Genomic DNA, 144,179 nt, shown 5'->3' with positions numbered 1-144,179 from the left:
ATCTACATTCTAAACCCATACACTGTACGTAGTTAAGGCTAGTCAAACTATAACAAAATTTAATGTTTGATATTGGTGAATTTACACAAGATTTACTGGTGAATGGTGACATGCATTCATATTTGGTGAACGAGACATGACATCTGGAGATACTAGTGAAAGGTAAATTAAACCTTTTACTTCTAGGTGAATGGTGATTTAGGAGGAGTAAGCTTATAACACCCCCCCCCCCCAACATAATACTTCGGCCACAGTTTGAAAACACGATATTTGAATCGCACTTATATCTTGTACACGTCATATGCTAATACCCCGCATACGTCATACACCAATAACACGTGATATGTATACCTTGTACACGTCATAGTTTGATATGATTCCATCAAATAAAGAGTAGAGGTCGTTGAGAAGCGCCACCACTTCTAAAGGAGTGCTTTCAGCCGACAGCGCGGTAAATCCAACGATGTCAGAAAAGAATATAGTGACGTCATCGAAAGTCTCTGGCTTGACTGATTTACCTGATTTTAGATGATCAGCAACTGATCTGAAAATACAGTCATGGACATGAAGAGAAGGATTAGATATGAGCGGGGTATCTCACGATGGATGAATATTAAAACTTGTTTGCAGGGCAAGCTTTATCGAGAATGGAGTCGCGTGATTACAAAATCAATTTCTAGAGCTGACTTGTAATAAGGGGCGACGATCAATAGTTCAATGCAGGATAAAAAACTAAATTCTTTTCTAGGGGGAGGGTGGGTGGGTGGGCGGGTGGGGTGGTTGTGTGGTGATGGGGAGTTGAGCCATTTTAGTTCTCATCCTACAAAAGCGATTTTACTCTTAATGGATCTGTTTTGTACACAAATCGTCAAATTGAGAAATGGAAGAATTTTTGCTATGGTAACTGCATGGTACTAAAAAAATGAAGTGTCAACAAAAGAACTATTTTTCCTCACTACATAATGGCTTTATATTCATAGCACTACATACTGATTGTGCTGCCGGAAACAATTTACAACTCTGGCTAATTTAGAAGAGGGGAGTGGGTCTGAGGTAAAAGAATTTAGTAGTTTATACTTCATTGAACTATCGATCTTGCCCCTAACTTCGGCTCTATCTACATATATATTGATACAGAATTAGGTGGCAAGGTGATTCTCAAACATAATGTGGGTACATCACACACAGAGGCGACCAACCACGGCAGGGCATATGGCTGCTGATTTCAAGTTTGTAGTAAAGAACTGGAACAGCTAAACCACAGTGCAAAAAAAAACATTATACATAACTTGAACACCGGTCATAAAATAGAACACAACAGGCTGAGTATAATAATATTTGCAGATGCTGGCGGAGCCCATTTTCATGTTTTGTAATAATAACATACTGGCAGCATGGTTATCTTGTTCCAAGTAAAATTGATAGTGACTGGGAATAAACTTACGGAGGAACCATACGATGTAGAAGCTCGTCGGTCTTTTTCTTCTCCTCTGACAATTGCACAGTCCTTTCCGTCACTAAGTCTTCCAAGTTGTTGGCATATGTCTCTAACATAGATACCATGTTGTCCAAAATACTAGCTTGTCTGTCAAAATATTGAGAACCATTTGAGTAATTAATCCATCCATCCAATCACCCAATACCATCCATCCATCCATCCATCCATCCATCCATCCATTAACCCATCCATCCTTCCATCCATGTATCCATCCATCCATCCACCCATCCATCCATCCACCCACCCATCCATCCATCCATCCATCCAATCACCCACCCACCCATCCATCCATGTATCCATCCATCCATCCATCCACCCACCCACCCACCCACCGACCCACCCATCCGTCCATCCACCCACCCACCCATCCGTCCGTCCGTCCGTCCGTCCAAGGGATAAAATAAGATTTGAAAAAAATAAGTGTGAATTAAAGAGGAAATCATGCTTTACCATTTGCAAAAATTGAATCCTTGAAAAATATTACATTATGTCATCTTATACACAACACAGGTTGCAATATCACAAACTGTAAACATACATACATACATACATACATACATACATACATACATACATACATACATACATACATACATACATACATGCATGCATGCATGCATACAGACAGACAGACACACACACACAGACAGACACACACACATACATACATACATACATACATACATACATACATGCATGCATGCATGCATACAGACAGACACACACACAGAGACAGACACACACATACATACATACATACATACATACATACATACATACATACATACATACATACATACATACATTGTACATGCATGCATGCATGCATACATACATACATACATACATACATACATACATACATACATACATACATACATACATACATGCATGCATGCATGCATACAGACAGACACACACAGAGACAGACACACACACACATACACATACATACATACATACATACATACATACATACATACATACATACATACATACATACATACATACATACATACATACATGCATGCATGCATGCATGCATACAGACAGACACACACACAGAGACAGACACACACACATACATACATACATACATACATACATACATACATACATACATACATACATACATACATACATACATTGTACATGCATGCATGCATGCATGCATACATACATACATACATACATACATACATACATACATACATACATACATACATACATACATACATCAACTGACCAAACAATCAATCAATCAATCAATCAGCCAACCAACCAAACAACCAAGCGATCAAACGATTGATCGATCGATCGATCGACCAACCAACAAATCAACCGATCGATAGATTAATCAATCAATCAAGCAAGCAAGAAACAATCAATACATTTTGACATTGATCAATTAAATAGAAGTCAGCGAAGTAATGCTCACTTATTTTTTTACATAAACAAATTTGATTGATTCGAAACAAGAGCCAAGAATTACAAAATGTGTACTGATATATTGAGCAAATATTATTGACTTAGAGGTGGCACTGATCTAATTTATTTTAAAAAGTAAACCATTTTTCATGTCAACATCTCAGAACTTGCAATTGGAAATTGCTGACCTCGTAATTTTCGATCAGTCTGTTACACGTGGTTAAAGTTAATGACTTAATTTACTCGCATAAGTCTGCATAAATCGAGGGCAAGACCATCAAATAATTGAAGGCCTAATGACGTCATTCGAAAGTAAAATACATAAATCTCTGTGCCAACACACTTCATTTGATAAAAGTGGGATTAATAAATTACGTCTTCCAAGACAAAAGTTGAATGACCAAGGACACATGATACTTAATACGAGAGAGAGAGAGAGTGAGAGAGAGAGAGAGAGAGAGAGAGAGAGACAGACAGACAGACAGACAGACAGACAGACAGACAGACAGACAAACAAACAAACAAACAAATAGGCACACAGAGAGAAACAGAGAGAGACAGAGACAGAGAGAGACATACAGAGGGAGACAGAGAGAGGGAGACAGGGAGAGGGAGAGACAGAGACAGAGAGAGCTCGAGGGGCAGAGAGAGACAGAGAGGGACACTCAGAGGGAGAGACAGAGAGCTCGAGAGAAAGAAAGACAGACAGACAGACAGACAGACAGACAGACAGACAGACGGATGGAGACAGACAGATAGATAGATAGATAGATAGATAGATAGATAGATAGATAGATAGATAGATAGATAGATAGATAGATAGATAGATAGATAGATACAGAGAAACAGAATGAGAGAGACAGAAAGAGAGAGACAGAGGAAGAGGCAGACAGACCGCGAAGGGAACGGAAAATATTAACAGACAGACAGTCAGGCAGAACTGTCTGTTACATGGTCGCCAATGTCAAGCTTAAAAGTGGATGAAGTAGAGTTATCAGTCATACTTACTTGCCATAATTTGCTGATCGAATCATTTTATTCAGCATTGCTGTGTCTGGTCGATGTTGAGGATTTTCACTCAGACATCGCTCCATAATGTACAATAGATGTGGAATACCTGGTGCAGAGTCACGTGTCACCTGTGGTCGAAACGGTCTCTTACGTACTAACTTCACTTTATGGACAATTTCTACAATGGAAGGGGGAATCACGTTTCAATTGTTTCTTCATGATGATACCGTGTTTGAGATGGACTGTCTTAGCAGATTGATACTCACCGAGATATATATATATATATATATATATATATATATATATATATATATATATATATATATATATATATATATATATATATATATATATATATATATATATATATATATATATATATATATATATATGGATATGATAGACATGTAAATTAATCTTACCTTTTGGTGACATATCAGGAAACATACCAAATGGTCCATCTCTAAGAGCTATTTCTTGTAGTATAATACCTAAACTGTATATGTCTCCTTTCTTTGTACCAGTCATTGCTGGATTAGGATCACGAAGTAGTTCTGGCGCTCGCCATAACAATTCTGAAAGTGAGTAAGAAAATATAGGAAGAGATTTCAGAATGACGAATTTCAGTATATGACATATGGATTTATATATAAATGGACCATACTTAAATAAATCAATAAATCAATACATACATACATACATACATACATACATACATACATACATACATACACACACACACACACACACACACATACGCACGCTTAAGGCACGCACGCACGCACACACACACACACATACATACATACATACATACATACATACATACATACATACATACATACATACATACATACATACAACAATAAGAAATAATCAAATAAATAAATAAATGAAACAAACAAACAAACAAAAACACACACACACACACGCAAAAGCAAACAAACAAACAAACAAACACACAAATAAATAAATAAATAAATAAATAAATAAATAAATAGATAAATAATAAATAAATAAATAACTATAAATATGATATGTACATTCTTTTGCTCAAACGAAGACTGTTTTTTTCAGATGTGGGGTGAGCTCTCTGTCGCAAAAGCATGTCTTTATGCCTATATATACACGTGTCTGTCAAAATAAATCCGCATATTTAACGTTTTGAATAAAATGTTACAATTCCCGCAATTGACTGTGGGCAATTATTTTGTAGAGTATCTTTCATCAGCACTACAGGGGTTTGGAACTACTCTTCTACCATTAACTACATATCTAAGTAACAATAGGTCATGGCACACAAGAGGTAGATCGCAGACATGAAGTCTCGGTAGTCACGTCAAATAGGTTTTGGAAGATGATTAAATCGATTGCATAATATCACTGTCGTTACCTGAAGCTGCACGAATTGGCCATACAAATTATTGCTTCAATATGGCTATTTCTGTAACATTTCTTTTTCCTAAACATTTTTGCAAAACTTTCAATGCTATCACTATATATAGGGAACATTATAATTGTTTTCTCATACAGATTTTACTGTATAATTCGATAGTTTTTCTGCGAACTCTCAATAATTAGCCCAAAAAGCTCAAACGAACGTAAAAAAGACACATAGCTGTGTGTTAGCTCATCATAGCCATCAAATGTATTGCCGTGGGATACTACTTGGATATACAAGTGTTTAATGTTTATGTCTCTTTCTAAGCCCTGCAGTTGATCGAGGTGTCATCCCAATATATAGTATACATGTACATGTTCGAGTACGTGCTGAGACGTACGTATGCACATATACTGCAGCTTCTCAAACTCTCTGAATCTGTTATTAGACATATGCCTAGAGGCTGGTTAACGTAAACAGAGATAACCATCAGTATATCCATACCAATTAACATTGACTGCAATAGTTAAATTCGTCTACCGAGTTCCTGCAATAGTTAAATTCGTCTACCGGGTTCAAGATGTATTGTAAGAGGACATCCCAAGTAAAATCTTAGTTTATCAAGTCTCAATTAATAAATTAACAATTTAATGATTAGAAATATTAAGGAATTTATTGTCAGCTGTTAGATGGAAGTAAAGAGAGTCATAAAGTAGAAAAAAAACATTTATTAATCCAAGCCAGGATTTGAATTTGGAGAAATTTGCCTTCTAAAGAAGCATGTAATAATTATCCCCCCCCCCCCCCCGCCAAGTGCAAGCAGAATGAATACTACAACGGGAAGCTGCTGCATGTTGGAACAGGCATTGATCTAATGATTTAATATATGTTGCTAACTCAAGGTATCCTTACTTCTGTAGTACGCATGCTCGCTTTGTTCGTGTGGATCGATCTCTTGGCCCTCTTTGAATTTCCAAAGTCCAAAATCTGATAACTTGACCACCCATCGATTATCAACCAAACAGTCAGAAGACTTCAAGTTTCCATGAATACCGATCGGACATTTTGTATGAAGAAAGTGAAGTGCCTGTATGTGTAGTGGTGGGGAAGAACAATCAAGAGAAGGAAAAAATAGTAAGCTATAACTTCGAATTTATCTTGCTGAATAAATAATCGTAAACATTTCTCTTAACGGTAATGTGAAGACATTATTGCATTCCATAAGGAAGGTTAAATTATAACTGTCTGCTTGTTTGTGTGTGTGTCGATCTGTCTGTCTGTCTGCCTGTCTATCTGTATGTATGTATGTATGTATGTATGTATGTATGTATGTATGTATGTATGTATGTATGTATGTATGTATGTATGTATGTATGTATGTATGTATGTATGTATGTATGTATGTATGTATGTATGTATGTCCGTCCGTCTGTATTCTGTGTGTGAATACGGTATTAAACATTAATGCATTAATGCAATTCTAATGAAAATTTCTACTCATCTACTTATTTTATAGGAATCGTAGCAACTGATCACATCTGGTGTTGTAACGTAGGTGTGGCTATTAACTTGATAGAATTTCTGAAACTTTTTAACAAAAGTTTATTAAAAATAGTTTAATAACTAGCTGTACGACAATTGTCTAGGATGAATGGACAGTCCCATTAGTAATCAAACCATGAACTGGTTTTATATATATGTAAAAACTTGCGGGCCTTATATGCCATTCCTTGCAGTTTACATAAGGATAACACTCGTACTCTGTCACTGCTGCAGGAAAAGGAAGCCGACGTTTTAATAACTCTTCTATTCCAGAAAACCGCCAACTTATTGTGATTTCAATCGATATTACTTCGGAGTAAGGGATGCACGACATGTTGTTTCTCGCTGTTTTGTTGACAAGGGCACCGTTCGCATTCTAGTTAGTTCATTATTTCATCTTAAAAGTTCAAACAGTCGATTTTAATTGAATAATAACCCTACCGCAACTATGTCAGCGGCAAAAGACATCTTGAAGACCCTGTCCAATCTAATATCGTCGTTCTGCAAAATGTCTAGCAAACTTCCTTTAGCGCAGTATTCCGTGACTATGCATATATTTGGTTGATCGATGCACACACCGATGAATTTACACAGGTTATCATGCTGCGATTCCTTCATCTGCTGGAAACAGCACAAAATTGTAAGTACATAAATAAAAGGACAGTTTCAACATCTGTGTGTCGACAAGAAAGTTTGTTTTGCTAATTCAACAACTGTGCATACGTCCCAAATGTGACGTTCACTGTTATAGACGAACACATTTGAAACTATACTTGTTGATGTACATGTACTTATTATGACATTTTTAGGGATAGGGGGGCTTTCAATCCGCCATCTTAAATAGTGCATCATGGGAATATCAATAGTGTTTCTTATAAAAACATGAATTGATCAACGTTGTAAAGGGTCTATCACAATCGGTTGTCACCAACACACAATCTATTAAATCAAGAAATGTCCCTGTCTTTATAGGGACTATATGCTACTCCCCAGAAATGAAGGCATTTTCATAAACGTTACGCTCTTGAACAATCAATACTTCACTTTATGTTGCGTTTGGGACAAAAATTGCAAGTTCCGTAACAGGTTTAAAGCTATCTAGATCTTTAACCCTCCGTGTGTTCCACTCCAGTATGAGGAGATAAAGACACATAACACTACATGTTACGTACGGACACTACAAATCACCACATCTCATCAGAGTCTAAGGATACACATACTAGATTCAAGTTTCAATTATACATAGTAGGCATGAGCACCCTAAATTTCTCTGTCATACCAAAGTTATTTTACTCTATCTACACCATTAATGACACTACAGGTATGTTATGGACACTACAATTTTTGCGTGACAAGCGAAACTGGTTTATTGGGTCTGCTTGATATTCTCATATAATGTTTACGAGCCTCAAAAGTTATTCCGTTGTATTAATCTCCTGTATCGACGTATAAAAAATAACCATAAATGGTAGCTTAAATCTCTTACCAAACTTCATCTGCTGCATCATAACTGTTTATGGTAGGTATAAACATAAACCTGATAACAACAGGCCTCCAAAATGAGTATGTCGAATAATGAAGCAATACATTGTACTCAAATCCCTTTGGATGTGAAGTAGCAACGTTGCAATAATATTTCTGCATCCGTTAAGAAGTTATGTATTGCTGCAAACACTGTTAAATCTAGATTTTAAGCCCTTTCATAAGTGCAAAAACATAATGTTCAAAATGAACATTTTTTCAGACCTATTTTGTGGGCAGAACTGATACATGTTGTAAAAAACAGAGGGCGTATCTTTCCTGTCTAATAGAAATAGATAGTATTTTATTTGCCACAAACTCAAAATCATATCAATATAACAAGAGAGAAAGTAAAAAAGACAGTGGAATAAATATTACACATAAACTGATGGATGAATACAGAGTTTATGGCTGGACCACAAAAATAGTTTGAAACAAACTAGTCAAGTTTGTGGCCCATACTACAATTGATTAAACAAAATAATCAAAGCAAAAACAAAAACAAATTTGAAATTAAAACAAAAACAAACAAAAAACAAACAAAACGCGTTCATCAAAAAATATATAACTGGCATTAAATGCAATGTAAGGTAGAAAAAGCTGAATTAATTTTGTAACAAATACTGTTTTAACTGAGATTTAAAAGTAGTCCTGGATTGTATTTTTTTCAATTCTTCAGGTAAGGAGTTCCAATGTTTTGCAGCTGCATACTGAAAATTGTGTTGCGTCAAAGTAAGATTTACTTTTGGAATGTAAAAGTTATCTCTCGCTGTATTCCGAGTGTGATACGTATTTGGTGGTGTGTTAAAGTAGTCGTTAACTGTTTGCGGGAAGTGACCAGCCCTCAAATCAAAAATAAATAAAGAAGTATTAAATTTGCATTGCTGGTGGACATTTAGAATTCCTAGTTGCTGAAAAAGAGGGGAGGAGGGAGCATCAATATTTGAAAAAGTTATAAAGCGAATAACTTTCTTTTGAAGGTTTAAGATAGGCTATTATAACGCTAGGGAAGAAAAATAAAGTGTCTCAGTCGTGTTTAACTTCTTGGAATCTGTCTATAACAATGGATTAGTTGAAAGTATTCACTGTAATGTTCTGTTATTGTTTTTGGCAACTGTGCGAAATATAAGTTAAGTAAAATCAAGAAATGACTCTCCAGAACCCAAAATTTACGCAAATGCCTTTTTACCATCATGTTCTCCTTTAAACCAATTTGTGTATTTATTTACAGACCCTGCCACCCTCCAGAGCCTTAGTTTACTTCGACTCAGTATGGTGCAAGTGTTCCAAATATCCACATATCGTGCCATTACGTATATGATATAAACACCACTTACCATTCGTAGTTCAAGCAGTTGCTCACGATCAAGAACGATGGATTTCTTATTGACCATTTTCAACGCGACAATTTTTCCCTGTAATGTTAAAAGGTTAGTGTAATATGTATGTAAAAAAAAAACCACCCCGGACAAACGCCATATTGATTTCCGTATGTTTTCACTTCTTAAAACTATATTGAGGTTCTTTCAGCATCAATCGATTTCGATTTCACTGCTTCTAGAAAGTTATAACGATTAAAAAAAATCTTAGACTTTGTTAATTTTGTTCACATTATTTAATAGATGACAAATATCATTTTGTAATGATTTCTATTTTTACATCTGACTATACATTACGCTATTCCTCAACATTATACTTCAAATGCTACATATCAAAACTTCATACTTTTAATGCAAACACAAAATATGAATGTAATCGTGGGGACTTACAGAGTACATTTTTAAAAATTTACACGAAATCGAAACATTTTTGTTACTGTTCTTATTTTTATTTCCTTTGACACCTTTAAACTTAAAATTGCAATTGTTTTATAAGTCATGTACCAAATATATTCAATACAATAAAAATAGAACTTTTCATTATTTGTATTTTTCTTTATTTTAAAATTTTAATTGTGACCCCGTTGTTTCTCTATCTCAGTTTACTTGTCTTGTACTCCACATTTTTTTCTTTTGTAAACATAATATAATTATTTTAATGTTTCAAATATATATTAGTTGACCAGCTTTTCCCCAATTATGGACGCAACAAAATGGGGGAAAAAACGAGCATTTTGTCTAGAACATATAAAAAGATGAAATAAAAACACTACATGAAGATAAGTGGAATGAACAAGCATTTGGTGAAACTGTCTCAAGCTGGATATAACCTACCTTATAACTGCCTCTTAAAGTAAATATTTGGGCTCTCTTTCCACTGCCACTGACTGAACTCGTTGAAGTTATTGTTGTACAGTAACTACCTGATGACGTTTCTGACGTGGCTGAAAACATTGACGTCATTGACTATAATTAGAAAATAATGAGTGTCTAATTAGTGTGTGTCATTTAATATTGTATTCTTGTGAACTTGACAAACATGGATGCCTTTACTACAAGTATTTGGGTTACTAATACATGATATATACACAAGTATGTACATAAATACATACATACATACATACATACATACATACATACATACATACATACATACATACAATATATGTAATAAATTATTATGTATGTATGTATGTATGTATGTATGTATGTATGTATGTATGTATGTATGTATGTATGTAAATATAAGTGACTTGATGAACTTATATACATAAGTTCATCAAGTCACTTATATATGTATATATATATATATATATATATATATATATATATATATATATATATATATACATATATATATATAGACACAGACACAGACACACAGATACACGATTCGACGAACGAGATGGGTGCTACTAGCTAGTCTACGATGGCGCACCGCGTAGCACTTAGAGCCTTTACTCTAAAAGAAATATAGTAATATATGAGTACATGATAGTGATAAAAAAGATAAACGATGACATAAGTACTCAACTATAAACCAAACGTTGACGTTTGTTAGTTTGTTACTTCTTACCTTTGCCTTTTTACTCTGATGGATATCATGATAGTCGATCTTCCAATCAAAACTCATCAATTCTCTTTCAAACTTTCTTCTACGTTGAACTTTTAAAGAATAAGATATGAGGAATGGCGATGCGAGTAAAATACAGCCCAGTAGTACTCCGATTGCTATAGCACTGTTTTCTAATACTGTGAAGAAATTGGAGTTGTGATGATACAGTTCATTAGTTTACATAAATATTTTAGTTACCAATGTGCAGATTAGGATTTCAACTCAATTGTTGGACAACCACAGTTAGTAAGTATTAACTTCAATTGCATTACAACCAGTTCCATGTTAGTGTTCACTGGCTCGATTAGACAGATACAACCTTGCAGCAGCTAATAAGACACTGTACATGCTACACTTTAAGATAACTAAATGAATATATACTTCTTTGCTACATATTGTCTAAATGAAATGAACTAAACATGCTACCATGCAGACATCAAATAATGCATCTATCAAATCATTGGCGCCGGCGTGTCTGCAGCTAGTTGTAGCACGTTTCAATAGTTTGTTTCATTTCAATAGAATGTAGCAAGATATTGCGATCATGCTATCTTAAATAAAGTACAAAATGTCCAGTTTCTTGTTGGTTTCTGCATGGCTGTATCAAATAGCGCTAGTGAATTACACGAACATGATATGAAATATGTTATAATGGCAAGTGGTTGGATTGGAATTCTAAAGTGATGGTGAAGAGTGTCATGCTAAAAATATGATACGTTTTCATTATGTGTTTGAAGACGCCAAGAACTCCACTGAGTAAGTATACCTGCACATGTATATGTTCCTACACGTAGAGAAAGACTGGTACAGCCCATGACACACCAGCCTCTCCACTGCCTATGCACACACATATATACGCGCATAAACAGCCCTTGTTATGCTGGTGTCGTAATTCGATTAGCACAGTTTCAGACAGGAAGCCCGACAGTATACAAACACAAGGACATCAGAGGGTGTGACAAACATCAAGAATTTCTTTCAATTGGAAAAGAAAACCATCATGTTATATTGAGGTGGGCTTAATATTCCAATTAAAAGTAACGTGTGTCACAAGGGCTTATCGTTTCGATTGAATTACACGAACAACAAATTAATTTATACAACTTTCCTTGACCAGAAACATGTACACGTTATTAATTTGTCAGACCTTTTACCCGCGGTAAACAACTACGAATCAAAACCATCAATTAAATAACTCGGTGAACACGAAGATTGATGACGATTGTAGAACACTATCAATGACGTCAACTTCAACACCTGTCCATTCCCCCTGGGGAAGAAAACGGCCTTAGATGGATTTGATAAAACATCTAAAACTAAATCACTAGATAAATCTCAACAGAATCTGAATATAGGTCAAGGTAGGAATGTAGCTCACATCTTTCATCTAATATAAAGATGCCAAATTGAACCTAATAGAATGACAGATACCTTATAAATATTTTACACACGATAAATCTACCTCTTAACTGATCTAGATCATTCTACAATGCATTGTGTCTCAAATCGCATAGCAATCTCTTACATACACCGAGCGTGCGTAGATGATTCAGCACAGTACACCCATAATTTGATCAGGACACAGCAGTTACAGACTGAGTGTACTCTGTTATCAAAACCCTTGTACATAGACTGAGTTCTGTCATTGTAATGAAAAAGGTGTGTAAAAAGTCACAAGTGAATACAAACTCATCTACGAAAGAGAGAAGAGCGATAGGACTGCAACACCCAGAGGTGTTGGCATTTGCTGGAAGATTTCAAAATCAATCAAGTTTTCCTACATTGGCGATTAGATAAGATTTGTCGTGCTCCTCATATTATGTACCATACTAAGTATTCTCCAGGGCTTTGTTGTCATGGAAACCTTGAATGCAACAACGAATTAATTTGACAGGCATAGACGAGCATGCTTCAGTTACATTCCTAGGTGAATTCCAGTATTAGTTCAGCTACTGTTGACTAATTTAACTTAATGTAATCTTGACTTCATATACCAAAACACCAAGGATTGCAATGTCTGTTTGGTCAATGCAATCAACTACGTCTTGTTTGAAGTAAAGGACGCGTGAAGGTTAGAATAGGAAAGTATTTTCAAGGGCGTCTGGACCGATGTTTAAGTTTAAGCGTCCTGTGACGATTCCGTTTCTCCCAATAACACATACACCTAAAATATATACACAGAGAGAGAGAGAGAGAGAGAGAGAGAGAGAGAGAGAGAGAGAGAGAGAGATAGAGAGAGAGAGAGAGAGAGAGAGAGAGAGAGAGAGAGAGAGGGAGGGGGGGTGGACGGACGGATAGACAGACATACAGAGACAGACAAAGAGACAGACAGAGACAGACAGACAGACAGACAGACAGACAGACAGACAGAGACAGGGAGAGACAGGTAGACAGAGACAGAGACAGAGACAGAGACAGAGACAGACAGACCTAGACAGAGAGACATGCCAGAGAAGATATATAATGTTTTAGCGTGAGTCAGAGAGAAGGGGGAAAGGTCAAGACAGACAGATAGGCAGACAGACAGACAGACAGACAAACAAACAGACATACAGACAGACAGACTGACTGACTGACTGACTGACTGACTGACTCACATGCGCACAACAAAATTGTATATAATGGAAACCTTCGAATACCAATGATTAGCAGCTAAGCCCCCATCCCCACCCCCACCCACATCTTGTGTACTTATAATTCATCTTAAGTTTGATGATACACATCAATGGCTATGAAATCTAAACGTCATGAGTATGTCATTAGTTTTCATATCAAGAGTTTTCTATCTCATATAATTGATAGGGTCGTGACCAGGTCATCAAAGACTACTTAGTAGACAGCTAATAGGCTTGTCGTATTATGTACTATGTGCCTATTAGCATTCTACCTGTTCACAGTTCATATACATGTACTGTACTACAGTTAAACTATCTAAAAGTGGTACACATTTCAAACGTCATATCATCTCTCTCTCTCCCTCTCTCTCCCTCTGTCTCTAAAGATAGATAGATAGATAGATAGATAGATAGATAGATAGATAGATAGATAGATAGATAGATAGATAGATAGATAGATAGATAGATAGATAGATAGATAGATGGATCGATAGATAGATAGATAGATAGATAGATAGATAGATAGATAGATAGATAGATAGATAGATAGATAGATAGATAGATAGATAGATAGATAGATAGATAGATAGATAGATAGATAGATAGATGGATAGACCCATCCATCCATCCATCCAGCCACCCATCTACCCACCTAGCTAAATATCTAATAAGATTTGTTGCACTTAAAGACGGTGACATAAAATAAACAAGCACTAGATATGCAAATTGAGTGCCAAAACTGAATATCGCCATATTCACATCATCCTGGCTTCTTTTTTAACTAAGTCACGCTTCATACAAACGCAAAATCGCATATTCACGTTAGTTTTGCAATATCAGGCACAGTTTGATATCTCCTTAAGGCAATGATATATTGTTTTCATATTATTATCATAATATTATTATTATTATCTGAAATTATGACAAGTGCTTAAGACCTAAAAGAAATTGTTTTGTTCCGATTACCTGACCCTACCTAGTTTTTCATTGCCGACCCTGAACTATTTTTCGTGAAGTATCGCAAGAAATATAGGATACGGAAAGTGACATCAGCTTAAAAAGACAATTAAAAAAACTGTTCTTCCAATGTGTAATGGCTGTACATCTGATGAGAAGAAACCAATAACACAGAGACCATAGAAAAGAACGGAAACATAACTACCTGAACTAGACACTCATACATTTAAAAAAAATTAAAAATCCAAAAAATAATCTACCTACCCAATAGTATTCTAAAATCTAGCGTAATTGGAATCACACCCCATTTAGGCCCTAGGGGACATGGATACAATTCCTACACGTGTCACTTTTCTTTCCTCATTTAGAACATTTTTTAAATTATATATACCTTTATTTTCATAGACGCAAAATTCTCCATCAAAGCCACATTCAGGTTGGTCAGGAGGTGGTGAAATTCTCCCACCAGGCCAGTCTATATGCATGTCATCAAAGAGAATAAACTGGTCTCCATGTGCATCAAAAACACCGACTTCAAAGAATTTGTTGTCATGGAAATCGTACAAACCATAATCTTGCTCTCGGTCGCCGTTTCTGTCAAACGTGACGTGACCAGTTACACCTTACGAAAGAACAAACGGAAATAATTAAAGAAGTACAGTCTGTATTTTGATGTCATTTATGGTAATTCCTAAAATCACAGTGTGTGTGTGTGTGGGGGGGGGGTCATATTATATTAGAAAATGTTTTCAGGGCATTCGAAGGATCGCATTTTATTTTGGCTCATTGTATTAGGCCTAAGGGAATTGTGTGGTTCCGGTTACTCTCAACTGTAGAATAGGTGGGGTACGTAGATGTTTTTGTTGAATTGTTTTTCTCATGTGTGAGTGTCTAGGTAGTGGTGTTTTCCTGTGTTAGTGGCTTCTTCTCATTTACAGCCAGTACAGCTTGGAAGAACAGTGTTATATTGTCTTTTTAGATTGGTGTCAGTTTAAATAAAATCGCGAAAACTGTGAAGTCTCGTGAGAAATAGTGATTCACTATTTCTCACGAGACTTCACAGTTTTCGCGATTTTATTTTTTTCTCAAATAAGTAAAAACAAAGTTTAGGGTTGGCAGTGAAAAGCTAGGTGGAGTGGGTAACCGGAACTAAACATATTTTAGGGCCTTATCTAACTGGTTATAGCATCCCATCACCACTACCACTGTCACATCCCACTGCTGCCGCTTTCTATTGTAACGTAATATGATATTTTCTGGATCATAACAATATCAGTCAAATCGCTGCTGACAGTAATGTAGGGAATCAAGTGTTACTTTAAGTGTTAGGAAAGGAGTGGGTATCACAGGCGTGCGTGAGAGGGGGGGGAGGCTGTGTGATAAGATATTGTTGATAATGTGGTGGGATGAAGATGTTGAAGTCAGTCCTGACAATGTCGGCAGTGCACCTATCTAGTCTTTGGAAGGTCTGGCCTTCAATTCAGCTCTGCTCGTTCATTGTATGATTGTTCTGGACATATTTGTTATACTTCAAGTTGTCAAGCACAGATACACAGATATGCCGTCACAAAAATCATTGTAACAGTGGTGGTAGTATGGGATAAAAACAATGCCTTTAAAATTATCAATATGGTGGCAGCGATGGGATCTAGTCCTTACCATTGCTTCAGGGATTCGTGTCCCTTATCATGTCTGACAGCATTTTTACCCATTTAAAAAAATGATTTGAATATTTAAAACAGGGCCAGAGGTAATCTCTGAAAATGGTGGCTTTGTAGTATGGCCTGTGCAGACCTTGTCACTCTTATGTAGATATATCATTACGCCATCTGATCTATGTACTACATTAACAGTACTATAGAGACCTTGTCACTTTTAAACGTGTACCCTTGTGCCATATGGTGGCTAAAATGGATGCACTACATTATTTTGAGGAAGGAAATAACACGTACCCATAAACTGTGTGTTAATTAGGTACTGTAGGAATCGACGTCCATCCAATACGTCATCATTATTACGTAAAGCTGTATCGAGAGCATGCGCATACGCGATGACAGCGTCGTGAAGATAGGCTGCATGGATTCCGTCAACCTGGAAGGAGAATCGAAATTGAAAATCAACGAAACCAAAGTTACGCTGGCCCATATGTGACAAAGTTAACTTGAAAAAAAAATCGGCAACAAAACTTACATAGGGCCACCGTACAAAAATAAGAATGACGACATGACATGATCAAGATTTCTGAAGAAGTTTCTGTAGAGATCATTTTCTCGTTCATTGTATAATTGTTCTGGATATATTTGTTATACTTCCAGTTGTCAAATGTTAACTTTCCAGCCTCCATTTTGAAAACAAATGTTCATGATCGAACAAGACCTGACTGTAACAACGAGAACAGATTGTGCCTTCGGCAAACAGTATCAATCGTACTGTCTGACCATCCATCAATATGTTAATTTATGGAAATTGGTCTCTAGGCACATGCTACCTTACTAGTATTCTATAATTAGCGTTATTCTGCATTCGTGTGTATCATATTGATTCTTCATTTCGTTGAAACTGGAGAGCCAATTTAATATCCATTTTAAACACAATATGAAATTGTAGGCTAGGTTTTGTAAGATTTTGGGAAATACTTCACACTTTATAAAAAAAAAATTGGGAAAATGCATCTAAGGGGAGTACAACAAGATGCCAGAACTCTTAAAATCTCTTCAAGATATGAAACTGTCCTTTTTGAAGCAAAGAACAAATTTGGGTGCTCACCATCTTATTTTCAATAAAAATGACAATCTTTTATTTTTGCTATAGAAGTGAATACAGTTTTCGGCGGCCATGATGGATTCTAATGTTGACACCCTTTTACCAACGTATTTCAAAATTTTACATAGAATTGTTTAGATTTCTGAGAATTTTTTTAACAATGTAACAGCCACAGTCTAACATGTTTATTTCCTAGACACATACTACGGATTACGTTTGGAATCAAATCCTCTTTTGTATTGCAAACAATTAAAGCAATGTTGACAGAAGGCATATAATTCATACAGTCTTCTTCACCCTCAGACCCACGGGCGTATATACATAAGTTTCAAATGACATTGAAGCATCTAAGTAGGCCGTTATTGAAAGGTTTCTTAACACAAGTAGACAATTAGAAGAGCTACTGTTTAAGAATGGTTAAAATATAGCCTAGGGTCGAATACTTACCTCAGACTCGTTGTAAAGTCCAGTTGAGAACGGTGGGTCAGCCATCTTGGATTGGACTTCGTGTAAAAACGCGTGATAGGCTGCTCCAATGAAAGATTTTGGCGCCACAAGTAGAGCGGCTTTAAATGCTTCAATTGCGTCCTCATCTCTGCCATCGTGACGCTTCCAAAATGATTCCTGAATTAAAATGTACATAAACATAGGGAAAAAAGATTTCATTAACTCAAGCATTTGCCATGAAACAAATGACACCTTACTATATCCTACAGGGCAACGAGAGAGAGAGAGAGAGAGAGAGAGAGAGAGAGAGAGAGAGAGAGAGAGAGAGAGAGAGAGAGAGAGAGAGAGAGAGAGAGAGAGAGAGAGAGAGAGAGAGAGAGAGAGAGAGAGAGAGAGAGAGAGAGAGAGAGAGAGAGAGAGAGAGAGAGAGAGAGAGAGACAGACAGACAGACAGACAGACAGACAGACAGACAGACAGACAGACAGACAGGCAGGCAGGCAGGCAGGCAGGCAGGCAGGCAGGCAGGCAGGCAGGCAGGCAGGCAGGCAGGCAGACAGACAGACAGACAGACAGACAGACAGACAGAGATGAGATACAGACAGGGGCAGAGAGAGGCATGGCGACAGAGATACAAAGACACAGCGACCGACACAGCGACAAGACAGCGCGAATCATATAAACTTGCAAGGGGAACTGAGAACATGTAAATCTGACCGGTGACAAGGTAGATTTTATGTCCACGCAGACCCGATAATCCTTTGGAATTCGATCAACACTTTGACGAGATAATGGACAATGTAATCCTGTGTTACCGTGAACATGTCCAGAATAGCTTCTACAAATGCCGTTGAATACCAAATAAAATAAAATAAAGGTTATTTTACTTTCATCAGAGATGAAATATTCGTACATCGTTAAATAGAGAAGTTCGCCAGATAATCTGTTTAAGAATTGATAAATGTAACAAACAAGACAGGGATGGATTCACTTGGAAGCCATTATATCGAGTTACAGATAAGATATTTGTGAAAAAGAATCTCTTCGAGTTTCATGAGGCCGTTTAATAATGTACAAATGTGTTTTTGTTAATAGAGGAACCCGACACAGTTTTCCCATAACTATATAACACTAGCGCCTTTAATATATAGCTGTGTGGCTGGTACAGAAACCCAATGTCACTAACTTGAATAACAATAAAATATGCCGACTACCAAATCTGCCTCGACAAACAACATGTCAACGCTCCAATTATACAATTGTAACTTCCGGTAACAATGCTCGAAGTTATTTCTATCGCAGAGAGTTCAGTTGATTAGGAGACTCGAGATAGAAGAGCTGGGAGTTATACATCGTTTGGGTTTCTGTTTATAGTATAGAGAATTAATATAACCATTCATTCGAGACTAGTGCCGCATAAACGAATGAATATTTCACTAAAGTATACAAAAACTTAACCGATTGATGTATTCCATGCCCTTGGCATGTTTCTTTTCACACGGCATTCTAGATAAGTATTTTAGAGCTTCACTAACTGCAACAGGATCATGTATCCTGTTTTGCTAAATATAAAGACTTAAACCCCTCAATATGGTATATCGTGGGGGTACTGACTCAACTATAGGCAAACTGGTATGTAGCTGTACACACGGTGAGAAAAAAAATTGTATTTCACGGTACGGACCCTAAAATCAATGCCTCCTTTGACCAGAAAAGGTTGAATGTACACACATACCGTGAAATAATACGTGGTTATCGCTGTGACTGAAAGTGTATATGACGTAGCTTGTGCCTTGATATTGAATATGTATTAGCACTACCATATATGGGCATCAAGGCAAGTCAAAAGTAACATGGATTTAAAACCTTTCACTCCACTAAGTACGTATGCAATCGACCACTAAGTAACAGCTCAACTACTTTTTTAATAAGAAATTTTAGTGAATATATGTTTGGTTGTGTGATGAAAATAAAAAAACGTAGCGGTTGCAGATTTAATAACTTTAAAATGAGGTCTGATCTCTTTTCATCACCATTATCCAATGAATAAAATTGCATGTCGTCGTTTCTGTACCGGACACACACACACTAAATAGTCCCGATAAAGATCTTACCTCGGAAACCAGTTTGAAGCAATGAATAATAATCCACATCTAACGAATTACCATGAATTCCTTAGTGGGTTAAATGATTTACCTACAGAAAATTTGCATTCATATTTTTTTGCGACATGAGATACAATGAAACACTCTAAGGAGAAAAGAATTAAAGCTAGAAATATTATCGAAGCTGAAAGGAAACACCGATTATGAAAATCCAAAAACATCAATTTTTCAAAACTAGAAATTCTTTCTTAAAGTAAGCGTATCATATTAAAGATATTATATTCAACATATGTTTTCCAAGAACAGTCAGGTTAGGGTCACACCGTCCATATTCCGGCTTTCAGATAAACGGAGATTTACGTCTTCTAAAATTAAGTGGTATAAATAGGTAATATTTTATTGCTGATTGTACATCAGTTTGTGGACAGGAAAGGATTTATGTAAGGATTAGAAAGACATTCCCAAATCATCAATGGAAAATTTCCCCATCAATAAAGACAGATATGTTCAAATTTTATTTTATAGACACTAATGCAAATGCCAAGCTGTCTTCAGATTTCTTGCGGCCATAATCTATTTTATATCTCCTCGGATCCTAGTGCGTGAGAAATAAAAGCCCTTTTAATATCCTTATTATCTTCAATCTTTTTTTTATATGAAAAGTTTGGTGTGCTGTTACCATGGTGCTACATGTCTCCATGAATCGAATCATTAGCAGGGAAATGTGTAGTAATTTGTCATTTGAAGTATATTTGGATTTGGGTACGTTTGAACAGTTTTCATTATGAAGTGGCTATTAGGTACAGGACGGCCATGATTAATACACTGTCTGCAAATTCTGACTGGATTACGAGGGTCACAGAAACAAAAGTCTTTTACACTGAACTCTTAATAATCGAAACTTGAATTGATAAACGGAAATGACTGAAACTTAAAACATAATATTTCATACTCAATTATGACATATGCTTTTCGTTAAACGAGATCAGTGTGTAATGAAATACTGAGAATTGAATTAATAGTCCATAATGGTTTGCAAACCTGAAAGTGGACAAACTCAAGAAACGCTAGTTCAATATTTCTCAACGTTCGTGTAATAATGCTGTTCATACGCAACAACAAAACTGCATACCACACAACGCATTCCATCTTACTAACGTAGTAGGTACTAAGAAGTAGAAATCTTAAATATTTGCTGTTACTTTCTTCAAGAAACTCCAACCTATTTCCATTTAAAATCAAGAAAAGAATGAGGGATCTCCGTACCAATTAATGTTAATAGAGGTCAAAAATAATATCTCACTATGTAGAAAAATAAAACATCGTTTATATTTCCTTGAAATCAAGACAGTGAATCCTCAGCGTATTTTATTATTTGAAAAGGAGTCTGAAAATTCTGTCATGTTGTAAAGTTTTCTTACATTTTAACAACTCGGCCACAGGGGCATTCTTATGAAAGCCCATTAAGGACATTTACTGAATAAAAATAAGAACTTATCTCGAGATAACGAGAAAGTATCCTTATCTCGAGATACTTTCTCGTTATCTCGAGATACTTTCTCGTTATATCTCGAGAAACTATTTTCACACATTCTACCAGTAAATGTTTTACGGCATAACTTTCCTTGTACCTTTAACCGTATTTGCATATTCATGTTCGACATTTTTAAATCTAAGATGTTGATCACGCTTCTTTGTTATTTGTTCAATCTTCAAGACGATATATCTTAAAAGTAAGAGCGTCTTGTTGAATGTGTAAAACTTCTTCATCACGAACAACTGAATCATTGCAACAGCGTTCAAATGCACTTTGTTCAAGTATATTTAACTTCAATCATTTATTGTCATTCAGACAGCACGAGTGCAACTACCTGCATACATATCATTGAAACTACGTTGTTCAAGTTGTTTAATGTGTTTACAATCATGTTTTACATTAAATCGATCGTAGTGGTGTGACCGCTACAGTTTTCATCATAGTTCACATTATATATATAAGCGTTTGATGTCGCAATTGTGAACGTTCGATTATGGGGAGGGGGAGAGGGGTTTGACCTAAACTAACGATGTTGGTTTGTTGAGCTTGGGCAACATTGTGCGATTGTCCCTTAAGATGAACCGCACTTGTCGGTTGGAAAATATACAGAACATATTTGAACAATTTTCTTGAAGATCTCAATTCCATCGTCACTGTGGTTTCCTACCTTTTTGTGTCCTATCCGAACCTAAGGAAACATCATTCCACCGGGTTTTTCAAACGTTTTTTTACTTGTCTGAACTTTGGAAAAGTTCCCATGCTAATCAGTAACTTCTGATGAGGTATAGAGGCTTTTCTAACAACACTTTCTCTGCCATATTGATAATAATAATCAGCAAAAAATGGTTTATAGTTATCCATTATGAAAAATGTATATATAATGACGTCAACATTCACTTCAAACATTTATTTAAAGCATTTCTGACGGAATATTATAACGGTTTTCTTGGAATGGACTCATAAAATCCCCTGTATGATGGGATAGGATGGCTGGGAGGGTGAGGGGGGGGGGGTTCACTTCCACACATATCGTGGGTGTTAAAGTTTTGCATACATGTACTCAAAATCCATACATTACAAATACTGTACATGTGCTCAAGGCATATTAGGTATACAGAAGAATATCGAGTATATGTCATATGTGTTGGTATAAAGTCTACTACATGTAGTTTCGTGGGCATTTACGTAAAAAGAGACCACGCTTACGGCGGGAGCTATTAAGATTTCGTAAATAGTGCAGCATAAGGTATTGTATTCGAGTGGGAGTGAGTGTAAAGGTGTAGTGTCGTGTTATGTACAGGGATAGTGTAAGACCTTATACAGGAAGTACATATTCTCGTGATGGGAGAGAGAGAGAGAGAGAGAGAGAGAGAGAGAGAGAGAGAGAGAGAGAGAGAGAGAGAGAGAGAGAGAGAGAGAGAGAGAGAGAGAGAGAGAGAGAGAGAGAGAGAGAGAGAGAGAGAGAGAGTGACACACACACACTGTTTCCAGTATGCCTATGGAGTGTGCACAAGGTTTCCTGTACAGAACCTATAAAGTATTTTGTATAGCGGTTGAGGGAGGTACCTATAGCTGATTGTACAGGTGGGTACCGAATCTACGTTTACAGCTGAGTTTAACACCGTGTATACGGCAGACGTTGGGAGATAGCTATAGTGTATTGTTCCCCTCATCACTCAGTAGAAAATGCATTGCTATTCCTGAAATGTTCCTACATATAACAGTTAGCTGACATTTTTAGTTTCAGTACGTACTTCATTAGAACAATTCTGCGTATTAACCTAAAACAAATTTGTAGCCCAGTTGTCTACATAAAACAAATGATGTGGCATCTCGTTGTGTGTGTTTTATCACCCCAACACTGATAAAACACTAAGAAGATCGATAGTGCAGTCGGTAGCTCTTACCTACAAGTTATTGATCTGTCCTGGCTCAGTTATCGAGAAGGTGTCAAATTAGTCGGCAAGATTTAGTACATTCTATAGTCTTGATTTATTTATTTTGAATCAAACGTGACTCTATACGTGTCTGTTTACTGTACGTTGGTGTTGGTGATGAATATGGAATGTATAAGCTGCAAACATGCAATCTCCCATTCCGGGATCAGATCTGAAGTTATTCATTTCTGGAACGGTGGATAGCTGAATAATGGCGTTGTTTACTTTCAAGTGTTTAAGGTGGAATGGAAATGGAGAAAATAAACTAAGGAACTGAAAATAATCAGAAAACACGTACGATTCATACCATATAACAAGCACATGACTTCTCAGTGTTCGGCCTAGTACACAACACCAGTAAAATATTACACTTACACTGTATGACTGGTCAATTGGAACTTTTGTAAATATTTGTAACTTTCAAACCAAATCTTTTACAAAAAAATGATTTGTACGATTATTTTTTATGCCCACACTCAAAATTAAATTGAGGTTGGCAAAAAGTTAAAATTAAAGCAAGAATGTTGATGCACATGATTTTAGAGAGAAAGCACAAAATGGTAGACGACTGGTACGGTCGTCAATGTGATGTATTGCATATATTGAGGATTTAAAAAAAAAAAAGGTTTTCCAATAAAAATATCCTGACATCTCGTCTGACTGCGAAATCTCCCGTGATTGTGTAACACCGTTTTCAACGGAATGACGTCATTGAGATGGAAATACTGTTACGCAATCACGTGAGATTTCTCAGTCACGCGAGATTTCAGGGTTTTTTTATTGGCAAACCAATAAGAAAACATCAAAAATAAGTAAATACATTAGAATGACGACTGTACCAGTCTCGACAATTGATCAGATACAGAAAGCAAAATAGAGCTATCTCTTCAAGTTATATTACAAACCATTGAAGCGGTAGGGGAAAGCACTCACGTGAAGTCTATTTGCTTGAGGGCAATTTCATACAAACATTTAGGCTTCCTGTATCAACACACACTTTGGGGTGTGTGATGTCTGCAAATCAAACTGCAGAATAGTATTCAGTGCCAAAAAAATGTCGAGCAATGTAGGATGGACACGCATTTATATTCCGTGGAGTTGGGATAATTAGGTTGGCTTGAGGACGAGTCTCGAATAGATTCCCAAGCCTAGACCTGGTTTGTATCGTCTTCAATTAGTTGACACTATTTTGTGTCGAGATTTTCATTCTCAAATAATGTTTCCTACTCCATCGCCATTCCAATCATGACCTATATCCCTACTTGAGATTACAAGTGAAGTCACTACACTGATTAAGTTTAACGTATAGTTTGTGTTCTCAATACCAATTGCAAATTAACACGTTTTGTCCTCCGTATTAGCATTACGTGACAGTACCTGTTATGAGTTTGATTTTGAATCCATGTTAAGAATGGATTTCAAAGTCGATAAAAAATTATGTATGGTGTTGCATGTATGATTACCTTTCAAATGGATTGTATTTTAGGTTATATAATTACTCGTATTTTATCACTGAGGCCATGTTACTGGAAGCACACAGTTATGTTTATTTTCGCCTTAGTATATTAATTTCCATATAATGCAAAATTAAGGAAAACTCAGAATTATAAAATTTTCAATAAAAATCCCTTTTCAATGAGACATTTACCTGGCATGAACCATGAGTGCGTGGCTGCAGTACAGTCAGTTGGAAAACCTAGTTATAGCTCAACCCTTGCCGTCACAGACATTACCCTACAGCATTGCCATGGCCAATTGACGTGTACCCCTTATCGCATAGACTTCAATGGGAGATAAAAAGAATCTCACAACAAGATCTAGAACTGCTTTAGCGTGAAATTAATTCGGTAAAACGGAAGTATTATATATTCATGGTACCATCAACCAACTCTGGGGACAGAGAACTGCCTCACGTTAACAATATCTAAGAGATTCTTGGTGGATTCGAGATATTCTAGAAGAAAGCAATGCGGTTGACTTCAGACAGACAGACAGACAGACAGACAGACAGACAGACAGACAGACAGACAGACAGACTAGAGGTGTATGTACGCACGCACTCACGGACAGCACCAACTCTGCTAACCACTTGAATTTACCAAAAAGCAAATTAGTTTGTAATAAATTGATTGACGGTGCAATGAACCCGAATTAAGTTGATAACTTGTCATTGTTTTTTCAGAAATTGTGAAGTTTGGGATTTTCTTTCTCATTCATTTCTTTAATTACGATGAACGAAGAACAACTTTGTTTGGTTCTCCAGCTGAGAATTCTCGATTACGTATCAGGACACCAGGATACATTCGGAGGGTTCAGACACGTTGTCTACTGAACATGACAAAATGAGTGGGCCCGAAAACAAATGAAACGAAAGAACCATGAATCGGCACTCAATATCGAATTATGCCATTTAAACTAGATGAAGGCATTTGGTCAAGCGTTTTCTCTGTTATCCACAGCGGTGGAAAATGAGGCTAGTGACTTTGTACTTTGTACTTTACCGTCTTCAATTCAAACGAGATGATTTCTAAGGTTGATGTAATGTCTACCACAGCAAATATATATACTACGGAAATGAAATGTAATCGTTTGATGTCGCCGTGTCGGTCAATGCAAAAGTAATTTTTCAAAATACTTTTACAGGTAAGAAAGGCATATTAAGGGTATAAGATCAAAATGATGCCGATTGTAGTAGTTCCAATGTGGAACATTCCACTATCTAGTGGATGGTTACTCCTTTTTCTGACCTTACTGCAAAAATACTGCAGCCGTTTTTAATCAAGAAATGAGTAAATACTACACCAGGAATTTATCAGGTCTGCACCAGTGCTGTAGTAGGGTTGTTACAGCCATGACTAAGCAAGGCATATGTGGGCAAACGCTTCCGAGGTTATGGCAGGCCTGTCCAGACATCAGGGCTTAGTTAGACCTGTTGTAGCGGGGCTGCTGAAGGGTTGGCCCGTAAAGGATCGAGCCGGGCATGTTGCATGCCTGTGTGACAGGTCAACCCAGTCATAGCTCTCTAGATTTCTAGATGTGTAGTATATTTTATCTTACATGTCTGTTCAAATTCGTTAAAGGAAGAACCATTGAGACACGTATGCAGCGGATGGCATGGGATCTTGTCCCAAGTTATGTTTAGAAATCCTACAAAAGTGCGTTTGTTTAATGAGGAATTGGAATTCTGATAGTGGCAGTGGCAGTATTTCAATCCTGATGATAGACACAAACTGCTTATTTCTCATTCTATAAGTTTAACTTATTAGCTGAGTATGATTGATTTCGATAAGAAGGGCATAAATTTTATTTTCATCATTAAATTCGTGATAAAATGGAGATGCGACTGTCACGATCTGCAAGGCGACGGATTTACACCGTCTTAAAACGACTTTTTATACAAATTCTACCAACTAATTAACCTTTTTGACAGAAAAACTTAAATGTATGGGGAACGGAGGGAGGGAGGGATGGTATATTGTTGTTGCATACGAATAATACTGAATGTATTGGAATCATTTCTATTCAAATTCTATCAATAAGTTGATGTAATTTTTTTATAGGAAAATAAAGAGAAATGAATATCTCCCTTCTCCAACCTTTGCGATTATCTGGGTCTAATCTCCACCGTCTTTATTAACCCAAACAAACATTTCAAATCCCCATCCAGACGGACCTTACCCTAATTAGTATACGTCAGACGAATAAACACATCTTCGATGTTTGCAATTTACTAATCAATCGGAGAAGTCTTTGGAACGGGTTAACGATCCCAGGTTGTCAGCTGGAGTGATAAATGACCAATCTGTCAATTTAGATTTAATCTGATTACAAAGTGTCCACTGAGTGTAGATAATCCCACCTAGTAAACAGGGTAGATTAGCTTGTAGTCCCGACGAATACAAATGACACTGTATTGTCATGTCGTACATGTAGTATATATTTCGAGTATATTCAACTATAGGTAGATAATGTGTGGTTAAGTTAGTTGTAGTTATTTCTAGTTAGCCGTAGTAAAACGTAGTATATGCTGATACTATCAACTAGTTAGGTGATACAGTTTTTAATCATAGTTAATTCTAGTTAGCTGTAGTAAAAGTACTATATTTCAAGTATATTCAATTGTATAGATGCATTTATTTGACGTTATTTCTAGTTGTCTGGAGTGAAACGTAGTATATGTTGATAACATCGACTAGATGTATGGTGCATTAAGCTAGCTAGTTAGTTAGTTAGTTAGTAAGCTAGTTAGTAATTCATTTATTTAGTTAGTTACTTACTTACATGCTTACTTACTTAGTTATAGCTACAGTAACTGTTATGTCCCGTTATCTGTAGTAAAACATGGTATATTTCGATTGTATCTGATTAAGTAAATGACGCAGTAAGTTCTATAGTTAGTTCTAGTTAGTTTAGGCTTTAGTTTTTAAAGGTAGCGAAAATAAGTGAAGGACGAAGAGATATACCTGTCTTGGTAAACTATAAAGAATCGAACTTGAATGATTAATCACTACCAATTGATTAGAATAGTACACCTTAAGTAAAGTAATGAAATAAACTTAAATATAATATCGATATCCTGAGCACAACAACTGAAAACAAATTTAAATTTACAACTTGGTTAAAAAGTTTTCTTCGAATTCTTGGATTTGATACTCCAAGCCTTTAAGGTTAACCCAGGTACATTGACATTTTAAGCCATGGTAGAGCACCCTCTAACGGTTAATAATTGATCAGCCTCTCTCATGACAGATTTAGAGGTGTTAGTTGGACCACCTTGTCAATATTTTTCCTTAGGATGAATTCAGTCGGAGTTAGGAGGCACTCGGTTTACGACTACCACTCGGCAGTTCTTCTAAGGCCTAATAAAAAAATTGTTTGGTTCCAATTACCCGACCCCACCTACACCTAGTTTTTCACGCCGACCCTAAACTTTTTTTTACGTATTCGAGAAAAAAATAATAAAATCGCAAAAATTTTGAAGTCTCGCAAGAAATAGTGGATATGGAAACTGACAACAACTTGAAAAGACAATATAAAAGATTTCTTCCAATCTGTAATGGCTGTACATCTGATAAGAAGAATCCAATAACACATAAAAAACAACAGAAAAAATAGTTACATTAACTAGACACTCACATATGAAAAAAAAAATTAAAACAATATTTTTTAAAAATAAAATAAAAAATCTACCTAACCCCACCTATTCTCAAATTGAGAGTAATTGGAACCAGACAACTTTTTTTTTGTTCGGCCTAATACGTCGGTTATGTTATTCAAAAAAATAAAGAAGGGTTGAAGTTAGATGGCTGATGCCAAGTGCCACGTAATGATTCCAAGTTGTGTATAGATTGGTCTTGGTTACTTGCAATAGTTTTCCCCAATAGTTTTCCCGCGATTTCGTCTTATTAATTGGAAATTGTCAATTTAATGAAAAATGCAATTTTAAAGATTAAACTTGAAAGGGCGTTCCATCGACAGCTCGGTTTTTTTTTATGAAGTACACGTAAACAGTAAATTAACCCAATGAAAATTTACGAATGAAAATGCATCAATCTCATTAAATAATGCAATTCAAGTTTTTAAAAAAACGGATTTTTCATTTATTTGATTTGTTGATTAAATTAAGATTTAATTTACTGGATATTTCATCAACGATTTGTTCTTATGAACTAATTGTATCAATTTAATTAAATTGAGATTTAATTAAGTAACTCGATGTTTCATCTGCAATTTGATTTTTTTAGGAATTCATTATTGTAAATTCAATTAAATAGCAATTTAATTAGAAAACTGACAATGTTGTCTCATGAATTAATTAAGTTATGTCGAATCTTCATCCGCATGTTGTTCATACGAAGTGTCAATTTAGATTAAAATAATTAAAGTACAGATAACCGTTTATTTGCCATTGGTTAGACAAGAGGAATTCTTCTTATGTAGAACTCACAAATATATATACAAGGTTTTTTTTACACTCGGCACCGTTAAAAAGTGCAATTCTTTACTGCAGCTCTGGAAAACGGAGAGGTCAGGGTAGGGGTCACTTTTATATGTGACAACAGCAGCGAATATTTGTCAACCAACCAAAAACAGTGCATTATTGAACTTGTTCCCATATTAAAAAGACACCATGATATTGAAATGTTAGATCGCTCGATGGAATAAACGCCAAAAGAATGCGAATACAAATTGCTAATGGGTGATTCGAACGTTTTCCAATGTTATAGCTAAAGTTATCAAAATATGTGAAGTCAGTTAAGACCATGTATACCAACATTTCATTCAGATTTGAAGTGACGGGTATTTGATGTAGCATACAATTGCGGCGCCAAGCAGCTGAAAACAAGGATTTTCGCTGTCATAATTTGTTCACAGGGTATTTAAAATGCCACAGCCCCCGTCTATGATATGTGACCATGTTGAATCGACCATATTTCGACGTTACAACTTATTATGTTTCGGTTGTCAGAACCTTGAGATTGGTTTAAAGCTCTAGAACTTTCTTTCAGTCAAAAAATTGAGCTCCATCACTCTAAATTTTGTTTCAATTTTCACCGTTTTTTTTTGAAATCTGAAATGTACATTTCAAATATACGTACAACCAATGTAAAACTAGCTAGTAATTACGCACAGTCTATTGATCTTATCTGATTATGAAATATTGAGTTAAACCACACTAAGCCAGCGGAAATTGCGTCTCAACTTTCAATGAGTTGTTATTCTTTTTTTCCCCACATTTATATCCCTAGGCCTTCATTTGTAAAACCATACAGGCTAACAAAGATGTGCAAATTGAAGTACATTGTCACTAGTCGCTGTATCGTGTTAAATCACGCAGTCTAAAAGTCCACCCTCCTTCCAATTATCGGACAAATTTGATCGCTAACATTTTCTCGTTATATATCTTGAACTCATCAAACCTACCCCCGTCTCAAAGGAATCGCAATAATACTTGGAATCCCGATCGATACTTCAATTTGACGCAAGTTGTTATTGGCCAATTCTTGTTAATTCCTACCTATGTCTATTTCATACTGCTAGAGTAGTGTTCATTTCCTGTATGGATAGTGTTTTACTGTCACAGCTAAACTTGAAAAGCATTCATTTTTTTTCCACTAACAAGATGAATGAACAAAATAGATTGCTGGAGAACCGCAGGTGTCTTTTCCTCTTTACGTATTGATACATATATAGATATATGAAAGGGGTCTTGAGAATAGTAGCAATCGATAATAAACATCTCTATGTGAATACAATCACGGTCATTTCATTTACCCCCAACTCATAAATTGGTCATTTTCAGAGATACAATTTAGCCTTTCAGGAGTCTGGAATTAATGACTGCTATGAGTTTATTCGGCATTGTAAGGATACACTTTTATAGGTGCTTTATCACGTTCTGACATATCGCAGTTGTTTACGAAGTACATACAAGTAGGTAACATGTTTTTTACTCTAAGATATTTCGCAGTATGTAAGAAAGAGGAACAGGAGAACACAGCGCATGTTATAAACCAATCAATCAAAACAAACGTGTAAATTTAAAGTGAAATATTCAATTTAGATCCATCATGTGACAAATAGTCTGACAGATACAGTCGTTCGTCCGCTAATGTAACCTCCAGCTACCCCACTAGTTGGGCGTACTATATCAGTGAAAACATTAGATCATTCAGGCTATATGAAGAAGTGATGGACCATTAGCACAAATTGTGTATTAGAAGGATTAGTCAAGTCGTGATTAAAAGCCTAGGAGATCAGATTAGGATTATAATTATGTGTGAAAAAGATTGTGTGACAGAGCTATTGAAAAAGTTGGTCCTGAGCAAAAGAATTATTTTATGTAAGCTTTATGACTTTGCTGATAATATGACACTAATGCAAGAACCTGGGATTGAAACTTGTGCCTTTGATGTAATGCAGACAACACAATCTCATATCCTAACACTAAGCAGACATATCGATCCAACACAGTATACATCAAGCTCCACCAATCCAACCTGACAAATCGACAACACACCTCCAACAGTCCATCCAACATAACAAAACTCACCCACCCATGGGTATACCCACTTGTACGATATAATACACCAGAACTGCATACTTTTTGTACGTCAGTCAGTTCTGAACTGGTGCATTTGATGACAGATTCGAGATGTACGTACACAAGAACTGAATTTCATAGAAGGTCTTTTTGACATTGAACTGCACAAGGCAAAGTAAAGTAAAGTGAATGACATCCCCTGTGTATTCTCTAAGTAATATGGAATAATGTATCTCGGGAGATTTAACAGCGTTAGTTGTGAGAAGTGGATTTCCGATGTCACATATCTCCATTTACTAATTTAAGGTGAACAGATCCAGAATAGTTAATTAAGTATAGTACAAGACATTAAACTTGTAGCTGGAACAGAACATGAATTGCCTCTCAGACAAGTAAAAGCTACTCCGCTACTCTATAGCCTATAACTATCTGTAGACGTGTAGGACTAGAACGCGTACGACACTATTTCATTTGGTGCAGTATCTGCTATCCTAACTGAATATTGATTTTTTTGAATGTTCGCATTGTCCAACAAATCTACTCTGACTCTTCCCTTACACTGGTATTGATAGGCCACGGATAACTTGAGCAATACATACCAGGAGAATATATATAAATATTGTACTGCACTGCACTGCACTGCACTGCACTGCACAACACTGTATTGTGAGGTATTGTATTACATTGTATTACATTGTATTGTATTGTATTGTATTGTATTGTATTGTATTGTATTGTATTGTACTGCATTGTATTGTATCGCATCGCATTGCATTGTATTGTATTGTATTGTATTGTATTGTATTGTATTGTATTGTATTGTATTGTATTGTATTGTATTGTATTGTATTGCATTGCATTGCATTGTATCGTATCGTATCGTATCGTATCGTATCGTATTGTATTGTATTGTATTGTATTGTATTGTATTGCTTGGTGCGGCATCACATCGCATCGCATTGCATTGCATTGCATTGTATCGTATCGCAGCGCATCGCAGGGCATCGAATCGTATCGTATCGAGTCGCGTCGTATAGTATAATTATATTACTATATTTCCATCTCACTAATGTATGAATATTAAACATACATTTACAGACACTAAAGTTATAATAGAGAAGGGCATGACAAATGACGTCAATTATCTGTACATTGATAAATTTCTCAATAACCATGTTTCTGACCGATTTCTTTTTTTTGTTTTTTAGATTGAAAACGTTCTGATACACTTTTTCTACAGATTGAATTATGTGATGAAATTAACTTCATTCAAGCAAGAAGTGATATGTTATTAATAACGGCTAATTGGGTCGTTAGACATAAACAGAGAACACATATTCAGAAACCGTCTATTTGTGGGTCCTTCATTCACTGATATAAAATTTTCTCCAGGAAATTGTCATGATGCCCTTTTTCCCATTAATGTAAATTTCAACATATGATGAAATAACGACGCATGGAATTTACAACAATAGACATCATGTCCAGCATTTAATATCCTACAGTGTACTTAATTACACACCTTAACCATGCCATTTTCTATCAAATTGACCCATTGTTAATGGGGGAGCTCAGCTCATTCGTTTATACTAATTCATTTAAGTGCAAACGTTTCATAATACAATTTATCAGTATACATCATATGTACTGCTGTCCACCGGAATAGTGTCATTTTTGTGCAAGGTGAAGTCAACAAATTCATCGACATGTTTTTTGAACGTGTGTGCATGAGTACAACCCCACAATATTTGTCCGGCGTTATTCAGTATCTCGTACTAGTAAATGCTTTTAGTATTCATATGCAGTATCCATAGATTTAGTATTTTGCTTCTAAAATGTGCACGTAGTTGCTTTTAAAAGAGTCATTTAGTCTGTAAAAAAAAATTAGTTACACTGGACCAACACACATTGTACTTTGATGCAGCATGGACGATAGAATACAGTTCTGACGTCATTCAAGTACCTGACAATGCATGCACGTTCAATATCTTATTTATCTTGCTATCCTTTTCCCATTGCGAGATTGTTTTTGAGTAGCGGAGAAGACTGTATAAAAGACTGTTAGTTGTACGATTTGTAGGGTTTGCAGAAAACATAAAACTTACAGTGAAATAACGAACAAACAAACATATATATACATGTATACAGACCAGTGTATTTATACATTGTGTAACCACATTGGGTACTCTCTCTCTCTCTCTCTCTCTCTCTCTCTCTCTCTCTCTCTCTCTCTCTCTCTCTCTCTCTCTCTCTCTCTCTCTCTCTCTCTCTCTCTCTCTCTCTCTCTCTCCCTCCCTCCCTCTCTCTCTCTCTCTCTCTCTCTCTCTCTCTCTCTCTCTCTCTCTCTCTCTCTCTCTCTCTCTCTCTCTCTCTCTCTCTCTCTCTCTCTCTCTCTCTCTCTCTCTCTCTCTCTCTCTCTCTCTCTCTCTCTCTCTCTCTTAATTTCTCGGCTTAAGCTTATATAATAACTCGATGCACGAGTTGAAATGTTTCGAGTCAACGTTGCAACACTAGTTCAGATCCCAAGAGAAACGTTTTACATCAACGTTTCGATGTGAATAGCATTTCCTTAGCATGCTGTCCATGAACACTGCCAGCAGGCCGTGTCGTACATGCGTCAGAATAAATATAGTAATGTGTACGACAGGGACATCGAATATACGTGACCTTGCAGGCAGTGCGTGTGTCATTTCACCGGTTATACACGTACACGTTGGTTATTTGTTATATCAACCCTCAAGTTTATTTTTTGTTAGTTTGATGTATGATCATTACTATAAAGAGAGTCTTAATATGGAATCTCATCCAATATTGATATTTCCCTTGAAAACATGATGGGCATAATACTGTCATCTTATGAACATTGATAAGTATCCAATAATACAGGTGTTCTGAGCACGTGATATCTGATGTGATATCTGCAATTGCTACTAAGCAATTATACTTATTGCATGGTTTTAATGAAATTTCATCATTCCAAAGACTACGAAGAGATTGATATATTTTTTTATAATACAATGTCAATATTTGTAACATTGTGACTTTTATATTCAAATATGATGACACACAGACAAGTATGGTGTTAGTTATCTGTGGATGTACAGCATCATAAATCCCAGGCCTCTTTCAGTCACCGTCCAAGACATTCAATCACCAGTGGAAATGTCCATTTGTTTTGGAAGGATGACTGGTGAAGACGACATGGCGAGACATTGTGTGTTTATACCTCGAGCAAATATTTTGTTTGGAAACACGAACGAACAAGTCTATTACTTTTCTACTGCCTTCATATCAAACGATACCATATTACCAATGAACATGAATGTAAAACATTATACTGCAACTATATGTACCTCGAGCTATACACAGTCAAAATGATGCAATTTGCTTACTAAAACAGTACATACAGCGTTCTATCCCTTCATTCATTTTATGTTTCTTAGGTCAGGAAATTATAATATTTAGCTTCAAAAGCCAAAGGCAAAACGAACTTAACACAGTCACGATTTCGCATACATATCAACCGCCTCCAAGAAATATATGGTGCTATCAGAACTGTTATCGATTGCAATCATACATGGAATTAGTTTTTAAAGGAGGATTTCTATTGGGATATTGACATAGGAACAGACGCAAACGTCAGGAAATAGAGACTGAATGAAAAAAACAACATGTTTTTCTCCGCAAGTCTTAAACTCAGATAAATAACTTATACAGACTTTGCCCGTGATTTAATCTAATGAGATCCCTATAGAACGAGTTTATTCAGACAAAGCCTCGGTAGCACTGTCAAGTTTTCAACGGGTGACGCATATTTAATTTCTACGATCTATCTTGGTGCGTTTATTATATTAGTCTAGTGGTTACAGTTTATAATGCTCTGTTTATCTCTTAAATAGCGATCACGATCAGTGTGTCCCGTTCATCCAAATTAGCGTCTCGTCAATACATGTACCTAAACATAATCTGCAAGACCGTGACGGATTGAGATTCCCAGACCCTCATAAATAAACGTTAATACTAAGATGTTTGCGTGCTTCGAGTCGTGACGGTTATATCATCCATTGAGAATGTCATTCGATCCAATCGAATTATCATTACGTTCGACATTTTTACTAAGTGTAACAATCAGTTACACTGCGCGAAGGAATTTCAGCCACGACTGAAATCACGTAAGGTCTCGAGGGATCTCGTTAGACACATTCTGAGTAAAAATAAAATACTTACAGCAAAGTCTTGGGTTGGATAAAGGTCCACAATGAAGAATACATAGTCACCAGTTGTTAAACCAAGGTCATAAGCCGCCAGTAGCATATCTCTGGTAATATTCTTATCACCAACCACCAAAATAACTGGTCAAATTAAGAAAAAAAAAACGCTATTAGTTCATATTTACATACATACATACATACATACATACATACATACATACATACATACATACATACATACATACATACATACATACATACATACATACATACATACATACATACATACATACATACATACAGACAGATATTACGCCTCTATCTTTTTTACAGAGAACGAACCCATGTTGTTGAAATCACTTTATTTGTAACTCCATTGCGTTATTACGTACGAGGTGGATATTAGTAGTAACATATTAGCTAATGTAGAATATATGTTTATATCAATTCTGCTGACAGGTCGATGTTCAGAGTGACCTCCAAAGCACTGTCATTGGTCAGTGCATTAACTTTCTGAGTTGCTCTATACGTCGATCGTAACCATATGGTACTACATGCAACATAAATGAAGAATAGCAATCTGTGTTAGTTTGAGCTACCCGAGGTTAACACACCCTTGACATTGTCATATCCACTGAAGGGTAAAGAAAATCAATCAGACTGTGGAATCAGATCTGATAGTTGAAAAAAAAACATGGGTCATGTGTGGTTGACAATATGAAACATTGTTAATGAGTATTATACAGAAAAAAACAAATTCTCTCCGGCCCGAGGATAAATAATCTGATAGACAGACAGACAGACAGACAGACAGACAGTCTGATGAAGGTTGGGTATGTCTTGTCTATATACGTAGATACAATGTAAATATTAAAACATTGCCATGGCAACATAATTTTGCCGGCAGAAAACTAAAAACAGAGACGAAAAGAGCACAGATCTGTACAACACAGGGGAAAACATTTATTTAAAAGATTTACTATTTAGGCGTTGACTGTTATTTTAGAAAGCTAATTCTTCTATACTCCGAGGGCCGAGACTGTTATCAGGAGACTGTAGTCTGTTTGGCCATCTGTAACACTTCGGTTGATTATAATAGCTAATCTAAGCCAAAGATCGCAGATGGAGTAATTCGACTGGAGGAATTATATCTGAAGAACATGTACGGGTTTGTGATGTTAACGAGAATCAGGTATTTCGGGCAGATGAAATATTTGGATGTGATATCGTACAAGTAGCAATGGAAATGTAATATACTTTAGTCTATAACACTGATAGTTTTTCCATCATGACAGTATCCTTTTGCAAGCGCGCGCACACACACAGATACACAGACACACACACGCGCGCGCGCGCAAATAACACAGGGACGGACGTATATATATATATGTGTGTCTTGTGTGTGTATGTGTGCGTGCGTGCATATGTGCGTGTTTGTTTGTGTGTGTGTGTGTGTGTGTGTGTGTGTACGTACGTACCTTGCGAATTCGCAAAATGATACAAAATGATTTAAAATCAATTCATTTTAGAATCCTACATTTCCTATAACTACGTACCATCATCCATTACATGACAGAAACGAATTAAAGTTTGATAGAGTAACACACTAAAAGGGTTTACTATTAAAATGAGAGATTTAACAGGTGGTTAACAATGTATCCTTATTGTAGCTAAGCTTTTTATTATTATAACGAAAGGTGTATTGTATTGTATTGTGTTGTATTGTGTTGTGTTGTGTTGTGTTGTGTTGCGTTGTATTGTATTGTATTGTATTGTATTGCATTGTATTGCATTGCATTGCATTGTATTGTATTGTATTGTATTGTATTGTATTGTATTGTATTGTATTGTATTGTATTGTATTGTATTGTATTGTATTGTATTGTATTGTATTGTATTGTGGGACAACTCAGATCACTATATTGGTCTAAGGTAACAGCAAACGTGTATGTATGTATGTATGTATGTATGTATGTATGTATGTATGTATGTATGTATGTATGTATGTATGTATGTATGTATGTATGTATGTATGTATGTACGTACGTACATACGTGTGTATCTATAGAGTGAAATAGACACATATATTATAAGTAGTACATTTCGACAGTTCATCCAATCTTACAGGAAATCCCTAGAGGAAATCACACACAAAGATTATCAGTGTGTCCTGATTATTGTAAAAGTAGTAAAATACTCCTCAGTATGAATTCTATAGGTCTTGGAAGATAACACAAAGTGACAGTAGTCGTGAGCTGTGTTAGATCACATCCATCAGAAAATGACAAATAGCTATAGATCGGAGACCAACGTTGCCACACTACACCTTTTCATCATGAATTATACAAGTTATCAATACAGAAGCACGTACGTAGGTAGAACTGGGACTAAACCGTCGCATAGCCTAAATAATGTAATCCAATGCATATTTGGAAATCATTGGAGTTATTGCTGTGATATTTTTTGTCTTATGCACAAAGGTCGTGTCTGCATACATGCTGGGTGACGCAAGAAGGCTTTTCGTTGACATATAGGAAAATAACTAAATGCGACATCTTGTCTCGTCTGTTTTACCTTTACATTAATCATAGGTGAAACTATCAAACGCAGCGTGGAATGTGAGTTTTGAGAAACCCGATCCAAATCGATTTTTGCCGATGCACAGTAAAGAAGCCGACAAGGAGAACTTAAATCAACAGAATAAAATATAAATGACATTTGAGAGGGGATTGTAATCTGACTAACGCACCTGAGACTCGTAATACCCACATAGTCATAGTGTTATATTCACTCCATAATCGAACGCTGCTGTAAACTCGAAGAGACTTGCAATGACATACATACAACCAAACCAGAAAGACCATAGCCTTACAAGTAGGTGGCATGCTGTTTTTTTTAAACTTCCCATAGAATGTTTTTGCGACGAATCACACAATATTTTGTTACATTTTATTTCACTATGTACACAAATAACCAGTTTTGTGTTTTAAAAATCTGCCTTGTCTAGTCTGACAGTGATGTTGATTTGTGTTCACAGTGAGATAAAATGTATCTGATTCACTTTATATGCCTGCGTCTTTATTCTGTTTTATGTAATTTGTAACAAAAAAAAAAACTTGTGCTAGAGGTAAACAACATCCAGCTGCCTAATTGAAAGTCTATAGTCACTCTGGTTTGGTAGTAACATTATTTCAAGAAATTCTATATCCATTTATAATTTAGAACAGAACAGCTAAATGTAGCGTCATTTTACATGAAATCAAAATATTACGTTATTTATAGTATAATGTATGCAGTTCGCTTCGCTGAGACCAGACGTGTCGTTTACAACTCTTACATGCCTTCTGGACAGAGAGCGTTATTATGTATACTATTTGTTAGTGGATTACTCGCAGAATGTCATGCAACACCTTGGAGACCTCCACCCTCACCCCATCTTCCCCCGGGAAAACAGGCAATGCTTCAATATTAGTACAGAAAATTAAAGTATGCTGTATGTTGTTAAATTCAATTGTGCATGTTCGATTCCTGAGAACATCTAGTTAAGAAGTTATAGTTGGCGTAAATGTGCACGTGAACAATCTCTCTCTAACCATGGAGTATAACAAACACTCCTATTGGCTTTATTCAACCTGTTGTTTTCTTTTCATCATCTAATTGTATATGTATTGATTTTAAATTCTAGGACACGTCTCATGTAGTTAAGCTTACAATGTTTTATTATAGATCAGTAACAAGGCCGGATAAAACAATGTATTGCACTTGAAAGAATTATAGTTAATGTTTACTTAATCGATTTATACTATTGGGTTGGTTAGTTAGGGGCGAGACCAATAGTTCAATGTAGGATTAAAAAATAATAAATTTCTTTGAGTTAGACCTCGGACTCCCCCCCCCCCCCACACACCTTCTAACTTTAAGTCTTTTAGACAGCACAATCAATTTCAATCTAAAGTAGTAGTATCTAGTGCTATGAATACAAAACCAGTACGTAGTGAGGAAAAAAATAGATTTTATTGACAAGTTAATGTATTTTTTGTATTTAAAAAAAAACGTTTTATTGGGCTTACTACAAAGATACAAACTCTTTTCATGAAACTTTTCTTATGTTATCAATTTCAAAAACTGTCCCATTTCTTAATATATGCATTTAATTTACTTTTGCTAACCGCAATATAATATGAAACTCTACACATTTTCTTTTATGCCATCAAATCTGGTTTTCGTTTTCTAAACTTTGAAATATAAATATAATGCTTAGCAACAAGAATAACAAACTTTTGATAATAATGACAGTTGTTCAACACCTAGGAGGATTTGTCTTACATTTGGAATATTCATAAGTCCTGCTTTTCTTCTCCATAACACATAAAATGTATTTTAGTGCCATGCATTCACTATAGCAAAACATTCTTTTCATTTCTCAATTCGACGACATTTTAGGAAATATTTGTATTCAAGGGTACAAAACAGATCCAATAAAAGTAAAATCGTTTTTGTAGGATGATAACTAAAATTAAAAAAAAACACCCAAAGTAAAAAACATTTTTTTAATCCTACATTGAACTATTGATCTAGCTCCTTAGCTTGTGGTACTATCTGGCATTGTAACGCGCCATGTTTTGCTTTGTTTAAACAAACGACATTAAATACTAGTGAGACGGCTAGCATGTACATTTCAATTAATGCCATGGCAACGTATGCTAGCTGTAGGTTAATTTCATCACGTTTCTACAGTTTTTTAAGATTCGTCATAAGAAAGAACATGATGAGACTGAATGTATTTGGCAACGATAATATTACTCCCCTTACACGAACAAATAAATAATAATAATAATAATAATAATAATAATAATAATAATAATAATAATAATAACAATAATAATAATAATAATAATAATAACAACAACAACAACAAACAAGCAGGCCATCCAATAATTTTGTTTTATTTATTTATTTGTTTATTTGTATTTTATTTATAATAATAACAGCAATAATAACAACAACAACAACGCCAGCGGCGGCGACGACGACGACGACAACAACAACAACAACAACAACAACAACAACAAATGATTGCATTGGCCGTTTCAATGATCCTCATCAGTATCGGCTTAAGCTTATTCCTCACCCTAAAATTATTTATTGGGGCGATCTTGAAATTGTAAATCGTTCCTAGTAGTACAATGTGTTGCATGCTGTGTACTAATAATTTCTTAATATAATCACAACTTTTGATTGACTGCACAGGGAACCCATGTAACAGTGTAATACAGATTACAACTTGAACCCTACTACAACGGCCGATACTCAGCAGCTTAGAAAACTCGAAAATTGTACCTTTGGTGACAAGTTGTTGAAACAAATTAATCACAGGCCAAAGGGCCTAACAGTTTACGTCAAATGATTCGATTAGTCTCACGCTGATGTTCGGAAGTGTCCCACTGTGCAATTCCGAAAGAGAAATACTTAAAATGTTATTGCATTTGAAGAAGTTGATTACGGAAGTATAAATTTGACCAATTAAGTGAAATTCTTACGATTGATGCATACGTCATTGGGAAGCAGACAGCAGTAGGGAATGCGACCCATAAGTATAAGATACGATACCTTGGAAAGATACATTGCATAGTCACCCCGTTTATCATTTTATAATGATGACTATAGGAATACAACGTAATGGAATGTCGCTGTGGTTTGACGAGTAAGTCATATATCAAAGCCATTGTTGTACTATTTTTTTTATGGGGAATTGCATGAAATACCCCACTTGACGTAAGGACATTGCAGTAAACATTTATCGATGTTAATGAATGATGAGGAGCACGTTCACCGTTTGAATGAGAAAAATACTGGCGATAGAAAATAACAGCAACACGATACGAGTATAGCCCTCGAGTCAACACATGCACAGTATGGTACAGTATGGTCTATAGAATGTACTAATAGGATTACAACCTTCTTGTGGTCCCCGCCTTCAAAACGTATTATTACAATAAAAACCTTCGTGTGATCACTCGACCTTTTTACTCACCTGTCCACTTCTAGTTCTGTGTACATCAAAACTGTAAGTTCCTATCGTCCAGACATTGGGCAGACAAATAAAAATCTCTCTCTCTCTCTCTCTCTCTCTCTCTCTCTCTCTCTCTCTCTCTCTCTCTCTCTCTCTCTCTCTCTCTCTCTCTCTCTCTCTCTCTCTCTCTCTCTCTCTCTCTCTCTCTCTCTCTCTCTCTCTCTCTCTCTCTCTCGCGCGCGCGCTCAATAACTGAATGTGCGTATTTCCTGCATTATTTCTGCTACGCAATTGCCTACCTTACGTAGCTAGCAGAGCGAGTGAGTTTCCCCTTTTAGTGGTCATAAATATTGCATCTTTATAAACATCGTACTGGAAATATCAACTCGCTATATTTGAAATTCGATAGAAATAAAGGCTGTGCAAATTTATCCTCAAATATCTTTAAAGTGCAACGTTAAAGTCCGTCGTAAGTACTTCTAAACTAAATCCTCGAATGAGTAATTCCATCTCGTCTGTCAACACAAATTTGCTGGAGGCAGCACTCATGGATTATAGCTTAATTTCTGTCAAACCTTCAACTATATACTATCTATCTATCTATCAGGTAAGCTTCTTCTCGTTTTGATCCACAGAGTCATACTTACTTCTTGCTTTCTGTGTGACATATTCAAGTTTCTCGGCGTAAAGATCTGTCCTACTAGTGTCAAAAATAATGTCTTCTGCAACGGTCATGTTGGCATTTCCGAACACATGTGCAATAGCTTGGTTCACCGCTAGCCACGGTACTTCTTCTTCGCTACCGATGATACCAATACGCCTCCATCCAAATAACTGACACACTTTTAAGATAATTTCCGATATTTGTGTGACGGGGCACACACTTCGTACATGGGTAGCGAACACTTTTTTGTCACTCAACTCAAGCGAGAGCGTCATAAAGCTCATCATTGGAAAATTCCACACAGCGGCAAGGTGAGCTTCCGTCAACGTTACATCGTTACACGCCGAGCCCACAATCATCGACGCATTCTCCTTCTGAACTGCCGTGATCATTTTGTCAAGCGCAACACCTATATCACATTCGGTATCCTCCCAGGTAAAATTCAGCTCAACGTCAGGCAAGAGGGTTACGTTATTGTTGACTTTGCTAATAGCAACTGGTATCGCTGCACCTAAAGTTGTTGCTTGGCCTGGAATACCGTCAATATCGTGACAGAGGAATATCAAATTATAAATTCTACTTGCTGAAGCAAGAAGAATATGTAAAAGCGATACTACGAGAACCGCTTGGAGGTAGAGTGAACGCACCGACGCCATGTTGCGAAATGTTGGGCCGCGGCTATGATCGGTGGAAGGTTGAGGGTTTATGATAAGTATGCTGAGCACGTGTCGTCATAGTCAAACTCATATACCTTGTTTGTCTGATCGGTGCGAAACGCGCATCATTATTGAAGACGTCCTCGCAGCATTACTCGGACTATTATAAACAAATTGATCTCATGACGTGGACCATTACTTGACACTATGATGAAAAACACAGACCAGATAAGGAATTGTAAGTAATCTTATAACACTTGCGTGCCCGTCCCCACCGACTTCACATTCGGATCAACTGTCCATATGCGTCAAGGATCTTAAGAGTAACAGAAACTAAAAATACTTTGAAAAAACATCTGCTAAGTGTAGGAAAATGATACACTGTGTTCAGCCTGAGTATTGACGAAGCATACAGCATTCCATCTGTTCGCTTGACACTTTCTACGAGTGACATTTGTACCATATGCAATCCCATTACTTTTAAATTATATATACATCGTTCCAATATGGGAATAATAAAAAAAATCTGAATGTGATTTTTCAGACTTTGATAAATGTTTTATCGCCTTACCACACATCAGGTGTTTGTATGGAAGGATAATGGCCATAGGACATACATGAATACCCACGAATGTATGTATGTATACGTACGTACGTACCTACCTACCTACCTATACATACATACATACATACATACATACATACATACATACATACATACATACATACATGCATACATAAACACACATACATACACACATACACACAAACACACACACACACACACACACACACACGAGAAGCCGTCTTTATATATATCCGCAGCTATAGGCGTCTTTATTTCTGTTGATTATACGTATTCAATTTATTATAATGATTGCCAAATCATTATCGAATCCCAGCCTAACTCCTTTTTCAACCGTTTCTATCCATTCATCTATTAAATAGGACAATTTGGAAAGATTTGGGTAAATGACAGGATTTTGGTGTCTTTGTGCATGCCATATGAGACGAAGTTATAGAATTCTATTTAGCGGATTTATTCAATATACGCTATTAAGAATGGGTGTAATAAAATACTCTTCCCGTCATACTCTGTTCGAGGAAAGAATGAAATAACGAAAAGCGTGTAGTCATTTTGGACAAATAAGTAATCTAAAAAAATGAATATTATCATTTAAGTTATTAGGAACACACTCAGTACACGAGAATGTCTAATCACCCAACTTTGAATATCCAGTAAGCTTCTTATGCGATTGGTATTAAAATGCATCTGTACATATTCCTAAAGTCATTTGTCCCTTGTGGTCGTCAGTGTGGGTGTACGTGTCATCGGAAGGAATCCGAGATGATTTTCTCTAAATCCCAAACATTTTATTTCCCCCCCCCCCCTGTGTCTTCAATTTTCATTGTGAACGTTTAGCAGATTGAAAAACTGAATAGTGAAATATTTCTCGAAAAGATTGAGGGCATCGTATAGAAGGGAGCTAGCAGAGCTGTATTAACTCGAATGCATGCTTAGCATCATTCTGATTGGTTGGGAAAAATGTGGAAAATAACATTCTTTAAGTGTATTGTTGATGATTCAATGTAAGGCCTTATAGTTGGACTCTAACTGCCTACCTATAATTTAACTTTCAAGTTTTTAACAAAGTTAACTACGCTGCATGGGGTAGGGAGTGGCATTTGTTAGTTTCTCATCCAATCATGTTATACATGGACTACATTGTTAATATTTCTCCTCCAAAACAGTTGTATGCCAATCATGAACTAGGACATGTAGTGCTTTCATCTAACTCTGTGCGTGTATAGTTGAAATCGTTCCCAGTGGTATATCAAATTTGACCTTGACCTTTACTTTCAAGGTTAAATGTCTAAATTAAGTAAGTTGTTGCCATATCACAGACACTTTTTATACAGGGATAGAATCAGTCACATGTCTTCAAAGGATATGTACCGACAAGACCTTCACGTGTACATGCCTATATTACTGTGTATATCTGTAACTTCGATACACCTTTCTGGTTTGTATATCCAATTTGACATTAACCTTTAATATCATGGTCAAATGTCAAAATCAATCCATTAGTTATAAGATCATTATATCTGAGGTAGAACCTGACATGTTTTCGATGCACCACCACGACCTTATCTTATTTTCGATGAATCAGATAAATACACAAAATATTCAAAACTAGCATTCCATCCCTAAGGTATCTATCTTCTCCATCTTTTCTATTACAATATAAAGGAAACGTTTCCCTATGGCATCAACCCCCCCCCCCCCTTCATAATTATTACCCAGGCTCAACGCCGCAGTCCCGTTTTATTTGAAAGAAGGTGAAATGTCCTTTAGTGAGTATATCACTGGCTATATGACTTGATGAAATCAATCCATCCGAGTGTCGTCTGCAATCAACGTTTGTCTGTCTAAAATCTTGATCAGATTATGGTAATCTTTATACCGGTACGTATGGATCACTGAATTTACCATTTCACTGGTGATTTCATACGGTGATTAATTCTGTCCCTGGGGATAGGCAGAATGGATATCATTGGCAATCATCAATTTCAGAAATTAGGACACACCTTAAGACTCGTCCTCAAGGAAGACGATGTTTGCGTGGTTTCATGTCTCCTACAAACTTACAGCCTTGGGCAGGCGTACTTCAAATATGCGTTCGTTCTAAAAAAAAAAAAAAAAAAAAAAAACTTAGGTAAGATAGACCTTAATTTTTTGCCTGTAATTAATGTATTTTTGACCGTAAAATCAACTGTCGACTTTGAAAGTATATTAGGCTAGTGATAAGAAGTAAGGAAAGCTATGTTTGATTATTGGTTGGGATAAATAAAAATGACTACATGAACAGTGATATTTGTTGTATTCTTCCTATGAATGAATTCCTCACTAACACATTCATCGCAAAGTACTGAACACGCTTTTTACAAATGATTACATTTGGCATAAACCTATAACGGCACAACGAACTTTACACGTCTTCAACACCCTGTGGAGCATACAATCAATCTCAGTTCCTCCATCAAATGATAGCGGAAGTGTAAATCTCCTCAGCCTGTAAAAGCGCACATGATCAAATCATTCACATATCAACCTCTCTCTTTAGCAGTTCGAAAATTATGCATCTGTGTTGACTGATGAGGCAAAATAGTGGTTCAAATCTTGCCCAAGGACTGTATTTAGCTGCGAGACTCGAACCAGTAACTTTAACAGACTTACAGATTCAAGCCACTCTAACCATTCAATCATGATCGCTTCACTTGTCATCCTTTCGTCTTTGAAAATTACAAGAGACCAAAAGATATCAATACAGCAGCTTTATCCAGGGATATTTTTTTTTCATGGTCTAATTGTAAGATGTCGTCAAATTTTTACATTAAAGCTACCAAATGAAAACACGTTTTCCCAATAAAATGACGTGTTTAAAAATCAAGGTAATTTATCTTGAAATTAGTGTCTCTACTAGACAGATATAGTGTACTCTTGAGAGGTCTCTTTTATCAAATTTATGTTTAATATTAAAGGGGCACAAGCTGATGAGTTTTATATGTTTTAGGGATGTTATTTATTCTAAAAGGTATTCATAGTATTCTACTAACTGATGCACTCTCAAACCACCACTTGTAATTGAATGAACTCAAACCTGGTAATAGGATATAACTTATGAACAATCCAGTGACGTAATTTATCATACGTATCTACTATGCAATCAACAGTTCTAAGAATGCCAGAACAGAAATTGTAATGTAATAGAAGGTATGCATCGAAACATTAACATTATATTAAATCAATACATCGATGTTGTGTATGTAAGTATTTTCATCACGAAAGCAAAATGCTTATGAACTTAGCTTGTGCCAGTTTAAGGTACAGGTGGTAGGGAAAGTTAAGCCTCGCAATATTGGTTTTCCTGAATGCAACGATGCAAGTAAACATTACATATTTTTTTTTAAAAAGAAAAAAAAGAAAAAAGAGTCAGACATTGCGGCAGCTTATATAGGTGTAGCCGAAGACTGAAATTCTGTATTGTCACTAATATAATAATAAAGTACGGATATCTCAACATTCATATAATGGAAGCCAGTCGACTTGAAAACGTGGTTTAGCGTACTTAATATATTTCTGTACTAACACTGCTTCTTGTCATCGTCTGGCGCGTCCAGAATATTACAAAAAAATGCTACATTTTATCGTCTAGGATGACAAAAAATCTTACCAAAATTGATACATTTTCTTGTGTGTGTGCTAACATTATCTTAGCTGATCGTCAACAAATAATATAGATTGTAACAATGTATCCATTTTGGCATATATTTCTGTACTAACACTGCTTCTTGTCATCGTATGGCGCTTCCAGCATATTACAAAAAAATGCTACATTTTATCGTCTAGGATGACAAAAGATCTTACCAAAATTGATACATTTTCTTGTGTGTGTGCTATCATTATCTTAGCTGATCGTCAACAAATAATATAGATTATAACAATGTATCCATTTTTTGCAAGCATGTCTGCTATAACAATTGTACTTCAATGTCTGTCGTACCAGATGATAACATGTAACGATGTTAGTGCGATTTGTGTTTGATAATCCAGATGATCAGAATTACTGATGTCAGTAAAAAGACAGTTGTCGAGCATGATAATAAAATGCACAAATGTGAGTAAGGCTTTCGTGGAGCCTAGCGACTATTTGTTTCAACTTGGCTGGCTCCATTGTACTATATATATTGGTACACCGCATGCAACGCTTACATCCTATAGGGTACATCAGAGGTTCTCTTGTTGTCGTGACGACAGACCCAGGCATGCCAATCTAATAACTTACAGATGTAGCAAAGACTGTTCGGGTAGGATGGAATGTATTTACGTGCATAATTCACGTATAAACTTGATGTAATATACGGAGTCATTTGTTAAGTGGCCCTTGAGTGATTATACGAGTATTTTGATGGAAATTAGTGGTGACATGAGCTACGTGTCACCCAGGGGTCTTCACTATTTTTAATTTTTTTTTTGGATTCACCTACTGATGAACAAGCCATGTGTGTTATATGTAGATTTAATAGAAAACACGTTGGTGTTGTCATGATTGATCACTACGAAGGTAATATCTGTTGACATGTCACGTACGCTGAATATATTATTACATTTTAATACAGTTTTACACCCATATGTTATGCTGAATATATTATTACATTTTAATACAGTTTTACACCCATATGTTATGCTGACGTTACGATGCTCTGTTACAAGCTAGGGCGTAAGAAAAATTGTTTGGTTCCGGTTACCCGATCCCATCTAGTTTTTTTTTACTACCGATCCTACATTTTTCTCCCATATATTCGAGATAAAGATAATAAAATCACGATCAATTTAAAAAGACAATATACAACTAGCAACTGTTCTCCTAACCTGTTATGGCTGCACATCTGATGGGAAGAAACCAATAACACAGAAACCATACGGAAAACGACGGAAAACATAACTAAATGAACTAGACACTCACAAATAAAATAAAAAATCTACCTACCTATTGAGCGTAATATGAAACATAGCATATTTTTCTTTGGTCGAGTCTGACTTTTTGGAAAACTTTTGACTTGAGTATAATTAAGCTCACCCAGTTTTCATGTGTGCTAAATTATAGAATATATTCTTGTACCTTTCGTCCATGAGATTCTTGAAAGTCGTTGACTACCACATCATGATTTTAATTAAGTACAATATGTGCATGTTATTACCTTATGTTTTTTCCATGAATGGCATTTTCGACTAAAACAACACATTTAGACAGTTGTGAACTCGGGCTGGGAACAAGTCCTGATCTTGACGTTGTAAAATATTTTCATGACACTGTATATTATGTATATATATTTCGAACTGATTACATATATATTAGATATGGTATTATGTCACTCTTGCAATCTGGCAATGGAACTTGTCGCTTTATATAGACAATGAGTGGTAAAATATAACCCAATGTATGTCTGTAACTAATAGGCTATTCATCTTATAGTAAATAAAACCCAGGAATCGGTAAATGTATGAGCGATATAGCTGTAGTTGTCACGAGACACTGATTTATTCGTCAATAAGTCTCCAAAGTATCTAGTTGTGGTAAGTCGTCGTCATCGTCATCATCATCGTTGTCACTACCAACATCACTACCACCACCACCACCACCACCACCACCACCATTACTACCACCACCACCACCACCACCACCACCACCACCACCACCTTCTAAGGAACATTTATTTCTGTTTAATCCCAGTTAGCATTTTGAAGGAAAAACCCTAAAAAATACATACAAAGGTAGCTGGCCGAACGCTTTCTAGTAAAGTACATGGTGCAATGATAATGTCCAAATAAATGTCAAAAGATTCTATAGTTACAAATATGAAGATGAAAACTGTACAGGCATCGGAAAAACTTTTAAGTTGTAAGTTAACAGTACTATTGTGTGGCTAAAGGTTTATCTGGAGTTGATGACCTTTGGTGACCTTGCATATTGCGTCGTTGATAGCCCATGTTGATTCAAGCATTCTAGGTTACGCTCACCACCACTACCACCACCACCACCACCACCACCACCACCATCATCATCATCACCACCATCATCATCGCCATCATTATCATTATCATCATCATCATCATCATCATCATCATCATCATCATCATCATCATCATCATCATCACCGTCATCATCGCCACCACCACCACCACCACCACCACCACCACCACCACCACCATCATCATCATCATCATCATCATCATCATCATCATCATCATCATCATCATCATCATCATCATCATCATCATCATCATCATCTCATGATCATTTCTTGTCTTCGTTTTTATTGAAAAGGGATTGAATTTTCTTGATTTTTTTCCAGTTCCGAGGAGCATACCATACGTTAAAGCATACATGAAGTAAACTTGACTTTATGCATTTCCTGTTCAAATCACGACACGCGAAAAGAGCGGCATTATTCAGCATCGCTGTGAACCTAACCAATTACTATAATGAGTAACACTCTGTCGATGAGAGGAAATTGACAACTTTAGCCGTAGGCAATGTCTTCATCGTTGAAAACAAAAGGTATTCCTTTTTAAATAGAAGAACTTACAACGATATAAAAGTTTGTCGTTCATAGCTTTTGCAAGGTGAAATACAGAAAACCAGTAAAACTAAATGAGAATATATTTAGTGTTAATAAACTTCCAGTTTTACAATTGTCGAAGCTATATCTTCATTTCATTACCTTGATGGCTTCAACTGAGAGCAGTTTCGTGATTCTGCAATCTTTTAAATTCATTTTTTTGTCTCTTTATGTGTTTTATATTATTTCCATCCTTCGTACAATCGCTGATTGAGATAGTACATTCTATAGAGAAAATTAACCTGAAAAGTAATAGGAAAATAACTGAACCAATGTGACCCGAGTGTACATTATTGGTGTATTTTGTAGGTTTGCTACAAATTGAGGAAAATAAGCTTGGTTTATATATGTCTTCGAAAGAACGAGAATGAACGCAGAACGCGTATCCTTCAACCTCGACTTCTCTAGTTGATTCTTCAATTACCTCATACCTCATGCATTCTACTTATATGGTTCTATTCAACGTTCCCTTCTGACCCCAAAATATATTCACTGTGAACGACCTAGCCGAAGTCTGTCGTGTGACTATGCTGTATTCGATGCATGCATTACACCTATTATATTTACAGAGTGCCCGCACACATTTCGTACAGATTGGATGCCTCAAAGTGAAGCTATGTGTTTGGTGGGGGTTAAAGTTCAGTCACCTAAGGGGTTCCATTATCAATGTCAAGAACAAAATCATTTTCTAAATCGCTGATGACAGTTTCTGTCAATCATTGATGAAACGTTTCCATGGTTACTGAATCCCACTCGAGATACATTTAATGTGACTTTCTGTCTACTCATGCATATCATCAATATGAAAACGTACACCGGTACGTGGATTGATTGACAAATAATTTCGTTTGTAAACTGTTCTAACCCGAGGGTAGATTTTGAATTGTCTGTAATTATGATATCGTATGTAGAAGGTTTTGCAGTGAACCCAGTGGGCGTGTGTATGTGTATGTGTGTGTGTGTGTGTTTGTTTGTGTGTGTGTGTATGTGTGGTACCTATGTATGTATGTATGTATGTATGTATGTATGTATGTATGTATGTATGTATGTATGTATGTATACAAGTAATAAATGCCGTCCGGGTAAATACACGCCGACGTAGGAGGCGTGTATTGCCAGGATGGCATTTATCTTGTACCCCGGCTAATACTTCAATGGTGTCATATTCTTACCAGGAAAAAGTTCATACACCCATTGTTTATGTTTTGATTTTCGACAAGACACCCTGACGCCAACGTGACTTCCAATCGAAGCTGACACGTGTCAACAAACTGGATACACGCCTGTGTCAACATTCAATGTCACACACGTATATCGCTATGTTGCACGACGAAAATAGCAATTTACATCCCAATGTACAGTGTATTTCATACCACTTTGTATTTGCTTGATATTATTATGCAGGACATTCATACTACAAACTACTCAATACAATCACATCCATCATGTGTGTGCTACTAGTGATATGAAATTTAATCGCCACTGATAAAACGTAAACCTGGCTACTGACATCAAAAATACAACTTTCAGCGAAATTGTTTATCTGTGTCTAGTGTAAAGAAACAGCATATTAATTACATGCAAATGAAATACATCATTCAAACTTTTGAAATGTCGTGTATTACGAAGCAATAGTAGTACCGTCTACCTCTCGCAAGTTGTAGTAAAATACACCATTCAAACTACAATGCAATACCGTCCACAATTATTGTGACTTTTTGTCCATTCCGTCTTCATCCCTATCTTCGGCCCAACTATTCCAAACTTGCATGATGAGCTAGTATTTTTTCAGTGTATTTCTGTGTGAAACCATCGCTTTCCCCCTGCCATTATACCGTCTACCTTGTAGTATGTGTATTTTATTCACCTTCTAAATACACTCTGAGGTAATGTTTATTATTACGAAAATAGTGTTCAACGTGTGAACATGTATGTATGTATGTATGTATGTGAAATGTGTGTATTGTTTTATCAACCGTATAATTATCTTCAGGATTACATCATATTTATATTCATAATGAGTTAATTTCCACTGACTTCCTGTTCCCACCTGAGTTATTATCATTTTATGTACTCCCAGTATCACTATACCGACATCATTGTAATCTCCATTACGTGAGATGTACAAGTAGAATGGCAGGTCTATCAACAACTATAATGTGTCTATGGCTGCGTAATAAGCTCCAATATAATCTCATGCTCCGTGGCACAATTGAAATATCAATCATTTTCTGGCTTTGAATATGATTATTTCCATCTAAAAGTGCAAGGAACATTCTGCAGTTCAGTTGAAAAAAGGAACACAAGGTACTAAGTATTAGCTTGCTTGTTGTAATGTCCTCTACAAATATCAATTAGTATAAGCCTTAATTGTGATAAGATCTTTATAGGAATGTTTGGTTTAATTGCGGACTCAACAAAAAGGGCTGAATTTTATGTAGTGTGACTATAGAAGTTGTTGTATTTGATATTAAATTAGTATGGGCCTTTTATCGGTGTCCGTATGGTTCTATCAATAGTGGGAGTTGTGAAGGAGACACATCTCATGCATACCGACCAAACAGAGCAGGTGTATATATATCGCTACAACTGAAACCATTTTAACCTGAAACAAAGCATCTGGGTTGAGAAAAATCGTACAAACATTGCAACATAACATTTCATCGCCCGGCTTATTAAAAATCGCATTATAAACATTACAGTAATAGAAGTAACTACATTTCATCGACTTGGTAACAACCTTGGTAACTAACACTGTTACATTTCATCGCCCGACTTATTAGAAATTGCACTATATATATTACAGTACTGTAATAGAAGTAACTACATTTCATCGACCTTACTAACATTGCTACATTTCAACGTCTGGCAAGGCAAAAATGATAAATTTTATCTTTTGGCTTGATAAAAATCCCACAATAAACATTGCTACATTTCATCGGCTTGGCAACAGTCTTACTAATTTTGTTACATTTCATTAATAGCTTGATATGAAGCCTCACCAACATTGCTACATTTAATTGGCTGGGATAGACAATATCTTACCAAAATTGCTACATTTTCATTGTCATGCAAGACATTTATAGAAACTAAATTTGCTACATTCTATTGTCTGGATAGACAAATTGCTACATTTTCTTTGCATGTGACACCACATCTTAGAAAATTGTTACATTGCAAATTAGTTCTTCTGATTACGACACTGATTCTGTGCAATGTCGAAATATTCATTAAAGCACACATTCGTTACAAGATAATAATTGCTAACGCAAAGAACATGTAGCAATGATAGGAAGATTTTTCATGTGCAAGACAGAGAAATATAGCAATATTACGTTGTTTTTTCAACATTAGACACTTGACCACCAAACACTTACTTGTAATATTACCTAGTCTATTTTTCTTGTAAAATTGTTGTACATGTATTATGAGCTGATGGTCTTTGAGTACGAAACAGGGTGGTCTACTTATACATGGTAATATGTTGTTATTGTACCGGGTATTTTGTTTCAGGTTCACTGGTTTCAACTGTATTTCATAGCGCCATTGAAGTAGTGCAATCTAGGGTGTGTGAATTGAAAAATGTAACACTATAATAATGCAAACGTTATAGCCCGTTTAGGCCAAAAAAAATAATGTGTGGTTCCGATAACACCCCAATTTAAAAAGTGTGGGCAGGTTGGATTTTCTTTCTTTTTTAATTTTCGAGGATATGTTCAAATGTTCTCTTCATATTTACAGAGTTCAAGAGAGACTTCTCATCGACGTAATCCCACTTTTCTGTACTAAATAGGCATAAGACATGATGTGCTATGCTGTATTCCACCATGTTGTTTTGATCACACGAGGGCAATATCGTCTTCAAATCTCACTATTTCTCGCGCGACTTTGCATTTTCTCTCTCTCTCTCTCTCTCTCTCTCTCTCTCTCTCTCTCTCTCTCTCTCTCTCTCTCTCTCTCTCTCTCTCTCTCTCTCTCTCTCTCTCTCTCTCTCTCTCTCTCTCTCTCTATTTTTCGACAATTTATTCGAATTACCTAAAAAATGTTTAGGGTGGCAGTAAAAAATTAGGTTGGGTGGGGTTACCGGAACCAAACAATTCTATTTTTTTTTTGCCTCGTCATGTACATGTATGTGTTCAACAAATTGGGTGAAATACATAACATGTCAAAAGTCCAGTCATGTTGCTTCCTCCGAGTTATTTTATTAGATAAAATCTTTACACCAAAATTGTACATTTCTTTTGCCAATGAAGTATGGACGTGTTTGACAGCATCCAACGTGTGTGTTTTTTTTACAGCAATGTGAAAGGAGTGCAGCACAGACAACACATTTGTTTTTAAAATTGAAATTGTTAGAAGCATGTATCTTTACAAGTTTTACACATGTAACATGTTTAATAGTTCCTGTTAAATCGGTCCTCTTGGAAGTGTAAAAAATACTCTTTTTGTGTTGTGTTATAACTATTGTCATGCAGCTTGCTGTGGTCGCATACCAAATTGCACAATGATGATGAAAAAGTAGAATTACCAACATTTTTTACCAAAAAAAAATTACCAAAACTTTTACGAATACATCTTAGAATGACCAAAGCCACCAAATTGAAAGTTTGCCATTACTTCAAATTCAGTGCAACAAAATCCTTTGTCGTTGTAATTTCCACCTTGAATTCGTTCATTTTCAGACCAAATAACAGTAGGGGGCAGAAGTCACTGTACAATGATCTGCAACATATTTGAGTAACACTTCAGCACATGACTGTTAAATTGTCTTTCCAAATGACATATTTTCTCATAGAAAGGTACTATTCATTTAAAAGGTGTAATATGCAAAATGAGTGTGACAACGATAGAAATTACCGTGGCGAAAACATTCTAACGTTTTTAGTATTTTTTGATATTTGATATTTCTTGCAGCACGTATCAAATACAGAGGTGTCCTATACTATACGATGTCTCAGTTCATTTCAAGTTCTTGTTAGTGATATGTTGCAAAAGTTCACTACCCAAATCATTTCACCAAGTAGATTAGCACAAACAAATTAATTAATTACCTGCTTGTGTACTTAAATTAAAGTATTATTGGCTTCCCCCCTCCCCCCCCCTCGGTTCCGGCACCAAAGAGATGACGAAATCAACATATGTCAATAATCTGAAGACAGTCATTAGACCCAAAAAGCACACAAAGTCTGCTATTCACCGAATACAAATTATCTAACGAATTGTCTAGTACAAAAATACAACTATAAATAACAGCAAAATTAAAAATTACAAAACAAAAGATCCACCAGAAGGATTACTTTTAGGAATGCCATGAAAAAGCACACATCTGAACAGGATGAAAGTTTCTTAAAAGATTGTTTTTGTTTCCATAAAACTAAATGTAAATATCAGAGAAGACACTTGAAGTCCTAAGAATGCCAAATGTTGTTTGTTTGTTGTTTTGCAAAGACATATAGTAGTATAAGGACAACGAAATGTACGATAGTTGTAAATTTCATCCTAAGAGTGTACACATAACAGTGCAGATTCAAGGCATCTCAAAAAAAAGTCTATGACATAACCAATGTCAAATTAAAAAAAAATAATAGCATAATTGTTACTATGACAACTATCTCATAGCAACAGTAACTTAGCAGCAAACTGAAGAGAAACACCAAGAGTCTTGCCATCTATAATAAACATTCATTTGAAGCTTACATAACTGTACACTAGTTTTGTGAATAATTTCGATTTTAGAAGCAATTTTATTTTTTCCAATTTCGTTTTTTTGAATCAATAAAAAAACCTTGTCTGTATAACTAGATTTAATTAATGTAATATTTAATTCATGGTAAACTGATTTCTGGGGAGGAAAAACACTGATTACAACATGAACATGTCAACAATGTGATAGCACAAGTGTATAAACATTATTTAGCAACAAATAAGTACACATATGATTTTCATTTACAACAAAATGTAGACAATTATTATGATGTTTATAATTATAATTGAGTCACTACTTTCTGTTTAAGGCAGAATGCATCTCCTCTGAACATCTGAATTATTAAAATCTCTCCACATTTTGCCACATTTACAGCTTCTTCCTGGTCCTTGTGATACAATAGTACGAAATTTGGGGATTCATCATCTTGTTTTAAAAGAAAACAGACATTTTTCAATGTTCCCAAAAAGTTAGCACAATATTCGGTGGCCATATTGGATTTGGTGGCCATATTGGATTCCAAAATGGCCTAATTTTGATATCATTTTGACTGTAATTTCATAAATTTGTATGGTGACCCTTCATTTTTTTTCTTGGTTATAACTTAGAATGGGTTGGAGTTTTCCTGAACAAAGTAACAGTAAAAGTTGATTTTCTATTTCTGAGGCACATGCTATGTTAACGGTATATCATTGTCCGAATGTGTTCAAACTTCAACTAAAGTACTAAAAGTACAGCTGCAATAAGTAAAGTGTTGGCCATCGAAAATATTCACTTCATAGGCTATATATGAGTGCCCAAAACTCATATCATGCTTATTCAATATCGAATATAACCAACTACTCATTGTATAAATACAGACAAGTTGTTTTTTTCCTGTCTAATGGATTTAAGAATACAACTTACATTAATGATTCTACAGTTGTCTGTGGAATGATTTTTTAAACTGTATGGTTGTGTAACATTTAAAAAAGAAATGTACATATATTACCAGTGCCTTTGAGAAGAAAAATGAGTTTTTTAAACCATTTCTATGATTTCAACCCATTCCCCCTCAACCCTCAAACTTACACAAGAAATTCATGCAAACAATTGCCAAAGGCAAGGACTGACCAAAGAAGTCTGTTGAAATATATTTTTGCAGCTGATGATAGGATAAAGCAAGCATCTAATATATATTTGTAATATTCCACAATACACATTTATTGACATATTGTTATTCACATAGTGGGGCATTGGTGTAATTTGTTAAAGGCATTTAGCTGTTATTCCCCAAATACTTTTCTTTATTCAGCCGGGGAAAATACGAGTGACCTATTATGGCTTTATTACTATGAATCGCAAGATGAGTAGTGACAAATCCATTAGGTGATGAGTACATTCCGGAGAAAAATATTGGAGAATAACATATTTATACCAACGCCAGTAATGTCAAAGAAAAATTGTTGAACGTTTTGAATCATCTTTCGAACACAGCAGAACTAATGATGTAGACATATGTTTTCGTGACATAGACACATGTTGTAGAATTGCCAGGGTATAAATTCCATATTTTTGGCTTATGCTGGTATAATACGAGTTATATAATGTGATCGCATTAATCAACCAAAGTGAACTTTAAAAACATTTCTGTTTAGCTCCATCCATAAAAGGGAGGTTGAAACACATATCCATCCCCGATTTAGCAATGGCTAAAATTTTGTCAAACTCCCTCCCCTTACTCAAACCCCCCTCCCCAACTCCCCAACCCAAATTGTTATTTATTTTTCAAAAAACAGCTATGAAATAAATAGATTCTGTAAAGAAAAATGGGTTTAAAAAAATCTGGGAAAGAATACAACATTACAAAAACTAAAGAAAGTTGACTCCTGGAATATGAGGAACTCTATATAACTGTACTTTTTTATCATGCACCAAAACGTAGCACTATACACATAAGGAAAAAAACCCACGATATCTAGATTACCACAAGTAAATGCAGAAACATCAAATCTACAATACTTTTACCATTCTACAGAATAAATATACATGTACATTGGACAAATTTCGCCTGAATATGTCGTTCATTATTAGCTGCGTATAAACGTCTTTTGGGGGTGATGTACTGCCTGCTGTTGTGATTGGGGGATTAATCGGCGGGTTATGTTTCTTTTACAGAGTGTAAAATGATGTCTGCGTAAATGATAATATCTTCACAGTGAGAGATAAAAGCATCTGCAAAGTGTTGTTGTTGTTGTTTTTTTTAGATCAACACTAGCAAGACTTGAGGCTATGTAATACTGTGAGGAGTTCATATTGAAATTTAAAGATTTAAATGTAAAACCCCAAATTCCAAACCTATTGTCAACACAGTATTTTTCTTTCTTTTTTTTTACAAATGGGTGAAATATTTCCCAAGGTACCTGACCAAGATTCCCCATCCAAATTATTGTACAAGGTATGGAAATCCATGCAAGTTTTATCACCTTTCTTCTCTTATTGGGATTCCCTACCAAAAGTATGGTATACAAGTATAGAAATCCATGCAGATAACAGGTTCCCAAAACCCCAGCAAAAACCATTGAAGTGTTAATATCAATAGTATCTCTATAACCTTGTACCACCACTACTACTGATCTGGTGCACAATATTTCACACTTGTCGTGATTTTTTTTCAAGCTGTACAGTTTATGTACGACAAGTGTACACCTCTGCAGACTGGTCCCTATTTCTGGTTTAAACCTTACTTCGCCATAACCCCCCCTCCCCCCAACCAACCCCCAACCCCCCCATCCACCATACACATTTAAATAAAACACCACTAACAAAATAAAAAGGCTTTTGAAAATACTAGACAACAGAACCACATATCATGACAGTACAATACAACAGTGGAAATCTTGGTATCAACAGCAAACACACAAAATCAGGTTCCAGTTCAGTCTACCTGAAGACCAATGCAATGTTTTTGTTTGCATTTATTTCCAGTGTACATTTCCGACAACTGCAAATATTTACACCAGGATGATTACGTAAGTACAACCGAGGCACCACTATCACCCATTGATTGAACCTTCTACATGCCACAACAATAGCTATGTAGTTTTTGTTTGTCTTAGCAGTCGAAACTAAGGATGCCATAGTCATATACTGCATTTACAATACATGTCGCAAAGCCGAAACTTTCACACATTTGCGTAATCATCAACAATACAATAATAAATTAATGTGTGTCTGTCTTAGCAAATTGAAACTAAGGGCATGCACCATGATAGTCAAATACAGCAATCACAACAGATGTCACGAACCAAACACTTTTACAAAGTAATCGTTAAAATAATACTTTCGGTTTGGGTCTGTCTTAGCTTGTCGAAACTATGGATGCCATAGTGGTAAATTGTTATCCCGATAGATGTCGGAAAGCAGACTGAGTCTTTCACAAAAAAACTTAAAATTGCAAGGATAGTTTAAGCTCTGCATTTAGGTCTAACTTGCAATAGCTGATACACGTCGCAATGCCAAGTCTTTCACAGAAAAACCATTACAATTACAAGGATAGGCTTAGCTCTGCATTCAGGTCTAACTTGTCATAGAACGTTTTGAAAAACCCTTTGAGTTTGTGTTTATCTAACTACCGTAGTTTGCACCAAGACTTCCACTGTTGTATGTCCACCATCTTGTAAATGTGGTACCACCTAATATCAAAAGCATTCATGTCCCAACCTTTCACCCAGCACGCAGACCTCACATGTGATGTTAACCAATGACTTTTGAAAGATCTAAAGACCTGTATCCCTCCCTATGGTACAAAATTAAATTATTTGTTTTTCAGTTCAGCTCGAACTCTTTTGCTTGCCCTACCACAGACCATACCAAATAGAAAGAGAACCCCAATTACACCAAACAATACTATAAGATAATAATTTTTAGAAGGTGAATTTTGGATCTGTTGGTACAGGTCAGCAAGTGTTTCTGGTGGAGCAATCTGTGAAGGGATAAAAAAAGAAATGAAAAAAAAAGAAGAATGAATTTAGAGGAAATCATACACTGCCATTTTCAAAAGTTGAATACTTGAAAAATATTACATGAAGTCATCTTATACACAACACAGGTTGCAGTATCACAAATTTGTATACATATATACATAGACATACATGCATACATACATACATACATACATACACACACGCACACACGCATGCATGCATGCGCACATACATACATACATGCATGCATGCATACATACATACATACATACATGTACATGCACAGTCACAAATACAATACACAAATACATGGTACAAGAATAACATGAACTATATGGTGAAATCTACAAATGATCATGATCAAAATCAAAACTTTCTGAGGTACATATATGAAAGTATACTCCATCAGTATGTCTGACAGTTTAGTTCTGTACTGACCACTTTTCTGTACATTGTGGCAAAAGAATTGCTTTCCAATTTGCTAGCTCATTGTCAGTTTGACTTTAACATGGGTCCAGCATGGTGTGTGCTGGTGTATGTATCAAAACCTTCCAGCTGCTAACACATGCTGGTGAGACATTAGTGTCAGTCTAGTGTGTGGCACTGTGCTATATGAAGGCTTGTGTTAACATTGAGATGAGGCAGGCATTAACCCTTCCAACTGCTAACACATGTCGGTGAGGTGTTAATGCCAGCCTAGCTAGCCTTGTTTGGCCAAGCTGGAAAGTAATTCTTCAGCTGAACTCTACTGTATAAGCATGATCATCGATGACAACTGTACATTACCTTTGCAGCATATTCCCACATTTCTACTCTCTCTGTAAGTACACGTTTACAATCTACACTAAGACGAACTGTTTTATCTTCTAAAACTTCAAGAAGACACGACATTTCTGGAAGACAAAAAATAAAACATAATGCTTAAAATCCTGACTTTCAGTGTAAGACACCTCTCAATTGTAGGTGATTTTGAAATGGCTCAAAACACGTAGTGTGCCTTTATTTCCTAGAATGCCATTCCCCTGTAAATCAAGAAAGATTTTATGAGATCTAAAATTCCCTTGGACACGAGCTACAAATATTACCATGTATTGATTTGCAACAAACTAGAAACACTACTTTGAAGGACGTTGTAAACCACACGTACATAAGCCAGCTGTTCATGAGAAGTTGATCACAAAAGACACATATTACATGTATTACCATGGTTAAAGAAGATGTGGGTAAAACACAATCTTTAGGGCACAGAACCTTTTTTGTGAGCTCTGTTTCAACTACAGATAGATAGATGGATATATTTCACACTAGCAATACTGTGATTACCAACTGCAAGTATACTGTCAGTAGAGTGCATATGTACATCAACCATCAAACACACAGCCTGAGGACATGTAGTATTTACAGTAGAAACAACACTGGTTTGGTGTTGCGCTCATGGGGACATCATGTTTTTGACACAAAGATACACATATTTCAACTCTAGAGTAACAATAACTGAAACACAACAAACACAGCAGGATCCTTTCCCCAATCACATTAAAAAGTGACAGGCATAGCTATTCTTTTACAGTGATAATACATTAGCACAGGTGTCTGCTGAAAACATTAGGCAGACTTGATGATTTTAGTGGCTTCAATTGTTTACTTTCCTACTGCTAATCAGCATGGTTACTTGTCTCCATGTAATTCTACATGGGGGGGGGGGGGGCATCTACACAATTGTTTATTTTACATTTGCAGTCTTGAAATCAGAGTGTGTGTTAAAAAGATATCATGTTACATGAATGAAACACCAAAGCAACATTATTTGTACAGTACATTTCAATGTGAGGTGGTTGCAATCATGCATGGGTGGAGATCAGGGTGAATATAAATTATTCATTGACCTCTGACCTCAGAAAGAGTCCCAATAGTCGTGATCTGTTACATAGCAGGTTGAAATAACTTACTGTAAAGTAAAACATAAAGCACCGAATCTCTATATATACTTACGTCTGCCTTCCCCAGGTGGTATATTTACACAAAAGTGTTTGATGTCTAAAGCACATGTTTTGTAGAGAATGGGATCTACATGGATGTCTGCTCTACCTTCATGAACGAGTCTGGCAACTTCCTGTTGGCAGGATAAACAGAGGGAAAATTTATATTGATATACACAAGTACTCTGAGCTGAATACACAGCACTATAGTAATTGCGATTCAAGACCTTTCATCTCAATGCAGTGGCAATATTATACATATGCAGTGTAACAGAATCAGTGTTTTGTTAAGAGAGTAAAATCTACTAGACTTTCCTATGTTTATTATTCATAAGTTTGTGTTCAGGGTAAACACATGGGAAATGGAGTAGATGCTTAACAGGTGTAAGCTGGTGAAATATACACGAGTTCCTCAGAAGTTCCCAGGTAAAAGTTATGGTACAGTACAGAACAATACAAAACAGTGCAGTACAGTGCAGTACAGTACAGTACATTACAATAATACAGTGCAGCACAGTGCAGCACAGTTGTACAGTTCAGTAAAGTACAGTACAACAGCGCAGTACAGTACAGTACATTACAGCACAACATAGCACTTTACAAGAGTACAGTACAGTACAGCACAGCAAAGCACAACACAGTACAGCACAGTACAACACAGCACTTTACAAGATTACAGTACAGTACAGTACAGTACAGTACAGTACAGTACAACACAGCACTTTACAAGATTACAGTATGTACAGTACAGTACAGTACAGTACAGTACATTACAGCACAACATAGCACTTTACAAGAGTACAGTACAGTACAGCACAGCAAAGCACAACACAGTACAGCACAGTACAACACAGCACTTTACAAGATTACAGTACAGTACAGTACAGCACAGCACAACACAGCACTTTACAAGATTATGTATGTACAGTACAGTTCAGTACAGTTCAGTACAGTACAGTACAGTACAGTACAGTACAGTACAGTACAGTACAGTGCAGTACAACAAACACAGCACAGTCAACAGATGGGAAACAATGCAATAATAGTATACAATTCCTCTGACTGCTGACTGACTGATTGATTGACTGACAGATTGATACAATATAACTGTCTACTACATGTCTTACAATATCTCGTCATTTTCCTACACCGATATTTTCATTTCATGCACAGTTTGAACATTTAACATTACTCCTGGCTCAATGTTTATTTGTCAAAATAAAGATCACTCAAACTTTCAATTCCACATTTCTTATTTCTAGTTGTCTGACAACCTTAGCCTGCTTGGAGCACTTTACTGCTTTGTATATATACACAGTGACTTTACTGACCTCAATAAGACTGGCAAGTGATCAACAATCCTTTACAAACAAGAATATGCCCTCAGGGAAAAAGGTTTCATGCCATATCAAATTCATACTAACTTGAAATTTGGTCATTTGAAAGTCTGAGCGAGTCACTTGTCTTAGAGATTTTATTGAATGATAGGGTTCAATGTACAGTTTTGATGCAGGTTGACGTCTGGGAATCACTAGTAATGTTACAGACTGGGAAAGTCTGGTAAACCTTGCCTAGATTTCCATATATTGTATATAATTTTTGTTGGACCCCTTGGTAACCTACATTTTTGTATATGTACATAGGAAAAGTCACATAGATTTGATCTACTTTGAAATCCTAAAAAATAATATGTGTGTGTGTGTGTGCATGTGCAAATGACTGTGTGTGTGTGTGTGTGTGTGTGTGTGTGTGTGTGTGTGTGTGTGTGTGTGTGTGTGTGTGTGTGTGTGTGTGTGTGTCTGTCTGTATGTGACTGTTCAGGACTGTTCTACTCATTACTTTTGCACTCTTATGTATGTATGAGGTATGTATGTGTGTGTGTATGCATTTCTGTCCATCTGTCTTTGCATGCATGTCTTGTCTGTCTGTCTGTCTGTCTGTCTGTCTGTCTGTCTCTGTCTGTCTGTCTGTTGTGTGTGGGTGCATAAGATTCCAACAAATAATAACCTTGTTCCCAATGTTTGATGTCTGACTTACCATTTCACATTTTGCATCTTTGATAGCCTTATGATATAGGCGTAATTTTAGACAATCTTCTACTTTGCCAGCACCAGGCTGAGTTGACTCCTCAGAACACAATTCCTGGATGGTACTAAGACAGGCTGACTTCAGTACTGGATCCATGCGATAATCCATGGCAGCTTCCTGCATCAGTAGACGTATCTGACCTTCACAGTTTGGTGATAGACGCTGAAGACACACACATACAAAACATTGCAAGTCAAATATAACTGGCAAGTACTACATGTACCACAAACCACTATAGATTTGAAATACGGGTGGCACAGTGTGTTGTTTATAATTGTGTACATATCACAGCAGTTTTTTAGGCCACAAATTACACAGACAAAATACAGTCACTGATAGTGTGCTCGCACATGAAAATACTACACTTTATCTTACAGTGAACACAAATAAAACAGTTTTGTGTTTGAATCTTCCTTGTTTCATCCAACAGTGATGTTGATTTGTGTTCACAGTGAGATAAAATCTAACATTTTATATGCTTGCGAGCTACCAGTATCTGTATTTTGTTTTATGTAAGTAAAAACAAGAAAACTTTTTGCAAGGTGTAAAAAAACATGATGCCACCGAATTGAAAGTCTATAGTCACTCTGATTTGGTAGTAAAATAGTGATTTTACTGATTCCAAAAAGGGATATAAAACTGCCAGTTAATAAGTATATACACCAAAAACATTAACACAGATTACACATACACATGTAACGCAAGCACTATAAAGAACAAACTGGGCTTGAAAACACAACAAAAGTAAAAAAAAAACTTGATATTTGTCATACATGTTGATATGATGAGATAGGAATGAAGTACTAAAACATTCTATTAAGATTTCTTGTCATTAGTAGAGGTTAAAGGTCAAAGACCTGGTGTGACCTACAGTCTGCTCATTCACGAAAGACAGGATTTTAATTGTGTCATAATGTTAAAAAAAATGTAATTTTTTGGAGTCACCACACAGTCGAGAATAAGGCACTATGATTGGAAAGTCACCAGAAATTGCTGTGTATTAGCGATACATTTAAATTGGTTCTGAGGGCACAATGGTGGTCTATGTAACGTGTACATTAGGACCAGGGAAGGGTTCACTTGACCTTAGATGACCTAAATTCATTGTACATTTAAATACTGTAAAGCTGGGAGGCTGAAACATATCAAAACATCTGTCTGCACCTTAGTTTATAAAATACATACATATCTAGCTGCAAAGACAAACAGAAACTCATGACACCTGCCTCATTCTCAAGTAAATACCCCCACACTCTTACTGCACATTTTAAGTGGCAGTGTGTGAACCTGAAGCCATTCTTGGGCCTTTGTTCTCGTAGGTATACAAACTATACTAACATAATGCCTACTACAATAATCTGGGATCAGACATGATGTCATACAAATGACCTATCATTCTAGTACCACAGAGATACGACACCACCTATAGAGGGCGCTGTCATGGGGTATGATACCTTAAAGTTTGCAATAATTGAGTGCAATTTCAATACAAGGTCAATAATATTTCTTACTATGACTGTAAGTCAATGTAAGTGTCATTCCTTAGGAAATTTTTTTTATTTTTTTTTTTGGGGGGGGGGGATATATATTCATGATATTGATTCACAAATTTCAACAACTTACGTTTTTACGGAACTTCTCTTTCAAACACTGGATAACTTTGCCTTGATATTCATCTTCCGAGTTGTGGTGTTGATCCACTATATCAGTACAAAACTTAGGGATATCTTTACTGCAGGCTTTCTCTAAAGCTGGCTTCAATCTATAATCAGTATTCTTGGTAACCTGTCGTTTGCCAATAACTTGCTTACATCTATCAAATAAAAAATATCACACGAGTTTTAGTCAAATCGCTTCATATTGAGTAGCACTAGACAGTCACCATTGGCAGTGACAAATCCCACAAATTTCAAATAGAACTATTTTGTGAACCTAACTCTACTAATATTTTTCTAATCCATTCTGCTGGGTCGGAAAACTCCCGCTTAGTACTAATGTATTATGCTTTGGTGATTGACAGTCTCACTGACCAATCATATACCAATGTTTAGGTGATTGACAGTCTCCCACTGACCAATCAAATGTCATGTGTGTGATTGAAAGTCACAGTGACCAATCAAATATCATTTCTCAGGCTAAGGTGATTGACAAATCAAACACCATACCTAGATGATTTGTATGACAACAAAAAATGTCTTCCCATTAGAAAAAATGCATGGTCACATCTGACATGGATGGACACGGAATGCACAGAACATCTCCAGGACTTCATCTCCTGGGACTAAACTAATATCATGAAATAGTTACCAACAATGAACATGTCAGAGTACTTACTTTGGTTCCATATTTGGGTCTGTTTTGTGGTTCTTCAGACAAATAAATATATCCTTCGGGTCAGTATCTGGACAAAATTGCTGATAAAAAAAAAAAAATGTTTAACATAAGGTTCGAAAATACTATAAATATTCAAACTATAGAATGTAGTTACAAACAATGAAGTGAATATGGTCACACTATAATAACATGTATCTTTTGTGTTTGGTTTGAATGGAATCAATATTGCGTGTCTGAGATAAGTCTGTGTACAGGCGGTCGAACAGACGGACGCACAGATGGATCTATTGTAACACTTAATAAGACTATGAGACTCATACTAATGTAAAATATGACATTACTGCCACTATACCAGCTACCACTCACATCTGCACTACTCTGTGGCTCTACCTGCCTGTGCTAGATCAAAAGTTTTAGGCGTTTCCTTGAACTTGTGATTAGAAGTTCAAACAGAGGTCATTATGTAGATTAAAAAATCAAACAGTTTCTGCTTTTGGTGATAAGAATGGTTGTTGTTATGGTGATACTTGTCAATTGTTTGTACTTGATAAAAATGCTCAAGTAAGGTCAGAAACTTATGTTTTACTGTAAATATAACAGTAGGTGGCTGGTCTCATAAATCAGCCTTGAAAGGCTGACATCATGGTGATTTTGACCTTTTACAGCATAATGATATTTGATTGGCTGCAACTAAATCTGGTTGGACTGTGCAGGATATTCGGCATTTTAGTATAGTCAAGGATTACAAGCCTGACAGGGCTGAACAGTTAGATATTATTCCCCAATAATTTTCTTCATTCAGCCAAGGAAAATACAAGTAAGCTAAGGTGCCTTTGTCACTACAAGTCGCTAGACAAGTTTCTCTGATGTTTCTCTAAACTTAAACTGCAAGTAACTGTAACATAAGTGGTATAAAAGCATAAAATGACTCTCCAGAACTCACAGCTTATGAAAATGTCCTGGAGTGGTGTTACTCTTTTAAGTGAAAGCTCACTTTAATTAGAGGGTTCATTATGAAGACGTTATGGTGGATTCAAACCCAACGTTCTGAAAAAGCCTGCCGATGAGAGACAGTAGTCAAAGACTCAAGCCATTTGAGTCCTCATTCACTGAAATAACAGTGTATGGAAGTATAAATTATATGGTGGATGCAGTGTCATGCTCATGAGTGTCACTAAGTTACCTTGATCATTCGTTTACAGGCTCTCATCAAAGTATAGTCCATTTCTGGATTCATAGCCTCGATTTTTTGTCGGTTGAAGATTTTCATGTGGCATTTTTGACTCAAGTCTTGCTTGTGATCTTTAAGGCACTCCAAAACCTAGTACATACAATAATTAAGCAAAACAATGCAGTCAGTAATCAGGATAGAAACACTGTATTATTAGATATGTTAGAAATCCACACAAAATTAGTGAAGTAGATGTACTAACAATTCTATAACTGATATGCTCATACAATTCACATAACTCTGAAGTGCCTCTGATTCTAGATATCATCCTTCACTTTCCTGAACTCTGCTACATGATAAACTTGTTTGGGTATCTTGGGTGATATATAATATATAGTCAAATAGACTTTGCTGATTTCAGAGCATTGATTTCACATATCTCATATAATTTCTTTATTCTCAATATTAAAACTAAATCATTCACATATATTATGAACTGCTGGATGACCTATGATACAGTCAGTCAGTCAGTCAGTCAGTCAGTCAGTCAGTCAGTCAGTCAGTCAGTCAGTCAGTCAGTCAGTCAGTCAGTCAGTCAATCAATCAATCAATCCTTTCTTGATGAGTCTTTCAAACTAATGCCAATATCCTGAAAGTGAGTTTACAGCAATCATTGCCAAGTTGTGCCTCAACTTTGTACTCACCCTTGCATTGCCAAACTGAACATCACTACAGCTCCGTCTGATATCATCCCCACATTCCTTCATCAATTCTGGGTCGAGTCGGGCATCTTCAGACTGACAACAAAATCAAAGATATCATATGAGAAGTCAATGACTGAAATCTAACTGGTATACATGTATGTTCATAGGATTTACACATAATATGTTGTGCAAAATTGATTTTATATGAATACACACAAACATAAACACTAAAGCACAGTCAGATATTTGATTACAAAACGTTTGATTTTTGCAGGGTCAAAACATTCATATTACCCTGGTAATTGAGCCTTTGGTTTTCTAAGATAGACACAAACTAAAACTATTGTCACAACATGTTGATACAACAGTGATAAGATGTTGAATGGATGTTGGTTTAATTATAGTCTCAGAGGTGTCTCTGAAAACTAGTTCATTTAGTGTTACATCTACTTGCAGTGCTGTCTTGGGACTTCCAATGTTTACACTATGTTGATCACAGGGTGATTAGAATTGTACAACAGAGGAACGCTAATCTACCACACTGAAGTACAATTAGAATTTTTAGTTTGCATCTATCTTTAGTAAACCAAAAGTTGGATTACCAGTGTCGTAAGTTGTTTATACAGTAATATTTAAGGACAGAATGAACTTCATGCATCAAACTGAAATATATGATCCAATGGACTATTTTTCAGCTACTAAAAGTGAACCACTCTGAGGGCAATGCACAGGATATTTTGTACAAACAAGGATGGCTGTGGTGATGATCTCTACCAACCTTTTCTAAGAGTTCAACTCTTAGTTCTTTTCGACAGTTTTCAGCCACGGTATGCTGTTGTTGTCTGAGAGTATCGTTCAGTACACGGGTACTAAGACAGCTTACTACTTCTCCCCTGTAAATGTATTCAAGAATACACCATTGTTACTACATGTATATACCAAATGAAACGAAGACCGAGTTATTAAAAATTTCATTTCCTGAGTTAATTTAATTTCAAATTCATTTCAAAACAGAAATCGACTTGCATGACATGACAGTCACAAACCATTAGCGGTCCAAGTGCAACAAACCCGCGGGCTTGCCTGGCGAAAACAGGTGTCATAAAAGTTGTTTGCATCTATAAAGCTGTTTGTAGCGTTACTTATAATAGCCTAATAAATTGATAACAACTGATATAAGACGGAGATAAGGTTTGCCTCAATTGCAGTCCATGCAGACGGCCGAATAGAGGTTTTACAGCTGTTTACTTGTGTTATGTAAGAGCCCATCATCACATGTGTAAATATTGGTACTCTTTGATAACAAGTCCACTTGCTTGGCTAATGGCTTGTCCCAGTAATGATACACAAGGGCTGTTTATCTGAAGGTAATATGCACTTAGGAGTCAGTAATATGTATTGCTCTTCTAATGCATACGCAAGAAGCAATCATGTCACTGCTAGAGACATGAAGGTGCAGTAAAATTTCAGTTGGTGTGTCTTGAGTTTTATGTGAACTGATATGAATTTATATGAACTTTTGTGAAACCGTGAAATGACTGTCCAGAACCTAAACTTTATGAAAATACCCCTATTTCTTGTAGTGGTATTCCCCTTTAATTATTCCCATCAAGGAATGGTGTTTTTAATTTTCATGTTCACAAAGCATTGAATATATTACAGGTGTTTGATCTACCAGAGTTTAGTACAATCACACCTTGTTACGTCTCATCCAAGCTAATATTTACAATGTACTGTTATCAATTCCACTAAAAACAACTTTAAAAAAAAGTTAAGATATCAACGGTGACTTACTTGCTTTTTATCCCTTTACAATATTTCAAGACATCACTCTTACAAGCTTCCTTGAACTTGTAGCTGAAGCGATAATCTTTCATTTGTAACTGGAAAGACAGGTAGTGCAGGGGGTAAAATAATATGAATATCACAATGCTGCATAAAATAATTTATAATCACAATACAGAACTGAGTCTAGATAATCTGGTATTCACATTCTTTCAAACTGGGATAAATGTACTTCCAGAACATGTTGTACATACCGGTATATGTCTAATATGTATTATAAGTATAAAGATATATTGCACATTCTTTAAACCCAATCCTGTCACAACCGTTATCGCTTACACGAAGAGGGTTAATTTATGTAAATAGGTGTCACATATTTTTCATAATATAATATATACGTTGCAAATTAATGACAATATGTACATGTGTTACAATGTTGTACATGTACATGTATACATTGATATCACAATGTTTCAAATATTTTAATGTGTACATACATAGAGATATGCTTTACACTGAAGGGAGACACTTAGGAGTCATGAATATTCATTGTTCAACCATGAATATTTTATTTCTGCTGACTCCCATGATGCATGGGCCCATAGTAAAGATACCCTATAAAGGCACAAGATGAACTTGATGTTTCTTTGAATTTGCAAGTAATTGTAGGTGGTGTAAAATCATGAAATGACTCTCCACATCCCATAGTTTATAAAAACGCCTCTGTTTCCTAGATTAGCATTCCCCTTCAACAAAATCAGGTCGCATTGGGGTTACGACATACAACTTCTAATAAAAAGTTGACCTACCAGTTGGAAATGTTCAATTCCAGCAGCACAATCTCTGTTCATATCAACTGAATTCTTACTTTGTATTAGACATTGCATAAGGTTGCCGTCATCCTGGTCCTGTGTGAGGACATCCTACATAACAAAAAAAATAGAGACTTCATGGTGAACTTTCACCTTTGAACTGTAAAAAATTAAGTATGATGATGAAAGCAAAAGCAACATGATGGTAATATATAGTATGTACAGCAGGGAAGATGTGTACATATGTATGTCACCAGTTAAACCAATCAGCAAGCATAGAAATGGTAGCACCAGAGTTATTGGGTAAGTGGTATGTAGATTAGAAAGCACAGGTGTATAAGTTGAGAATAAGGACAAGTAGGTTGATAGAGTTGATGAGGCCTTGGGGACCAATTTCACTTCAAATCAAGGTCATTAACATTTCTCCAAAATTTGTCATTTGAAAGCTGTCCTTCTGAAATAATCAAAAAAATGTGCATGGGTGACCATCATCTTATTTTCATAGAAATTGGCAATCTTGTATTTTCCTATAGAGTTAATAAACACAGTATTCAGTAGTAGACATTGTGGTTTCTAGAATTACTTTATCATTGAGATAAAATCCTGACCTCTATATTCAAAATTTGCGGCTCTGATTTTTTTATTGATTTTAATGGAGAATGGGTGGGGCCACTCTCGCACACTAGAGCTGTTATTTCTTTCGTGACACTGCGAAATAACGATGCGTCTTGGACGGTGCCTTGAAAGAGGTTGAGGTTTACGACGATGGAGTTTGATTGAACAAAGTGACAGCAAAAAGTTGAAGATTCTGATTTCGAGGCACATTTTATGTTTAATTGCATGGGAGTATATATAGAATAGTTGGAGGTGTTACCCTCGTCAAAAACTTTATCTGGAATACATTAAGGGGTACTCATATCAACAAGTTACCAAGTGCACCTTTAAACATTAAAACTTCCATACTATAACTAATACAAAATGCACACGATAACTCGGATGTATCAAAATGTTTTAAATTAATTTCCATGACATGCACTGATGTAGGAACATATGGAAGTTATGTGGAACTAGTGTTGAGGGTTTTTTTAAAGCTACACTGGCTACAGCTGGAACATTTCATGAAATTTATTCTTATATATAACGATTTATTCATATATCATAATATCATTGAACTGATCTAAATCACCTGTAGGTAAACCTACAAAAAAATGTACTTGTAATGACATGGTAAAGTTAAGCCAATCAAATTGATTTTCTTCAGGTTCGCACCTAAAAATCAGCGGTTTCAAAGCAATGATGATTTCAACTTGGATAAAACTGACCTCTAATTGACATGTACATGTTTCACATCCAATTACTGATATTATAATGAGCTGTCTGATTTGAGAGCTAGTGAAGCTTTAATTGTAAAGTTAAAATGGCCTTATGGATGAGGATTGGGTATTATTTTGGATTTTTTAATTTATTAAAAAAACTATTTTATCATGGCTTCCTACTTGAAAAATTAATGTGAAACAACATATGCCAAGTCTGTGTTTAGAACTTGATTACAAAAAGCCTCCAAAAATATGTAGAATGTTTGTCATTGTACGTAAAATAACAAAAATTTTCATGTTTTATCAGTCTTTTGCAATTTATTGAGGTACAAATACAGACTTGGCATACATGGTGTACATGTATGCTGTTTCACATTGTTTTTTCAAGTAGGAAGCCACGATAAAATTGTTTTATAAATTAAAAATCCAAAATAAATGCCCATTCCTCATCCATGGCTACTTTAAACCAAGGTAAATTTGCATCATTTCCAAAGGTAAACTGTATGGGACATGCATGGGGGACGAGCTAATTACAGGAGAAACAGGCAATGATTGCTGAATGACTGTGTGTATCGTATCTAAATGGTTCTTGGGGAACATAAAATGTGTACGATGTCCACACACAGTCTTTTGGTGATCACTGCCTGTTTCTCCTGTACTTTATGGGTGGGAGGGGTATATATATATACCTATGGTAAAAGGAATTTAGAAATAGCGATACAGACATGACAACAGAATGACTTTGTCGAGTCGCCTGTCCATTAGACATTACTACAATAGGCGATATTTGAAGGTCAAACATTCTTCAAGATCTGTTCATAAAAGACTATCTATATAACAGTGAGACTGCATGTAGTGATCATATCACTATTGAAGGCCTTGTTACTTTGATGGTGGGTGTGTGTCCATGGACTGAACAAAAGTTTGACAAAGCTATGGTCCAAAATAAGGAATGATCCCATGGCATGTAAGCCCTATTACGATAGCACTACTGTCATAACCTGGGATTGAAACATAGCCCTTTTTAAATGCACTTGCAGTTGACAAGTGAAGTCTGGTGTGTCTGGTTGCTTGTACCATTGTTGACAGCCAGGTCCCCACTGACATAACTCCACCTTAAGAATTTACATTTTTTAATACATGACTTCCATATTAAGCATTACAAACATAGAAATTTGTTGTTTCCCCCAAAACTAATTTCTCCTTCCGGGAAGATCCTCACCTAAATATTCTTAATATAGGATTTGCTTACTTTCAATGTATCCTATAATACTAAGAATAATTAGGTGAGTATCTTTCAAGACTTGAAACAAAATCCAACTTAAGACCTTAACACATATACATGTATACAATTGCAGCAATCAACACAATACACCCCACCCCAAAATCTCATTTGACTCCAAACTGCCTACACAATCCATCCATTGAGATTACAAAATGAGGTGAGCAGGTCATGAGAACTCCAACTTTCAGGACAATCCAAGACTGAACATGTTAAAAACCAGGCCACTATTCACAAGGTACTGGGTAAATTGCTGGCAAACATCTTTGCTGATAGCTGAATTATAGGCAAAAATTATTCTTGCTAAACAAAGTTCTTTGGCTGACATGAAGCTACTGCAAGATGCTTGGAAAGCAGAGATTCATAGAAATATACTTTAATTGAAATCATTAAACCATACAGGTAGCAGTATACTCTTTTCAGTGTTTTCTAACCAATCAGAATGAACCGTATAATAAGTTATAAAGTGTTTCACGTTTATCGTTAGTGCAAGCTATCGATGAACTGAGTGCAAAAAAATGTTAAATGCAGGAAGATATTTGGCAGTTTACAAGAGGAAGAACTTATACAAGTGCGGACGAGATGTGAAGACAATGTGATAAGAGTACAGTGCAATGTATGCAGTACACACAAGTACACATATTAATGATAGGTTTTGTGTGCACTACACCACAAGTAGCACCAGTGGGTGTACACAACACGAGTCACAATATATATATTATTATAATAATATACCTAGTGATAATGCGGTGCCATGATTGACTAGAATCGGTCACGTGATAGGAAAATAGAATGACTATTTCCCTAGGGAAATAGTTCCATCACTTATTACATGGTCACGTGACCACCGCGTGTTCACAGCAGGTCAAAATGGCAGCTTCGAACGATGTCGTCTGCCAACCTCAAGAGAAGAGGGCAAGATTTTCATGAGGTATATAATAAAACACATATTGCCTGGCCTATATTTGGGCTATAGCACCCGTTTATTACCCCCTCGTGACTGTGAGTTACCAGAATCACATGCTATTTCCCGAGGCCTTCGGCCTCTGGAAATAGCATGTGATTCTGGTATTACATGGTCACGTGACCACCGCGTGTTCACAGCAGGTCAAAATGGCAGCTTCGAACGATGTCGTCTGCCAACCTCAAGAGAAGAGGGCAAGATTTTCATGAGGTATATAATAAAACACATATTGCCTGGCCTATATTTGGGCTATAGCACCCGTTTATTACCCCCTTGTGACTGTGAGTTACCAGAATCACATGCTATTTCCCTTCGGCCACTGGAAATAGCATGTGATTCTGGTAACTCACAGTCCCTCGGGTGTAATAAACGGGTGCTATAGCCCTCATGGCCAGGCAATATGTGTTCAATATGCAATCACCAGTGGACGATTACAAAACTAGTCCTAGTGCATATGCAAATCAAGCATCAGGAGGTGTACACAATAAATTGCAAACAAAAACACCAGTGGATGGACACAACACTAATCATAGTGTCTATGCAAATTAAGCATCAGGTATACACAATACTAGTCACAGTGCATATGCAAATGAAGCACCAATGGGTGTACACAACACTAGTCCTAATATTATGCAAATGAAGCACCAGTGGGTGTACACAACACTAGTCCTACAGTGGATATGCAAATGAAGCACCAGTGGGTGTTCACAACACTAGTCCAACAGTGCATATGCAAATGAAGCACCAGAGGGTGTACACAACAATAATCACAGGGCATATGCAAATGAAGCACTAGTGAGTATACATAGCACCACTTTTCATGATATAGTCATGTATATGCAGATGAGGCACCAGTGGACCATTTCCCATTGGGTAAATCATATATAGTGAGATGTATGACCTGTTGACTGCTGCTGAGGACATACATATTCACTACTCTATTTAAGAATTCTCTAATTACTACCATGAAGAGAGATGCTAAATAGGTATTGATTCATGCAATACCCTTTTCCCTGAACAAAGTTCACAAACACAGTCATGTACTAGTATATTACATATTTGTATGACAGACAACACAGTAGAGGCTTCTGACAGTAGCACATTAATATTAAATGACAAATCACTGGTTGTACATGTAGGCTGTTATCACTATTGTTCAAACTCTGTCTAACAGTATAACAGTAAGAATACCTTTACGCTATCGCTGTATATCTAACATTCACTCCAAAGGAAATATATGGTGCTCTACGGATCATTAATATTTCTTATAGTGAACAAAGAGTACTGTCGTCTATATTGATTCAGAATAATTTAATGGCAGTAAACACAAATCTGTAATATAATAGACTAAGTATATATTTGTATGTACTAGTTGTCTACACGAACCCAAATGCATCTGACAGTCCACGGGAACCAATAACGTGTATCTATTGATGGACATAAAACTACTAAGCAGTCCATACGGAACTTTGCTACCTATTTGTTTGTCTACACAAATATGAACCACTAACTGTATATGTGGTGGTCAATAGGGACCACTATTATGTATTTGGTGGTCCACATGTACAACTAACAGTGTTGCACCGGGTGGTCCGCACAGCCCACTATTATATGTCTGGTAATCCAAATGGAACTCTTAGTATATTGTATCTGGTGGTCAACAGGGTCCACTATCATATATCTGGTGGTTCAAGTGGACCACTAACTATATTGTATCTGGTCATCTGCAGGGTTCACTACCATGTATCTGGTGGTCCAAGTGGATGCTAACTATATTGTATCTGGTGGTCCACATGACTAACTACTATGTATCTGGTGGTCCAAGTGGACACTAACTATATTGTGTCTGGTAGTCCACAGGGTCCACTACCATGTGTCTGGTGGTCCACATGAACCACTAGCTAGATTGTGTCTGGTAGTCCACAAGGATCACTAACTTTACAGTCATGTATTGTGTCTGGTAGTCCACAAGGCCCACTATCATGCATCTGGTGGTCCACATGGACCACTAGCTAGATTGTGTCTGGTAGTCCACATGGACCACTAACTGTACAATCATGTATTGTGTCTGGTGGTCCACACGGCCCACTATCATGTATCTGGTGGTCCACATGGACCACTAGCTGTATTGTGTCTGGTAGTCCATATGGACCATTAACTATACATTATCCGCAAGTCATGGACTGTGCAATAATATTTTTTTTAACCTACATGATAACATTCTTGACAATTGGCATGCATTATAAATTACAAGGTTTGTTATCTAGCTGCAGTGAACAGTTTATATGTAAGACAATTCTAACTGGATCAATAACATTACCTTGGTTTTAGTCTCAGTGTTCACAGAACTCTACAAAATGCAACAGCAAAAAAGATGAAATGTTGAGGACATGCAAGGAACAGAACAATGCACAACTTGACTCAGTATGGTAATATGTTTTGGTAAATATTTGTGCAACGAACACAAAACACAAACTAGTTAACATATGTTTTACTTTGTGAAGTCTATATGACAAACAACACTGATAAACGCATGATGGTTACTATGGGTAGACAAGACAATATTAAATGCAAAAAACCTACAGAGTACAAAATGCTGATTGATAATATTATGATTACACTTTGTAATAAAAATCCATGCAAAGAGCAATATAGACTCCCGATAGTTACTATGGTAACATAAGCGGTATTTGTGCAAGAAAGATAAACGCGAAGATTCAGGTTGGTTTCTATGGTTACACACATTCATGCAAACATGCAATGTTCATTCAACGTGCAATCACAACCTGCTACAGTTCAATGGGAATATATTTTACATTTGACATGCTGGTGATAATATTAATTAATATGGTGTTTTTTTAAATAAGTAATGCAGTACAGGCAACCAGACCATCAAGTTCAAGGTATTACTCCTGACTACGCAATAATGAAGAAAAGTCTGATGGATAAAACAGCAAGCAACCCCTTTTTGGGATGGATTGTATTTGAAGTTCTCAATATTACCACAATGATACACAACCATCCTGTATATTACGTCGGTGTATTTCATCAGCATCAATATACATCTATGGTCACCCCATTTTTCTCATGATGTACACCAATGCCATCCTTTAGTAAGTTTTCTGTCCCCTAGTACCCCTTTACACATTTTATGGTACAGCTGAAATTGCAATTGCGTTCAGTTTCAATGATCACCATGTTTGAGAAGAGCCACATTCAACAAAGTAACATCAATAAAATCTGAGATGAGTCACCTCTATCCAGTCAATAGTAAACTGTTATGGGTGGACGCAATCTGATCACTAGCTCAAAATTCAGCTTAGAGTACAGCACAAAATCGTGTGTTCAAGTTGATAGTCACTACATGTTTATATAGTACAGACCTGGTGGCACCCACCCATGTGGTTTTTTGTACTTACCAAAACTGGCCCGACGTTACATATCTCAGTTTTTGTTGATGTTACTTTTTTTGAATATGACTCCAATTAAACATGTTTGATCATTGAAACCGAACACAATTCCAAATTTTGGCTGTATATGTATATGTCCTCTTGTCCCCATTTATACTTGTCTCACACTGTTTATGTTCACCAGCACTACCCTTACTAATGTAATAATATTAACCAGTAACCAATTTTTTATAATATATATTCCATGTTTGCCTCTCTACCAAAGTACATGTACGTATATAGAATGACCCAACAATTCCTTCTGCTTTATATCCTCAGACATTACTCCGAGAGGACAGAAAAGAAATTTACGAAAAGGGGTTTCAAAAATCATTGAATCACCTGCTGGAAGTACAGAATTAGAATTACATCATCTCCATGATCAAAAAAAGTCAGACACTATTGCAGGGATGTAGAAAATTTTGCTGACAGAAGGTAAAAATGTTTCATAGGCATAATTTGGCATGTGAAGCATGTGTTGACTTTTTTTTGGGGTCACAGTTTAGACTTTTAAAGTTTGATGAACCTAAAGAGGCCTCTGTTGTCACCATTTTGCAAAATTTTGTAAAATCTATGGTTGCTAGCTAGCAAAGACAGCTTTATAACAAAGGTAGGGACATTCAACATAAGTTCGTTCGTGTAAACGTTTTGACAGAATTATCAATGTTTCTGAATTTTTTTCCATGTTTTAGTATTTTCTCAGCCAGAAATTTATCACTGACAAATGGTTAGTTTTCCGCTTCTGGCTATTTTATACATCACTGTATTGAAGTTATTGGACACAAAATGTCTGAACATATAAAGCAGAATGACTAGTAAATAATTCAACTCTCTAGTCTAAGTCCAACAAAGTACCATGGTCAATAGCCCAGTGGTTTTTAACTTTTGAAGTCGTTTACAGACACAGGGACTGCCTGATGACAAACTGAGATAAAGAGAGAGAGAGAGCGAGAGACAGAGACACACAGACAGCGAGAAAGACAAAGTAACAGAAACAGACAGAAAGATACAGCAACAAATGTAAAGACAAGAAAACTGTCTGCCAGTATTCCTCAAAACATTTATTAATTTGTGCATCAAGTGTCATTAGATAGTCATATCTGTTGAAGAAAAGATATTCAAACTTTGGTATCAGCTTAATTTACCAAGTTGCTTAAAGTAGCACAAGTATATTTCATAAGAAGAAGGGGTAGGGTAGTACAAATCTAACTAAATGTATTCATTTCACGAAATGTATGTATGTCAGTGGCCATATTACGGTAGAGCTATACAATCAGATTAAAATGTGATATAGTGAACTTAGCATGATTTCTTTATGTACCTCTGTGTCCTATGTTTATAGTTGTTTGTTCTTTTTTGTTACGGGGATGAGCGCCTTATTCCTACATCTTCACAGTTCATGTTCATATCCCACACATTGGAATGAGTAACCCACTCGACCAATGAGAACATACATGTCTTATGCCAAAACTTATGGGTAATATATACAGTACCTCAGAACGCAGTCTGAAAAGAGCTGGAGTGCAGACAAATGTTGAGTGTTACATTGTAACTTAAGGCAGACTGTGATTGGCTACACATAAGTATGAGATTTGAACGTAAACTTCTATCATGGTATTTTGTCAGATGTAGGAACAAGGTGCTCAGGAAAGGAAATAAAGAACAAATGACAAGAAATGTAGGAAACGGAGGTAAATAATGAAATCATGCCAAGTTTACTACATCAGATTTTAGTCAGATTGGGTAGATCTACTAATCGTTGGATCGATTTCCAGACACAAACGAAGTCACATCCTTTGCCGTATATTTTTGAACTACAATACACCACTTTTTTTTTCTCTCTCTCTCTTTCTTGACCTGCAAATGTTGCGTGTGTATTAAACAAGCAACCTACCTTACAGAATTTACCCAGCATTGGTTCACACGCCCTCATCAGAATTTTGTCCAGTTTGATATCTTCTGATTCCTCCACAGTAAAGTTACCAACCAACTGTTTACAGTGGCCTGATAAGTCATCAAAGTGATTTTGTAGACATTGCATTTCCTTCAGAGACAAAAATCAAGACAAAATGACATCTCCTTATCTCGTATGTGTATTTAAGTGAAATCATCTGTTTGTCTGTGTCCATCCATCTGTTTGTATGTCTGTCTGTCTGTCTGTCAGTCAATAGGGCTGTCAGACAGTCCCCCAGTCAGTCAATCTGTCTGCCTGCATGTGCATGGTTGTTTGTATGTATGTATGTATGTATGTATGTATATGTATGTATGTATGTATGTATGTATGTATGTATGTATGTATGTATGTATGTATGTACATGTATGTATGTATGTATGTATGTATGTATGTATGTATGTATGTACATACGTACGTACGTACGTACGTACGTACATATATACATACACATGTACATACATACATACATACACACACAAACACACACACACACACACGCACACACATACATACATACATACATAGCATGCATGACTGTACATTTTGTATGTATGCATGACATACATGTACATTATCCAATATATTTATTATTATTTATATCTATTTATTCAGTAATTCTAGTAGGCACGAGTGTCTGTTTTTCTACCCTTCTGCATTTCTATCCCACTAAAATACAAAATATTTAATCTTATGCTGTATTTTGACTTAAATTGCCATCCCTGAAGTAGACAACTAACCATGTTTACATCACCTGATACAGTAAAAAACACTGACAGTCACATATAGTAATGTTCAATCAATCAATCAATCAATCAAATAATCAATGTTGTTGATCAACTCCTTTGTGACATTCTGCTCACTTCAAATGAGGTATTACTATTAAACTACTAATATCACAACATACCTCTCCTTTCTTGACATTTTCAGAACAATATCTTCCAAGGGCCAATTTACATGATGCTTCAATTCTGGGATGGAGATTGACATCGTCAGCTCTGAGTCGAAGTACGCGGTGAACTTCAGCTGAACATTTACGGGACAACTGAAATCAAAATTATGACAATAGTCTTTGTAGTAGTGCAGTTAATGCTTAGGACAAGATGGCAATGTCAATACTCATCAGTCAAAGAGAAAACTCTATTGTATACAAAACACTTGTGAAGAGGACATATACTGATAATATGAGATGTTCCTCTTACTATTTTCACCTGATTTCAGGTCTTAAGAAATGCCGTAGTAATGACAGAACCCCATGACATGTGAGCGTAAGTGTGGAGTACTCGGGGTATTTGCATGAGTACTTGCGCAGCAGAAAACACTGCAAGCATGAGTGCGAATACTCCTGAGTACTCACACTGGAACTCATCTGGCATGAGGTTCTGTAATTATTACATATCATGTTTATCCGAAACATCAGATTTCCATAAAAATGAAAATGTGATCACATGCTTTCATGTAGAATGAACAATCGTGTCCTCATTTGCATGTATAGGTATGCAATAATGTTTTCGGTACTGCACTGCAGTGCAAATACCGCTTTGTATAGTATACACACACCAAAATGCAAGTAATCGCTGGTAGATACGTAATAATCTGCTGTGTCCACTATGCTTTTTCTTCAAATTTAGTAGTTCTGGAGAATCACTTCACATCACAGTAATTTCATTTGATTGCCATGAAACACAAATTTGAAAGTGAAACTTTTAATCAACTTCTATTGTCCTAGCAGTGGTCAACACTTCCTTCATGGACTTAACAGATATACATATGCATTAGATGAACAATGCATATTCATGACTATTTTATCTAAAGGTAACAAGCACTGATACCCATTATTTCCTCAAGTGGCATGAAATGAGATAAATGTGGACAGATGTCCTGCTCTCGAGCGCAAGGAATCGACCAAAGCACCCATGGCTAGGTTTAATATGATTGGTACATTTGTAGGTATGTCTTTTATGTTATGAGCTACTAAACAAGCTTACTTTTTGATCACCAGCTTTAGGATGGAGGTAGCGGTGAAGACATGCAAAGATGACCTCAGCACCGAATTCATCATCTTCATCCTCTTGTTGATTCCATTCAGGCGGTGCATAACAAAGATTTACAGCATCATCCCTACATAATCGGTACAACCTTGGATCCAAGCTAGTCACCAGGGAAATAAAACAAAAGACGGTGTAATTCCTGACACAGAGGGCACTAGTTTTGTCAATTTTTGGTACATACAAGCTAGCACGTAGGATGGCATATTGCCAACACAGAAAGAAAATTCAGCTTAAAATATTACAGAGGACACACAGTCTGGTGATTTTTTCAAACATCTTTTCAAGAGTTGAATACTCTAGTCTGAGCTGAAAAATGGGCTGGAGAGATTTTGAAAATTATACATTGGTTGCTTCCATCTGGTAGACAATTTTGTGAGCAAATGTTTGGCACAATGAGAATAGATCTAGACATTAAGTGTTGCATCAGCTTCCATTCATATTGCACAAATACCTGCTGATACAGGTTGTGTATTTCTATAATTTGCCACACTGTTTATTTTGACAAATGCAAACACTGATTAGTTTTACTCAAAAAAACTATCAACAGTTTGTGAAAATATAACTAATGCGTATGCAAATGATGAACAATCGTATAAATTCCATTTTTTTTTTTACCTGAAATCTCGTGACACAAAGTATTGCAGGTGCAATAGCTGTTCTTCACACTCTGGTACCATTGCTGGTGTGTATAGATGCTCCATCAAACATGACAATACACTGTGCAGGTGGATATCGAATGAAAATAAAACAGATGTAAGTAAGTACAAGTCTTCTACATTTGAAGACATAGCCCCCATCACCAATGTTCTAAGAACTGGCATCTAAAATACAGTCCAACAGGTTAGCTACCAATCTATGCAAGTCAGAGCTAGCAATGTCTACTCATAATATTAATATCCATAAAGGAATATTAAAGTGAACACACTGACTACATCAGCAGTATGTGAGTAGGAACACAGCTTGAAATCTCATCGACTAGACAAAACGCAAAACACTGACATGCTGTTATGAATAATGAAAGTGCATAGTCAACTAAAGAGTTTTTCTCAGATAACATGGTTATGGACACTTGAATGGTGTCTCTATACAAAGAACTCAACTACATTTAGGAAACTACTCGTGACTTTCGAAGATGGCAGGACAACATTAAAGGCCACTTTATGAACAGAAAGCTTACCTCTAATAGTATTTCAAAGTACATGCACATTTGAATAGTTTATAAATACGTACGGACAAAACTTAAACAGTTTTGGAGAAACTTACACAGCATCACCAGCCTGAAGTTTAGAACATGCTGTATCTACTACAGGTTGACAAGCTCTCTGTAAAGCTGTATCAATTCTGTAATCTTCACCGGCATCAGCTTCTTTCACTAGAGTTTCAACCTGTGAACACAATCACACAAAATAACTTGTACAGTAATTCATAATCAATGTTGTCATATTTTTTCAAACATTAATTAAGAGACATTAACGAGATACATGAGCTGAGATGACTTAGGGAGAGACTGATGAAATGACTTCAAGATGTTCAAACATGACTTAGAAACAGTGACATACAACTTAAGACTGAGACTTTCAAACATGACTTAGAAACAGATAATCACAACATGACTTACAGCTTTGAGACAGAACTGACTGAGGTCTCCTTTCTTGGCCATTCCCATCAAACAATGAATCGTCTTCCCCTGTCTCTGTAGTCCTTGACATTTCTTGTCAATTTCCTCGCGACAACTCAGAATGATATCAGGGTTGACCATGTAGTCTTCCATAAGTTGTTTACGAGTATCAAATATTTCTCCTTGACATTCACTGTCAACTTTATTACCTGCAAGGAAAAAGGGAAAAAAAAGGAGAAATAGAGTAAATTTTAGAAGGCAGCACATTTAAGGCCCGGATCCGATTAGCATTCATACTTTCAAGTGTAAAAAAACAGTCTTCAGAGCTACAGAAAAAGTCTGTCTATAGAAAAAAAGAATGATCCTGAATTATGATCTTGAATGACACAAAAGAGCACTGACAAGGGGTATACACCTATCTTGTCATTCTTGATTTGATTACCTGACCAGAAGAATTGACAGGGGGTATACCCCTATCTTACCTTTCTTGGTTTGATTATCTGAACAGAGGCAAAGTCAAGGGTAAACACTTGTTTTACATTTCCTAATAATTTGATTCTCTCGTCTAAATAAATGAACACTGGCATTCAGCGTAAACCTTCTTTGCTTTCTTTGTTTGGTTATCTGGAACAGATGCACTGTTAGGGGTATACACCTATTTATTCTGGTCTAAACAAATTAATAATGAAAGGTGTGCACAAATCTTGCACATCTTGATTTTACTATCTGAACAGAAGCAATACCAGGGGGTGTACACCTATCAATCTTACCTTTCTTGATTTGATTCTCTAAACAAAGGAGTATGAAGGACAGTTTGGCCTCCTTCTGTTTGATATGTCCATAGTCACAATGATGTTTCTTGATAGCAGCATGGCACGCTTTCTGAAGTGGATAACTCACTTTGTAGTCCTCGGCAGCTAACTTTTGTCTCAGGGTGAGTTTGTCACGACACTGAAAACATAAACCAATGTGGAAACATAGTAAAGTGTACTCAAAAGAATACAATGGGAGAGTCATGATGTAAACAAAGAACATATTATTTGTGGCCTACTGTTTTTAAGATATCATAGGCCTGGGTAGAACCCACGACTTTCTAAAAGTTTGAGAGACAGTGTTGGATATTGTAACATTAAGGTAGACCTGCCTTGAGAATCATGTCATTGAAAATCAAAGTTCTTAAAATCTCTCAAAAGGTTGCCATATTGAAGTTTTCTTTTGAATTAAATAAAGAAGTTTGGCGGTTCAACACCTTGTTTTCAAGGTAAACAACAATATTTCTAAATTCTTTTTCCCCCGCTGAGTTATTTGCGGCCATATTGGATTCTAAAATGGATTAATTTTGATGATATTTAGATCTCTATTTCAAAAATCTGTATGGTGACCCCTGATTTTTTTTCTTCATTATTTTAAGAATGGCTGTGAGTTATCTTGCCCAAGTAGCGGCAAAATTGTAAAGAGTTTATTTTTAAGTGTTTTTCACTTTTACAAATGTAGTTAGTGCCTATAGTCCTTCTGAACTGTTTTTACGTGTTCAGTTGTGCTAAAAATCAATGTGAAACAACATATGCTACGTCCTTGTTTGTAACTCAATACTCAATATAGTAAATGTGTAAAATGTTTATTGTACATACAATAACAAAATACTTTATACACATTTTTTAGGATTTTGCAATATATTGCGTTGCACAACAAATACTTGCCATATGTTGTTTCACACTGATTTTTCAAGCCATGATAAAATTAAATCAAAAATCCAAAAATACCAAATCCTCATCCATATGGGCTACTTTAAAATTTGACTTTTAAAATTTGAGGCTTTTTTATTAAATTTTATTTTTACAATTTTGAAAGTGAACTGATTCAATTATAATAGACTTACCCCTTCAGTCATGTCATGTTCAAATTTGTGTTTGACTAAACACTTGTACACTTTGCCACTGCCAGATTGTACATTTTCACAGAACCTCTCTCTATCATTGCGGCAGGCAAAGTAGAGAGCCCTGTCCTGGTGGTAGTCATCAGACTGCAGCTCAGCTACACGGAATATCTGTTTTCTACATTCACTACCAATCACATGGTCACCATCCATATGTTTCTCTAAACAGGCAATGGTACTGCCTTGGTTGTGGAACTGAACCTGAATAAAGAAATCATAACTTTTAAATTTATCACTTTTTTTGTCTGTGACCTCTTTGGTCCAATATTCTCACGTTCACAAAGCTTGGCTACTACACAGTTCTTTTTAATATGTTATGCAAAAATTCAATATTCACATACATACTACAATATAGCAAACTTCAGTAGATGTTATCGGTTTCAAGGAAGAACAGTGACTGATACCAGTTCATTTGGGAATTTTTTTCTAAGTCTCATAATCTTCAAATGAGGCCAAATGCAAGCAAGTTCACAAACAAATAGAAAATGATGGACAGGTCCAAAGATTACTCTAGCCAATCAGACAAGAGCACTCAAGACTAATTTGCATAACATAAATTTGCCTTTGTTATGAATAAACATAAGGTCATGTGTGCAATGATGTCATCTCAATAAATTATATCACAAACTGATTTTTGTGTCCCCATCCAAAAGTCTGTGCTCCCAACTAATCAAAATATCAACTTATTACTACATGTATACTTACATGTATAGATAAAACAGATCTCTAATTGATCCGTATAATGTCTAATTATTGGTATGTTAACAATTTTTAGTGAATATATTGTTAATATATTTCATGAATATAATACCCCAGCTGTAACTAGTACATTCAAATAAAGTACGAAAAAGGCTTGGGGACTTTGTAGAAAATCTAGGAGGAACACTCAGCAATGGTTTTGTATATGTAAATACTTACATTGCCTGGATCCATTGCACCACATCCAAAGTCTTTGATATCATTCATACACTGGTCATAAAAACCATTGATAAGTCTGTAATCACTGAATATAATAGTCGCCATTTTAGTCAGATACTGTCGACACTGCTGGTGTGTGATGTTTTGTTTGTGCTCCAGCAGACACGGAATGACCAAACCTTTGCCTTTCTCCATTACAGCACAGTCATGGAACTACATTACAAGAGAGAAATAATCATAATGTTATTATAATTTTATTATATATTTTTTAAGCTTATTCTCATTCTATGCTCAAAACACATTTAACAATGGAATGTGTCATTCTGATGAGGACCATCTACCATGGCAGATTTTGAACTGCTTGTGTGTTATAACCTCAGTAAATCACTTTTTTACAATTATTTAACACCACCCCCCCCCCCCCCCTACTTTAGTACCTATTGATACCATACATACATGTATATGTACATTGTATATACACAATGTGCACATACATCAAATAGCAAAGTAGGGGAGTGATGGTACATTTCAAAAGTGTGCATATTCCTCAATCGATTTCATCATATCATATATAAATTACAGCTAAGTTATTACGGTATCTTTTAAATGGTATTTTATATTTTGCAGGTAGTCTCATCGATAGTAAATCACTCCTTTTAACAAATGAATATTAGCATAACACTGGTATCACATTACACACAATTTATACATGCAAGTTCTTTTGATAGAAATCAGCATAAAAGCATCACCTTACCTTATTCAGGGGTTCTTTGCAAACTTCCTGCGTGGCAGAATCGAACCTGATGTCCATTGTTAGATTGTACTTGTATTCCCACAAAAACTACAACATAACACAAAGATAATCTATATAATATATTTAGCATTGATGTATATCTCACAGTCACTGTACTACATACATGTATGGCTCTGGAGGGTATTACATTCTCCAGTAGAAATTCAACACCGAATTTTTAACTTAACTTTATCATGCATGTACAGTAACATGGGTATATTACATTCCATGGACAAGCATATTACATTGTATATACCAACATAATTTATGCATGTAGGCACTACATGTGTACGTGACTTAATTAACATGTGACTTAATTAACATATTATACATGTACATGTAGACATTGTTATTTCTACTCAGTTGCAATCACTATATATTTACAAACAGTATACATGTATATGAAACATGAGAGCCATGTAAAACATTTTCAGTGCAAAATGGAATGAAGAAATGAGCGCAAAGTCAGTGCTCCTAAAGGCAGTTTGAATTTCCCGCATATGCATACATTGTACATGTACATTAGCCATAATCCCCTTTATTTAGGAGACCTCTGCCTTTAACATAATATCCATGTACTAGGTGTAGGCATTATATGTCAACCAATCAGGTTCTGTGCATGTTATCCATCAAAATTACTAATCAGAAGTACTGAGTTCACAGGCTGTGTGTACAAAATGTAGAGGAAACTTGCCATACTACAGTATGAACTACATTGAACCAAGCATATAATATGTACTATGTATGCTATACTACATGTAGTTGGCTGGAGGTTTGTCTGAGTTCAGTTCACAATGTTACATGTACCAGTATAAATGTTTACATGTACATTGTATCTACTGCAGTACATGTAGAAGTACCCTTTTTTTATTTCAACATGCAAACACTTGTTTTCAGGACTATTCAAATGTACATTGTATTTACATGTACAAGCCCCTACAATTCAAAAACATCTATATTTACACTTTTATAAAATTTGCTCTATTGACATTAGTTCACTATATAAAGAATAGATTCTATAAAGATACCAGACAACATTGTGTGCTGTAAACATGCATTCACATATTTTAACAAAATGTGTTCAGTGACTGTCATCTCTTGAAAGTCTAATCATGAACAGAAATAAGTCAGGCAGACAGACATAGACAGACAGACATAGACAGACACACACACATGTACGTACATATACATACACACACATACATACATACATGTACATACATACATACATACATACATACATACATACATACATACATGTACATACATTATACATCATACATACATACATACATACATACATACATACATACATACATACATACATACATGTACGTACATACGTACATACATACATACATACATACGTACGTACGTACATACATACATACATACATACATACATACATACATACATACATACATACATACATACATACATACATACATACATACATACATACATACATACATACATACATACATACATACATACATACATACATACATACATACATACATACATACATACATACATACATACATACATACATACATACATACATACATACATACATACATACATACATACATACATACATACATACATACATACATACATACATACATACATACATACATACATACATAATGTACATTTGTACACGTGTACATACACACTATATACTAATACACAGAGTACCAGCATATACAAATATACTATAATTTATAGATTTAATTTACCAGACTGAAATAATGATACCAAATGTCTTTGGTTTCAATAGAACACTGCAAATGATACACACATATAGCACAAGTACAATTAATTTCCGTTTCTCATTACACCATCTTCATCTACCAACATGACCACCGATTGTCTCCCTTAGTATGCAAGGAACACAGTAGTTCTTGTTGCTAAGCAACAGGTCATTACACGACTTATAAAACCAATTACTCATTATTTCAATTTTGTTGTACGAATCCATTTCTCTCATCATAGATAAAGAGTTGAAGGAATACCTGAGTTTCTTTGTCACTTTGAATGGACACCTACTCAATTTAAGAAGTATATGTACAATGTATGTCCACATGTAAATGATGTATAGCATTTCATCAAACCTTATAACAGCTCAGCACGGTGTATATTTGCTCATTATGACCTTTTTAATTTCATTTAGCATTTACATTCATTTAGTATTCAGCATTTCATTATTACACCTCAAGAGATACTATACAGTGTATATATACATTTTGTATATAATATAAATATATATATATAATATATATATATATAATGTATATATATATATTATATATATATATACATATATATATTATATATATATTTTATATATATACATGTATATGTATATATGTATATATATATATATATATATATATATATATATATAATTATATATATATATATATATACACACACACACACACACACACACACACACACACACACACACACACACACACACACACACACACACACATGTACAATACGCATTTCTTAAAAAACCCACTCATGGTGCGAAACTAGTGAAGATTCAACCATACATGTAATACATTGAAATAACAATACCTTATTGGTACATGTACAATGTACATATTAATTATTCAGCATTCAATTATTATTTCTGTTTCAACAATCATATATTTTGTGTTGCCATCTGTCCACACAATGAGTGTTTTTAATATGTACTTTTTAAAATTAATTCCATGTTAAGAAATACATATTGAAAGTGCTCAATACATGGCTTGGATGACAATGACAAGAAAAATTACTGCTATTTTAAAATTTAAACAACACATCATTGGCTGAAAAAAAAAGCAAAAATTTGCGAGGTAAATTAATGATCTTTGATAATCATTGGTTTACAGCATTAGCTTGAAAAATTGACATTATATAAATACAATATTCATGTATTCACAGTGACTTTAAACAGAGTGAACAAAAAAAAATGGAAGGTACAAAATACACAGAACCGTCAGTAATAGGGAACTTGCAAACCCGCCATATTGAATGTTGCATCATGGGAAATATGATAATAAATACTAATGAATTGGTATTGTGAACAATACTGCTACATTGTTTGCAACCACGAATGATCAATTCATAGTTACCCTGACCATGGTGGGAGGTTTATTTTAACGGTACATGTAGCTCCAGATTAGGTGTTACGATAACCACAGATAATCCCATAGTCCTTTGCATCTGAGCATGCTCAGTCTGGATTGCAAGTTCCCTGTAGTGTTAACCCCTGACTTGTCTAGACATATCAATGAGTGTCCTTCACAGTTATTTCACTCACTCTACTATCCCATTACATATTAACAATGCCCCAACCTGGCATTTTATATCACACAGCCATGAATAACAGAGAGTTACACAGTACGACTCCACCATATTAACATTTGACCTCGGCATGACCTCAGCAGGTTCTAGTTAACACTCTCTAGTCTGTCACTCTCAAGTTATAACAATTTTATTGAAACCTATCTGTCCACTCTGACAAATACTATGGTATTCACTTTTAATCCGTGTAACTAGACACACAAAGTACATTGTGTACATGTAATCCAGTGAAAACTAACATGTACACAGTTACTCCAAGCTATTGCAGTAACAGGTTGTCAGGGTATTTTAATAATCATTCAAAAAACCTGCATCACATGCACATGTATATCACATGGTTTAATGTACACGTGTACAAAGTGTACACCACAAAACCAGCTGTGCTCGAAATACGATAAGGATTGAACATTTTGCACTAACACTTTTCCTGTTCAGAAATACATGTGTACATGTACATGTAGTCATGATACCTGTGCATTGAGATGATTAATTAAGTAAACAATGATAATCGAAGCTGTGGGAATCAATCTTTTTTTTTTCAGTGAAGGTGATAACAAAACAGAAACTGTGTAAATTCTACCTGGGTCATCTCATTCTAAATTATGATCATACACATGTGTCAAATCATGTGAAGAATACAAAATGTATGTGTATATTTTACAGGCATATTTACTAGATTTTCTCCTCTCTCTTTTTTTATCAAGGTTCTGACACATTACAAAATGTGTGTGTCACATATCTAAAGCAATGCCCTTGAGAAAACTGTACAATGTCATGTACTTGGTTCTGCTGGCACAATGAAGAACTGCTCACATTGTACATGTCATTCAGGTGGCACAATTCAAGCGATTTGTGGTATTGAGGTGACACAGGAACAATGCAAGCAATTTATAGTACACGTGTGATAAAGGTGATGTGGCACAATCCATACAATTGTTGTACTTGTGGTATTTGAAGTTACTTCAGCCTGTATCCAACATACAAATGGTGTATTTCCATAATAACAACAGCCATAATACAATTGTATATCGCCTTGAACACAAGGGTACCACACTCCTTTGTAATTCCTGCTCCCCCCCCCCCCCCCACCGTAGACAAACTGAAAATCATACTCAACAAACACTTTATGTTAAGCAAAAATGATATCATAACATTGAAAGCCATAAAACTGAAGATTCTTCCCAACATGCACTTATCTCTAGCTGGTATGTACATGTACAGAAGATTTTGCTTATCATTGAGCCTTCTTGTAAAAACATTCTCAAGAGAACTTCGAATACATTTAATACACATACAATGTACTGTGTCCTAGTTTAGTTCTCCATCAACATGCACAGCACACTGCAGGTTACTGTTCACTGTCTCTGTTTGACACAGCCATGCAGAAACCAATACAAAACTGCACATTATACATGTACTCTCCAAGCTACAATGTAGCAAGATCGCACTTTCTTGCTACATGTATATTTAGGGTAAATGAAATAAACCATTTGAATACACTGCAAGTAGACACAGACACATGGGCGCCAATGTTTCGATACATGTATCTGCATTTGATATCTGCTTGTGGCACGTTAGTTCATTTAATTTAGACAAAATGGAACCAGAATCTGTAATCATTCCATTTTGCTATCTCTTTGGTTTCTGCATGATTATAATATCAGGCAGACAGTGAAGAGTAACCTGCAATGTGCTGTACTAGTAATACTCATTGTACATGCCATTCTTTAGCTTCACGATTAGGTATGGGATCTAAAACTTTTATTTCGACAACTTCAAAGCATTATTTTGCATTTTAATGTATGATATATTGCTTATTCCCAAAAACATCAAATAGAGAGTTTTAATGGTTGGCAATGTACATATGTCGTCATGGCTACTACATACTTGTACATGTACACATTGTATGTATCCTTCTACTTAGGAGGCACAGTTTGTGCCAAAGACCCAATTTCCATGTCATTATACAAAATGTACATGTGACGTGAGTACAACTGATACAGCATAATTATACTAATTAATCTATTTAGAAGCAAGGTTCCATTAACACTGTGTGATAGAAGTGGTTAAAGGCCCATGATTCAATCTCTGGGTCATGCATTAGTGTTATCCTATCTGTGAAGCCATAAGGATTACATAGGATTATTCTTTTATTCTGGACCAACTTTTTCTATAGCTCTGCCAGACAAATGTTGCTCACACCTCAATTTTAATTAATACCAATCCAAACTGAGCCTTTGAAATAACAGAGTATATTACAGTAGTGTAATATCAAAATTGAAATTAGGGAAAAATCACATACATGTACATGGGTCCTTGGGATCATTCTTTTGTTCTGGATCAACTTTTTCCTACAGCTCTGTTTTTCAAAACAACTCAGCTGTTTCTCAAACCCAATATTTTAATCTTGATGTAAACTCAGCCTTTCAAAGGCAGACACTTGTAAACTGAAAATATTACACGTTTGTATCAGAAAAGCAGTTATATTATGTATACAAATTCCTGGTGAGAGCTCTACAGATTTTTGCTTGACAAGATTCAACATGTTTCAGTTGTTAGACTATCATAACTTATTATATACTAGTATATCACATATTCACAATGTGAAACTGAAGTAACCACTACAGACAACAATTAACAAATGTGCAAACAGTGAAACCAATATTCCAATAATTTTATTTATGGATCAAATTCACATAGAAAGTGTCAATTTAATCACATTTCCTTCAGCAGGTTTACAGCTTTACTTAAGTTACACAATGTACAATATACATGCGTATTATACTTGTGATCAGCCAGAGTACCCACACCTAACAGGCAGTCTGGAAATAGTTAGGCACGTGGTGACCTGAGAAGCTTTTAGCTGACAGGAATGGGGGTGGTATCTTTTTTAAAACTAGACCCAGGTCATGATCTTCATACATGTACACGTATGTATCAAATCATGTGAGAACAAACTTTAAATATGGCAGAGAAATTGCGGTCAACATCATGATATATCCCGAACTACATGTAACAACCCCCTTCCTCCTACCTCCTACCATGATATTTGGCCTAAGAAATTCATTGACACGTTTTTTTCATTATACTTTTTTGAAATTTCGCTTACTATAATTTTCCTTTTTTTCTCATTTAGCCAACCAGACAAGCCATACTACATGTATAACACCCCGTTGTACAATACGTTTATTAGCCTTAAAGTGGCCATATGGATGAGGATTGGGTATTTATTTGGGATTAAATCCTTGTTTGTAACTCAATAAATTGCAAAAGATTGATAAAATGTTTGAAACCTTTGTTATTGTACGTACATATAACAAACTTTTTAATACATTTTTTTTTAGCTTTTTGCAATGTAATGAGTTACAAACACAGACTTGGTATATGTTTTTTTCACATTGATTTTTCAAGTAGGACGCCATGATAAAATTGTGTTATAAACAAAAAAATCCAAAATAAATACACAATCCTCACTCACATCCTTTTGTTAACTTAAATTAAATATACCTTATTTTATTTTGGTTACATTTCTACAAACAAATTGTACTCGCTTTTTGATTTTTACATTCCCTTTAATTCCTATTCTTTAATTGTATATTGAATTTCACACTAGTCACACGTTACTTATGTTTTCATATCCCACTTTTTACAAAATATACCTTATTTCATTCCTGACACTTCTTAAAGACCCAGTTTGGCTCAGAATGGCTGTGAGAAAGAGTCTTCTGACAGAATGAAAGCGAGCGCTGGTTGAAAAACTAAAGATTGCTCCTGTGTACATTTTGTACATGTACATGTAATCCTTAGACTGATAAGGTTATACTAAAGGGATTGAAACCCTGACCTTTAACCTTGTGCTGTCAGTTTGTTTTCATAGTTATTTACTCATCACTTCCAACTCAAATAATTCTTTATATTTTGTCAGTATTTATACTTCACAGCCCTTTAAACTTCTTGTAATATATGTTTTGTTTACAAGCATTTTATACTCCATCATAAATTTTAATATTAATTTAAGACTCCAGAGGAAGGTTTCCTGGGAGAGACCATAATGTACACTTTTCGTTTTTTATATCAAGCCATTTGTCTAGCTTCATGAACTTGTTCATCTTCGAAAAATAAAGAGAAACTCATGTAGATACAACAAACTATATCACACCCTGTCATACATGTACATACACATGTAGTCAAGCTGCCAAACCCTCAGGCTATTGTGTTAACATTAAGCAAACGTAGGTCGCATACCTAAGGGAGTGTCCGAAGATGATATATTGTGCAACAAAGGGACTACATGTATAAACAGAGGTACTGTCATCCTTCATCTTTTGTTCATAACCTTCTGTGCATAGAGATCCGAGGTCTTACTATGAGACTAAGTGACACTCATTCACAGACAGCCTGCCATGTTAACAGCAATGCAGAAAATTTGGGGAATAAAATACTCAAAACAATTTAGTAAATCAAATGAATAATAAACGTTACAATGAACCTCTTGTAAGCAGTTCAAAAGCAGTTCGGTCTCTAGAATTTGTCATTCTGAGGGCAATTTGAAAGCTCAACGCTGCATTTGTACATTTTGTATTGACTACATTGTAGTTAACTTAAAGTAGAACTGCTAATCTACATGTACACCAGGGCAGTTGTTCTTTAACACTTGTTTTATAAATGTAAGATCGTCTTGCCCTAAGTTGATCGTGTTAGTAAAGGTAACCTTCTAGAGTGTACATGTACATAGACTGAACGATTCATTGTTGTTTGTGCTCGTGGTTAGAGGAGCATAAACAACAACAAAACCTATACAGTAAACATCAACGAAACCTTCCATCTATGGTACAGTTCCGAGTCTTGAAATGCGACATTTTGTATATATCACCTTACTTATTAAAAATACATACCTGTTGACATGTCTGAGGAATATCTTCAAAATTCTGAAATGAAAGAAAATAATCATAAAGTAAATATTGAGATACATTGTATGATACACTTTAATTGTGTGTAAATGTAGGAGGGTGTCATGCTATCAATCATACAATGATATTCAATTTTTCTCCTCTAATATTCATAAAATACTTTTCCAATTTAATCACTATAATGGAATAACTTAACAAATTATTAATATTTATACATCAGAAAAATTATATATATGGAGCAGAGGCGTATGTGCAAATACAATAGTTTCTACTAAAAGGATATTACAAATTAACGGCAATAAATTATTCATCGCATGAAATTCTCTTCTTTTTTTTAATTTGGTAGCTTTATTATGCTACTGTCTGATATATTGTCACTTGTAAGATAAATTGAAGGTCAGATGTAAATTATCTCTACTATCAGTCAAAAGCCGTGTGCCCTACTAGACTAATTTGATGCACCACTGACGCACACAATTTCTAGTGACACCGAAATTTGGTGTTCCCTATCTCTTACTACATGTACATGTACAAATGTACATGTATATTTATGTATACTGGGCAAAAGTTAATAATACTACTATTGTTATAGTAGTCACTGTGGATGTACAATGTAGTTGTATTCCTCTAATAAATTCCTTTTTATATGAAGTAAAGTTTTTCATTAAGCGTGGTGTAAAGTAGGTACATTTTTGTAAAATCTACAGGTACATATGTTACATACATGTATACAATGTACAACAAAATGTTGATACAATATTCAGTAACTATTGTCTACATGTACATTGTATGTACAATGTATATGGCAAATTTACTTGTGGATACAGACATTGTTTTTACATCTGTAGTGTACAGGTATGTATAAATTGTACACATACAGTTTTGATGTTGTTCCACCTGGAGATGACTGCATCAATATAATAAATATACATGCATTCGTTTACAGATAAATTGAATTTAGAAATGGCCCTGCACCATAAATTTTCCAGCCTGTGCATGACAACGGTTGAAAAGTTCATCCAAGTTAAAAACCATTTCAAAAACATCTGGCAAGCTTAAGAAGTATGAAGAATAAATCATGAACAATTCAGTAATCTTGTAATTTTTAGTATTTACAATGGACGTACATGTACATTATGTACCCAATATCAACTTATTATTTTATATTTTTCAGCAAATTATTATAATGACTTCACACCATCTGTAACACGTCATTGGCTCAATGCATGTGCATATATGGCTGGAGATTTTTTTACATAGATATACAGTGTGCCCCCTAAGCCAATTTGACGCGCCACTGACGCACACAATTTCTAGTGACGCACCAAAATTTGGTGTTCCCTTATCTCTTACTACACATGTATGTGGTTGACTCACAAGAAATCCAAGTTTTTCTCATTTTGACTCACAACAACAAAATTTGGCTATCGTTAGAGGGCACATTGGATATACAGTTACATACATATAAATATATGTATCCCACAAAACAATTAATAGCATTTGCACGACCAATTGAAAGAACAATAAGCTCATTGCAAGATGTTGTCTTGTTTTCTATTGAAATTCTCCAAATCCAATTACCAGTGGTACCATATGTTAACACTAACAGTTTACACAGACTGCACTAATACATGTATTAGCACACTAAGGTTTGCATTTTCTGTTATTTAATTTCATTTATACTAGAACAGCTGAGGTAAATCAGAATTAATCTGTATGACCAGTTTTTTTATATATATATATTTTAAAATCTATGTGAGATTGCATGTACATGTATAGTTGCATCTGTCTTGTATGTTTCTTGTAATATTCACAAAAGAAGTGTTTTGCATACTGTATCTTTGATGACAGCTAGCATTGTACCTCCTGAATGGAACTGACCTTCACAACTACAACTTACATGTACATGGCTTCTCAATGCAGAATGTCAAAACTCTGTGTGCCCTTTAACCTTTGCCCTATGAAACAGCATTCCTTAAGTGGAGGGTCAAGGGTTATAAGGTCATTTACATGTATTTCCTTATAGCTAGAAACAAAATTCATCAGATTATTCTGTGAAGTTACAGAGAAGACTGCATTGTATAATAATAGAACAGTGGTATGAGTAAATTTTATACTGTTCAGATTTTGTACATGTACATGTACACATACAAAATTATTGAAACTACTGTCACCAAGCACTGTTCTCTTTCATACAACTTCATCTCTGCAACATTTCACATTAGACTGTAAGATACAAATGTACTTCATGTATTTCAGGACCAATCAGGCTAGTGCCAGCTGATAGCACGGCATGAATATGAATGTCTGTATCTTACAGACTACACTGTACATTTCAGATAAGCTGGCAAGTTTTATTAATTATGTTTTTATCTACAAGGAAAAGAATGTCCTTTTTGACCTGTACGACCTGAGTCAACTGTACAAATGTACGTGTATGTTGTTTGTTTGGGTCAGGGAGTTGGCTAGTAAAATGAATATATGTTCTGGGTTGTTGTTTTTTTGCCATGTTATAGAAACTTGGAAGTGAAGCAGGCGACATCAGTAAAGAATGGCTTGCATGTGTAGAAGCTACAATGTAGAAAGCCTAAAAAGATGTTTGATCTCTTTGTCCCAATTTCAACTTGTCCCAACATCAACTTGTCCCACTTTCAACTTGTTCCAGCATCACAATTTGAACTTGAACTTTCAACTCATCCCAACATCAATGTGTCCAACTTTAAAATCATCCCAATTTCAACTTGTGTATAGAAAACCAGTCTTCCTGAAGTTGGAACTTTTCTATACTTTCTCTTTGATAATTTGTACATGTACATGTACATTGTAGTGTTTCAATTTACATATTTGTACATATTTAAAAGACCCAGTTCAGAAGACGTTTAAAATCGTGGTTGGAAAACCATTGTATGACAGAAATATAAAAGTGTTTCCAGAACAAAAGCAATGTAAGCCATAAGGTTCAACTGATAAGATACAATAATGCAAGAACCTGGGATTGGATCCTTGACCTTATGGGGCAGCAGTGAGGTAAAGAAACTGTTGGTTCTGGGAATGTATAGTACATACATGTGAACAGCCAGCTTTCAGTGTGCATGTGCTCCAGATGTACACCACTGGTTCAGATCCTACACTCATATGATACATCACTTTTGAATCCACTCGCCGGCCATTTTTAATGCAGGTGCATGTATGTTGTGCTATACATGTAGCTGGATGTTTTGTTGTGCTATACACATGTAGCTAGATGTTTTGTCCTGGCCTGAGATTGAGACAGGCCAGGATACAGTGGGACAAGTTGAAATTGTATGCGAAGTTGAAAGTGGGACTAGTCACTAGCTGATGTGGAATAATGATACTAGGAGGAAGTGATTATAAATTGCACTGCAACTTAAAACTATAAGTGTGCCATCATCATCTAAATCTAACTAGAACTTTAATAGTGTGGGAATTTTAATTAAAACAAGTTTGTAACTACTACCATTATAGCAAAAATACAATCAAGAAACAGTGACAGCAAATTTACAGGAGTCTTCAGACATGTAAATTTTACTAAGTGGCAAGAATGCATATAAACAATCAACTGTCATTATCTATTGGCTGATTGGTGAGGTGAGTCGGTGACAATGATAATCTCCAATTCAATCATTTCGCTATGATATTTAACTACTCAAATAGTACAATGTATTCACTTTATCTGTTCTATTGTACTCATATTTAAGCAATTATCCGTTTTTTCAAACTGATTGCTATTATTCAAATGAGTTTCCTGTGTCTGAATTTTAATTGAAATAAATAGTTATGTAAATGTGTTAAAAATCCCCCTCTCTTCCCACTGGAGACAAACATCATTATTTTTTTTTTCATTGACAGTGGAGGAAGGTACCCATTTCATTGAAGATGCTTAGAATTATGAACTACTGAAGGTAGAACTGCTGTCTGATGGAAATTTAAGAATAAGTTCTTTTCAATTCTCAGTATGTGATAATTGTTTGTATTATATCCATACTGTAGTTTGAATCAGTCTGAAAGAAATTTCTAAAACCATAAGATATATATATATATATGAGTGTCTGATGATCGCAATATGCGTGAAATATGAGTTACACCCAAGAAAGAGTTCCAGTACTACCAAAACTATTACGCTCTGCCACTGCGGTATAGAGCACTGTCTTAGCAGATTGATACTCACCGAGTTATATATATATATATATATATATATATATATATATATATATATATATGGGTGTGTGTATATACACATATACACACATGTATAAATGCATAATTTATACATATATATACACACACATGCATGTACATGTGTATATATGTAAGTATAATATATGCAAATATACATGTATATATGTGCATACACGATACATATATACATTGTGTGTATATATTATATTATACATTTGTATATATATGTGTGTGTGTGTATGTGTGTGTGTGTGTGATACGTATATGTAATATGTACAATTATGTATATCCATTCCCAAATTAAAATAAAATGTTAAATTCATACAATATAGTACAAATATGAAAGTAAAGCCTTAAGGTAATCATTCATGTAGGACTTATAGGACTAGGAGTTTCTTTTAAAGTTTATTTCATGATATCTTACAAAAAGGGACCATGATTTCAATGACACTCAGCATGGCATTTGTATAATAAACTTGCACACCTCTTTTATAAGTACAGCTGATAACAATGACAATAGTTTACTCACTCCTTTGTCATTTTGTAGACACTCCAACACTGCGAAATTGTTTCCCCTGGTATTTTTAGCACATATAGACTGGACTGTATCTCTACACGGGCCATCAATAATATGCACTTGACCTGCCCTGTACCCTTGTCTCGGCTGAGATTGCTGCCTTGCTCCTGGTACCGGTATGCGACCATCAAGCTGGTCCTGGGCGGCAGGCTGTAGCTTGTCGATTCCTGGTCTGTGTTGTATACCTCCGTATATAGGTTTCCACGGGTGTTTTGGGTCCTTCTGTACATTTTGTGGAACCTGAGGAACTTGTCCTGGGATATTTTGAGCATTTCTGGCACCCTGTTGATAACCCAAATTTCTGTCCACTGGCTGCCCACCTGCACCTACGTTAGCATGAATGTCTTGCTGATTTACGCCAATGTTACCTTGTTGCACTTTTGGGTACTCATTTTCTCTACCAGCCCCGACGTTGAAACCATTGGGTTGGCCCAAATCCTGTCTCTTAAATCTATCATCAGCATTTTCACCTTCCGTCGAGTATATTGATACCAATAAAAGTATCAATACAAGCTGGAGAAATCTCGCATGTCCACGTAAGCCGGTCGCCATCTTGATTACGTATCAGACGGACTACTTTCCGTATGGCGCATTGATTAAATTTCACTTGCCGAAATGTATGGTTAATCGGTGCAGTATTTAGTCCGGTTAGCAAACATTACTCGAAAGTGATCAATAAAATGACACTTTAAGAGCTATGAATTGCAAGAAAATCAATATTGTTCAATATTATGGGATTATAAATACATTTCTACGTACGGTTTGTTGCACATATGATGACCTCAACGCACGAGCGTAAGAATATATATTACACAGCCGCACAACTCCTATAAGTAATAGGCAGAAACATAAAGATCCCCGGAAGCTAAGTCTCGCAGCTCACTGATGTAAATTACTACTATGTATACACAGTGGACTTGGACTAATAACATGTTGGTTATTTGTTTTCAGTTTTCCTTACTGGATTTGCTGACAAGCACCACTAGGAGTGGTCAATGGCGATCACATCTTGAACACAGGGACACATGTAATGATACGAATAAGACATGAACGGTGAGACCGGTGGTGTACCAGGCTGAGCGCTGAGGCTCGGGGATTTGGAATTGGGGTGGGTCGCCAGTGGTTCAGGATCCAGGAGGAAGCAGCATAACTTGTGCTTTTGTTGTTTGTCACATAGCCATTAATACGAAGTAACCTAGGCCTTGGGAATGATCAATCCATTGGCCCTTGGTCGTAACGTAAAAGTGTCTGAGAAGTTGAGCGAGCTCAAAACACGGGTCAGCTCATCGGGTCACCTAAGGTCATGAGCAGGTCAGTTTCCAGACATGTGTCTGAAAATCACTCAGGTCCGGGAGTCGTCATTACTTACGAGCTGAGGGGGTTGGAGAAATATATGATTAGTGTTAGTCGCAATTTTGGCATGCATGGGGGGGGGGCGAGGGCCACTGGAAAAAAAGAAGGACTGGGGGGGGGGGCACTTGGAAATAAGTTTACTACTGAAATTTGTTATTTCTGTGTCCCTTTATCAACACAAGTTTGTAAACTGACTCCGGGAAGCAGAGATAACTAAGCACAGAAATAGTCATGTATGTGCTGATTTTTAGATTACCACAAAAAACCCAGCATGGAATTCGTAAAAAAGGCCAAAAACCAAGATGTTATCGTATCTTCACACGGGTAGTACGTTTGGAAAAAGTGTGAGTTGGGGGGGGGGGGGTTAAAAACCTGATGATAGACGGGGGGGGGGGGTAGTAACATATTATTAATAAGGTCGGGTTGGGATTACTCAAACTTTCAACAGAGTTAACGTTTTTGGCAGTTTCTACAAACACTAACCCTAGGCCGTAGTAAGTCCTAAAGTAGTGCTAGTTCTTTTATGTAATCACACGTGATATACAGGTTATAATCACCCAGCTGATCGAGCTACACTATCAAATTACATAAAACCAATTAAGAAATGGGAAAAATGGAAAGAACATAACAAGTAAAAACAGTAACAGTAATACGATATATGACGATATCTGGTGTATGTTTGGTTAATAAACATTTACAGGTTGCAATTGCCCCTTGCTTACTGGTCTATAATATATATATATATATATATATATATATATATATATATATATATATATATATATATATATATATATATATATATATATATATATAATCAAGGGCAAGGTATCGAACACAAGTGAAAACAGCCGGCCATTGTGGTCATTATAAAGTTCTATTTGTCTGGCCGTGACACAAATTTTGGAGTATGATATTAATTGCATTTGCAAGTCACGACAAAGTGAACAATGAAATACGTGTACAAATTTAAGTTTGATTCATCCTCATGAATTTGTATTACCAAACAAACACGAGCTTTCTAACAAGCTTTTTTAACCCTCAAGGAAGGAATTCCTATTCGCGACCGACCGAACTAAACTGAGAGAGCGTACCGTTCAGCCATGGACAAATCCAATTGTAATTATTTTTCACAGCTATATGTGGTTTTACAAATTGAATGTACAGTATCATCATAATATTTACTTTATTAGTCTCATGTAAGTCTGTACGATATGCCTTGTCGGGGCGCCCTCGCGGTTACACGGTACGTTTACATATAAATTATTTCCTTCGAGAAGGCCGTTGAGGGCGGAATGACACAACATGCAAAACACTCAACATACAAGATCCTTTTTAGGAGAACACCGGACTAGGAAAGGAAGGAATTTTTGAAAACTTTGGGTTCTGGAGCGTCATTCGTGTTATTACATCACTTAAATTTCAATCGCATTACCAAGAAATGTCTTATTTCAGATTCATTGTCTACCCAGTGGTCCCGGCGATATAGGGAGTGATAGTGGGAGCTGAGTGGGAGTTAGCAGACATGCTTATACGCAATAAATGAACAATTAATAATAACCGTTTATCCCCAGATAATAAGCATTTAGAACTCATGAGTATTCAGTCTTAACATTTTCTTCTTTTTGTGCTGGTTTGGTAGTCTAGGGACTATAGCTATACAAGAATGTTTTGAACAAGATTGTAAATGTGTGTAATAAATTTTAAAGTAATGAATGATCAAACGGGACAACAATCTCTTCACACTAGTACTAGGTACAGAAAATTGTTAAAATGCCAATAATTAGACATTGTACATGTTAATCAGTGGGCAATCCTATCCATTAGTATTGCAATAACAGGTATAAATCGTGATAGCCGTTGAGGGCGCTGAATTTTGGGTACAGACTAAAAAATTCAATTTGATTTGATCTAACATGTACACAGCTACAAAAATACGTTCACCCATAGATGATTCAATACTGTTCGGGGTGTGCGATATGAGTACTTATAATTGGTTGTATCTGTTACGCGTACGGAGCAGAATTTTGTAAATTTTGATATTGACCAGAGGCTGAATTCAGTAGTAACGTCTCCACTATACAAGCTGTAGTGTCGAACCAATCTGTACCAGGGATCTTAGGGGAAATAAACTCAAACAGACACAGAAATTACTTTTGGATCGAATGACACACACGATTTCCAGCAACAGGAGCGATTCAATCGAACTCCTTAATTTAGTTGCTGCCAGGAACAAAAGTTCCTTGAGATGTTTTGTCACTGTGAAGTTCTGCTCTCCGAGCGCAAAGTATTCATTAATACGGTTAATTCAATTAAAAAATAAACAGTTGAAAAGTTGCTCTAGAACGTTCTTTACTAAAGCAGCTGTTGAAATCATTTGAGGTACAAGTTATATAGCGTGTTGTGACACATATGATCTCTACTTATTACGTATACGATAGAATAACGTTGCTTTACCCTTTGCTCTGTCTCATGAATCAATTTGACCTTACATGCGTCTTCTTGTCATTGCATGCAAGATAATGTTTATTTACTTGACACAATCGTTTACAATTTATGACTCATGACATATCTAACACAACATTTTGAAAAAAATATGTCAGGCTGCAGCTTTAGATAAATTGCACAATATGTGTTTATACAAACCACAAAATTTATGACACAGAGTTTGGACTTCAAAAGTATATACAGTTGACGTGTATTTTTTGTACTGACGGTGTTAAATTAACGGTAACATATTGTCACCTGGAACAATTATAAGATATTCTGACGCATTGCACTGACGGTATAAGTTTACACTTGTTTCGGCGGAACACGTCATCATGACCACCGCCCTCTGAAGTCGAAATATTGTCATTTTCTTTCGGACGGATTTTTAGATTTCAACACAGGCAAATTACATGTTCTTCTTGTCGCTGTCGTTAAGAACAGGCATTTATCATTCAAGTTTTCAGTTCAATCATCTTCTAATTTTTTGTAAATTTTAGGATTCAATATATATATATATATATATATATATATATATATATATATATATATATATATATATATATATATATATATATATATATATATATATCGGTGAGTATCAATCTGAGGCTAAGACAGTGCTCAATACCGCAGTGGCAGAGCGCAATAGTTTTGATAGTTCTGGAACTCTTTCTTGGTTGTAACTCGGAGTTTCACGCATAGTGCGATCATCAGACATATAATATATATATATATATATATATATATATATATATATATATATATATATATATGTTGCAGTACTACCAAAACTATATATATATATATATATATATATATATATATATATATATATATATATATATATATATATATATATATATATATATATATATATATATATATATATATATATAACTTTGAATTCATTAATACTCACAGCATGGGCAGCCTGTTCTGGGGATCCTGGGTATACAGTCTGACGTTCTAGGGACGCTTTGCCCGTGGTAACCCCCTGGTAACCCTTTTCGCATATTGGTTTAAGATGGGGTTAAATTCAAAGAGGCTGGACCGACATGGGACCATCTGTATCAGATGCCTTGGTCTGAGATGGCACCAATTTATCATTAATTTGAGATAATTAAAGGGGAGCATTGCCAAATACTAAAATCACTTAGAAAGTATTGTTTTTTTGCTGGTGCGGTTTTCCACCAAATTAAAATCCTTTGAAATTAAAATACATGTAAGTCATGATCATGGTTACAATGCATACCTTCCTAAATCTGAATATTTAGATCCAGCTGGGTAATAAAACAGCCAATTTCTCGTTTCAGTGAAAATTCAATCAAAATCAATTCAATATAGTGTTTGACACTGAATATAGATTAAATAAATTGGTCTGAAATAGAGCTTAGTACTCAAAATGGATGCACACGTACACTACTCCTAACAAATAAGTTATCGAGCGTTCCTCCACAACATTGCGATAACACGGTTTACCTTTTTATTGCTTTATTATTTCAGTTCAAACCTGTTGTAAGCGGAGAAAGTTTAGAAAAATGCTCATTTGTCCATCAGTGGCTGTCATTATCATATATGTATCCCCGATCAATCTGTATTTAAAAGAAGTAATTCGACAACAAGTGAAGTTAGAAAATCGATAAACGAATATATTTAATATTGCTAGCTGCTATGGAACCCTGTACATGTACATATGGGCGCCGTGGCTTAGTTGGTTAAAGCGCCTGTCTAGTAAACAGGAGATCCTGGGTTCAAATCCCAGCGGTGCCTTCTTTTTTGTTGAGCCACGTAGTCCGTACCACTACTATCTTGAAAATTAACAAAACAAGTTTGACGAAAACGTTCAGCACTATTGATTGCATAAATTATATAATAACTTCTCATGTAGTATACAGAGCAGAAACCGAGGCCCCAATGGCCATGGGTGGAGAACCGATGCCAACCAATTCAACGTCATTGGAAAACATATATACACAGTTAAACTTATTATTGCAATCATTAAAGTAATGCGACAAATGTCATTTTTTAAACCAAGCAGAATGAACTTTCCAGAGGCTTTGGGTTCTATCACCATGCACAAACGGCCCCCTCCCCCACCTGATGTCATTAAAAAAATGTACAAGCAAACAAACGCACACACACGCGCGCTCTCTCGCTCACACATAATACATACATACATACATACATACATACATACATATACATACATACATACATACATACATACATACATACATACATACATACATACATACATACATACATACATACATACATACATAAAACCTGTTAGTATTTCTGAGCATGCATGTCTGTTTTTCGATATCAATAGAACTGTTTTTGATGCGTGAGTCTCGACCGAAATCGTGATGGAAACCACTTTCTATTGATTGTTTAATACACGGTGTTTCTTTTCAATACATTGGTGTCACAGTAATGCAATAATGATAAAACACACCGTAGCTCATACAGACTATTTATATACCATACTATGCCCGGACATTGATGCTAGGGCGAGAGGAGGTCGTTGACATGCCCAAATGTGATAACCTTTTAACAGATTGATCACCATATTGTTCGATATCCAATGTCTGCCTTTCCAAAATCCCTTCCTAAAGTTGACCAGACAAAAAATAAAAGCACGATTCTGGTACATCGTTGCACGTAGACGCTCGGATTTGCTCCTTGGTCTATAATAACGTTTATGAATATTTCAATAAATTGCACTTATTGTGGTAATGTGTCTCAATCGGTATACAAGCTGTTCAAACACTCTCTCTTAATTTGCATTTCAATGGAGGCCAACCATATGGCACATACATCTATGTATAATAACACAATATAAAAAAACACCCCACACAACAATTTTCTAATATGACGGTTGTAGGCATGTAATGGAAAATGGCGTTTGATATTTTCACTTTAGTTTGCCTTGCTAGTGTTTTATCACCATGTCTGGTCCAAGCTGAAGCCAACGTGGACGATGTGGGGAAGGTAGAAGTTATTTTTTCCAATATTTTTGCATTAATTAGTTGTTTTGTATTTATTTAGGCGAACATTATATTCAGTAAATTAACAACACAGTATACCAAAACATAACGTACAGTATGTTCGACGTTCAAGACTTAACATTTAGTTATTTACTTACATTTACTAGTGTATAAATAGACGTTGACATGAAATATATACATTATCAGGGTATACATATCCAGTATCAATATAGGGAATATGTAGACATTGACTTGGCATGTATAGACATTGGCAGTGGCTATACGTTATATTGATATGCTAGAAATATTTAGAAATTGACCGAGAATATACAGAAATTGAGATGTTAGCAGAGAATGTATAGAAATTGACAGGGAAGTTATAGACATTGCATCAGGTCATTTATATCCGTTGACAGAGAATGTCTAGATATGGTAGTATATATATATATATATATATATATATATATATATATATATATATATATATATATATATATATATATATATATATATATATATATATATATATATAACTCGGTGAGTATCAATCTGCTAAGACAGTGCTCTATACCGCAGTGGCAGAGCGTAATAGTTAATAATAAACAATATATATATATATATATATATATATATATATATATATATATATATATATATATATATATATATATATATATATATATATATATATATATATATATATATATATATATATATATATATGGTTTTGGTAGTACTGGAACTCTTTCTTGGTTGTAACTCGGAGTTTCACGCATAGTGCGATCATCAGACAGAGTGTCTGATGATCGCACTATGCGTGAAACTCCGACTCGGTTACAACCAAGAAAGAGTTCCAGTACTACCAAAACTATTACGCTCTGCCACTGCGGTATAGAGCATTGTCTTAGCAGATTGATACCCACCGAGTTATATATATATATATATATATATATATATATATATATATATATATATATATATATATATATATATATATATATATATATATTGACAGGTGAGATATAGAAAGTTAAAGGATATATATATATATATATATATATATATATATATATATATATATATATATATATATATATATATATATATATATATATATATATATATATATATATATATTACATAGGAGACACCGACATGATACACATGGTTATTAGCAGGGAATATTTAGACATTAGTCCAATCTAGAAATGCATTAAGGACTTAGGATATTTTGAGACCCGTGTAGAAACATGTTCAACCTCAGCTTGGACTCGGGACTGACTAGGATAGGACGTTCTACGTCTCAGATGCTTAGTGTCATGGAAGATTGCAATATTGACATTATGTAGCTAGGCAAACCCCATTGAGTAGATAAGAAGAATATTCCTGCAGTTGGTATGATAGATTTTGGTGCTTTTTTTGTAGATGATCTTTTTGAAGCGTGGTGTTACAGAAACCATAGGCCTTTATACATGTATTTTGCATTCAACCACTTATCAAACAAAGTGTCACGAATAATAGAAAAATATTTCATTATAAACATCGTAATTTCTGGTGCTACAAACCAGATGAGCGAATAATTTCATCGTCACATTTCAGGTCTGTCATTTATTTGTAATTATGTCCTAATTTGTAACCTTTGGTTTTTCAATATTGAAGTTGGGGTCAAAGAATCGCATCACTGTATAATTAAATTAATATATATTCATGAGAATTTTAATTAGAAAGGAAAGCTAGGACAGATAAGCTGGAGAGGCAGAGAAGGTTCACTGTAATAATAGTGATGATAATTATAACATAATATGTACTGTATTAATCCAAATTAAGTTTGGAAATTAAAATATGCTTGTTAATTGCCAAGTGCCCTAGTTTTAATTAAATTTAAACCAGGAGGAAACCGTAGAACCTGGGAAAACGCGCTTTGTTCGGAGTATAGTCAAACTGAACATCATCCTGTCTTACATTCTGATTTGGGAAATTTAATCCAACCGAGCCGATATAGTCTGGGTGTGTTCAAACCCAGAATGCAGTGGTGAGAGAGGCACAACCATTATTGAAACATGCACACAATAATATGTGTATTATAGAGATATGGAATTTATTTAATATCTCGATCGTGAGAAGGGATCCTTTCATAGAGCATTACTATGACGGTTTTAATCTGGGGTGGTGGTGGTGGTGGTGGTGGTGGTGGTGGTGGTGGTGGTGGTGTTGATAGCAAAACTACCCAGTTTGTCTACCGTCGGCCTGTCCACTAAGTTAAACTGTAATAAGCTCTATCACACGTGTAGTGGAAACTCTCAATATCTATTTCAAGCTTTAATTGATGGACGACCCTAATTAAATAGGAAAGTTGTTACAATTGAAGTTATCAGAATGAGTAAATACGTGCTCAATGGTGGCACATCTTTGATGGACGACCCTACTAAATAGTGTACAAAAGACACAGACCTAGCTAAAAGTAATACATCAATATGTTGCAGTCCTTCATCGTTCATACTTTGATTAGGAACACTTATACCAGATTACAAATTATGACAGATCGGCATATAATGTGAAAATGATTTCATACACACTTACCATCTAAAACGTATTTTGAAACCAGCAGACACTTTTAGGTCTTAGTTATTCAATAATATTATCTATACCTTGTGTATATTCCAACCTAATTATGTTTGGCTTTAGATTTACCAACATATGTCGTCCAAACAGCTTGCATTGTTACAATACGGTATATTGTAAATGTGCATATGGATTTTACTTGGCCTTTTTAAGTACTTTTCTGAAAATAGTAAAATTTTGTTGTAAATTATAACGTTGCACTGATATCGATGTCAGATATTATATAATTACGTTTTTACAGACGAGTGTAAATACATTTTTGCGGATGTGTAACATGTAGAAATGTAACTGAGTCTACAAATTTCAAATTATTATTTTTATCAAACGTGTTATAGTTCATGTCATTGTAGTATTTGAGTATTATAAAATATATAACTATATTGCAGAGGCTTATCACGTATTTCAATTCTACTGTCACGTGTACACACAGTACAAAAATTGGACTGTACACTCATACAAGCACAAACACATGCACATTCACTCACTCACACATACACACACACACACATACACATACACGTACACATACATACACACACACACACACACATACATACATACATACATACATACATACATACATACATACATACATACATACATACATACATACATACATGCATACATGCATATACATGCATACATGCATACATGCATGCGCATACATGCATACACGCATAAACGCATACTTGTAGGTTTCATGGTTTTCATGTTTTATCAGTGGAATTTGATATTGGACCGTATTTTCAGTATCTCTTTTAGAAATAAATATTGACCTCTAGGCATTAAACATACATTGATGAATTTCTTGTGTGAAAACACTTGTCAGAGATCATGCATTTATAGTAGTTTCGATAAGGGTAGACGTGTCAGGTTGTGATGATGAATAGTATAAATCATAACACGCTTTAAAGACACGACACCTTGTAACGTTATAATGAAGCAGTACGTGTTCGTGTATTCAATATAACACACGCCACAAATAATGGTATAAATATGAGAACTGTGACGATAGTGGACCAGAAAAAATTGATATCGTTATTTTTTAAAGTAATTATCTTAAGATCCATACAAGATCTGCAATCTGATTAAAATCTGACCACAGTAGTGAATACACCTCGATTTCTTTTTCTTACCATCATTTCCTTCGTTAAAGTTGTATATACGTGTTTTTTTTAAAAACGTGTTGTCCTGAGAGTGAGCTCCTCCTTCGTAGGGGCGTTGATCAAGACACAAACTTTAACGTATCTAAATGTCAATATTACAGCAAACAATAGAGTTAATGCCAATACAACTGTAGTCTTGAAACCCTTGTCTAGAAAAGTAGATTGAGGCGATGCTTTTATCAGTTTGTTTATGTCGGTGAAAGTTATACATATTGTATATATGTCAATATGACAAACTTTCACAGACATAAACAAACTGATAAGAAAATGGAGGAAACCTACACCAGAGACATCCGATGTAATGTTGTATTAATTCAATGTATATCAGTTTGATAGTGTGATATGATAAGGAGACGACTTTACGGCACCTCACCTACAAAGGCAGTCTTAAGTGTACTGATCCTAAAATGACGTTCTGCTCAACAGAATTTCCAGACAACTGTTGCAACGGCTGTAGTAAGGAATAGCCGTCACTACATAGGCTTTTAATCGAATTGAGATCCCTGCTAAATATCTCTTTCTGTTGTTGTTTTTTTTTCATCGGCAGACAAAGAAAGTTTACCCTGTGACTCAAGAATTTACAGAATCAACAGAGTTTTCCTCTAACCATGTACTTAAAACAAACAAAGACCAGTCACACCTGAGTTCAACGCACCAATCAGATGAATTCATTCAGACAAACGGCGTGACCAGTCTATCAAATACAACGTTGCTAACGTATGATATGAAGACAACCAATCATCATGAGACTTCTATGATATCTCCGGTTAATATCATGGCTGGCCAATCAAATATTCAAACAAATGAGGATGATTCAGATTTTCTGGTAAAGTACACCCAATGCATTCAGTACAAGCAGTGAATGTGCAGTTAGTTAAATTTGCAAGCATTCATAGTCTACCCAGTACAGTTTAAGTGATTTTGTTTCTCAAAATCCGACTATAAACCGTTTTGAATGTAACCTTATTAACCATAGTGTGCAATGTTGATACTGGTGGTCTGTCTGTCTGTCTGTCTGTCTGTCTGTCTGTCTGTCTGTCTTGCTCTTATTCTATCCGTCTCTCTCTGTCTCTGTCTGTCTGTCTGTCTGTCTGTCTGTCTGTCTGTCTGTCTGTCTGTCTGTCTCTTTCTCTGTCTGTCTGTCTGTCTGTCTGTCTGTCTGTCTGTCTGTCTGTCTGTCTGTCTGTCTGTCTGTCTCTCTCTCTCTCTCTTTCTCTCTCTCTCTCTCTCTCTCTCTCTCTCTCTCTCTCTCTCTCTCTCTCTCTCTCTCTCTCTCTCTCTCTCTCTCTCTCTCTCTCTCTCTCTTTCTTGAGGGACCCCGATGTGTGCGTGTGTCAGTCGTCGGACCACTATTGCGCTCAGTATTATCGAGACGTAAATGTACCTATGGTACTTTGATTGTTATTGATATAGTGCCTGATAGTATTTATTATCGCCTTGTGTCAATAAATAGGATTGTTCTTTTTACCAACAGGGCATGTGTAAGAATATGGAAAACGTTGGAAAATTGTTCCAAGCGTTTTGTGAGAGAATGAGAAGACTGTCGGTAACAGCACGGATTTTTATTGTACTCTTTGTCGGAGTTAGTGGTATACTGTTGACGTTGATTATTTTGAAGTACACTCGATGTAAACCAATTGAGAGCCATACATGCAGACAGGACAAAAAAGAACACATTCTGTACCTTGATGACGTCAAAGTGAACTATACAACTGAAACGTTACAACATTGGAAATTAACAGACGAGGAGAAGGACTACACAGTTCATTTACTTACCCCTAACTGACAGGCACACACACACACACACACACACACACACACACACACACACACATACATACACATACACACACACAAACAAACAAACACAAACAAACAAACAAACACAAACACAAACACACACATCTACACACGCACACCAACATACAAACACACTCATACACACACACAAATACATGTACACGAATAAATACACACATACATACACGCACATACATACATACATACATACATACATACATACATACATACATACATACATACATACTTACATACATACATACACACACACATACATACATACATACATACATACATACATACATACATACATACATACATACATACATACATACATACATACATAGTTTACATACATACATACATACTACATACATACATGTATTACATATCAATTCTTATAGGTTTAAATTCTCTTGAAGCACATATGAAAATGTTATGTTAATAAAAGTTCACATTTGACCTTTGACACGTGGCATTATATTGATGCATCTTAGTATTCAACAAAAGGCTACTACGAACATATCCAGCATTTTATAAATTCGTCAGATTTCATAAAAAATACGATATGTACACGACAGCTTAGACAAGTTTACGGTACGGTATATTTTAATATTTTAGTGGTTTTCAACCTCTCAAAGGGTACATTACAGTCATTTTTAAAGTGGTATTATGGATAAAATATGGATATCAATCTTCGATTTCAAATTACTAAAAAGCAGTTGTTTTATCCGTTTGTTTACAAATCACTTTCTGTACATACCAAACAAACAAACTTTTCATTTATTATTTATACACAAATATTTTTATTTGCAATTTATTGACACGCGGACTTTGGTGGACGTTAACGTTGTTTCGTATTGCACAGTCGAGTTATTCTCAAAGATGCCATTGAACATTTAAAATGGATACTTTATTTTTCATCCATATTACCTCTTTAAGGAGACGAAAAATTACAACATGAAGAGTGTATACAGCAAAACGGTAAAATAAAATACATCTAAACACACGTTCACACAATCACAAATTTAAACAAAACATCTCACAGAATTAAAAGTGTACTCTGATTCACAAACACCTTTAAAACCAGGTGTAAAATGAGCGCCCTCCATGAGGATTCCTGCTTGAGAAAATTGCAAATATTTTAAAGTGTGAAGGAATGGAGACAGCTCCCTCTCGCGACAGAACAGAACACGATATCTCGTGCTAGGAATTGGATTTTATATGCAAATAAAGGTCATTCATATCCATTGTATACTGTCTAATGCATAAACAATAATCTATGCTATTCATATGATTTGTTAGACACAATTCTGAGCACAATCTCAGATAATATTCATCAATTAATTGTATAACTAAGATTAATTATGCAAATCAAATTTTGTAATATGCAAATTACATTAATAATGTCTAACAGGCCTAAATCGGATGAGCTATCATTCATGATATACATTGGTAACTCTCAATTGTTATTTAATAATTAGTCATAAAAATTATTCTTGTAATATGCAAGCCATTTCCATTATAGTATAAAAACAACATCAGTATGTATGTATGAAATTGAAGACTTTATTCAAAAGATATTTCTCAATATTCAAAAATCGTTATTCATGGAAATGACTTATCAATATGCATATATGATATTAAAAAAAACCATAACCAGTTCTTGTGATTCCCATAATTTGATTGTGCATCACGCTTCATCGGAATTTAATATGCAGACGTTTATTTTTAGATATATTGTGTCCACAGACAGAGAAACATGACACGCACACACACTGACACGTGGCTGACAGCCTGGACAGGACACTTCCATAACATTACCTTCCTCTACGAAAGAAAATCACAGGACACATTAAATGATCAAGAGTTGCCTTAAAATCAATGTAAAAAAGTAACAATCTGTAACAATTCTATTCCCGGAACTAAAGTCTCTAAGATATTTGACCTAAGTTTCTAGGAAACCATGGCAACTCTTTACTGTTTACAATCAAATCTGAAGATATAGGCTCTATATAGGCTACATGTAAATCTTAAATCATCTATCATACAGTATTTTTATTACTGATATCGCAACCACGTGCACGTCTGTCTTTTGAATACTAAAACTATAAGACATGGCCCTCAAAAATATATGTACAGCATTTTAGTTGAAAGCTTTCTTCGCATTTATTAAACAATTTCCACGATGCAGAGCCAGTGTGTAAATATGAATAACCAACAAAAGACATCAAATATTGCGTTTCTTTTCTTGTTTAGGTCAACAGATTTATTGTATGATATGAAGATATTTATTATAAGGACTGCCTGAATGAGACGCTTAATTACAAGTTTAAAAATACATTGTCACGATGAATTGCGATTTTATCACAGAGACCATTTGGAAAACAATTGAAAACCTGAACTAGACACCCATACAAAAAAATATATATAATAAAATAAAATAAAAAAATCTACCTACCCCACCTATTCTAAAATTGAGCGTAATCGGATCCACACAATTTTTTTTATTAGGCCTAATGGCGAGGTAACGTAAAACGCCATCAACGGTTGAAATATGTATACAAAATCCAAACGGTGGAATAAATTGATAATTTAACTTCGGTATACTTAGTAGCTAACTATCGAATGAACACTGTTTACGATGCGAAGCACACAATTAATTGTTTTTGCACACATCTGCTACGGGGAAACTGGCAGGGAGTCTACTATTTCTGGTGTCTTAGTCAGCACTTTAATTTCTAAAAAGCCATTCACACTCTTTCCATCGTTCAAGTTCAAATACGTCAATTGAAGTGTATATAAACCAGCTTAACAGAGAAGATGACCATATACTTGAACCATGCAGAACTATCACACGTTGTTCTAAAAGTGTGATATAAAACGCGAAGTGCAATGTGTGTGTGAGATGATGACAAGAATGGTGTAAATCACACTTTGTACAAAATAGAACCAGTTGAATATTTTAAAAAGAGACTAGATGTGACGTCACGATGACGTGTATGCATTACAACTCTTCTCATAGAACGGTTACATCTCAGCGAAAGGCATGGCAGCAGATTAGACTCCGAGTTTTTTTTAAAAAAAGTGTATCAGAGTTTCTCAGATAACTGCTACAACTTTTTAATTTTGTTGCATGGACGTCGAAACCTGATCACCGGTTATTCTTGGCAAGCACGCAAATGTTCACAAAGTATGTATGGTATTCCTCACGTTGAAGACGGCAATGAAAAAAAATCCCTTACGTTCACTTTAGAAATGCTACATAGATAGCACAGGTCTTTGTGTTCCTTCAAGGGTCGGGTGGTCGATGCGCGGAGTTGTAACGGTTGACTGGGAAAGGCTGTGCACGAAGCGAAGGTCTCACTGTATTCACCGAGGTTCTAAAGCTATTGCGTCATACCCTGTATTGGTCAGGACTCTGTTTCTCTTCTTTTTCCGCCGTCTGCCATGCATGTATCTTGTGATAAAGGCAGCAAGTACGACCACTTGAAGCAGACCCAATACAACACCTACCATAGCCTTCGCTGACAGACCTGACTCGACTGCAAATGTGAGAAAATAGTTCATCAGGGAAAAATGTTATTGGGGGAAAAACGCTAGAGTTATTTTGCCATCAATATCACTATATACTACATTGCAGACGATAATGTTTGCACCATTTTGCTAAACAAGCATGGCTATTCTCAACATCAGGCTGTACATATGGGATGTTCCATCAATGGTAACGAAAACCAATACTTAAGCTTGGCTGCTTGAATCGATTTTTCTTTGCAAATGCTAGAAGGTTTTATATGCGCTGTTTCTGTACTTTTGGTAGAAAACCTCTAGTAAGCTATTTATATTTACTTTAAAAACAACTAAATGTTAGTGAGTGGCAATTTGCATTAAATCAACATAAATCTCACACGCTATTCTACAAAAAGACTGAGGCACACTCTGAAATTTAGCGGTTCCCAAATATTATGTGGCAACTCATTGTACGTCAGATTTACTTGTATATTGTCGTTATAGTAAATTGGAACCACTGTCAGTTATTCAAACACCTCCCCCATTAATGTATACACCAATAACCCCCCCCCCCCCATATCACCATTTGCAACAACTACTTATAACATATTGATAATAACAGAAAAAAATTAAACAAAGTCAGTTATGGCATTAAGCGTTGGGGTCGCTGTTGCTATTAAAATACCTGCTATTTTACAGGATTTCTCATCTGCACCATTTGAACACAATTTCTTCCCATCACAAACGAATTGCTTGGAAATACAAGTTCTTCCTGGTCCGGCATAAGATCCACAATAAAACTCGTCGGGATTACAGATGTCATTTTTGGATGGAACTTTGAATTCTAAGTAGCAAAAAACAAAAAATAATAATTCAATTCGTATTTGAAGCAAACATTAATTACTTCTGATTGTGTATGAGTGCGACGAAAACCTTGAATTATGTAATCTGATTTTATGACTTTCATGAAATTAAAATGAATAAATAATAGAATTTGTATAATAATGCTAAAATGACGAGTGTAAATATGCAGACCACAATTATATTCCCAAGTTAATAAAATAAGAATTAGCTTCAATGAAACTGACTTTTAAGGCAGAGTAATTAACGTTGCCCTTTAATCAACTCTTGGTAGACTGAGAGAAAAAATCAATAATTCCATACAGTACTGGGTATATATCACAAGTGGAAAAAATTAATGTGAATATGCGCAGGTGTGTCAACTTTATGAGTCTTTTAAAGAAGAGCTGTCAGTTACGTTACAGACACGAATCATACCGTGATATCAAGTGACCTGCATAAAACTCACCATCAGGGCAGTTTGTTTCATCTACGTAGTTTCCACAGTGATTGACGCCATCACAACGTAGGAATCCTGGTATACAGCGAAACACACCGACGCAGTAAAAGTCGTCCTTGTGACACGGTGATGTAGCTTCGTATGAAACTAAACAGTAAAGAGTGAAGATTTAACATTAATTATGTTAACTATATTATTTTAAGTGCCTAATAACCTATTGAAGTTGATAGATGTTACCAGAGATAGATTTAAGTACATGGAGTTCCTGTAACGTATAATTTAACCATTGCGAAATGGTTTAAGAGAAAGTATGAAATGCTGTTCTATTCATTATGTTATTTTTTTATTCTATTCTATTCTGTTCTGTTCTATTCTATTCTATTCTATTCTATTCTATTCTATTCTATTCTATTCTATTCTATTCTATTCTATTCTATTCTATTCTATTCTATTCTATTCTATTCTATTCTATTCTATTTGGTAGATTTGATGTTTTATTCTATTCTTTTCTGTTTTATTCTATTCTGTCTTACTTTAATCTATTCTATTCTATTCTATTCTATTCTATTCTATTCTATTCTATTCTACTTTGTCCGAAATAAAAAAAAAAGTAAAATAATATTATATTGTATTATATTGTTGTATCATGTCATATTTTGATATATTATATTCTTTGTCGTTTACTCATTTATTTACTTATCAATATTTACAAATCACAAATCAAAAACCGTATAATTCCTAAGCTTGTTGATGTCACTGAAATAGATTAACAATATATTAGGTACCGAGGAAATAAAGAAAAATAAATTATATGAGTTTGCCATGGAAACACTCTTACTAGCCATGTGATAATCGGTTCCCCACTGATTGCTCTCTCGACTTACATTCTATTTCGTTTCTAATTATCGCCATAACAGCTATGAAGCTAATCTCTGATATCAGATTTGACATTCGCAATTATAAAGTACAATGGAGGTTGCAGCCACGCAATAGAGTTTTGATTGCATTTGATGACATACCATTAGGTGGATAATACTGCGTGAATACTGCCTTGAAGCCCCGGTAATGAATGCCATTGTGGGACGCTGTGTTCAATGACACCAATACTGTTGAACCAATCGCTGTTGATGACCTATTACCATCGTTCTGACACACTGTCAGATTCGTTGGTACATCCGGGTACAAGGACGACACCACAACGCTCTCGGATGGAGGGGAACATTTTCGCTGCAACGTGTCAACTGGAAATAGGATTTTTGTTTTAAAAAAAAAACATCTCTTTAAATAAAAAAAATTTGAAATATATGCTTCGCTATATACTGCATCATCGGATACTGATTTTATTTGTATGAGCTCATGCTTTGAATGTTTAGTTTTCACTACCCTGCAATATAGCATGGTATGTCTTTGCATCCGATGATAAAAACCTCTTGAAATGTCAACATCGTATTATATGCGGATACTCTCTTTGCAATGTCATAAACAGCTCACATGAACATATCAGAAGATGTTTACGTGCGACGATATTTAACGTATACATCAAGATGTCATGTTTTCTATAGTACAGTATTGGATAGCATAATTGAATATCAATGCTGAATGTGATGTTGACACGCACACATTCAAAGCTATATAGGCTCACATCCGCAGACATTCGGAGACACAGATATAATCCAGTTATATGTATACAATATATAAATCATATACAGGAGACAGATTACGGAATATTTAGGAAGTATAGTTGTTGCCATGGCTGCATTTATTAAAATTTAATTATATGATCATATCAATTCGTCTTACTAGCAGTGGGATTAGACTGAACCCACTTCTGCATTTGTTGCTGTGGTGCGAAGACTTACACGTCTTCAATGAAACCGAAGTGTACTGAATAATTCTTATCGACAACACTGCATTTCTTTATAAGTCGATCGGTAAATTCTTCATAAATGAGCCGATTCCGAATGAACTGATTAAAAATGACAGATATAGTGAAATGATCTGTTAAAAAGTAAGCAAATCCACTCAAAGAGTCTTCAAGTACCAAATACAGCTGATTAATATCAATTATATATTCCCTAGTCATGAACGACAGTGTAGCAAACCCTCCTGCCCAGTAGAGATGCCACTTAAATTCAAATCGGTTGTGCGTGATCATCATAATCTGTTTCACGCATGCAGCATGTGTGACGTCTAACGTTTCATCTATATTCTTGGGTGACACTAAGAAAGAGTAATATTATCCCTACCTTGAAACACTTTCAGACTCACGTCAAAGAAAGTGATGTAGACACCTACAAATCTCCCTCCTGGGTCAATTGCAAGGTCACAGGTGACGTCAGCGGGGTAATCATTTCCTGGGTAATTTGTATGTGATAAGATTGCACCACTGAGTGCCATGCCGACGTTGTCCTGGCAAACTGGAATATGACGTAAATGGAACAAGTGAACATGAATTTTAAAGGTTTCTTCATGAGTTATATATTTAAAATGTGTTTAAGCTATTGTATTGTTCCAAAAGCGTCATGTGTTTTGAAGACGTGGTTTAGATACAATGCTAGTGAATAAAGTAGTTTCCGTTTACTTTGCTCGCAAGATTGCCCTATTAAAAATACATGACGGTTGTAACTTTAGTTGGGATGGCAGCACAGTGATTAATTAACTTTGGAAGGGAGACTATACCCATTAGTAACACTGTGCAACACGCCCATGTACTGATTTGGAACTTCCTGCTTACACAGCTTTAAGTGTGCAATCGCTACTATATGTATTTGCATTTCATTTATTCATTAAAACACGTGGTATATTTTGGGAGAGTGTGAAATGACTTTTTAACGTACCATCTACATCATCACGGTACGTAAGGGTAAGCACCAGTTCTGGTGAAATCGGCTAGATGTCTTTATTTACCTCTATTTCCATCGTTTTGCTCATTTGTTTTGTTCCGGGTGATCGCCGCCTTCTCACAGATATATGAGATATATATATATGAGAGATATTGTTAAGTGTTATAAAACATTTATCGTGGGAAGGCAAAGATCACCTAGAACAAAATAAAGAGCAACAAACGATGGAAATATACTTAGGTAAATAAAGACATCTAGCCGTTTTCACCACATCAGATTTTAATCAGTTTGGGGTAAGCACATGAAAATCTCATCACGAGATGACCTCATCACAGAAAAGTGCACACGGAAACATTTTCTAAATACAAATTTCTTACTTCTTGCGACCTAGAAAAGAAGTAGTTCTATTTGACACGGCTTTCTCGCTGGCCAGCGCCAAAGTGACAAAACTTTCATTTTGTCTTGCGAATGTTTTTTGAGGACAAACAATTCAAAGAAAAACATTTTACACTAAAATCTCCTCATCCTATCTTTGAAAAACAAGTAGTGATGAAGGAATGAGGACAGGAAGATTAATAAATATATGAATCACATTTCCCTACACCTAAATTCAAAGTGAAGCCCTTCCCGAGTCTATGTTTTGACTTTCATGTAATGAAGCCCCTTAGAAACCAACCTTTATGTCAAGAGAGAACGAATTGCTATATTCATTTCACTTTCCACATGTGGGCACGAGTAGACGCCATATTACTCCTCGTGCTGTTATGTAAAACCAGGAAATAATTGCTACATAACAACAGCACTCGTATGGTAATAGAAGTCTACTAGTGGCCCCAAAGCCATGTAATAAATGTATAAGAGTGCCAGTGTTAGATTATATCTTTTAGTTAATAAAAATATCCTTAAAAAATACTTACTGTGGTAAGTTTGACGCTCCATCTGCGCTGCTAGGAATGGCTGGAATGTGTAATAAAGAGCGCGGAACCCTGTCGATGTGCCTATATTATTGGACTGGAAGACGATGGTAACTAGGGAGTCGTTTATGAGGAGAGCAGATTGGGATGGCTGGAAATCACACATCTTGGCGATGAGGACGTTGTCACTTCTATTACCTTCATATACCATAATACTGTCTGATTCACATCCTATGGACGTTTCCATGCTAATCTCAATGAAACGCAGCTGTAGTTAGACGTGAGAAAGTAGAGAGAAAATGATAACCAATTTATTCTGATATATAATACTTATGATTATTGTTGCCGAGTGAGTATGTGAGTGTGGGTGTGTGAGAGGGAGAGACAAACAGACAGATAGACAGACAGACAGACAGACAAACAGACAGACAGACAGACAGACAGGTAGTCATACAGAGTGACAGAATGAGAATGAGAAAGACAGAGAGATGGGCGGGGGCATATCTTTAAACTTTGAAATTGTGACATGGGCAGAACAAACACGTGTTTTGATACAACTACACATATCTGTGCATGATACACTGTAATATGGTAGACACATATATAATAACACTGAGAAAATAGCAAAGCTTGAAATATGAAAGTATCACACAGTATGACAGGTCAGAGATTGGCGAAAGGAATCTTTCAAGTTTTAACCCCAGAGCTATAAATTTATAGAAACCATTAAAGAGAATTGCTTCGCATGAACAAATTCATTGTGTAGGAAGGTCTGATTAGCGAATTAATCAAAGCTAAACAATTCATTTCATAATATTAATTGTCTAATTAATAACCAATTCGCATACAGACTGATTCAAACAGGTGCAATGTTACAATAATGTTATCATTTCTTGTGCTCATGTTGTTCTTATATTTGTAATATAGTGTAAGGAAAAACAGCATGTTGGGATTTCCATCTGTGCCCGTTTTAATGAACTAGCGTCAGTAGCAACCTGGATGATCGACCTGGCAAGCATTTTCTACAGTTTAGCTTGATGAACCATCAAAACAGTTGCACTTTAAAAGGACATTTTTTTTTGATGGTTAGAAATGGAAATCCGTACAGCTGCAACACGCCATGTTCTGCAAATACGTACTACGAATCCTACGCAAATATTGTAGTCGTACATGCTACGATTTGTTACAGCTTCTATTTAAAAATGGCTTTTTAGCTTTCACATTGTGTGAAATTTTGAAGGAGATGGGATCTCCGATCTCCGTCGTCTTTCAGTTAAATAATAACCAAATTTTGAAAGATCGAATAATGTCTCGGGCCAATAACAGGTGCTCCTTGTTAACAACGAATAACAACATTCTACGTAACGCCACGTCAGAAAAAAGTCAATCGCATCAATAATTCAAGGCACGTAATCTGATATCCGTTGTGCCTTGGTGAGCAATATACCTATAAGGCCACTTATATGAATATTACATTAATAAATAAATGCCCGAAATGATCGACTTATCAATCTGGAATTTTCCTATCTTGACAACACAGATATGAAATATCAAAAAATAAATGCTAATGGCGATGTGAATTATTCCATTTTGGTTTATTTGCATCATGACTGATAAGTAATCTTTTTTATGACGAACACACCGGGACTATAAAATATAGATATGAGTCAAATATACTACAAAACGTCACTCCATCATCGCGATATCAGCTATAAAGCCGTGAGTATGCTTTGTGAATTGCAACGGGTATTGTAGATTGATATCTAGTTGTGAGTTGACTTGTTAGGTTGCACTTTGTACGACACCCCACGCGCTTTATCAAACTGGAATAACGAGAACCAACCTTTATTGCCGAAGACATTTTATTCCTCCGAGTTGCATACTAATTTTTTTTCCTACGTCAATGTCTGTCGTGACATTTAAACCAACATAAATAAATCAGTCTTCAGAAGAAACTAGTGTTCCGGACATTCATGGCACGTGAGAGTATGGATAGAAAAAAAAGACTATTGCATATAGTTAATGCTTCAAGCTTTCTCAACAGAATTTGCTTTCTCTGAAGGAAGCTTGTGCTTTCTGAATCAATAAACAGCACAGCAGAAATAAAAGACGACTCCGAACATATTTTCAGTTTCGACATTCGTCCGGAGAGTCAAGCATTGAGAATGAATTGCTGTGTTTGGTGACGTTTTGACCTTCTTAGTCGAGTATAAGATTCAGTATGTGGATTCTGTATAGTTCCGATGGCATTATCTATTGACATTGAAACATACATGTCGGATTACAAGGATTTACGTAGTAAATCCTACGAGGAAGAAGCCAGGAGAGTACTGTTTTTAAGTCAGTTATCCTCACAGGATCCCTTGCTGTCACTCAACGTGATAGATAGATAGATAGATAGATAGATAGATAGATAGATAGATAGATAAATATATATATATATATATATATATATATATATATATATATATAGATAGTTAGATACATACATACACACATACATACATACATACATACATACATACATACATACATACATACATACATACGTACGTACGTATACGTACATACATGTACATACAGAGCATAAGTAAATTATCATTTCTGACATTATGGATGGGTTGTTTTGATTGTTTACACAAGCATGTCAGGGAGTCTCAATAATAAATTGCCTACATAAAACACATTTTGATGTCACAATTCTTTGCGCACGACGATTATCCTGTCTAGAGCTCATATACTACATGAATGTTATTTCTCAACTAAAAGCTAAATGCAAATGATTTCCTGTCCGTTTGTATGACGGATCCGCTTCACTAAGTGACATCAATGGAGTTGTCAGCAACTCGTAAATCTCGTCTCATTATAAAGGAAGCAGTCTTAATGCCTCTATGAAAATAATGCACAGAGCAGAAATACTATATCGTAAGAATTGCATGCTTGGAAGCGCATCATATGTTCGCTTTGCCAACCATCAACAGAATTTGAAAGATGGGAATCACGCTGATTATATGATGTCTGATACATTTCGTTGACAACCTCTCCATGTCTCTTTCGACTGTCTACGTCTTCTCTCTGACTGACTGGCTTTTTGGCGCTCTGCTTTTCTGTATAGGTTGCCCGATTTCGTGCCTTTGTCTGTCTGTCTGTCTGTCTGTCTGTCTGTCTGTCTGTCTGTCTGTCTGTCTCATACATCTCAAAATGTTAACACCTACCCAGATTGAGAAACCAGCATCAACGGTTATGACGTATTCGCACATTACGTCATTAGGATAGATCCTGGGAAAGTTTGGAGACTTTATTTCACCTGCGTCCGATGTAAACTGGGTCTTCCCGCATCCATCATCATCACCACCAACAACATCACGTGAGTCTACGATACGTGAGGTCAACACAGAAACAAAGGGGAAAATAATGACGCGCTTATTCTTGGATTGACGTTGAATTAGTTAACTGAAGCGTGTGTAACTAGCGGGTAGTCTCATGAGTGTGTGTTATCATCTTGAAAGAAGCGAACAGACAGAGTCCCTACACAAGTGACTAATGAATCACACAATCTAGACAACATTTCTTGACATTTTTATCATAAAAAATGCCCCCTTTCAAAGCTATTGATGTTTATCAGGTGGGCTGCATGCGTTAGGTACACTGATGCAGTGACATTTACAATTCACAAAGGACCTGTAAACTTTCGCGTATTGAAATAGTTGATTCATTTTGACCAATATAAAATATATTCCCTTTAAAGGAGCATGGGTCAGATCATTCTGAGAATTTTTGTCCGACAGTTTTTGTTTCCATTTGAAGAAATACATGTTATGTTAGAGTACTTACTGAAACATGTTCAAGTCCCCAGTTACCATGGGAATTTAAGTATGACCTACAAATTATGAGTTGAATAAAGGATTCGTTGGAGCATTTTTTGGGTAATCTCAAAAAGTGACATTGAAATCAATATCGTAGGAAAAATACACATGCCCTATGCTCTTATCAGGATTCACATAATCATAAATAAGATACAATATTATACATTTGATGTCAATATTTAAAATTTGGGATAAACTTGTTGTCTGAAGGTGGCCTATGTCCTTTTAAGCAGTAGATTCCAATCATAATGAAATAGTTAAACTGATGTAGCGATATTTAAAACAAAAGTAGACATAAAATAAGTGCATTGAAATATTGAATTCCTAAATTTTATCATAACGAGTTTTTTTAAAGATGCGGATGCCTATCCGATTGAATACATTTTTGCTAAATGCATGCAACGATATTCATAACCAAAGTACCTGACAGTGCACATTTTTAGTGTATTGCAATAATTAATACCCTTATTTGAGGTCAGTTCTTGTGTGCCTATCCGACAGGGTCTTGAATTACTATATTTATGTCCAGAGCAAAAAAAAATGATTTTGTCTACGGTAGACTGAACAAAAACTAATTATGTTCGTGATCTCTTTTCTAACGGTAATTATGCAGACGATTTACTGCCTAATTACTTATACTATGGCATTTCAGAAATATGTCTATGTAGGTCTGAAGTAATTCAGCATAAGTTATAATCAACAAAATTCAACTGTCTCTTTCATCAAACACTATATTTCTGAAACGTTACACAGCGATAACCATTCGAACAGATTGTCTCCTTAAGTGCTATGCATTCCATACTAAATGGGATTCTTAAGCTTTTACATGTGTTATTCCCTGGATGTCATATACAGTGTATATTGTCCACGTACACCGAAATTTTAAAAATTGAATGGGAGTAAATCTCTATAGCCGACATGGCGCTGCTGTCACCATGGTGATATGCTAAGCTTTGTAATTCGATTACTCTACAACGTATAAGCCTTCCTGACGACATGTCGCCCCTATTTGTAATGTATAGTGTAATATCTCGACCACTCCGACTGTCATGTCTGCATTTGTTATATTTAGGGTTGATACTCTCTTTGCGTGAAAGCTTGGCAGTGGGTTACAAATGTTTGTACTTATTTTGCAAAATGATTTTTATTCCCCTTTGCTCCCCCCATCTTTGAATCCCTGCTTAGTAGCCAAGTAATAATCACTGCACATATCGGAGAACGTGTCTATTGTTAGAACGACCGCCTAGAGGCTTCATTTGCATGGCATACATTCGACTTTCAATCCTAATGGATGTACTAATATTGGAGAATACTCTATGCTAACCATGTAGGTCGAGATAATTTGACATTTCAAACATACTTCTTTTTATAGTAACCTCTCTCCTGGAATACTATATTTTCCCACTTTTTATCAATAGTTCTATATCGCCACTGTGTGTGTTCTGCATCAATTGACGCGTAGGAGCTCACCTTCAGATGCAGAATAACGCCTATCAGCTGCTGACACAACGGTCACCGCTAGTAATATAGAAAGAAGTATTGCCAATATGGTGTCGCCATGACAACTAAGCGTAGGTCGAAAGATGTCAGCCATCGCATTTCCCTTGCACTCTGTCAAACTCGTACGGAATGACTGAAATTTAATTACGCTGCCAGTCTGTAAATATATGAGAGAAAAGGTAGCAATAATGATTCGAGCTAAGATTGAACCCATCTATACACTGTCAATGAAATATTGATATGACAATATTTTAGATCAGTCATGTCATCGGCTGTACACAGAGCTGACGTCATTAAGACAAGCATTATTTGCTCGAAAATTAAACCCTTGCAATTCTAAAGAATAGAGCGAGAGATCACGGTCATAATAATGTTTTTCTTTGTGAGGGAAGTGATTACACGAAAGGAGACCTGTTTTGTACTCACAAGAGAATAGTATAAATGACACACACTAGGGGTAAACTGATGTCGAGGCCCTCACACAGTTTGCACATTATTAAAGCTTACCTTGTACTCCCCTGTTATTATTTCGAAATTCGACAAATTACACGTTGGCCTAAAATGTGACAAACATCAGTAGTACAGAGACACACGGTAATAATGTCCGCAATATTGCTGTATCACTTGTGTCAGAACGAGGCCAGGGTATCGTTTCCAATCGTTTGAGTCCATTAAACACCCCGCTTTTAATCATACCGACATCATATAGACATATGTATACTGCATGAACCTCTTAAACGTACGGAGAGAAAAAAAGCGCGCTAAATGTACCTGTCGTACACGAATTCAGAAGTACGAATATACAGCAATCAAATTGTTCATGCTATTTACCTGAATAAAAAAGTAAACTCCCACATCCTTTGCCGAAGTGACATTTTTTTTGGAGTGATACACGCGTCAAGATTGGTTGGATCTTATGTAGAACAAATCTGAGTTTGGAGAGCTAACACATCGAGTAATTCACCATCCTCATAAACTGACGTACTAAATCCACTGCCAGCGTTTTGACGTGAGAGCGACGCATGCCCACTGCAAATTTCATAATAAGATTATAGTCATGGACACTGTGGATTTGGTCTGTGATTGCGATTCTAAAGCTACAATGTGAGCGGAAAGCTTGAATGTAGAGGAGGGGAGTGAATTCGGTCGTCATGAATAAACAGAGTGATCTATTTTAAAGGATAAGGGAATAGTCTATATGGATGTGCGGTACTGACCTTCCATTTAGAACGTACAGTCTTGGCCTGCTTTATTACCATCTATCTTCAGCATTGCGTATTTCTTATCTTTTTTTTTGCTCGTGTGCGTCTTTCTTATTCTTACTGAGCCAGCGAATAGGTAATGATCATTTCTGTCTGTCTGTCTGTCTGTCTGTCTGTCTGTCTGTCTGACCACCCGTCCGTCCGCCAGCCCGCTTGCCCGTCCGTTTGTCTGCATGTTATTTATACATATTCCTTTACGTAAGCCTTGGGGTTCGAAATAACTATTGCCAGTACTAGTGTTCTTGAAGGGACACAAGAAAAGCACTATAGCAGATTAATTTGGACACTGTAAATATGACTTTATCGATCATCTGAGATCCTACGATGGCTATTATAACATAACGATTGATTACACGCTGTCATTAAACCGTTATTAGACGTCGTATAGATGAATCCAAATTGACAAGTCATCAAGCTTGTAACCCAATCTTAATTTTTGCAATATTATTTTTTTTCTCGAATATGTACACAAAAGTTTTGGGTCGGCAGTTAAAAACTAGGTGGGGTAGGGTAACCGGAACAAACCATTTTTAGGCCTCATCATAATTATGGAGACCAAAGACAGAAACCCACAACGTAAAAAACAAGTTACACTCTAATTAGGCCACTTGCATTATAGCAACAAATCGCAGTCTCAGTGGTTCAACGGAACTCTTACGAAGATTGCTACATCTTTATCGTCTTGTTGCACAACAGAGATTGAAATACAAATTGTAACGTTTTCATTCACTGACATACCTGAAAAAAAAACATTGTTACAGTATACATGATTTGGCGACGATCTCCTAAGATATAACAGTAGCCACCACAAAGAAAATGTAGCAATGTAGCTACGAGTACGAAAATGTAGCATTATTACATATGTAATAGAGATTTCTTGCATCTGCTGGTGCGCGCGCATACTACTGTATTTAAATTAATTTGCACTGTAGTGCAATGCTGAAAACATTCTTGCATACCTGTATAAAAATGATATTCAAATGAGTACGCGATCTCTCGTCCAATAGGAAAGCGCATGATCGAAAAGTAACATTTGTAGGAAATTTGCTGTTTCGGATAACCATATGTAATAATAACAGAACCCCTCACGGTAGTTGCGCTCGTGCTTGCAGTGTTTTCTGATACAGGGAACACTGCATGAATTTTAATATAGCATTAGTAAGACTTTTGTTAAGTCAGACGATGAAAAGAAGAGAATCAAGTAAGATTTTTTGTTGAGCCAGGCGATAAAATGCAGCAATGTTGGTAAGATTTTTTTTTCGCGCCTGACGACAATTTTTTCTTTAAGTCAACTAATTTCCATTTTACGGTAAAATTATTCACAAAGTTATAATTGTTCAGTTAGAAAATGTGTAAGATGTCTGATGTTACGTCTTGTCTTTAGATGACAAATTAGACTTTGGTATGAACATATCGAAAAGCACCCATTTAGTTACATGTAAATGTGTGTACTCACTTGTTCAGCAAAAAAAATAATTTGTCACTAGCAACACGTGTCTACTTAAACGTTAATTTAACGGGATTAAATCTAGAAAGAAGGTTAGACTACCTCTCTTTGAAAGTCTCTCGATTAGTTTCGAATACGTCAGTTCTTTGAACCGTGACGAATTGAAGGCTTGCGTGTGAAACACGTGCTACATTTGCGTCTGTACACAGGATTAAAATCCAGAACGTGTCAAGGGTATTCACTAATGAATGTTAGAACATTATGTTGGAGACGTTGCTTGTAATTCAAGCTTTGATTTATTGAGGGGTTACTTGCGAAAAAAAACCATTATATAGATTAAATCATCTGGGAGCTACCAAACAAATTTGTACTTTTTACCTTGTGGTAGTGTCTAGATATACAGCTCGTTGCAAATTGCTCTTTACTCTCTCTGTTTGATACAATCAGTGAACGCAAAAACCAATAGGAATTGCACGTGCACTTTAAGATTGCAAGACTGAATGAATACAGTTTCTTGCTACATTTTCTCTATATGAAATAGAGTAATGTGCCACCATGCAGGTATCAAATTAATACTTCCAAGGATGAACATCATCAGCTGCACCAATAAATTAAACATTGGCGCTGGCGTGTCTGCATCTAGTGGCAGTACGTTCAATTGGTGATTTCATTTACTGAGACTAAATGTAGCAAGAAATTGTATCCAAATTCAATGCAATCTTGTTATCTTAAAGTGTAGCAAGTGCAGAGTTCTGCGTGATAGCAGCAAATAGAGAGAGAGTAAACAGTAATCTGCATAGCACTGTACCATGTAGACGGACTTTCCAACTAGTAGAATGCACCAGTGAATATCTTGATACATTTGAAGTCGATTAAAACAGAGCTTCGACTGGTTTGAGATAATTACTAGTACATGGAATCCCTAATTATTATCAATTTGCTACAGTTCGCCTTCTAGCTCTGCAAAGATTTTTACTAAAATTGTTACATTTTATCTTCTGGCATGACAGATAAGTACCATTATTGTAGTAAGTCATCGCCAAATCGTATACAATGTAACAATATATTTGTCAGATTTTTTGTTGAGGCAGATTAAATGTAGCAATGTGTGTGGAGGTTTAAAGGAACCAAATGATGGATTGTCGCAAATGTGGGAGTTTTATCGCGCAAGAAGTTGAATTGTAGCATGATAGTATACGTAAGATTTTGTTAAAGCTGACGATGAAGTATTCGGATGTGAGTTGAACGAATCAAACGCTTAGTTGACGGGTGGGGTGGGGGTGGGGGACAGCCCGTCCAGGAATATATCGATATGCTGTCATCTCTAGATCTCGGCAACGTCATTTTTTGGAAGATAACAAGACACATCTCTATATAGAGTTGTTAACTTGCGATTGATATAACAAAACATCAAACAAAATGGCAAGAAAGCGACCATTTTCTTCGGGTTTTTTTCCCAGTTGTAGAAATTCGTAGAAAATTATTGGTTGTGTCCTGATAATTTAAGAGGTAAAATGGTTCAGTGGATTTGGTACGTTGCCATAGGGATACCGATAGTGATCATATAAGTAATAGAGACATGTAACCGATTACCTGCGTTGTATACGTTGTGGTTTAAATCTCAGGACTTACAGTCGATCGATCATGACCCGGAAGAGCGTGCGTTTAACATACTCCTGTCACGTACCAAAACTGAATACAAATCTGTATAGTCGTCTTTTTTTAGGTGTATATGTATGTGTCCGTATATGAAAAATATAGGGGTGCATACTATTGTCCTTATACATGGTGAAGTTCAGGGGTACCCTTTCTATTATCTGAATTATATCATGTTTATATTCAGCGTTCTATAAACGACATGGTATAATATCGGAACTAGGAAGATACTGAGGATATATTTCCATCTATAAATGAAAATTCATGTCATATTAGAATATCCCAAGTTCGAGATTACTCATATCTCATTAAAGTCTCACAACGCAAAAGATTATACCCGAGCTATATAATCATTGAAAAAAATTAAAAAGGGGTACAGGAGTTATTAATTTTAGCAGAAGCTCTTAGGAGTGATGATTATTTAGTGTGTATGTAAAGTGAATATTCATCGATGCTAGTGTTACAGATGACAGCACACAATTTTCTGATATTCGTGAAGTTTTGTTGTAGCGAGGTTACAGTGAACTCTCAGCTGTCATGAAGTAATAATATTTACAACAAATGTGTACATTTCGCAAATAGTATTCAAAGAAGACAACATTAAGAGTTATAAAAGATCAAAAGTGTCGAATAATGACTAATTACAGGCAGCTGAAAGAACAATGGCGCTATTACAGTATGATGTTCCTTCCGTGGAAACTACGAAGATGTCGAGGATATACCGCCCTCTGGCGCCCACTAGTTGACTCGCACTATTTGTAGAACATCTCAATGCATTTAAAAATACATGTAACACGTTTCTATGAAACACGCCACTCGAGCTTTAGCCATGAAATAAGAATAATAAATATTGGATGAGCATTTTAAAATTATTCGAATCTATGAATAATTTCTTGTTTCAAGGATTATTGGAATAGAATGATTAAAATAATAATTAGATAAATTGCCTTCATTGTGGAAGTTTGAAAAAAAGACTTTCTGCTCTAATGTATTAAGAGTGTGCAATGGGATATGATAAAGGTCAAAATGTTTTTACTGATTCGATACAATGCCGTAGGGATGTTACTATTAATCATACAGGTAGATGTTATAGTTGCGTGGTTCTTTCGACACTTGCATATATTTGAATGTCTATAGTGAAAACAAGGCGTCCACATTCCAGTTGTTGGAAGCTGGGAATGCTTCGCAGTTTGGGTGACCCTGTACAATATAATATGTCGTCTCGTTCTACGCACATTTATCCACCACCACGTGCACCTCCACCAGCACTACCAGCAACACCAGCACCATCGCCACTAACACCTCATCGACTACGACTAAGCTACTAAATTACATAATTATTTGATGAGTTTTTCGTTAGATGTCTTACATTTGCAATGTACCCATACATGAATTCTGCTGAAAAGCATTTTTTACATTCCCACAATGTTATCAAGTAGATTTGACACTTAACGTCGTCTGATTCAACTACAATCTTTCACATTGCCACATTTTATCGTCTGGCTCCACAAAAAGATAACTAAAACGGCATCTTGATACCATCTGGCACCAACATTGCTACATGTTGCTAATCTTTGTGGTTCGTTGCCAAATCATATACATTGTAACCACTCATACTTCTGTATGGCTTGTCATTAGATTTAAATATATACAACTGTATGTGGCGTCAGGCGATAAAATGTAGTAATATTAATAAAAAAAATAAATGATTTTTGACCAAGAAAACGACACAATTGAGCATTTGTAGTCTGTCAATAAAAGCCAAATGTAGCAATGGTAGTCAACATTTTTGTTAAACCAATAATAAAATATAGCAATGGTTAGTAAGATTTTTATCGAACCAGACGACAGTTTATTTCAACATAACTGACTTTGCATTTTCATACGGCCACAATTAGCCTATTCTAAAGATTTCAAATTTAGCCCCAAAAATGAAAGTTACTGGTTGGCTCCTGTAAAAAAATGAAATGGAATTATCCATTTTGTATTTGGGGAGGAAATTGATTGCGTGTTTCAAACTTAAACAGGATGAACATAGCAGGAGTATTGAACATGTTGAAGGAACTCGGGGTATCCATCGTAAATTGTCAGGGGATTGTTTCCATGTGTTTCCTCAGGTGTCAATCCCACATGTGCAGTCAAACGATCATTGTACGATATGACGTTATTGTATCGTTACCATGGTAACCATGTGACTGATGACCTTTACAGCTAACGGTGTATAGCCAAGCCTGATTTGTACAGAGCCTATTGTGATAAATCCCACAAAAGTCAAGAGTGAAGGGAAAGTATACAGTATATATATCTACTCGTTATTCATATCATTGGTGGCCGTAGAGCGGTTAAAAATCTACATTCCTGGCCAGAGAATGAGTTAAAATATTTACACCTTGTGTATTTTCTTTAAAGTGAAACAAAATACACATTGAGATTTTATCAAAACGTATTCATTAAGAGATCATAATTCCAAAGTTGAATGTTTTCTTTATCTTTTCTACTCTCCGGAATTATGGTACACATTATCCAGAAATATATACAGAAGTATTCTTAAGACTAGTTCAATCTCCAAGCAGATATATAAAGAGCAAAGAATTAGCTCACGATTTCTGAAAAAAAAGAAAAGTTGGGTAGATATTTTATCGCAAGTCTTCTTGCAAGATTCAGAAAAATAACAAAAACTATTTGATTCGTGTTGTGCGAATGACACAGTTGTCAGAAGGACGCCATCTACCGGTTCAACTCTCGTGACATATACAAGCTACCTTCAAACACAAGTACACATGAAATAGTTCAATATGTGATCTCAGTTCAAATGAACCATTTTGAAAAACACAGGATCCTCTGGGCCAACTTCTGGTTAAGTATAGATAGATAAATGTGACGCAATCAATGAAAGAACGAAATTACAACGGTTATTATACTCACTACGCTTGATACTGTAACAATGGAAATCAGTGGAGTAGAAACAAAAGCACTCAACTTGAAACTAAACTTCGCCTGGCTCGACAAAGGTACGAACACTGCTACATTTTATCACTGGTCCAATAAAAATCTTAAAACAGTATTACATTAACTTTTATGAATCCTCTCACTCAACAAAGAATCTTATTAACTTTGCTACGATTTATCGTCTTGGTCGACAAATACCTCTTACTATTAGTAAAAAGTTTACTGAGCTATATGATAAAATGTAGCACTGTTGGTAGGATTTTTGTTGAGCCAGACGATAACATGTAGCAGTGTTAGTAAGAATATTGTCGAGGCAGAAGACATTTTGATTCATTTTTTGTGATTTTACAACTAAGATTATAATTGAAGCAACCTTTAGTTTTTCCCTTTGCAAACGCAGCTCAATTAGTGCATTTCTGCCGACTTACTATTGAGTCCGTAATATTGTTTTGAGACTGTCATTTCAATATAGGTGATAACATTTTATACTTTTATAGTGAAACCAATTGTTGATATAAAACCTCTTATCTGTTTACCAAACACAACAACCTTGTGGAGGTTGGGTAACTTATCATTAGCGAACGCAATGAGAGTGATACATTGTAACGTACTTGTCTCACAAGTACTGATACATGTGAAAAATATGTTTCGATGACGGTTCCACTGAGTGGTATACTCAAAGAGAAAAACATTACAATTGGTTCAGTTATAATGATGTTGCGAAGACTACACTTTCCATACAACCCTGATCTTGGTTGTAACTGTAACACAGTTTCTTTTCATCACGTGACATAACGATCTCAACAATATTGCTACATCGTTGTTCTGTGAGCTACCATTATTTGAGTCAATCGTCATCAAAATGCATACACATCGTAACAAAGTGTACTTTTTCAGGCATGTCATTAGATCTAAATCTAACAAACATACTTCAATTTGTGTGGCGCCAGGCGATAAGATTTAGCAATGCTAACAAGATTTTTGTCAAGCCAGACGATTAAATGTAGTAACATTATGTTAAATTTTTTTTCAAACCAGACGATTCAATGTAGCAATGTTAGAAAGATAATTTGAGGGGGCAGACGAAGTTCTTTTATCACAGGTCTATGTAGATGGCAGGGAATGAATGGGTATTGCTTATCATTTCGCAATATTCTAAGATTGAATATTTTTTGTTTTTCCTTCCGCCTGAGATGTTTTCATCCCCCAAGAGACGTTCCAAATACATGTAACGGCTAAGTATCCTTCAGAGAAATCTTCGGATATTTGAAGAGACACTGGAGATCGATAAAAGATCAGCGGAAGGGATCAGGCCCGATATACCAAATTTCCACGAAAAACATTTTTTGGTGAACAGGGGATGCCTAGTTAACTGCAAACCATCCATCATCCATGTATTCATGCGTCCATCCGTCCGTCCATGCATTTATCTATCTATCTATCTATCTATCTATCTATCTATCTATCTATCTATCTATCTATCTATCTATCTATCTATCTATCTATCTATCTATCTATCTATCTATATATCTATCTATCTATCTATATATCTATCTATCTATCTATCTATCTATCTATCTATCTATCTATCTATCTGTGTCTGTCTATCTATCTATCTATCTATCTATCTATCTATCTATCTATCTATCTATCTATACACCTCACCCTCCCCCATTCTTCCCTTCCCTTTCCCTCTCTTCCCTTCCCGCCTCCCTCCCTCCCTCCCTCCCTCCATCCCACCATCAATCCAGCCACTCTTCCATGGCCATCCACCCATCCAACCACCCATCCATCAATGTATCGAACCAACGAAGCAACCAATCAATTAACCAACCAACCAACCAACCAACCAACCAACCAACCGTCCGTCCGTTCGTTCGTCCTTCCTTCCCTCCGTCCATCCACCAAACATACCACATATCAAAATCTGAACACGGCCGTTCGAGCTACAGAAATCGTACGTATCGTATACAGATATCATAATTCATGCTAAAAAAGGTACCGATTTTTCAAATAGACTATCCATGGAAGCACGCCTGTATTCATGTTTACTTTATTCATACATTCAAATAATACCTGGCCCGATGATGTAAATCTGTTAACACGGTGAAAGATAATTACAATGAATTAGAAACCTAAAGGTTTATTGAGAACCAATACTTTTCGTCATTCTTAAGCAATTATACGTTCATTAGTAGCTTCACAGATAAGTGAGTATTTCCATGCACAATACAGAGATATTTGTACAAAACTACGACCTATCCAATGATATGCCTAATTATAATACAGATTGTTTCAATATGCCCCGCACTTCAAAAGATAACACAGTAAACATTTTTGGTCGCACCTTACTCACTGCTTGTTCTACGTATAATTTGCATTTATTCCATTACATATAATGATTATTTGTATGTCGTAGTCCTATTTCACAAACCTGTAGGACTGGGTTTCAACCTTTATATAAAGATAAATTAGCCCCCTAAGTAATCTCAATTCAATTTCATCACCTAATATATTTCAATTAAAGACACAATCTAATATATAATGATGTTTTACTAAGCTAGTCCTTGATAGATAATATAAATAATGTATTTTGACTTTTAAATGCATGCTGACATTCTATCAAGTCAGTTCTCTCTCTCTCTCTCTCTCTCTCTCTCTCTGCATGTACGTACACAGTATATACGTACGTAATAGTACACGTACGTACGTATGTACGTACATACATACATACATACATACATACATACATATAGATACAGATACATACATACATACATATAACATACATACATACATACGTACGTACGTACGTACGTACGTACGTACGTACGTCCATACATACATACATACATACATACATACATACATACATACATACATACAATACAATACACATCGATGACACAAGTGGTCGAGTAGTTGATAAATGTATCTTAGATTGCAATGGTAATGGTGGCGTCGTCATCAGAGGCATAGATCAAAGTAGACAGTATCGTATAATAATTGTCATTGTATCATATGACATTGCACTGGCGGCATTTGTCTTGCGTCTTGATTACCTGGAAAGTGTATATTGTAATTCGTGACGAAAATGACAAACATCTTGCTAGATCTTGATAAGATGTGAACGTAATTCACAAATATTTGATTTTATCACTAAAATGGGTCTTTTAGCTACTACAATGAAAATCAAGAAACTTGGAATAAATGTTGCTTGGCTGGACAAAAATGTTGCTACATTGTTTCATTTTTATCGTCTAACCAAAATCTGACCAGCATTGCTTTTTTAATTGTCTGGTGTTACATACATCTTAACCAACATTGCTACAGTTTCTTTCAACTGACAGTGGGCTACCACGTCACTAGTTATAGTTAAATGTACAAGGACAACGGATGGAAGTAAACCTAGCGTTGGTCAGTTCATTGTGATATTTTTGGGACAATGAATTGCAGATTGCCTAAAATTGTGATATTTTTGGGACAATGAATTGCAGATTGCCTCAAATTGTACCAATTGTACTGCAATCGTTGTCATGCCAGACGATAACACGTGGAAATGGATTTTTGTCGCGTCAGACGATAAGATTTAGCAACATCGCTGAAGTACATATCTGATCAGATGATAAAATGTAGCAATGTACGTTGTTAAGCTTTTGCTTCAGGTTTCATGTTTCAGGTTTTGTAGTACATACATTCATGCGTATGGGTACTAGATGGTAGAAGCGTTGAAGGTCAATGCAAAATATGAAAGTTACTTTATGGTTTCTCATCATTATTACAATGGATCGAAGCAAGTGACTTGATACAAATTGTCGTCTGCATCAACAAAAATCTTAACTTGACAAATATCTTTGTGCCATATAGTGCTACAGTGTATCGTCTGTGACAAAAATCTTACTAACAATGATTATATTCATCGTCTTGTATGGCTAAACAATCTTATCAACATCGCTACATTTACTTTTGCGTGAGCTACCATCAAAACAGCTTATCATCGCCATTACATAATGTACACATTGCTCTTACAAGCATGTAGATGGGTTAAAGTGTAACACTTTCACACTATTTTTGTGGTGCCAGTCGATAAGGATGATCCTTTTTTCTGTTTCTCATTACCTGACCAACTCAAATTTTCAGTTCCGACCCAAAGAAAAAATTTCGCCCACCGCTAATATTGTGAGGAACAGCGCAAGAATAAGCAAGTGTTTGGACTATTGAGGTCATACACACGGCGGTGGCGGCGACGCTTGTTCACGAACAGAGCATTTCTTTTATGACGGAAGTTATTCAAGTGGGGGGGGGGGGGCGTTAGAAGAGAAGCAATGGGAAAGGGGCTGTTACAAAAAATAAAATAAAATAAAAATAGAGAGGATGAAAACAAGAGGCAGAGAAACATGAAGATGATTTTTTTTACTTTTAATTTTAAATTATATCGAACGACAGACCCATAGTTGTTATGGAAAAGTAATGAGAAACATAAAAAAAATTGGGTTACCCTAATATTTAGCAATTTTATTAAGATATTTGTTAAACCAGCCAATACAATGTAATGTTAGTATATAGGTTCTTGTCGAGCCAGGCAACTATTTGTTTCAACGTACTTAAGTGGCCCCATTGAATATATTGTATATGTCGCTGAGTTAAAAGGTATGTTTATAATGCACTCATCAGTAATACATTATCCTTCTCAGGAATGTTGAAACATTTCTAGTACATCAGAAACGCATTCTGTGGACAGGATCTCGTTACATATACCAGACTTACTGCTAAAATATCAATACTTTGAACTCTTCTCCCTGTATGACACGGATAGCTTTTCACTATGAAGTAGCTATAGATTGTATTTCTACTCAAGGAATCATTCTGGCTGAGTGATATTGAAAGTTACACACATAGTTACAAGTAGAAAGTAACCACATAGTCAATATAATGTCAGTTTTTTGCCGTCACATAAGTTTTCCAGCTAATGTGTGGTCGATCATACAAACAACATACACGTTGTTCCACCGTGAATATAAACATAATTATTTATTTCTAACCATCGAGTATAAAGTTGATGCTATCTGCAATAAATCGATCCTTCCACTGTGCAATACAAGATAATGTCCGTATTTTAATCGTTTCATTTAGTGACGTCACTTGGTTTATTAGATTCTTAATTTTCGAATATCGCTGTATTTTAATTGCCCGTCATATAACTTACATGGTCTAAATGCATTATATACATTAAGCAATAACAGAAAGTCAGCAGGTATATTAAGCAAGTGCTTCGCAAATGTTATATATCAAATTATCATTATGCAAATTATTCGTAGACATTACGCAAATGTACTCTAAAATCACGCAATTAGGCAAATTTTACACCATGTTTCGCAAATATCATATATATTCAAATATTATGCAGAATGAAGCATATATTGCGCATATTATATGTGTTCAAGTTTTGCGCATGAATTATATGCATATTACGTGGGCATTATCGAAACATTACTCAAAATTAATTGAGAAGACATATATTTAAGTCTATTTTTAAGTTTATATGATGATTTTAAATTAGGTAGCAAAGGATTGGATTATATCGACCCGGCCTCGAAATGGCAGCATAAGCACATCGACCATCAGCCCCTGTTGGACAATGGAACAGTCCAGATCGATCATATAAGGTATACTGTCGGTGTAATTCACTCCTGCACCTGTGTATCTAGGATGAAATGAACATAACCGTGTGATCATTCACACTTGTTTAACGAGGTAGGACGAACTATCACCTTTTTAAAAGACTTTCATATCGTGTTTTTTGCACTACTATGTTTTCCATATTTCCTTTTGCTAACGTTTTGCTTCCATTCCACTCATTATTACTACATGACCGAATGTTTTTCGTGTGCGCCACATTTATTGAAGAAATGGTTTATTGCCTATTGCTCACAGCTCTCGTCTCTTTTTTCATCTGTTAATTCTACATTGCTCGTAATTTGTTTTTTTCCTAATCATTCGGCTGGCTTAATAGATTGTCACGAAACGTAAAGATTGATCGTTGTCGCCACGCATTACTTATAAATACATAACATCAGTAAACGAGAGGTGTGACGTAATAATTGATGGAATGGAGAGAGGGGACTTTGTAATTATATCATGTTACCCTTTACAAGTCATATTGCTCTCCCATATTCATTTAATGACATTAAATTTTAAAATATAGTTATCGTTTAGGGAATACTTGTGCAACGGAAACCTTCCGGGGTTTCACAGTTATCATGGAGTCATTGAAATTCGTTTCGAGTTAATGGATTATGCATGGCATAATGACAACAGAGATCGGAAAGGAGCGACTTCAACATGTATATAAGAGTACCATTTGTGTGTAGTTTATTTTCCTTCATCGTAGTTTAGCGTAGTGATAGACATTTGTGTGTTTAATGGGTACATATGTAGCATTCTATTAGTCTCCACGCTGGATCATAAAACGTGTTATTGGTAAATTGTACAAACAGTAGATAATGGTCTATTGATGTGAATCCAGACCCATACTCTCACTTTTAAGGTAGAAAGCACCTAGCGATCCAGTTTCCCTAAAAAAATCAAAGTTCCCAGAATCTCTCCAAACTTTGCCACGTGAGAGATAGTTCCTGATTTTTTTGAAATAATATAAAACATTTTGAGGTTCACCATCTTGTTTTCAAGAAAATTGACAGGCTTTCATTTTCCCCATATTAGGAAAGTATTCAGCGGCCATATTGGATTCTAAAGTGACTTTTTTATATCATCATGACCTCTATTTGAAAATGTGTACGGTGATCCCTAATTTGTTTCTTAAATTCACCCAAGATTAAGTTTGACTTTTCTTGGACAAAGTAACAGATAATTATGTATTTTATGTACATAGCAAAAAGGGTGAAATGATAAGATCTAATAGTGCATGTTAAGTAATTAAACCAATGTACGTTAACAGCCACCTTAAAGTTACAAAATAATAAAAATTTTGATAATCTCTTCTCTTGGAATTGCTTAAAAGCGATGAGCTTTTATACATCAATGTACAGTATACATTATCATCAACTTCAGACCTACCTCAAGAACATTATACTATATCGATTAGTATATCGATTTACAGTACACTTTATTGCTGAGAAGAATAAAGGATGTTTCACAAGATAAGAATCGACTCGATTGACTATAGTTTAGTGTTAGCTGTGTATAAGTGTTTGTAAACATTTAAATGCAAGACGAGTAATATCGACTTTAAATTTTCTATGCAAGAGATTCAAAAAATGTAGAACTCTACATACTACTGCTGTTATATTATCCTTTAGAAGCCGGCTCACTTGAAATAAAGAATCGTCAAACTCAACAAAAAGTCTTAGTATAAACCGTGTTACAATTTAACACAAATTTTTGCTACAGCTGTTCCCTCTCATTGTCTTGCGTGACAAAAATCCTACCAAAATTCTAACACTACCTAAACAAATTGTGTCCAAATCATATACACTGTATCAGTATATAGTCTTTATATTCAGGCATGACGTCAATGGATTAAAAATGCAAAAATGTTATTTCAATTTCTGTCATGTCAGACGATAAAATAAGATTATGTTTGTAGAGCCAAACAATACAATGTAGCATAGTTTGTATAACGATTTTTGCTGGGCTATACAATACATTGTAGCAATAATGTTATAAACATTTTTGTTGGAGTCAGACGACAATTTGTTTCACGTTACGTCAGCGGTTACATTGTATCGTCATTTCCTAAGCAAAAGTCATACGTTATCAATTTTGCCACTACAATGTTTAAGTGCATCCGTGATGTACATATCTGTTACACAATATGTAATTAAAGTGTCAGATTGTATCTAAATTAAGATTTCATGCTATACACGTTGTTATGACAACTATGTAAGATTATACTAGGATTTGCCAATGGTTGTCAGTTTTCGTTGATCAAAATTGAACGTAATTAGTTTATAGTCAAATGTCTTTAAAATTGCAAAGTAGACTTTATTTGCATTAAAGTGGTGCAGGCAGAGTTTATTTAAGCTTTATACTCAGGAGAATAATTATGTAAAAACTCGATTAAACTACGTATACTATACTGTTTTGTATTCTAGTATAGTGTTAACGTCGATGCATGGCTTCTATAGCATTACAGGTGCCTTCTGGCATTGTTAGAATAGTTGATTGCACAGTAGGGGTTCAATCGACTTTTCTTAAACGTATGATAAATTACGTCATCGGATCATAATCAGTTGCAATTCGTATCTTATACCCGTTTGAGTTCAATTAATTGCAAGATATACTTAAGTATGCTTCAGTAAAGTACATTACTGCAAGTACCTTTTTACAAAGTCAACACACTTTGCGGCACAAAATATACAATTACACCTTGTGCCCCTTTAATGTTTATTTCTTCGACGTTCATGTATTATTCAATTTCCGCTTTAAACTAAAGTAAACGTAACGAGATCACATGTTCCATACTTTACAGTATAGTAATTATGACTGCTAATATTCCCATTCTACTTCAATCGTCGTGGTTTTTTTTTAATTTTGTAATTTGTCTGTAAAATTTATGACATATATTTTTTTTTAATATCTGAAATCTAAGATTAGGATCAAAAACGGATATTATAGCGATAAATCAATATCTATGCATTAGAGTCAATTTCCGGTAGTACAATCGGTGAAATCATTATGTCACATTTTTTCTTCTTCTAATATTTATCAGTATTACATCGTATCTTTATTTGACTGATTCGGTTATAAAACACATACATCTCATCAAGTTGTCTTAGAACCATAGTTTTTGAATGTCGTTGATAAAAGTAAAGAATATGAAGTGACGACGCACATTTAATAAAAAACATAACTTTGATTTCCTTCCCCTAAATTTGATGAATGGTTATGAGAAAAAAGAAACTGAACACAGAAATACAAGAAATCATGGTCAACTGTATTACACATTAACCCCCTCGATCATTGGGCTCATCAAATGCACGAGTCTTGAACAGAAACATGTTTATCTGAAATAGAACGTCGGCTGATAACAAACATCTTACTATTAAACATACACTGTTACATTGTTTCGACCAGCGAGACAAAAATCTTACTCACATTGCTACATTTTATCGTCTGACTCAATAAAAATCTTACTCACATTGCTACATTTTATCGTCTGACTCAATAAAAATCTTACTCACATTGCTACATTTTATCGTCTGGCTCAATACAAATCTTACTATTAAACATTGCTACATTTCATTCAATTTGTTGAACAACAAGAGGGTTCAGTCATCGATGGAACTGAAATACATAACGGAGAAAATACTACATAATATCTGGCTCTCGAAACTCTTACAAACATTGCTGCATTTCATTTACTAGGTAAAAGGATCTAACTGTAACTATTTTTATTTTAATTTGTTTTTTAGCCAAACAGTAAAATGTATACATATGTTTAGTAAGATCGCTGTCTGGTTATCTGATAAAAAGATAGCAGTAACATCTTTGTTATGCAAGAATGCATGTTGTTTCAGGTGCATTCCATTTTGTAATGAAACATTAAAACCACAATGTAGTAATAAACTAATTCTATTATACATACTATGTGTTACAGTGACAGCTCAAAGACCTTTGACTTTCAAGAAACATATGCTAATGGCTTTCAATGTGTAAGCCTTTAACATGATGCTTTCAAAGATTTCGTCGTATATTTTTATATTTTGCACACACGTACGAGGTATCTTACAATGTAGAACAGAACAAATATGTTGTAATTTTGAAGAGTATAGCTTGTTTTTATGATGAAAATGGTTTCTGCAAACTAAAACGGTTCTAGGTTGAATTCACTTTTAAATTTTCGGTTGTACTGGTCAGTACGTACAATTTCGAACGGTAGAAAGCATTCGCATGAGATAAATGTATTCAATTAGGAATCCATGACAGTATAGGAAACATACCTTTCTAAAAGCCGCAGAGAGATCATTTGATTGTAGATAGATAAAAAAAATAAATATGTCGGTAGTAGTTAGGCATGAAGTTCACTTAGTCTAACACGTGAAAGGCCTTATCTATATCAACATCCAAGTCACGCTAGAGTGTACATCAGAATCTCAAAAGTCCATTACACGTAT

General features: G+C 35.5%; 4 protein-coding genes and 1 non-coding gene across 5 annotated transcripts in view; 2 read left to right on the top strand and 3 right to left on the bottom strand.

The window, feature by feature from the left end:
- The window catches only part of LOC144437999 (atrial natriuretic peptide receptor 1-like), a 47,632-nt gene extending 4,310 nt beyond the window's left edge, over nt 1-43,322 (bottom strand). Inside the window, exons 1-14 of the mRNA XM_078127031.1 lie at nt 42,650-43,322; nt 36,006-36,130; nt 18,158-18,334; nt 16,900-17,038; nt 15,339-15,569; nt 11,337-11,512; nt 10,595-10,726; nt 9,719-9,796; nt 7,302-7,478; nt 6,231-6,405; nt 4,360-4,512; nt 3,935-4,115; nt 1,445-1,585; nt 352-544 (exon numbers count right to left, since the gene is read on the bottom strand). Coding sequence (XP_077983157.1) covers nt 352-544; nt 1,445-1,585; nt 3,935-4,115; nt 4,360-4,512; nt 6,231-6,405; nt 7,302-7,478; nt 9,719-9,796; nt 10,595-10,726; nt 11,337-11,512; nt 15,339-15,569; nt 16,900-17,038; nt 18,158-18,334; nt 36,006-36,130; nt 42,650-43,322 — 2,751 coding nt within the window. The remainder of the gene's footprint in view (nt 1-351; nt 545-1,444; nt 1,586-3,934; nt 4,116-4,359; nt 4,513-6,230; nt 6,406-7,301; nt 7,479-9,718; nt 9,797-10,594; nt 10,727-11,336; nt 11,513-15,338; nt 15,570-16,899; nt 17,039-18,157; nt 18,335-36,005; nt 36,131-42,649) is intronic.
- Nucleotides 43,323-58,993: 15,671 nt separating this feature from the next.
- LOC144437346 (Golgi apparatus protein 1-like) lies at nt 58,994-100,923 on the bottom strand. Its single transcript, XM_078126271.1, has 23 exons — nt 100,331-100,923; nt 95,587-95,619; nt 87,289-87,375; nt 86,535-86,747; nt 85,560-85,817; nt 84,451-84,631; nt 83,681-83,889; nt 83,326-83,447; nt 82,678-82,779; nt 82,000-82,162; nt 80,919-81,056; nt 79,955-80,104; nt 71,047-71,160; nt 70,247-70,335; nt 69,231-69,345; nt 68,453-68,545; nt 67,761-67,898; nt 66,578-66,657; nt 65,867-66,056; nt 64,193-64,405; nt 62,169-62,289; nt 60,963-61,069; nt 58,994-60,175 (listed from the first exon to the last, which is right to left on the bottom strand). Exons 3-23 carry the CDS (start codon nt 87,343-87,345, stop codon nt 60,008-60,010), a joined length of 3,021 nt encoding a protein of 1,006 aa, XP_077982397.1. The 5' UTR covers nt 87,346-87,375; nt 95,587-95,619; nt 100,331-100,923; the 3' UTR covers nt 58,994-60,007.
- Nucleotides 100,924-105,917: 4,994 nt separating this feature from the next.
- Trnat-agu (transfer RNA threonine (anticodon AGU)) lies at nt 105,918-105,991 on the top strand. Its single transcript has one exon. It is a non-coding gene; the product is annotated as a tRNA-Thr (tRNA).
- Nucleotides 105,992-107,097: 1,106 nt separating this feature from the next.
- On the top strand, nt 107,098-112,785 carry LOC144437998 (uncharacterized). The gene is made up of 3 exons (XM_078127030.1): nt 107,098-107,215; nt 111,547-111,825; nt 112,474-112,785. The coding sequence occupies exons 1-3, from the start codon at nt 107,123-107,125 to the stop codon at nt 112,783-112,785; spliced, it is 684 nt and encodes a 227-aa protein (XP_077983156.1). The 5' UTR covers nt 107,098-107,122.
- A 1,563-nt stretch (nt 112,786-114,348) lies between these two features.
- LOC144438149 (low-density lipoprotein receptor-related protein 12-like) lies at nt 114,349-121,438 on the bottom strand. Its single transcript, XM_078127179.1, has 6 exons — nt 121,370-121,438; nt 119,856-120,026; nt 118,629-118,850; nt 117,619-117,756; nt 116,995-117,153; nt 114,349-116,344 (listed from the first exon to the last, which is right to left on the bottom strand). The coding sequence occupies exons 1-6, from the start codon at nt 121,389-121,391 to the stop codon at nt 116,172-116,174; spliced, it is 885 nt and encodes a 294-aa protein (XP_077983305.1). The 5' UTR covers nt 121,392-121,438; the 3' UTR covers nt 114,349-116,171.
- Nucleotides 121,439-144,179: the final 22,741 nt, after the last annotated feature.

The sequence above is a fragment of the Glandiceps talaboti genome, chromosome 7 (assembly GCF_964340395.1).
Source record: "Glandiceps talaboti chromosome 7, keGlaTala1.1, whole genome shotgun sequence".
In the NCBI taxonomy this organism is placed as follows: Eukaryota; Metazoa; Hemichordata; class Enteropneusta; family Spengelidae; genus Glandiceps; species Glandiceps talaboti.
The sequence above is the reverse complement of the archived record's forward strand: the minus strand, read 5'-3'. Positions and strand labels throughout refer to the sequence as shown.

What these genes read in the sequence shown, in the direction of transcription:
- LOC144438149 (XM_078127179.1), bottom strand. Translation starts at nt 121,391, where the DNA reads ATGGAGCGTCAAACTTACCACA. An exon ending in GGAGCGTCAAACTTACCACA is followed by an intron (nt 120,027 to 121,369) that starts GTAAGTATTTTT and finishes GTCATATTCCAG; the next exon opens with TTTGCCAGGACAACGTCGGC. An exon ending in GCAGTATTATCCACCTAATG is followed by an intron (nt 117,757 to 118,628) that starts GTATGTCATCAA and finishes TTTACTGTTTAG; the next exon opens with TTTCATACGAAGCTACATCA.
- LOC144437998 (XM_078127030.1), top strand. Translation starts at nt 107,123, where the DNA reads ATGGCGTTTGATATTTTCACTTTAGTTTGCCTTGCTAGTGTTTTATCA. An exon ending in ACGTGGACGATGTGGGGAAG is followed by an intron (nt 107,216 to 111,546) that starts GTAGAAGTTATT and finishes TTTCATCGGCAG; the next exon opens with ACAAAGAAAGTTTACCCTGT. An exon ending in AGGATGATTCAGATTTTCTG is followed by an intron (nt 111,826 to 112,473) that starts GTAAAGTACACC and finishes TTTTACCAACAG; the next exon opens with GGCATGTGTAAGAATATGGA.
- LOC144437346 (XM_078126271.1), bottom strand. Translation starts at nt 87,345, where the DNA reads ATGGACATCAGGTTCGATTCTGCCACGCAGGAAGTTTGCAAAGAACCC. An exon ending in GTGCAATGGATCCAGGCAAT is followed by an intron (nt 85,818 to 86,534) that starts GTAAGTATTTAC and finishes TTCTTTATTCAG; the next exon opens with GTTCAGTTCCACAACCAAGG. An exon ending in GAGTTGAACTCTTAGAAAAG is followed by an intron (nt 68,546 to 69,230) that starts GTTGGTAGAGAT and finishes TTTTGTTGTCAG; the next exon opens with TCTGAAGATGCCCGACTCGA.